The 139,294-nt window shown below is 39.6% G+C and overlaps 6 protein-coding genes across 9 annotated transcripts; 5 read left to right on the top strand and 1 right to left on the bottom strand.

Annotated features, from left to right (window-relative positions):
* Window positions 1-7,040: 7,040 nt before the first annotated feature.
* On the top strand, window positions 7,041-30,830 carry LOC114155698 (oxysterol-binding protein-related protein 3-like). 2 transcript variants are annotated; one of them, XM_028035716.1, is made up of 22 exons: window positions 7,041-7,181; window positions 17,741-17,904; window positions 18,732-18,848; window positions 19,959-20,012; window positions 20,324-20,437; window positions 20,568-20,720; window positions 20,858-20,948; window positions 21,106-21,209; window positions 22,865-22,951; window positions 23,059-23,218; window positions 23,384-23,508; window positions 23,601-23,732; window positions 24,707-24,794; window positions 25,266-25,501; window positions 26,630-26,767; window positions 27,449-27,512; window positions 27,889-27,967; window positions 28,112-28,256; window positions 29,117-29,261; window positions 29,354-29,480; window positions 29,760-29,882; window positions 30,094-30,830. In XM_028035716.1, exons 2-22 carry the CDS (start codon window positions 17,821-17,823, stop codon window positions 30,188-30,190), a joined length of 2,463 nt encoding a protein of 820 aa, XP_027891517.1. In that variant the 5' UTR covers window positions 7,041-7,181; window positions 17,741-17,820; the 3' UTR covers window positions 30,191-30,830. The 2 variants fall into 2 exon arrangements, with proteins under 2 accessions (XP_027891517.1, XP_027891518.1); XM_028035717.1 differs by lacking the exons at window positions 7,041-7,181; window positions 17,741-17,904; window positions 18,732-18,848; window positions 19,959-20,012; window positions 20,324-20,437 and adding an exon at window positions 21,291-21,436 and having other exon boundaries at window positions 20,670-20,720.
* Window positions 30,831-33,025: 2,195 nt separating this feature from the next.
* LOC114155700 (gasdermin-E-like) lies at window positions 33,026-41,123 on the top strand. The gene is made up of 10 exons (XM_028035726.1): window positions 33,026-33,484; window positions 35,023-35,262; window positions 35,784-35,976; window positions 36,099-36,276; window positions 36,429-36,549; window positions 37,673-37,810; window positions 38,075-38,196; window positions 38,394-38,544; window positions 38,643-38,713; window positions 39,737-41,123. The coding sequence occupies exons 2-10, from the start codon at window positions 35,052-35,054 to the stop codon at window positions 39,968-39,970; spliced, it is 1,419 nt and encodes a 472-aa protein (XP_027891527.1). The 5' UTR covers window positions 33,026-33,484; window positions 35,023-35,051; the 3' UTR covers window positions 39,971-41,123.
* A 2,008-nt stretch (window positions 41,124-43,131) lies between these two features.
* On the top strand, window positions 43,132-47,111 carry nup42 (nucleoporin 42). Of its 3 annotated transcripts, none has more exons than XM_028037079.1 (7): window positions 43,132-43,400; window positions 43,907-44,198; window positions 44,279-44,367; window positions 44,457-44,533; window positions 44,628-44,714; window positions 44,849-44,951; window positions 45,415-47,111. In XM_028037079.1, exons 1-7 carry the CDS (start codon window positions 43,241-43,243, stop codon window positions 45,879-45,881), a joined length of 1,275 nt encoding a protein of 424 aa, XP_027892880.1. In that variant the 5' UTR covers window positions 43,132-43,240; the 3' UTR covers window positions 45,882-47,111. The 3 variants fall into 3 exon arrangements, with proteins under 3 accessions (XP_027892880.1, XP_027892879.1, XP_027892878.1); XM_028037078.1 differs by having other exon boundaries at window positions 43,132-43,403; XM_028037077.1 differs by having other exon boundaries at window positions 43,132-43,409.
* A 3,793-nt stretch (window positions 47,112-50,904) lies between these two features.
* rims3 (regulating synaptic membrane exocytosis 3) lies at window positions 50,905-97,022 on the top strand. The gene is made up of 7 exons (XM_028035420.1): window positions 50,905-51,134; window positions 69,842-70,166; window positions 87,579-87,720; window positions 87,804-87,916; window positions 88,655-88,756; window positions 88,828-88,967; window positions 90,077-97,022. Exons 2-7 carry the CDS (start codon window positions 69,902-69,904, stop codon window positions 90,287-90,289), a joined length of 975 nt encoding a protein of 324 aa, XP_027891221.1. The 5' UTR covers window positions 50,905-51,134; window positions 69,842-69,901; the 3' UTR covers window positions 90,290-97,022.
* A 244-nt stretch (window positions 97,023-97,266) lies between these two features.
* Window positions 97,267-117,454, bottom strand: smap2 (small ArfGAP2). The gene is made up of 9 exons (XM_028035419.1): window positions 116,979-117,454; window positions 105,520-105,653; window positions 103,804-103,968; window positions 103,639-103,698; window positions 103,402-103,459; window positions 103,010-103,167; window positions 101,491-101,671; window positions 100,938-101,386; window positions 97,267-100,855 (listed from the first exon to the last, which is right to left on the bottom strand). The coding sequence occupies exons 1-9, from the start codon at window positions 117,079-117,081 to the stop codon at window positions 100,730-100,732; spliced, it is 1,434 nt and encodes a 477-aa protein (XP_027891220.1). The 5' UTR covers window positions 117,082-117,454; the 3' UTR covers window positions 97,267-100,729.
* A 711-nt stretch (window positions 117,455-118,165) lies between these two features.
* On the top strand, window positions 118,166-122,977 carry trappc3 (trafficking protein particle complex subunit 3). Its single transcript, XM_028035421.1, has 5 exons — window positions 118,166-118,363; window positions 119,364-119,461; window positions 120,755-120,854; window positions 122,001-122,183; window positions 122,744-122,977. Exons 1-5 carry the CDS (start codon window positions 118,322-118,324, stop codon window positions 122,861-122,863), a joined length of 543 nt encoding a protein of 180 aa, XP_027891222.1. The 5' UTR covers window positions 118,166-118,321; the 3' UTR covers window positions 122,864-122,977.
* Window positions 122,978-139,294: the final 16,317 nt, after the last annotated feature.

Raw genomic sequence — 139,294 nt, 5'->3', positions numbered from 1 at the left:
GAATGAAAGTGACGATAAAGTGTGAGAAGCTGGGCAAAAAAATAACAAAAAATTACACTTGTTTGTTTTGAGATTGCGTTACAAGAAATGTGATTTTGTTCAAAATCTTTTCGAGAATAAGTGCTACGGTTCCACGTTTTAGTTGGAGCTCTTGGATGTCAGACTCTGCTGAGACGGTGCACTCCTCAGAAAGCAGAGGTTTCCAGATAGATGTCGAAACAGATGGCATTTTCTTTCATCTGGAGAAAGCACATGTGCAAAATTCGAGGCAGATTTATCGTCTGCTACCATAATGATTCACAGGACGCTTCGAAAATAGACACAATCCACCACGAGAACCTGCTGATCTTGGTTTCATCTCACTGTGCTAACCCATGCAAAACAACAAATCTCCAGTTCAACGTTCGAAAAGCAGCACAGCCTCATAATCTCACAAAATAGAAGCCTGTGAAGCTTCAAGAAGCCACGAAAAGTGGATGTGATGCTCACAGTGCAGCGACAGTTCTTTTTAAAATTTCATATAAAACCAAAATAAAATTAATTTACATAATCTTCTACTTTAAGCCTGCTGAAAATGAGGTCACCTCCTTTTGACTTAGCTATTATTAGCCCTTCAGCTATAAATTAGAATTCATTCTCTGGAGGGCTAAAACCTTAGTAGGTCACTCCACACATTATATTCATTTTCAGTCTAAATATAAACAGAGAATTACCACACATGCACTAATAATGGTGGGTAGCACAACCTAGATGATGATTTGTATTGTATGTTGCACATGTACAGTAGTAGAAGAGCTTGCACATGTACAGTAGTAGAAGAGCAAATGATGGATGGAGAAATTATTATACCTTTGATATTCACAGCATTTATTACCGATCTTTAAATTCTTCTTGGATCTTCGTCAGGTCAAACTTTTATACCCAAGCGTGCCAGCTTCTTGGGTTTTGAAGTTTTTAATTTATTGTACATTTTGTTTCACAGTCAAAAACCTACATACACCGCCTCTAATATTTGGGTAAATGCCTTGCGAAACGTTTTGCAACATTTGTGGAGCTTCTATTATTATACTGGTTAGATATTTGACCACTGACAAGAGGAAGTTGCTGAGCTTATTTAAATCAGTTGGTTTTCTGAGACATGGTTACAGCTTTTCTCTGTGGTTAAGGTTAAGGTCCGGGTAATTTCAGAAGCTTAGTGTTTATCTGCTTTATCCATTTGAATAACATTGTGTCACATGTTGGCTTTGCGATTGTTGTCCTTTTGGAGCCTCCACCTGTTTCCATGTTTTGACTATGAAGCCATTAGGTTGATCCATCATCATTTAAATTATATTTGGAGGCATCAAAGTATGGTGCATTACACAAAGTGAGTGGCATAGTGAAAATATCGCAGGACCTCTGGATTCTTCAAGTTCATCCTGTGACCTCCGACGAACAGGAAACGGTTGAAACAGATTTACTACTGCCTTACCTGTTACAATGCCAGAAAAGATATGTGGCTGCATTTTTGCATGCATATATTTGTACATTTATCCATCCATCCATCCATCCATTTTCTGTTCACCCTTGTCCCTAATGGGGTCGGGAGGGTTGCTGGTGCCTATCTCCAGCTACGTTCCGGGCGAGAGGCGGGGTACACCCCGGACAGGTCGCCAGTCTGTCGCAGGGCAACACAGAGACATACAGGACAAACAACCATTCACACACACACTCACACCTAGGGAGAATTTAGAGAAACCAATTGACCTGACAGTCATGGTTTTGGACCGTGGGAGGAAGCCGGAGTACCCGGAGAGAACCCACGCATGCACAGGGAGAACATGCAAACTCCATGCAGAAAGACCCCGGCCGGGAATCGAACCCAGGACCTTCTTGCTGCAAGGCAACAGTGCTACCAACTGCGCCACTGTGCAGCCCGACTGTACATTTATCAATATAATATAAACCATTCTAGGCTGAAACGTACATGCAAGGATTAAAGCAGCAAAAGGTTCAAAAAGGAGAGGATGTGAAGTTTACATGAGCAACAGCTGCAGCAGTCATTAAGTGCTTCTGCCTTAGCTGGGCTGGAGCTAAGACTTCCAAAGCTGAGATGCTGTACAACTGTGTGCGCAAGTGTTTGTTGTTTGACAGATATGTGTGTTTATGGACTTAGAGGACGATGGTGAAAGAGATTTTCCTCAGAGAAGATAACACAACCATCAGGATGTATCACACGCATGCCAAAATGTTGGATAAATGATGGACTGAGAGTGAGAGGAACACCTGGGCCCCATGCCTGCAGCCATCTACATTCCCATTGCTCCCCCTGCTCAGCTATCCCCCCACCCCCAGCTGGTTCCCATCACAGACAGGAGGAAAAGAGGCCAGCACAGACGGAAAAGGACAAAATGACAATGATCTTGCCCTTATCAAAACAACGAAAGTATCTTCACCAAGGTCAGTGCTGGATAAAAAAAAGGATTTTAGAACCAAACACAGCAAAGATGCTTAATGCACTGTGCCATGCAACATGGGAATTGGGATTTCTATTTAGAAAAATCTCCAGTGTCTGCTGCCTGACCTCCTGGGGTTGCGTTTGGTTACAGAGGCCAACGTGTTGAACGACCAGAGGAGGGGAGGGCAAACCTTTACAGCTTCCGTCAGCGCGGGGAGAGCAAAGAATGGAGGGAACGGAGCAGGGAGGACGGGAGGTAGTCCACATCTGGAATAAATTACAGAGCATGCAAAGGCCTTGTTGAAAGGAGAGAGCGGAGGGGGAGATAAAGGAAAAAGTAGTGTAGTATAGTGGATCATGTGTGTGTGTGCTTGTGTGTGGATTGAAAAGCAGACGCTTTGAACTCAGAGCCCTGATAGAAAGTGTATGAATAGCCATAATCAGTCTCAATCACTTAATGACACTGGCATGGCAGATTGCACTGACATGTTAAGCCCGCTGAGCCGCTCACAAGATAACCCTCAGGATCTTAAACACTCAGAGCAGCGCGAGATATGCATGCACACACAGAGGGATAAAAGCGATCCCAAAAGCGCCCATATGGACATGATCTCGGGATTAGAGCCGCTCAGGCTAAGTCGGTGTGGTACAAGTAACAAGAGCGTAGAAAAATGTGGCCTTTATGACTCATTAAAGCACAGTCGTCAGTGGGTAATTTAGGTTGAGACATCTGAGCAGCAGCTGTCTGAGTCTGATGGTGTGCTGTGTCGCCCTCTGCAGACACATGAAGGGATCATCCTTTCAGTTCTGCCACTTGAAGATTTCTCTTTTCTCTCTACAGGTAAGACTAATGTTATGTGTCAGGCAGTTTACCATTTATCTCCAGATTGTTGCTTGCATCAAACGTAGTTGTGCTTTACTTTGCACATTAGTTTGCGAGGAAAAACTGGATAATCAGGAAAAGTGGTGCACTAAGGACTACCAGCTGGGTATTAGACAAGTACATCTCAATAACATTATATGCACCAGCTTGTCCTTTGCACTGTCAATTTTTTGGACTGTGGGACTGTTTAGTTGGGACAGTATCAGTGCTGCATGAGATTAAGACAATCAACATGTGGTTCTGGTGAGGTGTTAAGGAAGTTCAGGTTATACCTTTGGGTCTGGTGTTTACTATGTGCCTCTGGATAACACTCCATTAATTCCCTACGGGGTTCAGGTCACGCAATGTTTCTGGCCAAGGAAGAACAGTAATTCCATGACCATTAAAACAGGTGCTAATATTTTTGACAGTGTGGGTAGGTATCACATCCTGCTGGAAAATTGAATCAGCATCTCAGTGAAGCATGTCGGCAGAAGGATAAAGGAAGTGGTCTAAAATTTCCTGGTAAACTGACTTGCTAAGTTTGTAACTGACTAGACGTAGTATCTCCTCAATTGTGCCTATACATCCCTTTACTCTTTAGCCAGACTGTGAAACCTTGATTTTCCAGTGAATGAAAGATGTACTTTAATGTGAAAAAGTACTTTGAACCATGAACAACATCCCAGTATTTTTCTCTTTGGTGTAGGTAAGATGTTGTTGCTGCTTCAGTTGGGGCTTAATGACAAGAATGTGACAGTAGTCACCCATGTCTTTGATACTTGTGTATGACAACTCATGATGGCTTAAATTTTGTGAATTTCACCCAAATTGATTGTTCTTCATGATTCTTTATCTATGTTCTGACAATCAACTATGGTTGTGGTAAAAAAAAAATAAATAAATAAATAAATAAATAAAAAAGAGGTCCTAGTTTTGACAAGAGTCGAATCTCTTGTCCTATGTCAACTGTCCTCAAAAGGAGCTCATTCTGAAACCACTGCTGAAAAATCAAGCAAGGAGCTGAGGGGTCTCCTTCTCAGGTGGATGGGGGACCCCAGAGTAGACACAGACTTTCCAGATTGGTGAGGGCAAGGTATATTACGCCTTCTGGTTTGGGAATACCGTGGGATGCCCAAGAATGAGGTGGAGAATGCCGCTAGCGGGAGTCATACCAGGGGTTCTCTAGATGAGCAGAAGATTATGGACACATGAAAAGAGAAAAACAGCTATGTTGTTCCCAGTAGATTCCTATTGTGGCGTGATACTACATTACATCTTTTGAGCATCAAATGCTCATAAAACACATCTGGCTTTTTCACATCTGTGACGTGAAACAGGTATGGACAGTGATCGACCATTTCCGAGAAACAGAATCTCAACTATCATGCACCATCACATACCTTCATAAGATTAACTCTTTTCTTTTAATGAGATTTCATTTTTGTGGAAAAAAGAAATCAAAAATGCTAAACAATTGTAGGAACAAAGTCCATTTTAGAATTATTGGGGATGACATATGTCACTGAAGGACTTCCAGTCCAGACTCTTGGGGGTCTAACACTAAGAACGTTTTGCTTCTAAGTGGTTGGGTTTCCTGAAGTCCTCCCAGTTTTACAGCCTCCAGCCTGAATAGAAGCCCCTTGAGTGTGCAGTAACCAAAGTGAACCTGCAGATGTCACTGTAACACCCAATTTGTAAGAGGCTTTGTACGTTTCCATGGGTTCTGAAGTGACAGGTATAAATAACCACAGGTTTCATTTTAAAGCTTTATTTATGTATGCTTGCTCTGCTTAATTGAGACCTTGTCCAGATGTCAAAATCTTTGAAAATGTGGAAAAACATTAGCCACATTCTGAGTGTCTTTGTTGCAAGCCAGGTTAGGGTGTGTTCCCTTGTGGCTATGTAAGTGCACACTCCTTAAATGAGAGCACAGGAATCCACCTTGTTTAACAATGGAAATACCTGAAATATAAACCCAGAGAACAATCTCTTTTTATAACCCTTCCACTCCAAACACCACCCCAAATGCAGACAGCTGCCTCACTGTCTGTCAGGTCTTAACACAAGAGGCCTGCATTCCTTTCACAAGTCAAACGCTGTTAGGATTTTGTTGGGCTTTGAGTGTCCCGACACACCCAGCTATCTTCTCAGAAAGAGTGAACCTCCTCCCCATCCCCCCACCGTCTACTTTTTCCATGTTTTTACTTCATTCCGTTGCCATAGAAATAAGCCCTGGACAGGAAGTCAGCCTCATGCCCATGCAAAGAAGGGAATTTGTTTTGTTGGGTAAACAAATCCAAAGCATGAAGGTGGTGCACCGAGCCACAAGGACATGAGGAGCAGAACTTCCAGAAAGAGAGAAAGAAAAACAAAAACATGCCCGGTTAGGTAGAGACAGATAAACAATTCATAATTTCTTCCTATCCAATCACATCACATCTCTCCATTAGTCATTACTTACGTATAAACTCAAAAGTCATGTGCAAAGCCAACTTTTGCAATAGTGGCTCTCAGGAAAATCACCAGTCATTGGATGTTATGCTGTTAGGCAATGAAAGGAAGCAGATTAATAATGCATCTTCACATAAAGCGGTTTGGGACTATTGTGTAAGCTACAGTAACTATGTTTACAACACAATAATCTTTGTACAATCCAATATTGGTGGAGATAGACATGTTATTTTTCCCACCAAGTCCGTAATAATTCTTTGACATGAGGCAGAACTTCAGGAATGCAAAGTATCAAGATGACTGTCTCAGCTTTCAATCAAGAACGCTCGTTGGATAAAGTGAAACTTGTGTTGGGACACTTTATTCTCTTTTCACTGCCAACTAAAACACATGGCAAGTTGCTTTGTTAGACATGATGTTGTTTAGCGTTTAATGTCCAGATGGCTTTATTTCCTATCGACAATATTTCTTGTCTTATATCATCTTATTTGACATTTTCCCAGGACAAATGATTTCAAATTTCTTATTCCTCTGATCTAAATTAAACACTGAGGAAGACTGACATTAGGATTTAGGAATTAGGACCCAAGCATGCTGTATTGAGATTTAGTTTAATAGACCAACACTAAGCAGAGCAGAATTTTATGCAGAATCTTTTTTTTTTTAAGTAGATCAAAATGTTACTTTCTAGTCTAAATCTAAACTGATGGCATACTAATATGCTGAGTGGGGCAATAAATGGAGCCAAATAACGGGCTAAAACGGAGGAAAACCTGTTTGTGATGGCAAAAGAAACTGAGTTCAAGACCATTTCTAAAAATATAACTTGATTGAAACAAAAAGACATGTTTTAAGATAAAAAGAACAACTTTCTGAAAAAGATGGTGCAGATAAATCCAGATTTTCTGAGTAATTCACTTTTTAATGCACATGTGTAACCCTCAAATTCGTCTTTTCTGGATACATTCTTGAAATATTCGTCTCACTAGTTTGAAAGTTGTAATTGAGATACCTACAGTATTCAGATTCTGATTAGTACGAATATTTTTGACGAGAATAAATAATGTGATTAATTTCTTACAAAGTAATAGGAGGAAGTTGTATTAAATGCCAGTGGTCACGACGGTTTGCCGTTTTAATTTTTTTACGTCGTTTGATTTTCAGTGCCTCTCTCACTCTTGCTTCTACGTCACGATTCCGGCCAGTTAGAAGAACGTGCCCGCTCTCTGTTTCTTTTTCCAACCCCCCACTCATTCTCAATTTTGATTGGACCAGAAGCACGTCACTCTAACCTGCTACTCACCAGGCTCCTCCCCCATTGACACCGTTCAACTCGCTGCTGTGGAACGAGTAGCCGTTCAGTCCAAAACCCGGTGCTGTACCGCTCGTTGAAAGGGGACACGATGCTGTAGCTTTCGCACACCTACCGTAAGTTTCTTTATTTACTGAAACTTGTGGGAAATGGGCGTTTGTCTCTAGCCGTTTGTGTTTTTTTTTGGCTGTTTCCGTTTGAATGAAGCGACAGACTTGTCAGCGCCGACTGTGCTCCGTCTGTCTCAAGTGAAATATCGTTTTCGACAGAATTATTAATAGACCCCTCTTGATATCTGGTAACCTAATACAGCTAGTCTGTAGCAGAGTGCATTTATTAATTTTAATATTGGCACCTGATGAGGCTCTGTAATTTTCGACTCCGGGGAATATATTAGACATTTTGTCAACAAGTTTGGTGTTTTCTGCGCTGGCTGCTGTTGGGCAACAGAAGCTGTCTTCTGCGTGGCCACCTGTGGTTTCTCCCTGTGGAGTTTCGCCCCATTAATGAATATTTCATTCAACCAATCCGCCACGACTGCCTTTCTGACATCATCATCAGTAAAACCAACCACGAATTTTCAACATGTTTTATGTTGCATGCTTCCGTTTAATCTTGTTAGCGTGGTCTATTTATTCAGACTTGTAAATTAGTGGTGTGTGTATAGTACTCTTCCATTGTGTGTGTTTGCGTGTGGGTAAAGCGAAAGTTTGTGTTATTCTGATTAACTGTTAACTTACTAACTCCTCGACCAGATAAGATTTCTTAATGCATGAGAGGTGATTGTATCACTGTCAGGTCAATAAATACCAATATTTCCATTTAAGTTTATTTGGCTTCATTATAAACAATAAGCAGAAACAAACAGTAAAGTGATATGGGGATTAGCATCTGTTTGTGTCTTCAACTGATAATACCGCTATATTATATTGTTATGATTCATGTCAGTTGTTATCTTTTGAAAAGCAGCAGTTTTTAAAATCTTTTTTCTATTTTTTTTTCTTTTTTTTACATCTCCAGTGTTTGTAAAGCTTTGATTCAGAGTTGAGATGTTTTTGATTTTTCAAAATAACAGCATTGAAAATGTGCACTTCCTGCCACGAGCAGTCGTTAATCATTTGTTTCAGGAGCTGAGGTGACGTCACATGGTGTGTGTGTGTGTGTGTCTGAGAGAGAGAGAGAGAGAGAGGCGTTATTGAGTTTACAATTATTTCAAGCAAACAAAATAATTATATAGGAGACATTGTAAGATTGTTTTTTCATCAGTAAACTGGTTACTGCTTGCCTTCCAAGGAGATTGTACACCCTTGGCTTATTGGTGAGATTTCCTAAAGTTTGGCAGTGTTGTTGGTGTACTCAATTCAAGAGTACATTCAACCACTGTTTAAAAATAGATACCAAAATTAACAGCCAGTATGCTTCTGTCGGTTTCCTTTTAAATAGCTTCTTACACCCTTTTGCTCTTCCTCTGATTTCATTTTTGGTCGCATATTGGAAATACCCACCTTTCACACTGCAGTTCTTGAAAGCTGACCTTGCTGTCCTTGCAGATCTTTGTTTTCCTGACATCTTAAAAATAGAAAAGTTAAGATGCCTTCATGATCTCAAATATGACAAAACAGGCTCCACACGTCAAGCTTTGGCTATTTTTATCCTTAAATTAAAAGACATAGAGTTTATTGCCATTGAGTGACCAGCATGTGTATTGGTTGGGCAATCTGGAAAATTTTATCACAATATTTTGTGATACTTTTCTGACAGTAAAAAGTTACATAAAAAGTAACCACTTTTTATCTAACTGTGTGGCTGTTGCTGCATGACTCAGAGAAATCATAGCTCCATAAACACAAATACTGCTCTTGAAAAACATACCTATTTCTAGTGCGCTTCTTTAGGATGCCAGCCACTCAAAGATGTGGGATTTTTGTCATTAAACCACTTTCAAATTGAACAAGCAGTGGAGAAAATAGTAAAACTAACAATTCCAAAACTACAGACAATTTTGGGGAGGTTAAACACAATTAATTGGAATTTATTGTGACAAAAATATATCAAAATTCTTACTATAATAATAATAAATGTATTGCAATCAACAATGAGCAATATGATAAACGCCCATAGATTGACCTTAATTAAAAAAAACCCAACTGATTCTTTGAAAAGTTAACCAGAAAAAACTATTGCAGCTACACACTGATTATAGCTGTTTTATTTCTGCTATTATATCGTCACCTTCCTAAAATGGTAGCATATGTCATCTTTTATCCAAAAGATGATTTAGGCAAAAATAAACTTTTTGTCAAAACATTATTTAGACCATTATTTTATTAAGGTGATATTTATCAGTCAACATTTTCTTATTGCACTTAAGCAGATATATAGAATAAACTAATGTGCTTATTGTTCAGAAAGTTTTTTTGTTTTGGTTTTAATAGAGTTACAGCAAATGTATAAAAAGCTGGGTAATAAATCAGACCATCTGTCATCTGCTGAACAGAAAGGCTTCTTTTACCTTGACAGGTTTCTATATTTCTTCTACTTTTTTTAAAGTTTATGCAAGACTTGCACTCAGTGGTGTGTGTGTGTAAAGCAAGAAGGAGAAAATTCAGAAAGAGTTGTAGAAAAAAAATACTGTAGCTGTTTAAAAATATGAACCGTAACTGGGCCTACGTTGCCTTGGAGTTAATGGCTGTGAGTAATATGTTTGATCATTTAAGCACCACAAAGCTCTGACTCAGCTGAACTTTATTTATAAAGCAAGTTTGACCCCAGGGGCTTTGAACAGAAACCGGACTTAAGCGAAAACATCGTCTCACATGATCCGTCATCGTAATTTATTATGTATAAATTTAAGTCTTCCACTTGTAAAGATTTGGTAGTATCAGGAGTAACAGTGTGGCCATAGGCAGAGCCAAAGGCACTCAGGTGTGTTTCTTGAAAATACAAAGTTCATCCATCTCACAATAAAGGACAATTCCTCCACAATTAGCCTGTCTAAGTATGCCAGTCAGCTGATCAAGGTTCAGTCCAGCATTCCTGGGCGTCAGCATCCAGTGTGGCTATTGTGACTCGCTGAGTTATCTCTGTGTCACTTTCTCCTTTGCACAACACCCACCGCAAAGCTGGTAAACACTGAGCACTCCTACTCGACTAATTCCTCAAGCAGTACCTCTGATAAAAGCCGTCCTCCGCTGGTGGAGAGGTTGGAGGATGCCGTTCCTCTTCCACTCAAACCACCGGTCAGCACAGTGACTATAAATCATAGTTCAGCTTCTAAAAATAACCCCTCTTTAACACTGCCAATTATTATTATTATTTTTTTTTTACAAACATCAAGCTGAATATAATATTGCTTTGTTTTGTCGTCTCCATAGCAACTTGTGATTGAGCAGCAACACAAAGTGTCTCTTGTCTCAGCAGGAAGGAGACCGAAAGACGTCTTTTGTGATGCAGCTCTGATGGAAAATCTGCTTCTAGACCTGAGGGCATGATGCTGTTTGGCATATTATAGTTGCTGCATATCTTTTTTTATGATCACCGCATTGGTATTTCTCACAGTAGGCTCTATTTTCAGACAGAAATACTTTAAAATAGCTTCAAACCAGTCTGTTATATCATGCGTCCTGTCAAACCTGATGTCAAAGGTCAGACAAGTGCTGTCACCATCAGCCATTTCAAAAGCCATATGCTGCCTTTTTCTAAAATTTAGATCTAAAAATAGTAGATATTGCCTGATGTTAGTCTATTAAAAGCATCTAAATGCTGCTCTCTGATCATCAGAGGATCATCCTCAGCTGTAACCTGATAATTCTGTAATCTGTGAGAGAAGCTTTTTTATTTTATTTATTTATTTATTTTTTGGCATTCGCTGTGTGATAGTATCAACAAGGTGGAGGATATTTGTCGGGTCGACGGCCCCTCAAGCTTCAGGAATGCGTAGGAGAAAGTTGCTCCGTCAGCGTCAGTGTGTGTATCTTTTTAAAAAAATTTTCTTATGGCAGGATTAGAGTTTCCAGTCCTGACTATCCCTCAGGTGTCAGCCTTAAAGTCAGGAACAATAAGGCTCAGCTTGGCTGTATGGAGATCGCAGGGTTTGTCTAAAAATAGACAGGATGTGTGTTGCCTGGTGTCACCCTCAACCCAAAAAAGGACAAAGACTTTCTTTGTTTGCAGTATTCCTCCAGTTCCTGGATATTGTAAGAGTTTTTTGCACAGAGGAGCTTGGTCCAACAATCCTGAAGATAGGCAGAAAATGTCATCTTCACCTAATCTCAGAGTGTCCTCACTATAAGGAAATCAAGTGTGACACTTTGTGATGAACTTTGTATTTACAAGAAACACACCTGAGTGCCTTTGGCTCTGCCTATCACAAGTGGGCTGTCTGGTGATCATGTCATGACCCCTTATAGACTGTAGGACATGTCATGCACAGAAAGAAAATGTCATCTTCACCTAATCTCAGAGTGTCCTCACTATGAGGAAATCAAGTGTGACGCTTCATATGGACCAGAAAAGTTTAATGTGGAAAATTCTGACATTTTCGGGCTTTCTACTTTAGTTTATTAAGAAAGACATAATGAACAGCAAGTCAGCTGTTGTCTTTTTTTTTTGCCTCGCCTACTAGGACTTTCTTTAATAAATGCTGTTCAGCAGACCAAATGGTAAAACTTTTGCAGTTCCTTGCATTCTGTTGCAACCACAAACGAGCATGTACTGTACCTGGGATTTTACCCGACAGACCGACATAAGTGGGGCAGAATTTTGGTTTTCAATATTCTCTACAGATAATAAATCTGGCTTGCATTTGTATTAAGACCCCTTTTTCTAATTAAAGTCTAGTGCAACCAATTAAGATTCACGCTGTGTAATGCACTCTATGTACTCAGTAAAAATACACTTGTGCAAATTTCGCATGTGGTTGAAGAAACAGCCTCATAAAGACCACAGAAGCATAGGAGTTAAGATATGAGGCAATGTCTCTATTAGGCACTATTTTATCTCTTATGAAAGAAAAAAATAGAAATGCAGTGGCACAATTGGAAACCTATCAAGTAACCTGACAGACTGGTCAGTGGGGCATTAATTAAAGAGGCAGCCAAGAGGCTCATCATAACTTACCCAGTCAAAGTCCAGGCATTAAGTCCAGACTTTGAGAGTATGAGGATCAAGAACTGAAAGTCACTGTACTCAGATGCTCTCTGTCTAATCTAACTGACCTTTTTCCGAAGAAGATTGGCAGAAATTTCACTTTTTATATGCGCAACAGTGGTTACAGACGCATACCCTAAATACTTTCAGTTGTAGTTGGTGTTGTACAAACTATTGACTGGTGGGAAATACAAATGCACAGCAGATTTTCAGATTCAAAAGTGTAAAAAATGTTAAATTATCTCTGTTTTTACTTCCATTTCAACAACTTCCATTTGTTGGTCTACTCATTTGTTTGTCCCTCATTTGACCCACTGCCACACTATTTTAGCATAACAAGGAATTTACAAAGTGTTGTGCTGTTAATGATTGACTCACATTATGTAAGACAGGCTTGGGAAAAAATCCCAACCTTTTCTATGCTTACACCGCAGAAGACTTTGATAAACAGGCCTGCGGTAAGTGCCCAGAGGAGATGGTGTAAGTAGGCCACACAATTACACAGTGGGATGTTCGGGGAATCGTGGCCCAGCTTCATTCACAGTTTATCTAAATGGAATCCCGAGTACTTCTTTTACACAGCAGATTTATTACAGCCCAGCAAGAAGTGGATGTGCCATGAGGTAGTGAGAGTTGAAACACAAGCCTTGCACCGATGCACTGTGGTGATTTCTGAGGTTTTGCTTGAACCCCTTGACTGTCACCACAGAAAACACATGCTTTCCAGTCAATGAGTTCATGAGGACACTGGTGTCCCCATGAGGGGTTTTAGAGAAACCCCTATTGACAGTTGAGGGGTTTTAAAGAAATGTTGTTGCACATGTGGTTACTGAGCTATAGTAAATGGGTTGCAGATGTTGAAGGATTGGATAAGAAATAAGTTGATGAATCTTTTTATGCAGCAGTGTTTAGACGAGTTGAAATGTGGTCACTAGTTCTCACGTTCTGGTAATCCTGACAAGTGATCCTTAACAGTAGATGCTCGTTATGTTTTCTTTGGTTATTCTGCTTGTATTATTACTTGCACCTGGTCTTTTTTTAGTCAAATTGCAAAGTTTAGAAAGTCCATTGAGCCTTGGCAGGAGTTTATCAGTACTGTGTCTGTTGGGTTGCCTTTGGTGGACTTTATCTTGTTTTTCTTTTAAGAGATGTTTCTGGGACCTCTATAACTTGCTTATTGCATATACCGGACCATTTTCAGCAAAATAAGTTGGTGCTTAAGACAAGTAGCACAGACAAAAGCATTTCAAAATTCTTCTAACTTATCCCCCTGCACAAAGGGATGAGCCTTTGTGCAGATGCAATTTTTTCTAAAAGGTTTTGCAGCAAGCACTGACAAAATGACAGACACTTCCTTTACATATTCTAAAACAAGCTTATAACCTCATATTTGCATATGGTACAAACAAGGCCCAGATCTGCCACACAGGTTGTCTCCGGTTCTGTCAATGTCTTTAACACATCTGTCACAGCTCAAATTCTCCTTCTTAGTGTATTTTATTTTTAAAGGGACCACATTTGGATGTTTGACAGTCATCTTTCCTCCAATCATAATGAGTGTCAACTTCCTGACAAATAATAGATGCCACTTTTCACTTCTATAAGACTGAATACAAGGCCATAGGGACTGCAATGGTACTGTTATTAGTAGTTTTATTATGGGCAGGTTTTTACAGGTGTTTTACACAAATCATAGTTTGATAACTGTAGTTCTTCATAAAACAATTTTAAAAAGGATTTCTATTCATGTCTCTGGAGACTTTGTACTTCAGAAACTGTTTCAAGAAATTTGATTCCTCTTTGAAGCTTGACGTGTCGAGCCCTTAATGGTTAAATGTCTCTGAAGCTAAGTGGGATGTGGTATTGTAGCTAACATCCTTCCATGCAAGCAAGTAAGGAGTGGGTCTGCTGTGAAACCCACAGTGTATCCTGATCCTGTGACTAACCTTAAGCAGTAATGGAAACTACCACCACCCACCAACTTGTAAACCGTTTTGTTAACATGGAGATTTCAGAAGCAAGCAGCTGGAGAGACATTGCTAACTAATAGCTCTCCCATACGACACCTGAAGCTGAACAGTCGACGGGTGGCGAGGTGGTTGCAGGATGTTCATATTCACACGCCTACCTCTTCAGCATACATCACGCTGGGGTCCTGACTCCATTGCTGCTTCCTCCAGTTTGCGTTAACGAAACAGTGATGAAGCGAGTGCCACAACTTTCTGCTGACAGAATCCCGTCTGGACAACAGTTTTGCAATTTCCATCCAGTAGATTGTAGATATTTTGTGAAGAATCATACAAATATACATAACTTCTCAGGGCATCTAATAAGTGCTCCTCAAAAGTATTCATGCAGATACAAAAAACTGGATAGAGGAAACGAACTAGTTGAACATATCAACATTGCTGTACGAGCGCATTTCTGCAGAAAACACTGTCACAAACGTCTGATCACACAACACATCAGACAGAGCTCTGTCAGAATAATTCAACAAGGACCTGGTGTTGGGAAGGGGAGGACGACGCCTCCCTACAGGCAAAAAGAGAGCATTGTCATGTGACCACGTCAATGAAAACCAATTTTGAGCCTGAAGAAGCTCATTTATTTATTTGCCTCAATTTCTGGTTTATCTGCAACAGGTTTCTTGTTCCAGAGAGAGAAATTGAAGAATTATTCTTCCCTCAGGTTCACAGTTTCTGTATTTCGTAAAACGTGTTTTTTGATATAAAGGAAATACTGACTAACCTTTTGTACTAGTACTCTAGTGAGAACTTTTAGATCCAAACTGACATCCCAGTCTATGACATCACATTGCAAGAGAGACCCTACCATTAGCATTTTTAGACCACATACTGCAAACGTTCCATAGATTAAGCAAGAGCTGTGTGCGGTGAGGGCGTGTGTTAGTAGATTCCTGACTTGATTATTTTGAGAAAACCTTAAGTGGAGCTGAAAACACCTAGCAAGTCACAACCTGAACATTGCAAAGTGAACAGCTCGGCTGGCTAAATCAACATACCCAAGATTATCATGTGAAACGCACTCAAATATGTTGCCTGTGCTCCAACGCTGTGAGGCCAACAGGCTGCCTGTGTGCTCCAGTCTGCTTTTAGTTGAGTGCTGACTGTAACCACCCTGGTGTTGTGGTTGTGTTGGAGGTAGCGAAGCACGGATTCTTTCCTGTCGATGACTCACGTCCTGAGCTCGGTGCAGACTGCAAGTGAGGGCTTGGGAGAACTTCAGAGTCCGCAAACACACACATATTCATTCAAACCAAACAGGGGACTTACAGAGGATAGAGGATGCAACTCTAATTTGAATCCAGGTGTTGATTTCCATGCATGCTAGCGCACGCAATGCCTGGAGGCCTTCCCACCAGCCAGGGATGTCATTTTCATGTGGCCCTTCCTCTTTCTTGGAAACACATTCTTTCAGAAGTATCCACAAGCAAAAGGCTTCCAAACCTCCATAGACGCAGAACATTCTTAGGTCAGGTCATTTGTGGAAAGGAGAAGAATTTGTGTTGCATCATAATGTGTTTTTAATATTTTCTGCCCATGCTGGTCAATTATGTAGTGAAGATTAGAATGTTACATTTACATAAATATTCTTAGTTTTGACTGTTGTCCCCTCTAGTTCTATGAAGCATTCATTTTTACTGAAATTACTTAGCAATTAATAAACAGGGTTCCAACTTAACAATGTAAGGTGTTAGTGATTTTTTAACCTTTGTGGTGATTGTAAAGTTAATCTTCTAATAGGTCGGAAGCCAGACAGAAAACCTTGTTTGCTTCTTAGTAAAACTCCTAAGACCACGTACTGGGAAAAAGTGCCTAAAGGACACTTAAATGTCTTAATGAATAATAAACTAAACATTTGACTAGATGGTCACATATCACCAACAAAACCCACTGTACCAAAACAAGCAGTACCATTCACATTGTCAAGCATGGTGAAGAGAGTATCATGCTGTGGGGATAATTTTAGTTTTTGATAGAAAAATCAGCAACATATTTCAAGGAAATTTAATATATAATGAGGATATTTTTATAGAATGGTGATAATTAAAGGTAGGGTTTAAGATCATGCAAAGGCTTATGTGCAACTCACAATATCATAAGCTTGAGTAATAGTACTAAACTAATAGTTTTAATACAAAGATTTAAAATAAAAATGTAAAATGATGTAGTTTTTTTCAACACAAAAAACTACTACAAAAAAGTTACAAAATAAAATGACTAAAATAATATGGTAAAATAAAATGAAATTTTTTCAAACAATAATAAACTTCTTTTCTTTTTCTTTTATATAATAATTATTAAAAAGAAATGTGTAACAAGGTTTCCACTGTATATCATATATATAAGCCTGGCGGGCCACAAAGCTTTACTTGTGCCCCCACCAGGCTAAGCATTGCTTATTTATTTAAGTCTTTTTAAAATGTTTGCATTTTTTAAGACTTTGTAGTTGGTGTTCAGGTGTTAATCTTCAAATCTTTAAATAACACATGATTACCAAGTGATATTTTCAAATTTTCTGTCAACTCTTAACTCAAAAACACGACGGGCCGCTGGATGAATGCCCAATCACCCAATCACCGGGCTTAGCAAGTTTTCTGGGGGAAACCTTGTGTAAGGCATGTTAAGTAAAATGTGATTATGATCTAACTTTTTTAAACAACAAAAAACTATAATATTGTTCTACATAATATGTTACATTATTACATATTTATTACAGATATACTAATGGTGTTTGTAATTCCTTTATTGTTCTGGAGTGTGTTAAAAAACAAAATTACTTGCTACATCTGACAAATCATCAAAACTTAATTCAGTTTCAGCTAAAAAGAGTTGGTCATGTTTAACTATGAAGCCACATATTGAATAAGCACATAGCATTTAGTAGAGGCTTTAAGTAAACACTCTTATTCAGAATACTTTTACTTCCTATCATTTTGGTTTTCGTTCAGTTAAAGTTGAAATTATTTGAATAATTCTTGTGTGCACTTACCAAGTTTCAAAAACAAACATTTTAAGCAATTTGTGTGATTCTTTCATTCAATATTGAATGAAAACAATACAGTTTTCATTCAACAATATAGTTTGTGTGTTCTATATTGCTGTTGCCAACGTACTACCATCATCACAGAGAAACAGTGATCAAAGACTGGCCTTTGATCACTGCTCTTCTATGGCACTGCCATTGCAATAAATATTGACTTGCAAGCATTTGTTACTTATGTTCCCAATCCACATTTATACAAACAGGCCACTAAGAGCAGGAGATAAGTCAAAGCACATCCAAATGCACATTTAGCTCAATAACTGTCTTTCCACTTGTCTGAAAATACAACTGTTGAGCTTCCCCAAACATCATGTGCTTTGGACCTCTGGGGATTTCAAAAATTAGTCAGAAAGACAGTGAGTAAACGATTCCGCTGTTAAAGCTGTATTCCAGGTTCTTTTTGCGGCCACGGTTCTCTTTTGAATAAGTTTAACCTTTGTTATGTGACCTTTCTCTGCAGTGCTGACTGTCGGCGAGCAGCTCCAAAGGTCAGAGGGATGCTCCTGGAGGCTTACCTGTGATTGCAGTTTCCACAGAAGCATGACATCAAGTTGCGAGAAGATGACGTCACTGTCGCCCACACACAGCGACAGCAGCGGCTCGTCCAAGCACGACACCAACCAGGTGTGTAGGCGTGACGCTCGCATGCTCAGTTTGGCTGTCGTTGTGGAGTTTGTTTTTCTTCATGGGTTACGTGAGCTGACCTCTGATTTGCTTTGCTTTGTGAATGTGCTTTTATGTCACTGAGGCTGCAAAACAGGCTGTGTGGATTTAAAACTATGAAAAACTGCTAACAGATTATGAAGGAAGTAAAAATTAATGCTCTTGCAGCCAATTTTGCAATCATTTCATACTTTAGACATCAGCGTTGTTAAATAAATACCTTTAAAAGTTTGTTGAAAATGTCCTAGCATTGTCTCTGTTCCTAATACAATTAGTCCAATGCACAAAAACTGTCACTATCGACTCACCGCAACAGCACAATTATGCAAACATGAGGCGGATGATTGTTGTGAAGATGTCTCAGCTCATTAGTCATGTGGTTAATAGGTTTTTGCCCCAGTCAGGGAACTGACTGTAGACTAAAAAGCAAAAAATGCTATTTAATAGACTCTAGAAGGACAAAATAATCATTGAAGATCAAATAAATTAAATGTCCACATTTCTTGTTTGTTTCACATTACCGTAAAACCCCAATGTGTACGCCGAAAACTTCTGCGTACACATTGGAAATACTTCAAAAATATACTATCATATTAAAATGAGACTACTCCTGTAAGCTCCTGATGTTTCAGAATCCTACCAGCACCTCTGCTTTAGTTTAACCAGTTGTTGTTTACATGTGATTACATTGATATGCGCAGTTGTGTACACAACATCTGTTATCCGAAGGGAAGGAATGTGGCTTGCCTGTCTGAGTCATGGCGTGTTGCTCCTGTGTTTTCCTTCAGGATAGCTGGGAGATCGTGGAGGGACTCAGGGGGGCTCCTGCCAGCATCCAGGAGCCTGACAGACAGGAAGGCTTCCTCCTCAAGAGGAGGAAGTGGCCCATGAAGGGATGGCATAAGGTGAGCAACTCACCTGTCATTGTATAGCTCTACAAAACTTTAAAATGTTTTGTAGAGCTTTTTTCTTTTATTTGTTTATACCCTTGTAATTATTTTTAGAAATGTCTTTGATTACTTTCAAAATTTTACATTCACAAAAATTACTGTCTTTAAATAATTTTAGAAAATCTTATGACCTTGAAAGCTTCTGATTCATACACTTCACAACATTGCAATTAATTGGAGGCACACCTCAAGCACACTGCTTCCTTTGGTGATGTCATGGAAAATAAAATATAATATAATAATAACTGTAATTACAGTAATAATCTTTATTGTTATTATAAAAACATATAATACATAGACTATATCGAAATTGGGTGCCTTCCATTTAAAACATTCATTTGCACACAACACCATCAAAAGTTGGTGGACCTCCACATGTCTGGTTTAATTCCACATCCCTGAAGGTGACACTTTTTTTCAAACATATCCAGTTAAGCCCACAAATATTCAAACCGGAGCTGAAAAGGTGTGTGTAAGCAAACCTTTCCCAGTTGCACCAGTTCTAGCTAGAAGAATGGAGCAAACTTATTGCAAGAAGAATATCCAGAGGGGAAAAGGTTATGTGTATTTTCAGGCCGTGTATGGTTTCAATCTTGCGTAATAGATCCTTTCATTCACATCTTAATCTTTGATTGTAGCTCTTAAATCTCCATCTAGGTCCTCATTTCATGCACTATTACCTTTCCTTTGTGTCTCAGTCTTTTTATTCTTTTATTCCCAAGAGCTACAATGCCAATGACTCAAATAAGGTTCTGCTTTATCTGTAAAGATCTGCCTTGCAGCACCACACTCGTACTCGTTCCCTAAGTTCTCCTGGAGTGCCCTGTCAGCATACATCCAGGATTCTAAAGTTAAAATGTCCTCGTAAACTATGATTATATCAGTTGTGATCATTCTCTTTGCTGCTGGTCACCTATTTAACTGCTGCGGTCATAAAATTTAAATGTCAAGGTTACGGGAAAGCATGTGCTTTTAATTTAATAATCATTGTAAAGAGCAACTGTAAGAACATTGTCACTATTTAGATTTAATACTACATGTTTTTTTTTCACTTTTCTCCTTTAGAGATACTTCGTCTTGGAGAGAGGCATCTTGAAATATGCAAAGGGACCAGCTGATGTAGGTGTGACCTCAACAGCGCCATCTGTCATCAATTCTTTGCTATGTATTTTTATTTTTTTATTTTGTCATATTACAACCAAAAACGCACTGCAAAAGTTGGTTAATAAATCACTGACACCAAGGGATTGTGTACAAAAAGATTTTCACTTGTGAAAAAAAATCTAAAACCACGTATCACTGTTATTCTGCTTCATAATTTGAATCTGCTGTGTAATAAAACGCTGAAGTTTGTGGTTTTAATGTGACAATAAAAAAGAAAAAACAACACAGTAGAAACCAACTTCACCACTATTATTATTTTACCACAGCTGCAGAAGGGAAAGGTCCATGGGCTGATAGATGTCGGCCTCTCAGTTATGTCCATCAAGAATAAAGCTATGTGCGTCGACCTGGACACCGAGGACAACATTTATCACCTAAAGGTAACTCTAGAAACACAGAGTTGTGGCCCACCGCCTCCGGGTGTTTTCTTTCGTTTCCTGTGTCTGTTTCACGCAAAAAGCATTCTCAGACGCTTTATTCCGCTTCCTAATTCGATCTTGCGGCACGCAGGTGAAGGCTCCAGAGCTGTTTGATGAGTGGGTGTCAAAGCTGCGTCACCATCGTATGTTTCGGCAGAACGAAATTGCGTTGTATCCTCATGAGACCTACCTCTTCCACCCCCATGCCGCAAGCTCACCTTCGCTTAATGACTCACTTAGAAAAGTAAGTTGTCTCAGGGCTTTTTTTTTTTGTAGGAAAAATTTTATTTTATTGTTTTTTTTTTTTTTTTTTTTTTTTTTTTTTTTTTTTTTTTTTAGATTATGTCACATTTTTTCATCTCTCTTTGTGTCTTTCAACAGAGAGCAACTCTTACTAAGCAGGCGTCATTCCACCAGTCTAAGGTCAGCTCCTGGCTCCACTCTTCAGAGGAGATGAGCAAGTGCTCCAAAGGTGTGGTTTGTTTTCTTCTCTTCTTGTCTTTACAAAGAAACCATCACTGCATTTTCATCTTGCTTTTAGTTTTTTTTGTTGGCACAGTCTTTACTCCTCATCAATGTGTCTGCACACACCTTCACTTTGATCTAATAATAATCTGCTGGTCTCTCAGAGCTGGAAGAATGCGAGTCTTATCTGCTGGAGCTCAACCAGCTGCTGAAGAGCATGGAGGTCATCCACCGCACGTACTCGGCTCCCGCCATCACCGCACTACAAGTGAGCGCAGCCGCACGGAATTACGTTCGCTTTGAGCCTGGACAGAGAAATGCCGTCAGCAGCGTGTTAATGTGTTTGCAGTCATAGAAACGGTGCTCGCCTTAGCGATCATCAGCACATTCAGGAAGCTGTGCATCACTATCACCGTGTTTGATCTGCCAGCACTTGGCTTGTACACATTGCGTGTATTTGGACACCCAGGACGTGAATCACAACAGGAAGTTCATGTACGGATATTGATATTTCTGAATATAGAAGTTATTTTAGTGAATTTATTAGCCTTGTGGCCTACTGAAAATCATGACACATTTCTGCCCTTGAAGTCTTTTTGTTTCAAACATAAAGTTATTCAATTCAGTTCAAAAATATTTTATAATATTAAATATTATTACCTTTCTGACTCAATTTCCAGGCAACAGAGCCAATATTTCATAGTAGCATGTCCTGGCTAGTGCTGCAACTAATGATTATTTTGGTAATTGATATAAATTCTGTCAATTATTATGACGATTAGTCAATTAGTTGGATGAAAGGTCAACTAATTGTTGAATAAAAAGTCTGCTGATTTTTCATTTAACCACTTCAGCTATCTGGTACAATATTAACAATACTTGGAAAATGCAGATGAAACAATTAAATTCCTTTTCATTAAAAAAAATAAATTATTGCATAAAATGTAATGACACAGAATTCCTTTAACGTACACATGATCATTTGTACTAAAAGAAGGCTAAAAAAAACTTCTGACGTCAAAATGTGAAACAACCCTTTTAGCTTAACTTAACGGGATTATAGTGCAGAGCTGATTTGTTGACGATTTTTTGACTAATAAATGGATACCAAAAGACTCATAATAGATTCATTTTTTACAGAATTTGAACCGATTGAGGCTAAAACTCTACAACCTGAAGAGTTGTGGGTATAGCATAATTACAGACAAAAGCCTTTTTTGTCTCGCATGCAAAATGTGTATATTTTGTATACTCTTTAATCATGATTAATCCGATTAGTTGTTTCACTTTTATTCCTGGATGACATCATCAAACACTGCTAATCCGCCTCATTTGCTTTTGCCACTCTCCTTTAAATCTCTGTGTGGCCGTATGAATAGAAACCCTGGCACTCTGGGATATAGTCATATCCCATACCCATTATGATGAGTAGAAGAGAGGATTTGAACTTCTTCCTATTCTTTCTGCTCTGTGGCCTTGCTCTGCATCCATGAAGACTCCTTTTCAACTCCTCTGTAGTTTGGGGTCAGAGTTCAGGCATTATTTGAGCTTTTGAGATGCTAATCAACTGCTCCCAGTTGTAAACAAAAAAAAAAGAAGAACACGATACCTTGTTGCCTCGGGTACGCATTATAACAACTGTCTGGTCAAAAAAAACGTAGGCGTAACAATACTCAAAACCAGAGGCAATAATTGTCCAAACTTGCAATGCGTCTACCTAAAAAAAGAGAAAATCAGAGCTAACGTAACAGTACTGCCACACGCTGCCACCTTCTACAAACTATCAAAATCTTCTCTTTAAAATTAAGATTTTCTCTCATCAAATACAGATTTTACACTGTGACAGACATGGTGTTCAATCTAAAATGTAGCTTGAACATTTTAAGTTAATGAAATCTTGCTTGTCATTCTTCTACACTACAGGCATCTACTTATGACATCCCCAAAAAGGAGAAGAGGCCCCGGAGATGGCGATCTAAAAACAGCAAAGAAGCCAAATCCACACTACAAGTACACCTCTGCTCTCTCTCTTTTTTTTATGTTATTGCCAGTCAGTCATATTCCAACATCAGTGAGCGAACAAAGGGGAAAATCATGGCTCCTCCTTTGATTGCTAGGTTCCAAGCTGCATCTCCACCCAGTCCCCCCGTCTCCATGCCTCCAATCCCAACCTCCCCACCACAGAGTCCGCCTCACAGGAAGCCTGTCCCCAGTCGCCCGACTCACCGACAGAAGTGTCACGTCTGCAGCAGGACTTCTACCGACTGGCCAACAACAGTTAGTTCGAAGTGCATGGCATGTACAGTAGAGACAGAGAGAGAGGGAGATGGGGGTGGGGGGAGAAGAGAGCTTGTGTATGTTTTCTTCTGTATGGGAGCATAGTTTCCATGACAACTCCTGTTCCACGTTTCTTTCCTGTGTCTGGCTTTTGCCTCTCTCCAGTTCATGTTTCACTGAAATCAGCGTACGGCTCCCTGGTAGCAGAGAGGGAGCGGCTGAAGCACACCATCGACCTGCAAGCGCCTCAGCCGCCTGAAGTCGTCGGCCTCAAGAACCTCTATGCTTCAGTAAAAGAATAAACCCTTCCAACTTTTGCATGGTTACATTTGGTTATTTGCATTATTTTGTCTAATTTATCTCAAATAATACCTGAAACCAGGAGGGTACAAGTTCCCCGCACTGCTTGGTCCACCAGGCGTCCGGTGAAAGCAGAGTATCTATCCCAGAGTCCATTTCAGAGTTCTTTGATGCACAGGAGTACCTTCTGTCTTCGTCTTCATCTGAGAATGAGGTCAATATTCTTGTCATTTCAACTGATGTTTTCTTCTTTGTGTTCAAAACCAAATGGGTTTGAAAAATGTTTAAAAATCACAATAATTTAACATTGGCTATGTTGTCTGTACTGCGACATAAAAGGTTTTTGAATATTTCTGTGAGCATAAAGTTGTATTAGTAATAATCATACTAATACACATACTAATACATAAAACATAAATCAATGTTTTATGAGGAAAACATTGATTGTTTTCAGACACTTAAAGCTAAGAAGACATGAACAGACATGTAGTTGGAAAACACTTCAAATTCATTGAATTGACACATTGTTAGTGCAAAATATTCAGAATGAGGATTAGTTTACAGTCTGTCTTGTGTTGTCTTTATTAAAGCAAGAAGTGCATCAGGAAAGTATTCACAGCGCTTCACTTTTTCCACAATTTGTGTAAACACAATTTATAGCCTTATTCCAAGTTGTTTTGAATTAATCTCTTTCCTCAAAATTCCAGCCACAAAACACCCTGACTTTCATTTCTTCCATCTGCCAATCCAGTTATCCATCCATTCAAGCATTTGTCTACTACCATCCATCTGTTTTTCAATATGTTTTTCCAGTTGTCCATCCAGTTTTTCTTTGTTTCTTTGTCTCCATCTGTGTATTGTATATTTGGGTTTTGTAACATGGACAGAAAATTCAGGAAGTATTTCAATCTGAAAAACTCTAGAATATTGAAAAGAAAACTGAGTAGGATCCCGATACAAATGCTTCTAAACTGTTTACATCCTAATAACAGTCTCCTTAGCCATCCTGCGGATAATCTCATTTTAAAGCAGTAGCAACATCTCCAGCATTAGCAACATTTTCCATAAAACCAGAGATGACCAGGAAACAAATCCTCAAAACTTGAGGACTTTACGGATATTCACGGTTTTGTCCGTCGATCCTGCTTTCGAGGGCGTCTTTAATCTTTCCTCATCCCCTTTGTCCAGGTATCGGACGACGACTCTTATATCAGTGATGTCAGCGACACCGTCTCCATGGATACCTTTGATGGAGGCAGTGCGAGACACAACTCCGGTACACGATGAAGTTGTTTGTCTGCTTATGTGTTAAGTCAGACTAATCTCTGTAACAGATGGAAAGCCGCCACAGCTTGAATAGATGTTGTTTTTTCTTGCTCAGCATTGGGCTGTTGATTCTGACTAAGTCTTGGTGTAAAACTTGGTGTTTTACCGACTGTTAGCACTATATAAATTCTGGATGTTTAAAATTGGTGCAGAGAAGGTGTTAAACATGAGCAATCTTAGCATCCGGACATGTTTGCAAACTAAATGTGGTGATTTGTCGCGGTTTATCCCAAGCCATCTGTTAGCAGAGATCGTTAAGTCACTTCTGCATGCATTTCTCATTAATTTCATTGCATCCGCTTAAAATCGCCTTTTGGTTTATTCTTCTCTGTTTAACCGTTCTCTGATTTTTAGAATCTAGATTTGAAAATGTCTTCAGCTGACTCAGATCTCTGTTTCAAACGTCCCGTTCCTCCTGCAGTCAGCAGCGTAATGACCTTGACTCGCCGTCGCTCCACGCTGCCGTCGACCTGTCCCTCCAGCACCGTGAGCCTGTGGAACATCCTGAGGAACAACATCGGGAAAGACCTGTCCAAAGTAGCCATGCCCGTGCAGCTCAACGAGCCAATCAACACCCTGCAGAGGCTGTGTGAGGAGCTGGAGTACAGCGAGCTCCTGGACATCGCAAACCAGACCGAAGACCCTTACCAACGCATGGTACATTAAGAAAAAAAACACAATGAAAACAAATTGGTCTACCAACACAGCTGTTGGCACATAAAGTGAAGTTTATCTAATTCTCTTGCGATACATGCCAGGTCAGTGTATTTTCAGTTAGTTTTATGTGATGGACTTCAAACTAGTATGTAATTGTAACATGGAAGGAAAATTATACTCGTTTTTAATATTAGTTAAAGGTTAAAAGGTTCTTGTGCTTCTGCCTTCAGCCTACCTGCAAGCTGCAACTCTTTTAGCTCATATGTCTACCAGTTTAGAAACGCTAATCTGTATGAATTCTTCATTGCAAACTTGAACTTGATGGCTCAGACTGGGTCTTTCTAATACATAAAAATGTTTGGTTCTTAACTGTTCGATCTTAGATCCGGTTCTTTGGTCTTTGTTTTTCTAGATTAGGGGTCTGCAACCCGCGGCTCCAGAGCCTTTGGACGTTCCACAATAGCTCTTTATAACAGGAAGCAGTTAATATTTTTAAATACAGATATAATAACAATTGCTGGCTTTTAACAGTTTTTGGTTTTTTTCAATTTTCCCCTGGAATGTTAGCAACAAATTTCCACAAAGAAGGATGCTAAAAGTCCTAGTAATCCAAATTCAATTTGGATTTCATCTGACCAAAGCACCTTCTTCCTAGTGTTGTGTGGTTTTTAAATCGTCCAAATGAAATATATTTCTCTCAATTCCTCAACCCCCAGGCCGAATGCTGGATAATTAACCAAAGGTAAATAAAGTGAAAAGGGAAAACCCTTTGGGGTTGAAAGCATGCTGCCATAGCAACACTGGCATCTGTGATTTGTTTTACCGCTCCTCATCAGGATGTCTTTTTTTTTTCACTCACTTTCTTCATGGTTTTACAATTGAACTAAACAGCGCTGCTCTCTCCTCAGCACTGGTCAAACACATCATGAATGGGGAGCACAATGCAGCTTGCAGATCATTATCCGCTGCATTCACTTGCAGTCAGACAACTGATATTTACTCATTTAAACTTCAGATGGCATAAAAGTTTATATTCCACAGCTCTGTCAGAATAAATAGGGCTGGTAAATTGGTGCCACATTATTTTTTTGTAAATGTTGAAAATCTAAGTCTCTTTTTTTTCTGCAGGTGTATGTGGCAACTTTTGCCATATCTGCCTACGCGTCATCCTACTACAGAGCCGGAAGCAAGCCCTTTAACCCCGTTCTGGGAGAGACGTACGAGTGTGACCGGCCTGATAAGGGCTTCAGGTTTATAGCTGAGCAGGTGCTATCACACAGTCTACATATTCCACTCACTAAAGTATATAGTGTTCTCAAATATATATGAAAAGTTTAGAGTATTTCTGTCCAAACTATTAAATTACCTACGCTGAAGAAAAAGAAAATTTGTGCCATTCGTCAGTCACTTTTAACATTTTAAAAACAAACACGACTTGCACAACTGGTTAGACTACTGGTCTGTTTTGAGCCTCTTACTAGAGCTAAAGTGCACAGCAGTCAGTATTTTGATTTTACAAATTCACAAGGTCAGTTGAGGACAAACTAACAAAACAACTTAAACCACAGATAGTGTCCTATGTTTTAGATCTCCTTGTATCGCAAAAAGAAAATGGCCGAATGTAGCAGCTTCATGGCTATTCCGATTTAAATAAGATCAGTGGATAAAGATTAGTTTCACATTTAAGTATCGGTTGATGAAAATTTAGGAAATTGGGGCCGACTAGCAACTTTCTCTTTCTAAATTATTCAAAGCAAGTGATTCCATTTTGTCGCCTTGCTTATTTTCACCAAAATAACTGATCCCTCATGTTTCAGTTGTTTTTAATATTTTCATACCTGATAAAAAGTTGCAGTTGTCACATTGCAACCCTAGATTCAATAAATTTTCAAACACAAAAGAAACTTAAAATAAAGGGCCTTATCATTTCTTCTCTCCGATTCCCAGGTGAGTCATCATCCACCTGTCTCAGCATGTCACTCTGATTCAAAGCACTTCTGCTTTTGGCAAGGTGAGTGCATGTTTGGAATTACTTCATTTCCTCCTAGTAGATCAGTGCTGTCATACTGTTTCATGCTTCAGCATCTTATCGTTTTGGATGAAAACTTGTTTGTGATTTAAATTAAGCTCATTTGGCCCCTTGATCTTAGTGGATATTCCTGAAACATAACAACAGATGCATGTTAGATTAAGCATAACATCCATTTCAAACCGATAATCCGAAGGTAGTAAAAGAAAGAGATGCTTTGTTTTGTTTCCATTAATGTACATGAACCAGAAACCAATTGTAAAAATTGGTCAGATTAACACTGTGATGATTAAAATGAGAATAGTGCTCTTTTTACGGTCACAGCCTCTCACCTATTGTTTTGTGTTGTCCATTTTAGATGTGCGATGGAAAAATAAATTCTGGGGAAAGTCCATGGAAATAGTTCCCATGGGAACCACACATGTCACACTACCGGCGTAGGTCCTCTCCATTTTTTTTTTTTTTTTTTTTTAAATCCTGTGGGTGTGTATGCTTAATCAGAGTGTCTGGGTAATTGTGCACAACAAAGCATGTTATTGTGAAACAATAATGGGAGAATTGTGCGCATGTTTTTCCCGCAGCTTCGGGGATCACTACGAATGGAACAAAGTGACGTCCTGCATCCACAACATCCTTAGCGGCCAGCGCTGGATTGAACACTATGGAGAGATGGCCATCAAGAACAAGAACAGTAATGTCTGCCAGTGCAAAGTAACATTTGTCAAGGTGAAAAAGGAAATGCAGATGTGTTCTGTACTGAATGTTTGTTTCTTGCTTCAAATGGGTGAATCTGGTGGAGAAGAAATTCTTCTGTGATGTTGTATCAGAGTACTGTGTTTATATAAAGAGCACTATGCTGTCGATGCAAACACTGCCATCTAGTGGAGGAAATATGGACATATTGGGGGGGAAAGATGATCTCAGAAAGATTTTCTCCTAAATGGACAAACTATGCAAGTAAATCCCAGTAAATTAGATAATATCTCTGAACTTGTTTCAATTCACATAGTGATTCTTGCATATTGTATAATTTCATTACAAAAATGGTAAACTATTTTAAGTATTCCTACTTGTTGGGTTTCATGATTATGACTGCATGAGTTAGATTTTTTTTTAATAATTACAAATAGACAAGGTGTCCACACATCCTTAAAATGTCTTAAATGAATTTGAGGTACTTTAAGGCCTTAATTTTGAATACACAAATTTAAGAAAGTAAGTTGTCCTTAAATACGTTAATTACAGATCTTAAATTTTGTTCTCATGTCTAGTATAGTATGTGTAGTTTTTATTAGATTTTTTTCCACTGGACTATTCTGTCAGACAAAAGTTTGAGTCCTTCACAGACATTTTTATTGTGCGTCACTCAAGGCGGTCGAGGCTACCGCTAACTAGCTGCTAACATGCTTTTGCTAGCTAACTAGGTTTTTTTTTTGCCTCTGTCATGGGTAAGGACAAATTTATCAGCAGTTGGCTGGATGACTTCTGTTGCCATTTGAACCCTATTCATACATGTTTAATTTTAGTGTGAAGCAAAGCCTTGAATCTTCCTCCTGCTCTTTCTAAAAACCAATTTTTCTCCTCAGGCCAAATCATGGAACTCCACAGTGAACGAGATAGAGGGTGTGGTTACAGATTCAAATGGGAAAGTGGTGCACACCATTTTTGGAAAATGGCATGAATCAGTGTTTCAAGGAGACCCTCCTTCTGCCACTTGTATTTGGAGAGCGAGTGAGTCAAAAATGACAGCCAGGAAATCTCAGCCATCATGGTTCTTTTAAAGATACGATGGCAAATCCTGTTTGTCATGTGTTTGCCTGCAGATCCCATGCCAGTGGAGCAGGAGCAGTACTACGGTTTCACCCAGTTTGCAGTGGAGCTGAATGAACTGGACTCCTCCTTAAAACCACTGCTACCCCCCACAGACACGCGTTTCAGGCCGGACCAGAGGTTCGCACTCTTCTCATTCCTGTTTACTGGGCAGAATCAGAACATGATCACTACTTGTTGGTGTTTTTAAGTTTTTTTTTTCTAACATGTTTAAACGGATTCAAATGTCAAAAGAGAATAAAAGATTTTTAAAAAAAATAATTCAATTTCTAGACTTTTAGTTGTTCCTTTTTCTAAAGTTTCCCATCCATCCCTCCATCAAAGTGCAACACGATTTTGAGCCTCTCCTCTACATAGACATTTTCACCACTCGACTTCTTGTCTGTATGCTTGCATCAGGCTGCTGGAGGAGGGGAACATAGACGGAGCTGAAGAGCAGAAACAGAGGATAGAGCAGCTCCAGAGAGAGAGGAGGAGAGTGCTGCAGGACAACAGCATGATCCATCAGCCACGATTTTTCAAGTATGCCATTTTCTACCTGCAGGTTCTTGCGCTCAATCGGATGCACGCTTTAATTCCAGCTGGTCTGATGTGACGAGGGATGAGTTCATGCAAAAGTCTGACCTGTCTGGTTTGGCATTCGTCACAGCAAGGCATACTTTGTCACGCAACTACTAAAGAAATAAATCAGAAGCCATTCTCTGATTAAATATGTGTTGTTTTGTTTGTGTAGGAAGTCCAAGGATGACACATGGGTGAGCAACAACACGTACTGGGAGCAGCGCAGAGACCCCGGCTTTAGCAAAGTGGACTTTCCCGTGTTGTGGTGACCTGCCGGTCAGAAAACATAATAAAACTAGATGAAGTTCAGCAATCAGGAACCACCGACCTGGTTAACACGAACTGCTGTGTGTCACAGTAGCCCACACATGGACCTCCGGCTTCCTCTTTCGGACCAAGTGTGCACAGAGCCTGTTGTGTATATACTGTATTATTCTCGTTTGTGTACATTTTCTCCTACTGACTGTAATATACAGAGTCGGTGTAGACTAAAAGTGCATATCAGTGTGTTTTACTGCTTTTCACCGTTTATCTAAGTGCCTTTTCACTGTAATGCTGCACTCAGAACTGCTGGAGCAGTTATGCAAAAGTACCTTTATTCAGAGACTGGCGGTCGTCTGAATGACAAGTGGACAAAAGACCGAGGACTGGAGGTCACATCCCACTTCTGTGTTCTTCTCCTGTGTCACATTAATGACACAATGACTTTCTGCTGACTTCAGCAATAAGCTGATCAGTTTTTATATATCTAAAAAAAAGAAAAACGTAAGTACTGCCTTTTTCAGTATGCTGCCTTGTTCACATCATTCATGTCTGTAGCAGGACTGTGGATGCCGTTTTCTATTAAGGAAACAGCACAAATCCTCCCTTTTGGAAGTATATAAATAAATATTACCATGGGTGGAAGAATTACGCATTATTTATTTATTATTAATAATACATCCAGCGGTTTATTTCACTTCATTCCAGGTGAAAATGATTTTTACTCCACTCTTTAATGTATTTCTGTCTGCTTTGAAGTGTTGTAGGGTGGATTTTCCTCATATTTTCCATATTTACCCTGCAAATAACTGGGTATATATGGGACAAACTTTCTCTTGAGTTGTATTACAGTGTTATGATGCCTCGCTGTGGTTTACCTCATGAAGTGAGTTTGGTTTTTTTTTATTTACTGACTTCCATGCCCTGTGTTTGCCATGAGGTTATTTAGATCACACATGGTGCCACTTTCAGCTGCTGCTACTAAAACATTTAACTTTTGCATTTAACTACAATATTTTTGAAAACCCATCTTTTGCATCTACATCCACAAATTCCAGTGTTTTTTTTTTTTTTGTGGATTTTATGAAGTGCGCTTTTGTGAAGATATTAGAAAATCTTGTAGAAACCTTTTGATGCCAGATTGAAGTTAAAAATCTATTAAAACCGCGAGGAGATGCATGTGTTTAGCTGTTTGGGAAAAGGACAAATTATTTAAAATCTTTTCTGGAAGCACTTTCATAGTGCAATTTGGTGGATTGTTTCAGAACTATTAATGCTAGTTCAAGTTTTGGTTTAAAATTCTGTGCACATACAGGAAGAAATGTATGTTGCTGAACCACACAGACACCTGCGTCCCACAAATTATAGAACTAGACTCTGATTACACAGCTTGAACTGCACATTTTCCTTCTTGCCTATACAAATACAATGAAAACAGCTTAAAAAGCATTTCACACCTTTTTTTTCCTGAGCTTAGTTTTAGTACATTTAATTTGTTCAATTTTGGTACAGAGGCTCAATATTTCTTCACTGTTTTCTTACTAAGGATTTACATGCAAAGACAGCACAACGCTGTAATAACAAGTAGTAAAACTACAATTGTTATGGTAAAAAAAAAAGGCTCACTGGATATAAAACGTCTACACACCCTGTAGGAATTCATGGTTTCTGTGAAAATAAGGCCGATGTGAATCATATCAGAATTTCTTCCACCTTGAAGGTGATGTTCATTCTGTTATTGATCTGAACAACAAATATGTTGGGAGAGAAAAATGTATTAACAGAAAGCTGGAATAATCTGGTTATTACCTGGTCATATCCCAGATTCCAACATCTCTCTGCACGGCTTTCTAACCAAACAGCCAGAGACTCAATGAGAAGTGGCAAAAGCAAATGAGGTTGATTAGCAGTGCTTGCCAATAACTGATGGTGTAATCCATGACGTTACTGTGGAATATTGTCTCTGAGGCCCAGAAATTGAGCTATTGGCATGTCTTGGCAGTCATGAGACTGTTTTCCAGCAACAGTCTTCAGTCAGAGTCCTCTTCAGGTACATTGGAAGTCTGACTGCTACTGGAAATCCTTTCTGCAGACAGCACCGCCCTCCACAATGACTCTTTGAAGGTACTTGGACGATTTATGATTTAAACTCAGTCGCAACATTCACTCGGTTTTGGTACCCATCTGAAATCAGTTGTAGTCACCTAATTCATAAACTCAGTCAACTTGTGTGTAATTTATTTTCTTCATCTGTGAAGACTTTAGAGTGGTTGGAGAGCATTACTGAAACGGCTTAACGGAGCCAAACAGGTCAGAGATGCATAAAGTTGGAGAGAGTTATGTTATCAGATGATATGCCAAGTTTTGAACAGCTAACGGAGCATCAACAGAAAGGAGAGACTGATGCAACTTCAAGCCTTCCAAGATGTGACCATCCATTGAAAGCAGCCCAATAGCAACTCTGGAGGAGCTGCAGAGATGCAGAGCCAGTTTTAGGTCTAAAGTCGTTTCAAAACTGCAAAGCTTACCAAAGTGCTTACACAGAAGTGTTAAGCCGCAAGTTCAAAATGGGGGCGCATAACAAATGGTATGAAGCATAACATGTCACATGCCAGTCAAACAAGACCAGCTTTAAGAGCAGAATTGAAAACATGCAATAATACCGATCCAAGGTGCTGTGGCGGTGAGTTCCAAAAGTCAAAAACCTCTGTGCTGATCTTCCATGGCAAATCCAGGAGAGGCTGCTGGTCACCTGAAGGAAAGCTTAGTGGTGATGAACAGGAGCACGAGTTTTGAAAACTTCCTCACGAGGGAAAAACAATGTCAGTCAACAGAGGCATATGGGCTGAAACAGTTTCTTATGGGTGTTCTGCATATGACAGGATGTGGTGCATTGAAATCTCTCTCTCTTTACCTACTTCTCACTATCAGGATGTAAAGCATGACCTCAGACAGGCACGATCAATACAAGAGCCATTAAATATTCTCTCCTTTGATTTTGACTGATCAGAAGTAAACAAAACAAAAAAAAATCGAAAAGGCAAGCCTGCTCACGCCCCGATGGGCCACAGAGAAACATCCCCACTGGGTTCATATGACTCCTCCGGGTGGGCGGAGGAGTGGGCCGGCCGCTCGCAGTAGCGCGCCGTCCTTCCCTCGCCTTTTAACCATAGATCTGGTCCAGCTCAGATCAGTTCGGAGAAGAGCCGCTGTCGGTCCGTTGTCTTCTGCATATTTTAGTCGAGTCCGCGTCTTTCTGTAGTGTGACATCCGGAAAACGCGCTTGAAGCTCTACGTTTCAGGTAAGCAACTCTATTCAGGTCCGAACTATTAATACGTTTTTGGGAAGACTTGTTTATTTTTCTGTCCAGCCGTTTCCAGGCACTCCAAGTACTCCAGATTCCTTGATTTAATTTTATGATCTGAGTCATGAGGCTCCAGGCGCAGCTTGCAGCTGCGGGGTCTGGGTGGTAGAGGGGAAAGTAGGGGGCGGGAAGCGGAGTCTATATTTTCTGTAACTTACAAGAGGATGATTTTTTTTTTCCATTCATAAGTTATTAGAGACAGGCCTTAGTGGCATCACCGCAATTTAACCCATTTTATTATCGATAGAAACACCAGTGTGTTCATGAACCCTCTGACCTTGCATGGAAACATTTTGAGGGTGCCAGGTGGAAGACCTCCTTGCCATCGCCCTAATCTTGATCTTTCTTCACAGACAGAACTCCAGCATGGCCGCCCCAAAAAACGTTACTTCTTTTCAGAAGAAACATTTTTGGTAAAAAAAAAAAATCTTTGAATTTCCATCAGCAGCATTCGTTAACCACGTGTTGGATATATGGACACACCTTTCTAATTCAATGGGTTTTCTTTATTTTCATGACTATTTATAAGGCAAGAAATCCCACTTATTAACCTGACAGGGCAGGTTGACCTATGAAGTGAAAACCATTTCAGGTGACGACCTCTTGAAGCTCATCAAGAAAATGCAGAGTGTGTGCAAAGCAGTAATCACAGCAAAAGGTTGCTACTTTGAAGAAACTAGAATATAAGGGGTATTTTCAGTTGTTTTACACTTTTGTGTTTAGTACATATTTCCACGTGTGTTATTCATAGTGTTGATGCCTTCAGTGTGAATCTACAATGTCAATAGTCATGAAAATAAAGGAAACTCATTGAATTAAAAGGTGTGTCCAAACTTTTGGTCTGTACTGTATACTAGTTGTTTCCTACTTGTTCTCCGCGGTTCAGATCACAGTAAACAAAGGCAACATGAAATATTCACCAACCGTACATCTGAGCCTGTGGATTTGGGAGTTTGAGGAGAGGGAAAGGTTTAACAGTGACACTACAACGACTCTTAAAAAATTCAGCCCTGGATGACTCAACCCATGTGAAACCCAGAGGAGTCAGAGTTGCTTCTTCCACTTGAAGCTCACGGAGCACGTTAAAACAGGGCCCGAGCCTGCTGACTTCCAGCCAGAGTTCGCATCTGTTGTTTATTTCAGGCATTCTTCTGTCCAACACAGTCCCAAATGATGCTAATCACTTTCTTCTGTTTGCTCCTGAGCGCTTTCGAAACCAAAGCCACGATGTCGGAGCCCCTCAGTGGTAGTGAGAGTGAGGTCATTCCTGCATTTGTGCGGTAGTATTTGGGGGACTTCCTTCCTGAAGGGTTGCGTTGTAAACACCCACACTTTTCTGAAATACTACACTTCAACAAAAAAAAAAAAAAATCTATGCGAGGGGGTTACACAACACTAACAGGCAGAAAACCGTATTAAGTTAATAAAAAATACTGTGCTCTTTATGTCAAAAAGGAATCCCACATCTCTTTCAGCTTTTCCGTAATCCTCTCTCGCCGGGGCCATGTTTTCCAAGGCCACTGCCAACTTCGTCCGTCAGGTTGATCCGGAGGGAAGCCTCATCCATGTGTCCCGAGTTAACGACTCCCACAAGCTGCTCCCCATGGCAGTTGTGGTCAAGCGCAACCGCCTCTGGCCGTGGCAGAGGCCCAAGTACCAGCCGACTGATTTCACCCTAGGCGATCTGCTGCAGGGCGACGAGGTGCTCCGACCCGGTAGGTGTGCGTGTTTACAAGGGATTTCAAAGTCTCACACACACACACACACACACACACACCAAAGAGGAAAGTGCTCGTTCCATGTTATGCTAGATACGGCTTACACCGTTTTTCTGATGGATGCTGCAGTCACTGCTTGGCAAGAAGAGTCATAAGCCTTGAAATTTTTATATTTGTCAAGTTAAAACCACTGAGTTCAAAGGGTCAAAGGTTAACCCTGCTGCAGTCTTTTACAGCCTCTGTTTACAGGTTTTTTTTCCAGGATTGCCCTGTATTTATTGCCATCTGTCTTTCCAACGATTCTGGAGGCGCTGCCTCTTGGCTTCTCATTCAAAGGGACGGATAGAAACTAAGGCAATCTTACAACTGCTTAATACAAACTAAAGACCTATCTCCTCAATAGGCTAAGAAGAATGCTTTTTAAATGTCCCAATTGTTTATTTTTAAGTAGAGACTTTAGTGCATGAAGTACTTTTAGCACCCGATACAAATCTGGTATCACTTTTTTTCTTTTGCAGGAGTTTCTGAGACAGAATTCCTGACCTACAAGGGGACGTACCGGGACGATCACTCCGGGAAGCTGGACACCGAGGCCGGTCCCGTCAACGTCAGTCTGGAAGGACTGGGTGCGTCCAAGCTGGAGTCGTGTTTCGGAAAGCTGAAGAAAGAGGAGCTGGATGTCAAGAAGCTGTTGAAGGACTCTGAAAGCAGGTTTTGGCCAGTCTTTTCCGTATTGTTGATTCTGCGTCGAGTCCAACGCGAGGAAGGAAGGAAGGTGTCTGGATGTAAAACTGAGTAAAGGGTTTTGGTGTGACACATTTTGTCTGCCTCAGGTTAGTGGACATGCAGCACATCCTGGTGCAGCAACTGGAGAAGCACGCCGAGGTTCTGACGGTGGTGACGGAGCGCATCCTCACCACCAACTCGTGCTCCGTCACCATGACGAAGAAGCAGCAGTGCACCTTTCAGGGCGTGCTGGGCCTGATGGGCCTGCTGGGGGGCTCCGTGAAGGTCGGCCCCGCAGCTTTTCACATTTATGTGACGCTTTGTATACCGTTACCTCCGTAAAATAATGGACTAAGTTAGTTTTTGCTAAAAGAGAGGAAAAAAAAGGCCATTATTTTAGGAAGGCGACTATATGCGTGTTAAATGTTTGTTTAAAGGTGGTTTTAAAGGACGTGAACAATATTGAGGTGGACAGCGACATTTCCTTGGAGATTCCCTCTGGCACCGTCATCGCGTACAGCATAAAGGAGCTGAAGATCGAAAAGGACGGACACCAAGGTGAGAATGAGTCCCAAAAAACAAAAGAAGTTAAAACTGCGAAGGAGATGGGCTGCACAGTGGCGCAGTTGGTAGAGCTGTTGCCTTGGAGCAAGAAGGTCCGCTTGAGCTCAGGATTTCAGCTGCTCCTCCAAAGTTAACATAGAAGAGGTGCTGCGACGAGGCTAAGAGTAGCATTGTTTTTAACCAGTGTTCTTCAAATATGTCAAATCGGCTTGCACTTCCAAATGCATAGGTGGCAAAATTTCTTCAGTTGGGGGAAATTGTGAAGAAGCATTTAAAAAGTTTCAGAAACCTTTGGATTTTTGAGTCAAAAAAGTAAACAAAGACAAAACAGAAACTTTTTTCTGTTTCTGTTTGTGTCACTGCAGGTTTCCAACAGGGAAACAAGTGTTGGCTTTGAGCATCGTCGTTTTTTTTTCTTCTCAAGATCCTCCTCAAAGTCATAAACTTGAATTCGTCATTCAGTCTTGCTTGTCAGATTTTTCGCTTTTTTCAATTAAAATAAATATGTTCTCCAACTCTACACGAGTTTGATGAATGGCTGATTTCTGTAATAATTTGACTGACTAATTAAGATCACCACACGCCTTCCTATTCTTGGATGACATGTTCTCTTGTCTTTACCATTTTGAAGACAGGCTAATTAAAACAAGCATTTTCTCCTTGGATTAATAATTCAAAAAGAAATCCTCAACACGGATCATCCATCCATTTTCTAACACCCTTGTCCCTGGTGGGGTCAGGAGGGTTGCTGACCGATCTCCAGCTAACGTTCTGGGCGAGAGGCGGGGTTCACCCTGGACAGGTTACCAATCTGTCACAGGGCAACACAGAGACAGACAGGACAAACAACCATGCACACACACACTCACACAAGGAGAATTTAGAAAGACCAATTGACCTGATATTCATGTTTTTGGATTGTGGGAGAAAGCCGGAGTACCCTGAGAGAATGCACAGGGAGAACATGGAAACTCCGTGCAGGAAGACCCCGGGCCGGGAATCGAACCCAGGACCTTCTTGCTGCAAGGAAACAATGCTACCAACTGAGCCACTGTGCAAATGTTTCACCGGGAGTGCTTGGTGTGTTTATCTTTGCTGCTGTTGGAATTATTTTCAGAAATATGCCTGCGACCCAGCGCTATCGGAGGTTTCCAGAGCGACTCCATCCCGTTCGATGGTTCCTTGGACACAGTGGACGACAGTTTCGACGGGCCCCGGGCTCGGGAAGATGCTCCTTTCACCGTTTTTCACAGCGGTAATTCACAATTTCTCTTCCATGGGAAAGACTAAAGCAGTTGACATGAGGAAGTGAAACACACCGCTGACATGTTGCCAAAGACGAAGGCTCCCTTTCCTTAAGCTAAGCTTTAGTGTGATTAACACGCCAACAAATCTACTTTCTACTAGACTAATACAAGGAATCAAATTTGCTACATCAGCTTTAAACCTAAAAAGAGTTGTGTTTTTTTAAATTTTAAGATTTAGTGATGAAGATATAAAATAGTTTGGCATCTTGCAGGATGGTCGGACATGGACCTTTCTCCTCTGGCAGACCTCCCCGGGTCTACTCGATGTGAGTTGATGGACAAGCTCCGAGAGGCTCTTCGGGACAGATTTTCTCTCTCCTACCTACAGAGTGAGGTGAGGGTCACGCTGACTTGACGTACACCAGTAAAGCTAGCATCTGACGACGTTTGATTATTGCCTAAATCGAGAGCAATTGCTCAACAAGTGACTTGCCAACATATTTCTAAACAATTTTTTCGTAAGTTAAGTACATTTCAGAAAAAAACAGCACTCTTTTTCCCTTTACCCCTCTAAACTTTCCTTTTCATTAGCTGGAGAAGTTGTGTGATTGTGAAACAGCGGAGACTCCCATTATTGGTGAGAAGGAGACAATTCCTACAAGTTCATGTGTCCCTGAATGCGTCCCGACTGGCTTCTCTTCACACCTACCCTCAGTTTACCTGCTGGTCAGTGCCATGGAAGGTAAGAGAAGCCTTGAAAATATTTGAAGTAGGAAATAAATCAGTGCAACCTCGGTTAATGTCTCAATTTTTAATCTTGTTGCATGTCTTTGCTTTCAGAGCTGCCTGATGAGACGCTGAACATTTTGAGCAACAGTCGACCTGATTTTCTGTCAGCGGTTGATGTGCTGGTTGGTCGATTTCATTTGCCTTAAATATATACAGTATGTCCTTGTTTATACATGCGTAGGTGTTGGCACTATTTTTCTGAAAGACTTAATGAGATACAACTCATTCAGAGTGTCACAGATTTGTTTTTTTTTATTGGCTATCAGTTATGCAAGGAAGCCATGTTGGATATCGAGGCTGCTGAGAAACATCCAACTTTCCCATTCAGATTCCCACTTCTTGGAAACTTTGTGTTTTCCTGACCTTTCAAATGAAAAATGAATGAGCCAAATCTCTCAACCGGTCAAAAAATCCCGCTGAACGAGAGAGTTTTGATGTTGTTGTGTTTATGACATGGCAGAGCAAAACTTGGAAAGTTTAAGTCCAGTTGCAATGCTGTTTTCAATTTGCCTGTCAGGGTGACGGCACTTGGGAAGTCGAGTATTTCCTCAGGTGGTATTTGTTAGGAGAAAGTCTCAGAACGATTGCCATAAAACAAATGGCCGTCAAACCAAATGTATCCTTAGGGAACGTAAGTAATGGCTTTCTACAGACTCATTCAATAAATCACGACGTTATTGAAAAGTTCACTAATTCACTCAATTCACCTTAAACACATTACATGCATTAAATACACAGATACTGATTTATGTAGTTATTTCTGTTAACTACAATGATTTTCTGCTCGCAGCTATGCTACAAAGCTGGACAACGTTTGTGTGCTTTGGTAAAAACATTCATTTCCTTTCTATCTTATTCCACTGAATGAAGATATTTTTTGTGTGAAATAATTCTGCTGCAATAAAAATACCAATCCATTGAACACATCCGTCAGTCCGTTAGAACAGAGGGAAGGGGGTTTTGTCCTTTTGTCTAAAGGTAACAAAATCTCCCCATCGCAGAATTTCCAACTCACTGAACATGCACCACTTCCTGTAGTCCTCCTGTTCAACTCAACTAACCTGGCAGGTTCCAACTTCCAGGTTTCTCATCTTGCGACAGGACATCAAAACGATCCTGTCTATTTTCTGCTTGCGTCTCAACAGATGCGCGGGTTAAAGGAGAGCGGTGGGAATCTGTCCATCCTGTCCCTTCCCGCACCGCTGCAGGACAACCAGGTCTTCCAGCAGGCAGAGCAGCTGTTGGGCTCCATCAGAGTGACTCTGAGGAGGGACGCCGATCAGCTCCGGGTGGAGATGGGAAACACGGACGGGGCTCTGGCTCTGCTCCTCAGCCTCAGCGTACACGGCCTGGCCTTGCTCTGCACCGGCGTGCATTAGTTACAGCCTCTGCGTCTTTGTTGTTACTTTCTTTATGGAGCACATTTATCTTATATAAGCTTTTCATGTTCCAGTGCTCGACTTGGCCATATTATCTTTACTCAGTTTTCTAATCTGTTATTTATCCCATATACATATATTATTATTTAAGTAAACTGTTTATATTTTTGTACAAGAAATGATGAATCTGGATGGAGGTTTTGAGTTTTGAGCATCAGTCACAATTTACCGTCGATCCAGTTGTTTCTGTGTCCAGTTTTAGCTCACAGTAACTATTATCCTCAGTTATTGGTAAATCCCGGAAAGCTTTTTGTATTTCAGTAAATACACGTTGACTAAAAGTTAATGTGGGATTCGTCATAGTTTGAACAGAATTTGAGAATTGATTGCTTTCTGACAAAACACAAGATGGTGAAGCTTTAAGCAGTTTGTTTTGTCTTGTCAGGAACTTTGGCTCAAAAGATGCTGTCCTTTTGAAGTTCTTCTCTTTTTAAAAAGAAAAATCTATTTTTATATTAATCACCACAGGTATATATATATATATATATATATATATACATACATTTTTCACATTCCCTAAATTACTGGTATTACACCATAAAAAGCTACAGAGTCTATTTTGGTTATTTCCTTTGCCATAAGCTAAAAGCAAGGTCATTATTTTATGTTTAGTGAAATATAATTACATTGCCTGAAGACTTTTTAAAAGTTTCCTTTTATCGCAAATGTACCACTGTTTTAATGTTTCTAGTACAATACATATAGTTTTAAAATGCGGAAGACTGTTTTGTTTTCTTTTTTGGACGCTGGTTATTTATTTTTGTCTTTTATGTTTTGTTTTACAAAATGTGCAGGTTTAAAGTGTTTAGTGCATTTGGTTTTATGGCAAGAATCTAAAAATTCTTGCAGTTGTTGTGATGCACCAAATCGTGCGGTGTTGGACCCAGCAGGTCGTGTGTTGAAGCTGCCACAATAATAGACCAAGGGTGATATGTTGAAAAGGATTATGTGATGTAGTGAGAAGGAACTTTGCTGGAAGGAAGTGGTAGTTCTTTACTTCTTCATTCACCAAATCACACAATAATCCTGTTATTAATACTATACGTTGTTCATTGTGTAACCTGTATTGAATAAAGCTTGTTCAGGTACATCATCTGTGTTCACAAATCATTAATAATCCGAAGTCAATTTTTTTTTTACAGCAATTCCAATTTAAACTTTAGCCAGGATGTGTTAATATGCATCATATAATATATATTGTTGCATTCAAATTTGTCTTTTTAAAAAAACGTTGTTGCACAGTCTGCAAAGGTTTAGTTTTAGCCCCTTAAATGTTGAAAAAAGGAGGGCTAACAGCAGACACACAGGCGTAAGTTTAAGAGACTGACTCAGACATTGATATTTGTGCTACTTTTCTAAAGATGTTTATTCTGATGAAAAGCAATGTGTTTGCCAAATCCTGCACATTGTAAATTATATTTTACCCTACTAATATATATCAGTATATCAGTACATCAGAAATGTTAAGCACTGGATATAAAATAAAAAAATGGGGACAAAGTTAAACATCCGGACCAACTTTAAACATTGGAGATAACTTTGTCCCCGATGTGTAATATTACATCTTTTTAAACTTAATTTTTATTTTAACAGATTGTGAAGACATCCCTGTAAAAAAATCAAAATGGTCAAGTAATTCCCAGGAATGGAAGGGAACCAGGATGGATGGATGGATGAATGGATGGATGGAGGGAGCCAGGATGGATGGATGGATGAATGGAGGGAACCAGGATGGATGGATGGATGAATGGATGGATGGAGGGAGCCAGGATGGATGGATGGAGTTCATCTGGGTCTAAAAGCAACTTCTCATCAGGACGGTATAGTTAAATCCTTATTTTCCTCTCTGAGATCTGCCTAGCAGGAGAAGCTCGCTGCGTCTCCTCTCTTCCAGCCTCCATCGGCTCAGTGTGACGTAGCGACTCAACAGGTGAGGCCGTTTTCAGGCTGTTTGATCTCAAATCTCCCCCACCAATGGAGCCTCAAATGAGCGAGTCTTAGCGACACACCGCCGACCCGTTGGGCTCACTACTGATGGTACCGGAGTCTGATTCCATCAACCTGCTATGGGACACCTGATGAAACTCTCCCTGCCGAGACACAAATAAAAAGGAGAAACAGGAAATCAGAAATGAATTATTTTCATCAACATTTATTATGTTGTTGTGGTGGAAAATAAAAACCCACCTGAAAAGACAGAAGCTGCTGAGTGGAGGACCGAAGGGAAGAAGTCCTCTTCATTCTCAGACTTTAAATTATAATGAACATTTAACACTCGATCTGGAAGACATTTAAAATAGAAACTACAAAATGAAAGGAATTATCATGTTTCTGGTCTCGACTAAACCATTTTTTTTAAACGAACCATTTTGCTTACAAAACACTAGACTGAAGACTTTATTCATCCAGTTTTTGGTAGAAACAGAGAAACAAATCATGCAAATGGAAATTGAGGACGGGAAGGCGACAAGAGGACATGTGCAGGTTCCATATAAGTAAGTGAACCTAATGAATTGATAACTTGGATCAATAGTCGTCTGACTAAATTGAAATGACTTTTCATAAATGCCTTGACAACAACATTGTTGTGAATTAACATTATGATTATAAACTTTTAACCTTTTGATATCTATTTTTGGGGTTTTGAATGTGTTGGTGTCTACTTTTGGGGTTTTGAACTTTCTTGTATTGGTTGTTGGATTTTTTTAAAAAAATATATTGTTTATTGGTGGGGCTGTCATTTGTTAGTTTGAAAGTTGAATTTTATATATTTTCAATTCACAACAAATGTCATCTCAATGCACTTTGAAGTACTTTTAGTTCAATCACATGTAGTCCAATTGCTAGTACAACAAGCTCAGTTGATTATTAAAAATCAATAAATAAAACTGTGACTGACAACATAAACTCCCCATTATAAATAAATATTTTTATTTTATGGTGACCTTTATTTATTTGATTAAATATTCATAGCCTATTCATTAATAGCGATATTTATTCATTTCATTTTGAACGAAACAGCTCTCTAATTTTCCTTGCCCTTTCCACGCAGTAAAAGCCTGAGCAGACGTCTTAAGATAAAGCTGCCACACGAGGTCGCTGTGAGTGAGCACTGACCGACGCGAAATGATGACGTAGATCTCGCGCGGCCTGTTTTTCCGTAAACAGGCCGAAACTTGTGCTTTGCCGCGCCGTAACAGCGCGTTTAAAATGGTCGTGTGTAACTTTTTCCTCCAGGGCCGCTGTCGGTACGGAGACCAATGTTGGAATGAGCACCCGAGAGGCGGAAGCAGAGGAGGGGGAGGTTATAATGACAGCTACAGCCGCTCCGGTGGTCAGCAGCAGCCCAGAGGAGGAGGAGGAGGAGGAGGAGGAGGAGGTAACGTGACACTGAAACCTTCATCTACCAAATTATCTCCATTCGCTGTTCTATAAAACTCCTATGAGGAAATTTCCCATTGATTTTATCGTAGCATAATTTTGTTTTGTTCACTAGAGGCCACATTTATTTTAGTTTTTCAGTCTTGTTTTCTTGCTTCCAATCAGAAGGGGGTTTCGTTAATAAATGTCTCCCTGCTATTTGAAACCATTTGGATGTGTGATAAACAAGCACCTGCTACAAAGCTTTAAAAGAATAGGGCTTATAAATTAAGAAGATGTAGCTTAGCTTCTGGAATACAAAAAGTCCTGTGTTACGTTTCGTCATTACAAAACTCTGCTTAACAGTAATAATGTAATTTCGATTTAGATTTTAGTAGAGTTTTCATGTTCTCCCTGTGCATGTTTGGCTTTTCGGTAGGTGACGGTTCCCTCGACATGTTGGGTTAATTGGTTGTCCTTTGATGACGTTTAACCTTTCCTCCGTTTGGCTTCCAGGCTATGGGAACAGAGTTTGGGTGAATCCCTCCCAGCAAAGAGGAGGATATATTCAGCCATCAACCTTCTCACAGGGAAGCAGTGACTGGGGTTCAGGACGTGGTGGTGGAGGAGGAAGAGGAGGAGGAGGAGGAGGTGGTGGGAGAAGAGAAAACTTGAAGAGCTCTGATTTCAGCTTCTCATCTTCGAATCGATTTTCTGCTCTCGATGCTTCCAATGCCTTTGACAAGGGAGGAAGAGGAGCAGTAGCAGGTTTAGGAACTGCTGGAGATGAAGATGACGATAAGAAACTGTGAGTTTGCTTGTTTTTGAATTAACCTTTTAGGCTTATTGTAAGGTATTCATTAACGTTTATATCCGACACTTTATCAGTGAAGTCATTCAGGCGGACATGGATGCCTGGGAGAGTTCAGGACAGTGGGGCTTCTCCTGCTACTCTAACGTTAAGACGTCCATATCAGGTTCTTGTCTGTTTTATTCTGTTTCAGGACTAATTTGCGAATCGGCAGTTTTAAAACTTGAACATGAAACTCGATTATTTTGCCTGCAGGCTTCACTGATCTGTCTCCAGAAGAGCTCAGGCTGGAGTACTACTCCACCAGAGCATCAGGGGATCTCCAGGGCTACGTAGGCGCTCGCCTCGTTCCTAATATTAGTCTGCGTTTGTTTTTATTTTGTGTCGTGCAGCAGTCGTAATGACTTCCGGTTCTGTGTTTTTTAGCTAAATGGCGTAAACCAGCTGTTCAGTCAGTGGAAAAGTAGAGTCCAGGAGCTGAAGATTATGAGTCCGTCCACACGTCTGGCACTGGTAAGACACAGATATACACACACACAGACACACAAATACGGTCAATGTCAGAAAGTTTTCATCCGTCCACTTGAGGAACTTTTTGAAAGTTCAGTGAGGAGGTTTAGATGATGCCATGTTTTCTTTGCACACAGCTCGCCGAGTTAAAAGGAACAGCTCCGCAGTCGTCTTCGAGTGGCTTTGATTCGACAACGACGACGGGATTTGGATCCTCCACATCCAGCTTTGGCAGCAAAGGTCAATAAGTATTACTGTATTGCAAGAGTAGACAATGGAAGGATCGACTGTTACAATAGGAAACACATTTGGAAACACTGCAAGCAGAATAATGGTGTTTTATAGAGATTTTATGTACCAACAGCACTTACATATCTACAGTATATGTAAGTGGAAAGAAAAGGATATGCGGTTTTCGAAATGTTGACTTTTTTGCTAATTTTTCTTTGCAAAATAACTCAGGCTCAGCCCGATGAAATGGATAGCAATATGTGAGAGACAGATTCTCTATTCGGCTAGGCCATTCTATGATATGAATAAGCTATGCTATAAAATAAGAGCTTGTTCATTAAACAAGCTAATGTTTGCCATTAGCTTGTTTAATGAACAGTAGAAGTTCCTATTTGTCCCTTTTAAGCCAAATGTCTTCAACTATTCATTCTCCATCACTCCTTTGCTAATTCTGATCATTCCGACCACACAGGCTTCGGTGCACCAGAACAGTCCGTCAACTTCGGTTTCTCAGCTCTGAGTTCTGGATTCGGCTCTTCTTCTACATCTTCACTTTCAACTGGGTTTGGTAGCCTTATACCAGCTCCAACACAACCTCCGTCTGGGTTCGGCTCTTCCTCCGTGCCGTCTGCTTCGTCCTTCTCATTTACCGCCCCGAGCGCAGACAAGCCGCCGCCAGCGGCCTCTTCGGGGTTCGGATCGGCCTCGGGGTTCAGCTTCTCCTCCACGACAGCAACCACTGGGGGAGGACTTGGGAGCGCCTTCGGGGCGGCGACAGCGGCTTCACTCGGAGCCGGAGCGGTGGGAGAGACGGCAGACGGTCTGTTCTCACCTGAGAGCAAACTCACCCAGGAAGAACTGAATCAGTTTAAAGCCAAAAGGTTCACTTTGGGACAGATTCCACTAAAACCGCCACCTGCGAATATGCTAGTGGTCTGACAGCGTGGAAAAAGCTAATGCTTTCCCTTTGGGTTGTGTATTGATTCAGTCCAGACAAAGAAGATTTTTCACTAATATTTAGGTGCACAGCAAACAATATGCACAGATTTCTACTTGGGACTCATTATAAATGACGTCTTTTGCACCATAAAATACTGACTTCAGATTTTTAAACTGGGCTGATTTTATTTTTTTTAAATTTTTTTGTAGAACATTCTGTTTGTTATGGCGAATATTTATCTGTCAATGATGAAGAATAGCAGCTACAACAAATCATTGACGATCAATTGCACGTCTATGTAGGTCACAATAAGCTGCATTTACTGGTGTTGGTCATAAGAGGGCGCCACGATTGAAGCTAGAGTGTTTCTCACTTTCTCTGCCTTCGTGTCTCTGGTGACCAACTGGTTTAATACGAGCAGTCGCTTTCAGATTGTAATTTTTGCCCAACATTAAAACAATAAATGAAGATCAGTGAGTGCAAAGCTATTCGCCCACAGCTTTCTGTTCTGCACACCACAGAAGGGAACACAGATAAGCGACGCGTGAATGCAGTCTGTGTTTATTAGACGCCGAGCCCCAGCGGGACTACAAGCGGAGTAATACAGAGCACAGCAATAAGCGGTTTTACTACAGAGGCCACTGCGCTGCTGACTGGTGCATGTTTTCAGCTGACGAGGACCTCCTCGTGTTGTCAGCAGAGAGGTGAAAAGGAGCCGAGTGAAGTGTTTGCCAGGTCAAAAAGGTAGATAAGGCTAATGCAATTAGGAGCATCCCAGCAAATAGTTGTAGAACATGAAGTGCAAGCAAATAGAGTGCCGTTTTCTCGCCTACCTCTCAGACTGTCAGCAGTCCACCCCTCCTCATCCGCCTGTCTCCTTCTGCCAGGAGATAATGCATAAATAATTCAACAGATTAAAAAGGGGCTATCTCATGAAAAAGGCCCTCTCATTTCACTGGAACTCATTTAATTTGCAACGCAGCTCCATCACGTTGCCAGTGTGCTCGCGTCGAAGGGTGACGTGTGTCCACGAGTGGAGAGCAGATCAGAGCTGTATATTACATGCAATGAATAAGGTCATGGATGTTTGCATACAGACGCCGACACACACGCACGCAGCCAGATGTAGTTTATTTTTCCTTCTTTTGTTGCCCCTCTGCAGCAGCCTTCACGTTTATTTGCACACCTGGTAATGATGTATAAAAAGCATTAAAAAATCTGTCATCTTATATTGCAGTGGCATCATCTCACAATAAGTGTTTTGTTTAATTTGAGGACAGGTTTGTTTCAGCGGGACAGAGTCCTACGTTGGGAAATAGTTATTTTGTAAAAATTGTACCTGGTGCTACTTTTCTTCTTTAAATAGAAAAGTAAAAAGGCCCAATTTCTCTTTGCCACACTTCAAAATTTAAAACACAAACATACATGCCATTCAAGTGAGCCAGATGGCTTTTCAGCCCTTTTTAGCACAATTTCCTCCATTAATATTGATACCCCTGAAGTTTAAAGCTTTTCAAATTAACTTATATTTTTTTCTGTGGTAGTATTAATTTAATTAAAATGATAATTCAATACTCATCAATCTCAATACTTCAGCATACAAAAACATTTTGGAAAAGTGTGATACTCTCAACTTTGTGGGAACTACTTGGTGATGGCTCCTTGTGTTCCGAGGTCAATAAGGAACTTCCATCACACATGTTCATATTGTGATATTGTGTATCCATCATTGTCTGATCTTAGAAATGTTGTTCTGGAAGAATAGCAGGAAAATGTTGGGTCAGCATCAAATCAAACCCTATGGATTAGGAATGAGATATCGCTCTGTGAAGACAGATGAGCAAATGCTTCCTTCAATATCCTCTTCCTCTACCCACTGTATATGTGTTTCATCTCTAAATGTTCACCGTTACTCATCCAGTGTGATGACAGAACCAGCTGAGTGAGGATGAAACTGCTGGAGGCTCCACCCCCCCTCTGACATGCTAACCAAGTGATTTGGACGCGGAGCTCGCCTTGTTGATGTTCGTTGGGAGCTGATCCCGGTCGAACCTCCTTGCCTTCACAGCACAGAACAAGGGTTACTAATTGGAACAATGAATCCCGCGGTGGAATTGATTGGGTTCAGCCAGGGCAGTTTGTCTATGGGAAACGGTTGCATTGATTCCCGGCGCTGTGATTCATGCCGATTTGAGCGGCCTCCCTCACGGGTGACTGAGCGGCACATAATTCACCTGCAGACGTTGGATTAGAGGAATCTGTGTAACGCGTGTTAAGGATGTGGTTACCGGGTCACAGAGAGTTATGGTCGTCACCTTTCCCCAACGAATTCTCGTCATCTGGATTATTGTAACACCTATGAGCAACTTTTATGATTCTTTTTGGTCAAATTGTCTTTATTCATTAAGCACAACCTGGGGCACCGCATGGCTCAGAGGTTGAGCAGAATCCTCAACACAGTTGTTTCCGGTTCGACTCCCAGCCTCCTTCCCTCTCTGCCCTTCATCTTGTCAAGCCACTATTGAACAAAAGACCCTAGAACACCTTTTAAAAGAAATGTAAAGCATAATCTGCGATTATAGAGACAAGCAAACAATGGTTTTTCATGACTTTTTCTGTTAATCAACTTTTAAGGAAAAAATATCTGGCTCTTATACTGTAGTGCTCCATCCCTCCCAGGTACGGCACAGTTTCTTGGGCTGGTTGAGGCAAAGTGTCTCTATGCTCAGCTGTGTTCTGGCACCTGTTCATGTTCTCTGAGCCAGCTCTGGCCCATAAATTGTTGTCAAAATTTGTCAATGTTTTGGGTATGTGGATCTGGGCCAGTTTGGATTGAGAGCTGGCACCTTCAGCTGCTTAAGGACTAACGGAGGACCAAACATGTTTGTTGACCTAAATTTTGGGGGGGATACGTTTCCAGGGCGCCTGGCTCTGTGTTTGGGTTGGCTTACACGCGGTCTTCTTCTCATGATTTCAAGAGCTGCGGCTGTCTTCAGCCATTTTGAAGTCAGTGCAATGTCCTGTAGATGTATACAGATCCACCGATTTTCACATGTTCTTTCACTTTGCCGTTACAAACCGTGATGTATTTTACTTGGATTTTGCTATAGACTAACAGTACCGTGAAACTGAGAATCAGAAGAAAAAGTATGAGCTAAGAAAACCTTATACAAAATCCAGTTCAACTAATGTGCAGTTTGTCACAGCCAACATGTGGAACAGTTTTCACAAGTCAAGCGAAATTAAAGTAGATTTTGATCATGCTCTGTTTATCCATTTCCTAAATAAACTGTGAAAATACAAAATCTTACCAATTTTTTTTCCTCTAGATTCTAGTGTAAATATCTTAGTACAATTAAAAATATTGGAGCCTGTTTTAAGTCAATAATTCTTTAATATTGATTTAAAATAAATAAATTTAAAAAAAAAAAAGCTTCGTCCCACTGGTAGATTTTTTCACTTGTAACAAAATATTTTCCCATATTACAAGTGAAAAAAAAAATTTGCCAGTGGAACTACTACTTTGTTTTTGCTATGGTTTAGATTAAAACATGTTCACTTTTGTGTCTGGGTGCTCTGTTGTTACAGACACAGCCTATAAAGACTTGATAAAAATACAGATAGAACATTTAAAATTCTGTGGCTGTAAGGTGACAAAATGTGCAAAGGCTCAGGATGCGTCAATATTTCTGCAAAGCTCTCCACATCCGCTTCGACTCCCCTGGCACAGTTCGCAAGGTTTCTTGTTCCAAGGTTTATTCAGAAGGGCTGTTCAGTCCTGAAATCAATACGTTTTGGATTATTTTCTCCTCAGTTTAGAGATCATGGAGTACCTCTCTTCCTCTCAGTGTATGCCAGCCAGTCTCTATCTATGCAGTTCTTTGTCCAAATCCGTGTTTTTTTCATATGACCTGTAAAAATGCAGTGCAAAAGAAGTACAAATATGGTGCTGAGAAGCAGGCGGACTTCAAAAAATAACAATTTTTTGAAGCACCTCTTAATGGATTCTCCAACATTCCAGATGTAAAATACCTTGTATACATACCACTAATGATATTTGCATTTAGTCCACATAAAGATTTAATTTGAACAAAATCACAAATGTTCACAACTGCCACAAATAGTGGCACCAACAGCAATTCTTCAATAAATGAAGCATTTTAAAGTACATACTTGAAGAGGATCTTCAATGAATTTTCCACAACTTTCCAATATATACATAAAAAATATTCTTTATCAAGTCAAGTCTTTTGATTCATTTGGCTTGCTGGAATTATGTGTCATGAGAAGGTATATGTTTTGAATTGCTTATGATACTGAAAAAAGTTGCAGAATACTCAGAAAATATCTGAAAAATGTTGCTTCAGTCAGATAGGTCCAAAACAGTTTTTTGTTTTTAGCAACTTGTAAAGTACTGTGTAGAAACATGATGGTGGCGGAGTCATGCTGAGGGAATGTTTTTTTCTTCAGTCATTAAATCAATAATTTTCCCAACTTTATTAACTTCTCACTTTTCAAATCAGTTTTCCTATAATGAAATAATGAGAAAAGATTTGTCTATGTCCTGTTTTTCATCTGTTAAAATAAAGTGCATACAAAAATCTAATTCGAAAAAACCCCCCACAAAATTGTGACAACGTTAAAATAAAATAAGACAAAAGTTCCTGGTGTAGCTATCATAATATGATTATGAGTTAAATAGTCACATCTTCTCTGTATTGACTGCATGATGCTATCACATAGCCGATTTTAACACGCTATTGAACCAATGTTGTGTTCAATCTGACGATGTTTACATCAGTATTTAAAGCTGAAAAGGTGTATTAAAAGATATGGTGGTGTACTTTAAAGTGAATTGAATTAATCGCTTTGAGCAAACAAGACTCTTTTTTGTTTTCTTTTACAAAAACAAATTTGCAGTTCCCAAAGACGGCCCCAAGTGGTCGCTGTTTGTCCCAAACACTTCAAGGCAGCTTCACAGCAACGCATCTCTGCCCCCTCCTTTCTACTCTGCTCTCCTCTCTTCCCAGCTCCGCTCCGCTCCGCTCAGCAGTGCGTCCCTCACCTCCTCGGTGTGACCAGCAGCCCTGAGCGGATAACAGCCGTCCGGCAGAGCGCCGCCCGTCCCGCAAACCAGCACAGCCGCCATAAAACCCGAACGATGACATTCTTACAGCAGCGACAGGGGCTAACATTTATTTGACAACTTCCCTTTCTGACACCTTGCCTCCGCCGCTCCTTGCTGTTAAGTGGTGAGTCCCTTTTAAATCTGCAGAATCTTTTTTTTTTTTTTTTTTTTTGACGTTCTGCCATAGAAACATTTGGGTTTGCTTTCATAAAACGTAGTATCTTGTCATCTCCCTTCTACTGTTGCATATACCTTTTGTCATTCAGTCACATGAACTGCTTAAAGGGGTTATTATAGTCATACAGTCATACCAGACGGAGATGATTGGATTACGCACATTATGAAAGCTGCAGCGGAGATCGCGGTGCTGTTTTATTTACTTTCGCTCAGAATGCTATGTGGAACTGCTTATCAAATCGGCAGCGGAAGAAGCAGGGGTCTTGCTTAGGTCAGTCATGCCCCTCTGGTTCTCAGGAGATGCCCTGCCTGGGGGGGGGGTTAAAGTCATAAATCCACCTCAGGAAGGATAAATCATTCAAGCATCGCCACCTCTTGTTGTTTGCGCGCATTTTAATGCATGTGACTCTCGGTGTGACAAGTGGGTGGGGGAGGGCGAGCACGAGCACATTTTAAAGATGCTTCTGCAAGCGTTCAGCCCCGGGCCAAGAGCATGCACGCTGAGGTGTGAGATAGTATCAGATGGCGTCACACACACACACACACACACACCCGCACACATGCAGCGTAAAACGTACTTCACTCCCCGGGAGCACAAAACAGACGCATGCGAATGAAAATCTGAAAAGTGCGCCATGCGTGTTATTTGATGCTTTTCAGAATCTCCTGTTTCATCGTTACAGTAACGCAGGCCGCAGCGCTGGCACTCTGTTCGGGAAACGGTCTGTGAAGGACCGTTTTCAAGTCTTGCCGTGAGTTCGGACTTGTGTCTTGTGCAGGCTTCTCTCTGTGAGGTTAGCCAGACCAGTCATCACATCAACTTTATCAACGCTTCCCCGCCCCTTCTGTAGAAAAACGTCTCATCTGGTAGGTTTTGCAGTGGAGGTGGTGTTTTCTGGATGACCCGCTGTGTTCATTTTTGATCACACCTATAGAATTTTTGCCTCTCGGCCATACAGTCTAGCTTTTGTCTTATCTGATTAATTCTTGTCCTGTTGACTGATTTCCCCCCCCCCCACCTGAGCTGTGGTTTTCTGCAGCTCCTCCAAAGCTATCATGGTTCTTTTGGCTGCTTCTCTGAATAATGCCCTCCATGCCTAGCGTGTCACACGCTAGCCTAGCTTTGCTAGAAGCAAAACACAACATTGCGATAACCTTGTTGAGTGTTGCAGTGATGAGATTGATTGCAGTGAAGTCACATTTTATTGACGCTCTCCTTCCTTTTCCAACATCCTGGCGTCCAGGCTACTCTCCCTCAACTGTAACATGTTGCGTAGCACATGAAATATATTAGCTTAGCAAATATTGCATGCCTTAGGAGATGTTTAAATTTTGGGATATTATTTCATAAAAATGCTCCACAACTTCCTCCCTGACCTTATTTGGCCGTCAAGATGCTGTTTGTTCACTAACAACTGGGATCCTACACACTCTTCCTCCATTTTCAAAAAGACAAAACGTCTATATTTATTATTTATATCAGCCTTATATTCTGTCTTTCATTTTAAATAATGGTCATTTCACTAACCACTCGGTTTCTAGGCAACTTTAAATACAGTTTGAATTGGAGTTGTGGTTGTTAAACTAAAATAATGCCACCAGAGTTCATAACCCAAGCTTTAAAGAATCTGTATTCCGTCTTAAATACTTAACTCCTTATTTGACTGGTAAAAACATTTTAGATTTTGAAACGGATCTCAACTACCCAGACATGGACTTTATTATCATTCATTAAAATGTATGCGTCGAGCGGAATTTTGTTGCAGGCCTCCAATAATAACAACAAACAAATAAATCCAAATTGATAATAAAAAGTAACAAAGTAAGCATATATCTGCGACAGACTGGCGACCTGTCCAGGGTGAACCCGCCTCTCGACCAAAACGTTCGCCAGAGATAAGCACCAGCACCTCCCGACCCCACTAGGGACAAGGGTGTCAGAAAATGGATGGATGGATGGAAAATAAGTATATAAAGTTTAAAAAAAGAATAATGGGAGTTTAGCTGTTTTTGGGAATAATGGACCTATAGGTTCCAGACGCTACGAGAGCATTGAAATCATTGCTCTAAACATTTGAACCCAATTGCAGCATTTTGGATTTTCGTTATTTTTGTAACCTACAGACAATAAGACCTGAATACTGTTGAAGGAAGTTCGAAGTTAATTGCACTAATGTGGCTGTTTCTGTTAGTAATTTGGTGATTTATAAAGGCTGCTGTTGGATGGGACTTTATTTAGGGGTGTCTGAGCAAAGTTGGGAGGGAAAATGGAAATGCATGGCACAATTTTCATATTTTTATTCCTAAAAACCTGTCTAAAAATGTGTATGACGTAGAAGACACTCATGAAGACACTCATAAATGTTAGCGCTAACATTGTACTGATCTGGGGAAGAATCAAGAGATTGAGGCTAATGAGCTTTATGTCAGGAGGAAATAAATATAAGGCCTCTTAGACATTGATGCCATGTGTGATTGTTTCCTTCCAAAGCGTGTAAAGCAAGCAAATGGTAAGTGCCTTGAGTTGCATGAAAAGATCGCCGCGCTCTTGGCACGCTTCAAGTAGAATATGAATAATTACTCATGTGTTTGAGTTCTGAAATCTCGCCTGACTCACTCTTGATCTGCGGAGTAATCCAGCGAGACATAATTGAGGCTGAACCTCTTTTTATTTTTATTTTTATACCTCATAATGCTGACGCCGAGCCGAAATGGGCGGCAAAATTTCACACGTGTTCAATGCGTCTCATGCCATCAGATAATCTGGCTCCTCAAAAGGCCAGGCTGACTGCTGTGCGCTCTCTCATCCTCCATCAAAACACGCATGCAGGCGAACTCTTAAAAAAAAAAAAAGAAAAGAAAAAGTAGTTGGAAAGGTTAGCACACTCTCATTCAGTCATATTACTCATAAATGCAGCGGCACATCTGACCGCTCTTCAGATCCGTTTCTGCCCGTTGCTGGTCCTCGTGCTCTTTGAAATGAAAATCAATTGAAAACAAACCGAGGGGCTGAGCGGACACTTATAATAACGAGAGAGCCTCTCCTCGTGTACCTGCTTGCATCTCAATGCGCGTGTTGTTGCACAGCGTGCTGCTGTGTGCACCGTTGGACGGCCATCTGTAAGGCATAATTTGCTGGCTAAGGGGACGTGTATCATCGCAGGGTGAGGCCGTGATTGGTGGAAGGTGAGTGGTCGGTTGGTGCTGGTTCGAACTGGACTGGGTTTTTTTTTAATGACTCACTGTTAGATTGCTTCGACCTGCTCAGACTAAAGCCGTTTTAACATAAATGAGGGGGACTGTCAAATCTGTTAGAAAATATGGTAATGATCGCAGTTTAAATATAGGCAGTAGTGGTCTCACAATGAACCATCCAGCACCCTGAATACTTTTAGGAAACATGGCCTGCAGCAGCTTCAATAAGATTTAGACAAAAAACAACAACAAAAAAAACCTATTTATTACCATCTGTAGCAATTCCTATAAAATAAATTAAACTGATTTTTTAAATGTGTATGTAGGAGCGTTGCTAAAATATCCATCTCCTTGTTTATTCTCCAGAGAATGTAGGTCCTTACTCCTATATACAGTATATATACACTGCTCAAAAAAATAAAGGGAACACTCAAATAACACATCCTAGATCTGAATGAAAGAAATATTCTCATTGAATACTTTGTTCTGTACAAAGTTCCATTTGCACAACAGCAGGTGACATTGATTGTCAATCAGTGTTGCTTCCTAAGTGGACAGTTTGATTTCACAGAAGTTTGATTTACTTGGAGTTATATTGTGTTGTTTAAGTGTTCCCTTTATTTTTTGAGCAGTATATATATATATATATTGCCAAGAGGCAGCCATTTTCAAATCGATTGGTCTTTGTGAGAACTGGGTTTGAAATCTTAAAAAAAGACATCAATAAAAGAAAGTAAAATAACAGATTTGCTTTCCCCTTTTTAGCCTTCCTATTACCTGCTGAAAGTCTCGCTCTCGATACTGGAAGCACCACACTTTGAGTTTTCTTCACGCAGTAACAACATCCACGTTGAAGGGTGTTGCGAGTATGACCCCGTACCTGTTAGTTTCCAGTCACTTCTCAGGCAAAGATTGACTTTTCAGTTTCTAACTTAGAATTACCGACTTGTGCCGGTCAAGTAAAGACTCTTTCTCTTTTTTATAAAATTTTCTTTGTAGCATAACTCATATTGTCTATTTAAAAATAAAATCTTTATGCAGTTAGCCTTGAGAGGACAATATGGCACTAAATGTCAAATTGAATAAAAATAATTCTGCATGTTTCATGTTTCCTATTGTCTTGCTGTCATTGAATATTACAGGACTAAAGTGCATTTTATCATAATCGGACCATCTAAATATACAGTAATGGCAAACCATGTTCCTGTGAACACACTCCTCGACTTGTTATCAATTTCCCCTCAGCTGTGATGAGACCAGTGCTGCCAGGGCTTTGGCTACTTTGAGGTAATTGCACGCCAGATTTCCTGTTAATGTGGCATGTGCAAAGATAATTACTTCTCGGGGACATTTGCGACAAATAATTTGGGAAAAATCATTTCGAAAGAAAAACATTAACAAGAGACTCTGAGTGGAGCGCAACGCCTAAGATGAGACATGCAGTAGCCTCCAAAAGATGAAGATGAAAGTGAGTGGCAGATAAGCCAAATAAATACTGTAGATCGCAGTGTTGCCTGATTGGCTTGGGAGATCCATTTATCCTCCGCATATTTTCCATAGATTTAAATGCATGAGGATTCACTGGTGCTGAACACGGACCTAAAAGATTTCTCAAACAGCAAGTTTCCACAAGAAAAGTTTACTTTGCATTAAATGTCAGAGAAAAAAAAGGGTTTGTTTGCCTTTTGTTGCAGTTAAAAATAGATTGTTTCAAATTGAAAATAATTATGAAGCATAACAAGTCTATATGTTAAGTATAATTTATCTTTTTAAAAAAAAATCAAAGCAACATAGTCATGTTAGTCATATTTGCTGAAATGTTTCACATGTTTCTGTGAAGCTGTGGTATTTTCACCCAAGGTTATCATATCGTGAGAATTTCATACTGGCCCACGCCTCACCAGTTATGGAGCTGGGCCCCTTTTGAGCCTAATTGGCCAAGACTGCTGACCGACTGTTTCCGTTTTGGATATATCTGATTCCCTGCTGGTCAAATTTACATGCTTTGGTTCCCCGGATGGTTGGTGTCGTGTGTACAGTGACACGGGAGGTAAGGATGGGCAAGATTCACAATTTGTTCTGACTTCTAGATCATCAACGAAGCACTGGGTGGATTTGTTCCAAACCAGTCAACAATTCAAAGATCATACATATACAGCCAACCAGGATTCCTGTACATCATTCATTTACTTTTCCAGACTTGCATTTCCAAACTCCGCTCTCCTTTTATCCCATTTTAAAAGAAATACTAAATTCAAAATGGATTTGTAGCAGATAAGTCTTTAAATATTGATCCTGCCAAAAAAAAACCCAGAGATATAAATGGGAGGAAGAAAAGAAGGAAAAGGTGCACAATACAGAAACAGCTGAATAGAATTAAGGGGGAAAAAAGACGAAAGGGACGTCAGGAAGAAGTGGAGAAGAAAGTAGTGAAGGAACCAAGGATGAAGCTAAGAAAACAATAAACAAAAGTTTTTTGTCTTTTCTCCACGCTGTGTAGTGTTATCCTGGTTAAAATATAAACTAGTTTTCACGTCAAGCAGGGCTCTCTACTCAAAGAGCCTGCAGGCGCCAGAAGCACCCCCTTAATATTGATTTGTAATTCAAAATTCAATGTATTTGAGATGTCATTTTCACTTTGGTTAAGTCTTTGCAGTACCTATACAAATAATGGTTCATGAAAGCTAAAACAGACAGGTCTGACTCTTAAAAGAGCTGCGAATCGACTGTAGGATTCAGTAACACTGGACGTTATTGGTTAAAAGACGGTATTAGTCAGATCTGTAAGAAAAAGAAGTATCATGGAAAAAAGAAATAGGTCACGCTTTAAAAGGAGTGCGGTAGAAAGCCTCCAATAGAAGTCTTTTGAGAGAAGAGATAAATATGCATCTTTTTCTCCTGAATTCCTGCAGGGTTCTGAAGAATTTCGCTCGACCGGGAGCATTGACATTGTAAGTGGGGTGAGATCCTGTTTAGATCCAGGATTACACGAGCCGGCCACCAGTATCCCAGTAGGGGTGGAGTGATGGTGGAGTGAGAGGTAGGGGGCTACAGAGAGAGGGATGTCACTGACCACATTAGTCACCAAAGAAAGCAGGCCATGAGTCAGGAAAGCTCTCAGTCTCATCCATCATGCCCCTCTTAACCCACTTTCCTTCCAGGCAAGCCGCTCTAACTTTTTGTCTATTTTCTGCCGGCTCTCCAACCCCCTCTTCGCTGCTGACGGAGGAACTTTGCTATCCTACTTTTCACGGCAGAAGACGAAAAAGAAAACACTCTATAGTGCTGCGCAGACTGCAGGTTGAAACCGAGCAGACATTTTTCATGCGGCGGAGAACATCCGTCAACGAGCCGCATTATGAGTAAATACAGTAATTAAAGGGAGTTTGTTTAGCTAGTCGTTGTGAGATAAAAAAAAAAAAATCATCATAGTGATGTGGAGAAAGGGACCTCATAAGCGTCAGAGACTTCGGTTGTATTTTATGAGTGGTCTCACGTCTCCAAAAGGCCGCTGGCTCAGTTCCTGGTAACAGGGCATAGCTGACTTACTGCTGCAATGAAAACATGACATTGCCTGCCCAGCTTTGGTCGGATTAGCCTGGAAAATGGGAGAAACTTGGGAGAAGTGGATAAACATTTCTGGGAATACGGTGTAGTGATTTCAGGCTTGTCACTGCTACAAAGAAAACATTTTTCCAGAAAGCAATGCAGCTATCAATAATAGGATAAACACGGACGCTTTTATGAAGCATATTATGTAGCCACAAGGCAGACACTAGTGTCAAAGTTTTACGTTGCAAAAGGATACATGAATAAGTACAAGAAAAATACTAGTTTAAAATGAAAGCACTACAATTGCTACGAAAATAATTAACAGTGGTTTTGATTTTCTTCGGGTAGAAATGCACAGTTGGAGCATTTTCTCTTTTAGCAGCAATTAGCTTGATTAGCATTGCCAATAAATAATACATTTCCCAAAGGCTGTGAGTATTCCCAAACACTACATGTTTGATTGACATGTAGTGTGTGGGCATTTGTCCATTGCTAAAACATAAACCGCCTTCATGATGTGCACAAAGACATTTTCCCTTTGAACTTCAGCCTCTGGTAGTTTTTTCCAGACGCATCAGTGCACAAAAATGCCGTTTTGAACTCCTGACTTTGACTTGAATCACTCATAATTCACAAAATGAAAGACTTCAGATTGACTTAGAATAATGGCTACACGGATGCCTCTCCAGCTGAACGCTGTATTAGTTGTGATCGGGTGGTGTCAGAACAAAATAGAGCCACCTTCCTTCTGAGCTCTCCTTTTGTCGTTAAGCTAGCTGCTTTATTACAAAGGCGCGTCCAGTTCTTCAGAACAGAAGCTAAGTAAAAAAAATAAAAAATCTTATTTACTCACCACATCATGCTTTACTGACAATGTCGCAGACCAGTACACACCTTGGATGCTTTTAACAGCTTACGTTAGATAAGAAGAGTTTTAAATACAGATTTGCAGCATGGATTACTAGGAATTCTCCAAATTTGTGTGTTCTTACTGTGACAAGATGAAAAACCTTAAAAAGGGTTCATACAATACCAATAAATATGGAAATATCTATGAAGTGCAACATCTAATCAAAGAGTGGACAATATGAGAATGCTATGGTCATACAAAGCACTTTGTTTATTTAAACAGAAATACCTTTTTATATTTCATATTGTGTAAATACTATTCATCAGTTAAAACATTTAAATATAAGTGCATTTGTATACATTTCTTATTGAGTAAATATTACTGGTTAAATAGCTTATTTTTTATGCATCTTGAGTTTTTAAGTCAATCGTTTAAAAATCCTAAAGAATAAAAGTTAATGTAGATGTGAAAATGTTTATTTCGCTCATTAGAGACTTGAGACTTAATTTGAAAATGACTTGTAAACATCTTTGTCAACGCACAGAAATAGAGCTGTGCCGAGAGACGTCTCTGGGCGCCGACTCACAGAAGATGCTCGGCAGCCAGCTGCCTCGGGTGAAGGTTGTCGCGATTGAATTAATGCAGACATGTTTTTTTTTTTATGGCTGTCATACAGCACCAGCGTTTTTTCTTTGTTTTTTTTGCCCGTTTCACCCCTCGTCGCCCACACAACCTGCAAGCTCCCAGCACTTTTTCTAAGCAATTAGCAAACGCGTCTCTCACATTAGGATGCCATATGATGGAGCACATTGTTCTTAAACCGTGACTTTTAAATCTGCTCGTCTATCTTGAAATTAGAAATTGCGCAGTGTATTCCGTTGTTTCCCGCCTTTCAACGATTCTATTAGAATTCTGAACAGCCTCAGACGGGTCAATTTGACCTGTAAACGCGACTCTAATTGGGGAAAATCTAAACATTCGCTTCCTTGTCACGGACGATTTGATATGATTCGGGCTGTTTATGGGAAAACAAAGTGTGACGGATCATATTTATGCGCGCTGTCATGAGGCGATGCTGAGGGAGCGACTCAGCGACTTACCTTATTAAAGATTTTATTGGATAAAAAAAAAATTTGACAGGGCCGGCGGGGGGCATGCTTCATATCGACTCCTTTGTGTATTCATTTCACAGGTTCGCTCTGATTCGGTTTGTAGAAACTGGATGTTAGCGGAGATCCAGTTGAACTTTTCTTCCACTCTGAGCGAAATGAAATCCGTGTGTCTTAGATAAATATTTTGGAGGCGACTTGGATGTTGATTCGGGTCCATCGGCCAAGGCATCAACGCCCTCTGTCATCCGATATCTTGGCTCCGTCTCCTGCCGCTCTGGCGCGTATTATTCATTACAGCATATGTGTATTTGCACCACTCCGGGTTTCTCAGTGTGGGATTTTGTGCAGGATCCACTTGGCTCCTGGTTTTCCTGCAACCTGGCACTCTGACTCCGAGTGTGTGCGGGCGTGGGTGTGTGTGTAACTGTAAACCCATCCTTCTGCCTTCTCGCCTTATAGAGCCCTTATGATCAGAGAGATACACCAGCCACTCTCACATACACACACACCACCAGGCCAGGCACAAAGGCAGCAGGCGCCGGACCGAATGGCACAGCCAGGGGACGTTTCCATGGTAGCATTAACAGGAAGTGCATTACACCTCATGCGTGCCCTGCTGATGTGATTTTTAGAGGATTTTCTTCCTGTGCATCTTAAACAGGTTGTCACATGTACATATTCTTGTTGTTAAAGCTTAATACCAGTTATTGCATTGAGTGTGTAGCTCTGATTCAACACCAGTAATTAAGAGATTCATTCAGCCGAGAGGTCTTTTATTAAATTCTGAGTCACACGCAAGCTGTTTGTGGTTAACACCTCCCTTACGAACATCAATAGTACAAGACTTTTGGATCGACTGGGACTGAAGTGGTCGATGATTTTTAATTGATATCAGATGACCTATTGAGCTTCCTTCAGTGATGCACCTCATTTGATCTGGTACCTTTGACCCTGTTCTCTGCCGTCACAGAGAAAACAGCTTGAACCTTCCCACAGAAATTCAATGCACATAAGAAGACTGAAATGACAAGAGGGTTAGAACTACAGTGCCTCCTTAGCAATTATATCAATCACGGCATCACAGGTTAATTAAAAAGTCCAGCGGTGGCAGAGCGGTTTGTGAAGCAGAGCTATCTCAGAGTGATATTTAATGGATCACTCAGCCTCTTGTAATTACAAGGCTGTGGTACTTGTGTTCGCATGTGTGGTTGATTCACACCATCGTTCATTCATATAGTTTTTTTAAAAACAGTTTTTACAGCGTTGTTGGATGTTGGTTTCAGTTTTGAGCAGTGATGATGTTCAGGATACGCTGCTTTGCTAAAGGAACCGTACCTCTCGTGGTTTTCAACACGTCGTCCCGTTGCAACGTCGGTGGGTTTTGTTGGAGTCTTATGTGATGGACCAACACGAATCTTGCCAAAGTTATTTTTTTTGTCCTGCTTTATTTTACTTGATAGAAAATGATAGAAAGTTGAGATTTTTTCTTCACAAATGAAAATCTAAAAAATGGTGGTATTCCTTTGCATGGAAACACTTTGTAGAGCTACCTTGTGTTGCAGTTAAAGCTCCAACTCTTCTGGGATGTGTTTCTTTATCATTCGTAGTTTGAATGAGCTTTAGACTTTGACTGGGACATTCTAATACATGCGTGTGCTTTATTCTAAATCCGGTTCGTTGCAGCTCCAACTGTGGATCGCCATATATTGTATCTGTTATTATTTTTTAATGAAAAATTTCTTATCATAGAAATTTTGATTTATTGTTGTCTCAATAAATTTCAGTTAATAGCATCAAACAAAAAAACTGACAGTATTGTTGGAAATTGTAATTTTTTCCCTTGCAGATTGAAAGAGTGTCAATAAATATCAGTAAATTTGAAAATAGCATTAAATGCAGTTACTGTATTCAGTTTTAGTGATATAAATCGCAATTCTTTAAGTAAGTAAAAAGGCCTCTAAAAGCCAATCACAGACATAGTTACCCAAGAACGAAGTAATAAATAGTATTTTTATCGTATTTTTTTGTCAATGTCACAATAGTAAAACAAAATATCACGACACCATTCAAAGTTCATTTTCTCCACTCTTAACTCTGACTCCATGTTTTGGTTCATTCTTGAGCATCTCCTTTTTGTTTTGTTTCTTGCATCATATCACAGCGATTCCACCAGAATTAATCTTTATTTAGCTCACCCACATTCCTTTTGAGCCTGACCCGGTTCTTTGAGACAACTAACGAAATCTTTGCCCACAGCATGATGATGCCACCACCATGTCCCATTTCTCTCATGGCTCCTGCTCTGGTTAAAGCTCTCCCTGCCCATTCTGTCAGCTCAGGTGGATGCCATTATTTTGACCAATTTGTATTTTGCTTTCTGTCGTTCTTTAACAAATCTCTAAGACATGTGTCAAACTTAAAGCCTGAGGGCCAAATCTAGCCTGTCGTAACATTTTATGTGCCCCTCTAGAGCACAGGTGTCAAACTCCAGTCCTCAAGGGCCCGTGTCCTGCAGTTTTTAGATGTGCCACAGGTACAAAACACTGGAATGAAATGGCTCAATTACCTCCTCCTTGTGTAGATCAGTTCTCCAGAGCCTTGCTAATGACCTAATTATGCTATTCAGGTGTGGTGCAGCAGAGGCACATCGAAACGTTGCAGGACAGCGGCCCTCCAGGACTGGAGTTTGACACCCCTGATTTAGAGCTTAGAGGACCACACAAACAGAACTTTAAAGATGAAAATTGTTTGCTTAAATATTTGATCAGTCAAATAAAAGCAGTTTTTATCTGGATAATGCCAAACTACATAAACAACAAAAGATGTTCAATTTTATTTAACGTTAAGTAGTATTCATCAAATCCAGAGAACGCTGTTTAGTTTTACTTTAACAGTTTGTTAACAGGCAGTCCTATCAATCCATAAACCGGCCCTTTAAAAGCGTTCACGCTCTTGATGTGGCCTGAGTTTGACACCTTTCCTCTCAGGCCTTCACAGAAAAGCTGTCTGCATCCCGAGATTAAATTACACAAAGATGGACTCTGATGTACCAATTAGGTGGCACTGGATTCTATTTAGGGGTGTTACAGTAAAGGGGGGCTCACTACAGATGGATGAAGCACTTCAGATTTGTAGTTTTGCAATGCAGTTGCAAAACACTGTGTCTGTTAATGGAGGAATTTTACTTTTAGAACACTTCAACCTAAATATATACTGTATATACTGCATATATACAGTACAGACCAAAAGTTTGGACACACCTTTCTAATTCAATGGGTTTTCTGTATTTTCATGACTATTTATAAGGCAAGAAATCCCACTTATTAACCTGACAGGGCTCACCTATGAAGTGAAAACCATTTCAGGTGACTACCTCTTGAAGCTCATCAAGAAAATGCAGAGTGTGTGCAAAGCAGTAATCACAGCAAAAGGTTGCTACTTTGAAGAAACTAGAATATAAGGGTATTTTCACTTGTTTTACACTTTTTTATTTAGTGCATATTTCCACATGTGTTATTCATAGTGTTGATGCCTTCAGTGTGAATCTACAATGTCAATAGTCATGAAAATAAAGGAAACTCATTGAATTAATAAAAGGTGTGTCCAAACTTTTGCCAAATGTTTTGGAAACATAACATAAGCTGTAAAAATAGTGACATTTTTATATTTTCAAGTAAGGATAAAAGTTAGGCATATGAATAGTGGATAGTGGACACACACTGTGTTGAGAGAAGCACTGGGAGTTGGGCTGTTTGCTGACAGGGAGAAATAGATGAGCTCTTGGATGAGAAGCTAAAAAGCAGAGACGTTTGATGAGGGTGGCCTGTCTGGCGCGGGAATGAAGATGGATGGGTGGCGGATCCGCCTTAAGGTCCGCCTGCAGGTCCAGTACAAGGTCAGGTGCATGTTGGCATGTGTTGTCTGTGTTGATGATGGCGAGGTCAGAGGGTTTTCTTATGATGTGTTTCTGCATAAATATGGAATGAATTGATGAAAAAAAAAGTTTCCTTTTAAACTGATGCAGCAACTACATGCCCCACTTTAGAAGGAAGCTTTTTGTTGCTTAATTCATGAGGTGTGGAGTTAATGTAGCACTCAACTCTGTATGGGAAAAAAAAAAAACAGGGCTCGAAAAGCAATTTAAATATGAAAGCTGTGTTTGTAGAGTCAAAAGAAGAGATCTGCAGAAACTCTTTATCGCCACATGATTGCAATTTCAAAGAGTAGCCAAACCAGAAAGTAATGTGCTGTAAAAAAAAAAAAAGCTCTATGATTTTGCTTTTTTGTCCAACATAAATATTTCAGATCGTCAAACTAATTATAATAACAAAGAAAACCTGAAAGCAAAATACAAATTTTAAATTAATGTTTGATTTATGTAAGTAAAATTGCTCTCCAGAAAACCTGCCAGAACAAGTAATCAAAAAATTTAGATATTCAGAATTTATATATATATACTTATATGTAAAATATAAGAGACCACTGCAAAAATAATACATAATTTCTCTGATTATACTTTTCATAGGTATATGTTTGAGTAAAATGAACCTTGTTCTTTTATTCTATAAACTACTGACAACATGTCTCTGAAATTCCAACCAAAGATTTAGTATTTATTTGCAGAAAATTAGAAATGGTCAAAGTAAAGAAAAAGATGCGGCGCTATAAGACCTCAATCTAATGCGAAGAAAACAAGTTCATACTCATTTAGAAGCAACAATTCTAATGTTTTAACTCAGGAAGAGTTCAAAAATCAATATTTGGTGGAATAACCATCAAGTTTTCAGTGGGGTTCATTGCAGTGGTCTCTTACTTTTTTTTCCAGAGCTGTATATAGATGTATACACTAGAATTTGTCAGCCAGAGCCATATAGTCAGCATGTCATATCGTTCTTAGTCTCCTGCTCTTGCCTCCAGCCCTGTGTTTCCCACAGATCTGGCCACTGCTTCCTGCAGTGTCTCTCTCCCCGTCCATTTATTATCATGCATGTCCTCCTACCACGTTTCTCTCCTCCTGTTATTCTTCTCCCTTCACTCGTTTTTTGTCTCCCCTCCCCATCCCGTCCCCCTGCTCTTCTCCGAAACCAAAATTATTCCATGTATCCTTTTGCAGCCCTCTCTATCCCTCTCATCTGTTTATTTTTCTCCCGTTGCTTTGCTCGCTGTATGTTCAAAAGCAGAGAGTCCCCCGCCCCCCACCCCTGCCCCCGGAGCCAAAGAACAGCACACGGTCGTTGGCTAGAACGAGGAAGAAGGGCGAGATTTAGGGCTTGTATGCTTACCTAAATTTCCACTTTAAAAGCCTCACATTCTTCCTTCTGATTATGAGTTTCATTAAACCCCCCCCCCCCCCTCCTCAAATGTCAAAATGCTTCTTGAGCCTTTGCTAAAGAAGATGATTACTCCTGTGATGCACCCATTTCAGGTATTCTGTGAACAGTAATGGCACCGCTGTGACAATCATGGTCAGCAGAGCTGAGGAGGTGATTTAGGGAGATACTTGAAATGCACCGCATTTGCATTTTGGGTCTCTCTGCCAGAGATTTAAAAGTAAAATCACCTCACCGTATACACAATTTGCATTATTTATGATTTTCATTTTGTGTTGATGCCTTGTAAGTCTCTCTCATTTTTTAAAAGTTTGTTGTATTTCTGCACGCACCTCTCCATCACCGACTGGGTGAGCAAAACAACAACAAAAAAAAGAATGTCTTTCAGACTTCCAAAAAGTCTGGAAATGAGAATATCACATGTGCTTTTTTTTTTGGCCACGGAAATTTGATAGATTACCACGAAGTAGTGTTCTGACACTCAAAGCACTCGGATAATGAATCCTGCAGATGTTGGCGCGGGCCGCAGACTTTTCTCTCAGCGCCACCGTGAGGGTTTACAGTTATTGCTTTTAGTGAGCCTCCTGACAGGCTATCGCATTTAAAGGTGCGGAATTAAATTGGCTCACGTTGATTGTGATTGTTGTAGAATCAGCAGTGACTATTTTGACCTGTGATGAAAATAAGGCCGGCCACAGACACAAGCTCATATTTTCACATACAGAAGAAAAGGCATAAAACAACCTCCAAAGCTTAGTACCGCAGCAGATTTCAAAATGTGCATTTTTTGCTAGAAGAGTCACATATCAACTTATTTTAAGGATTTTTGCACATATTTACCAGAGGGTTCAATATTTGTGGATCTAGCATAAATTCAAGAAGTGTTGTTTTATCCTGTAGTTTTCTTAAAAACATTATAATCAGGTTAAGGATCTGAAAGGAAGGGCATAAATAGTGTAGTATTTTTAAAAAAAAAAAGAATTGTTAGAATTTGTTGCTCATGGCTTGAAACATTTATGAAAATCAGCCAAAATAAGAAACATGTTCCCATTTTTATTCACCAAACACTAAAGAGAGTACACAGTTATGAACCAAAACAAAACCTCAAGGTATGGATGATGCTTTTTGTAAGATCTACGGCACATTCCTAGAAAGAAAATATAGTTCTTTCTAGCTAACCGCTGCACATGCTGCGTTTTTCCCACCTTAGTGATTACCGTCTGTTGTGAGTTAACTTTAGTTGATTAGGAAAATATCTAACAATGAAACACTTGAGAATAAAACAGCGGTTTTCTACTGGTCTAATTTGTGATAGCGTTTCACGCCACTGAGTACGTTTAATCTGAAAAGAAGCAGAAGATGTGGGGGAGGACAAGTCACTTTATAGCAAGACCATCAAAAAATTTGTAAAGAAAATCTAAAACTAGTCATTGAAATTTTGTTTTTTTAAGGAGAGTTTTGCAGACAATTTCGTTTAGTGCCCATATCATCATGTTAGAATGCTAACATTAGCATTCAGCTGCAGGTATTTGCTTGAGCCCAAGCAAAGTCTCTCAATTCTTTTGCTAGCTACATGCGCTTACATATTTAAGTGTGTCAGTGTGTTGAGGTAGATAAATTTTGCAAGGCTTCTATTAATAGGGTGATGAAACACAGTGCATCTGCTGCTACTTGGTGTTTAAAGTAACAAAGGGGAGACAAATCTGGGCTTGAGGAGCAACAATAAATTGTCATGTGGAAGAAGAGCAGCGACGACGAAGAAATAATATTAAAAGGCTCACAGCGTCTACATATTTAATTTGCCCAATGGCTGTCAGTTTAGCCTAATCCCTGCGATACTGTGGGAGAGAAAGGAAAACAGATAGCAGATGAGTTCGAAGGCAAGATAAATCAAGAAGGTTTAGCGGCATTGCTCAGAGATAAAGGGCTTTTATCACCGAAGATGTTTTAATTTCCTTTTGGGGAACACACAAGTAGCCAATTATTGAACCATGATTGAATTTAATAGAGCGATTAGACTATTAGGGTCATGGTAAAAAAAACAAAACAAGGGCAAGACGTTGTACAAATGCACTGATCTGAGTTTTGTAAAGCCTTCCCTGATTATTATTATCTTCCGTAGAAAAAATATGTTTTTTGGCATTTCTTAGTCATTTAACAATGTACTACATATTATGCGGTATTAACTGTAAGCATCTGTGTTTATGTGAGTATGGATACTTTTACTTGACTCTGATGTTTTCAAACGGCTAACGACATTTTCAAATCCAGAACGCGCCATGACAGATACAAGTTGAACGCTCAGAAATTGCTAAGATCTCGGTTTGGAAAATTCAGCTTCCTTTATGTAGCTTCCTATAGCTTTTGTGCATTGTCACTTGAAAAAGAGCTAACTTTTAGTTGTCTTCCCTCCTTACCAACTTCCACACCGAAGAGTGTTATTGTTAATGTGACCTGGGTGTCGGGATCTGTTCCTTATCTGTGTTTATTTTGAGTTTCTGTCTCTCTGAGTCTCCGTGTTGTCCTGTCTCCCCTTGATTGTTTCCAGGTGTTTCTTGTCTCTTTGATTACCCTCTGTGTATTTAACCCCACCTGTGTTCTTTGTTCCTTGTCGGGTCCTCGTCGTGTCTGTCTAGTTTCCAGTTGTCACCTATTGTGATCATTGCTCTCTGCTTCTCTGTGTTCTGGACTTTTGGATTTTGGATTTGCATCTTATTAAATCGTCTACTTTATGGCTACCTGGGTTTGCTGCCTCTGCCTCACCACCACTCACACCACAAAACCTGACACTGGGAATACTTAGGTATGGTGCTCGAGTTATTGACAGGCGTGTCAAACTGAAAATCATCCAATTGTTATTATTATTTACAGGTTGTCATGTGGAAGAAGAGCAGCGACGACAAAGAAATAATATTAAAAGGCTCACAGCGTCTACATATTTAATTTGCCCAATGGCTGTCAGTTTAGCCTAATCCCTGCGATACTGTGGGAGAGAAAGGAAAACAGATAGCAGATGAGTTCGAAGGCAAGATAAATCAAGAAGGTTTAGCGGCATTGCTCAGAGATAAAGGGCTTTTATCACCGAAGATGTTTTAATTTCCTTTTGGGGAACACACAAGTAGCCAATTATTGAACCATGATTGAATTTAATAGAGCGATTAGACTATTAGGGTCATGGTAAAAAAAACAAAACAAGGGCAAGACGTTGTACAAATGCACTGATCTGAGTTTTGTAAAGCCTTCCCTGATTATTATTATCTTCCGTAGAAAAAATATGTTTTTTGGCATTTCTTAGTCATTTAACAATGTACTACATATTATGCGGTATTAACTGTAAGCATCTGTGTTTATGTGAGTATGGATACTTTTACTTGACTCTGATGTTTTCAAACGGCTAACGACATTTTCAAATCCAGAACGCGCCATGACAGATACAAGTTGAACGCTCAGAAATTGCTAAGATCTCGGTTTGGAAAATTCAGCTTCCTTTATGTAGCTTCCTATAGCTTTTGTGCATTGTCACTTGAAAAAGAGCTAACTTTTAGTTGTCTTCCCTCCTTACCAACCTCCACACCGAAGAGTGTTATTGTTAATGTGACCTGGGTGTCGGGATCTGTTCCTTATCTGTGTTTATTTTGAGTTTCTGTCTCTCTGAGTCTCCGTGTTGTCCTGTCTCCCCTTGATTGTTTCCAGGTGTTTCTTGTCTCTTTGATTACCCTCTGTGTATTTAACCCCACCTGTGTTCTTTGTTCCTTGTCGGGTCCTCGTCGTGTCTGTCTAGTTTCCAGTTGTCACCTATTGTGATCATTGCTCTCTGCTTCTCTGTGTTCTGGACTTTTGGATTTTGGATTTGCATCTTATTAAATCGTCTACTTTATGGCTACCTGGGTTTGCTGCCTCTGCCTCACCACCACTCACACCACAAAACCTGACACTGGGAATACTTAGGTATGGTGCTCGAGTTATTGACAGGCGTGTCAAACTGAAAATCATCCAATTGTTATTATTATTTACAGGTTGTCATGTGGAAGAAGAGCAGCGACGACAAAGAAATAATATTAAAAGGCTCACATCGTCTGCATTTTTAATTTGCCCAGTGGCTGTCAGTTTAGCCTAATCCCTGCGATACTGTGGGAGTTTTATGGGAGTGGGAGTTTTAGCAGGCTTGTTTTTCTGCCAAAACAAGTCATAAGACGAGTATCTGGAAAACGTAGCTTGCATGCTGTTTCAACTATTTAAAAGTTTCACACATCTGTTAGCACATGGTCACAGTGTCCATCTGCTGTAGTGATGAAGTTTACCATGTCAATGTTTAAAGTCTGAAAAATGAGATTTAAAAAGGAAAAAAAAAAATAAACAAGACAAATACCATCTGACAGGGTCACCCCTTCACAGCAGGCCGGCCTTGACATTTAGTGTCTGTGTGTGTTTGTAGAAGTAGCTTTGTTTTTAGCAAGAAAACAGGCTGCATCCATCTGTACTGTCCTCTCCTACTGACCTTTGTGTTCTTAGGTTCCCAAACTCCTGAATATCACAAAGACTCGCACTCCTTCCACCTTTTGTGTCATGGCTAAACTTCTATCCTCACCTTATTGTTGCTCTCTGTCTTTTGCAGCTGTCCTGTCCCCTCCTTGGTACCCTCCCCACCCGTCGGACTCTCCGGTTCAGCGGGACCATGATGCTCAGCAGCTCCGTGGAGGTGCCCAGCCCGGGCGGGATAAGCGGCCTCGGCGGGCTGAGCGCGGCGGCACGGAACGTGGTGCGCTCCTCCAGCATCTCGGGGACCATGTACAGCCTGGAAAAGAGCCCCAGCAACGGGGGTCCGGACTCGGCGTCGTTGACTGGCAACAAGAAGCGGCGCTCCAGTCTGGGCGCCAAGATGGTGGCCATTGTGGGGTTGTCACAGTGGAGCAGAAGCACACAGCAACTTAACCAGCAAGGTCAGTTTACTGGTGGATTATTTATATGAACTAGAGGGTCTGAAGGTTATGCTGTGTGTTTTAAAGGCAAAATGTCCAATGCTCTCCTCTTTGTCATCCTTTTGAAATTGGTCTTTGCTTGATTTCTCTATTTATCATATTGGAATTAAGGTAGATTTAAGGTAGACAGAGGTTAATCATCTGGATAAAGCAGTACAAAATACTCCTTGATCATATATCACTGTAGTTTATTTTCTTTATTATAGTAAAACTGGAACACCCCAATAGAGGCCTAATGCACTATGGAGTGTATTTGTTGGTTCACTGTTATAATAAGAGTATATATCTGACTCAACAACCTTTCTGTGGCTTTGTAAGAAACTGCAGGTCTACTGTGTGCACTGCTGTGCTCTGATCTCTGCAGTGGGTTTGCATTGTGACCGTGGCTCCATGCTCTAATATGTCCCCTATAGCGTGTAATTACAGATCCTGTGAAGCTGCGACAAACGTGCTTCTCGGTTTGCGCTTGTGTGGTGAAAACAAAACCGTTTGTTCCTGCTGTACGAAGGGATAACATGTCACACGGTTGGAGAGGCTGGGCCAATAGGGGGAGGGTATCCTGTGGTGTAACATGCTGGGGTTTTTTTTCTTCCAATTTGTTAATAAAAAATAAAAATAAAAAAAACAGTTCATCTTGCGCTCCTTCCTAGTGGGTTATGTTTCTGCTGTGAGTACAGTGGCCAGCAACCTGAACAGATCAGTGTGTCTCTGTCGGCGTTCTCTGCTGCTTGTCTGCAAGCATTAGTGGTCTAACACTCAGACATGCTTTACTGTTAACTCGCTATAAATATGTCCGTGTCAAGGCTGTAGGAACCTTCAGATCAATTTCTGTTACAGCGTCATGGTACTTGTACCAGAATGTAAAACAAATGAATAACATAAACAGAAAAGGAGGAATTATTAATCTTAATTACTACAGCTATTATTACAGCAACGTGCTTGTTAGATTTTGATACGCAAACTTTAGTAAAAAAAAAAGAAACACTCCATACAACCTGCAGATTAACTGATGCTGCTTGTATCCTGCTGTTAGTTTTTATATTTATGCTTCTAGAAAAAACAAACAGAATTCCTTTTATGGTCATTTTCCTTTTCCTGTTTTTAAACATTGCGAATATTCCGAATAAAATGAACTTTTAACGGATGTTAAAACGGATGTGAATCTCTTCATTGTTCTACTGACTAAATACTCAAGTTACTGTAGCAGCGAATTGATTTATACTGTACATTAGACAGATGTTCTGACTCAAGCTCACTCTAGCTAAAAGTCTTCAAGGACATCTTTAGCTTGTGTCCTACCTTTTTATGTATCTATTTTTCAAAGTGGTAATGTTTTTAAAGTTTTCTCCGTGAGTGACATGCTAGTTGCTGTCTTGCTAGCTAGACATATTACCCCAACGTTGTGCTTTATATTGAATTTAACTTTCATTGTGACAATTCAGGAAACAGATTAAAAAAATAAAAAACTTTAAAGTGTTATTATAATGTCTTAAGAAAATCTTAACACCCTTGCTACCTTAATAGATTTAGAATCATTACTGGTATAATGTATTTGATTTGGGCAGAAAAAGAAAATAGGTGATAGTTTTGTCAATTTTACTATCTTGTTGTGTGGAGCGATATGACAAAATGTTCAGTGTTTATGATTTCCAAAATGAATCCACTCTAAGCAGTGGATCTATGACAGAACTTTACATGCTGAAGAGACTCAAGAGCTACATCCAAATCCTGCCAACTTGTATTAGTCACACTTGTTTGTACCACATAACATTTACTTCAGGTATCTTATGAAACTTTGGAATCAATTACTCACTCCCCTCTGACACTCAGGCTATTTATTCTCTGACTACAGCATCAAGATTATCTTTCGAAATAGCTTTCACTTGAGTTTTTAGTGCATTCATGTAGTGAGACACATTTATATAAAGCCCATAGTCCTTTATGAACAAGCTATATTGTCTGCTTCTGAAAACGCCATTTCCCAATATAGATTCATGCACACATAGAAAGAACTCGCGCCGCTCAGGCACAGCTGACTCTTGTCTGACGCAGACAGAGCTGTCGATATTTTCACAACAGGGGCTTCCGTGTCTTCCGTGTGTTTGTGGTGCTGAGGAGAGCACATAGGAGGGGAGAGCGTGGAAGAAGAGGCAAGGCGAAGCTAAGGATGTAGAAAAGAGGAAGGGACATGTATCTAAATTTAGATGTTCTGAGCAGCCAGAGGAACACATCAGGCCTGGAACTAAATCACAGCATCACAGCACCGCTCTTCTTTCTTCTCCGTGTTGTCAACAGGTTGTTACATAAATGTCAAAAGTTATTTCAGCAATTTGAGAAAATATAATTGTTCCTATTACCAAAATTATTGTTGGTAGTGAATTTGGTTATACTAGAGTTTACAAAAAATGATGCACACTCCTTAGAGTCTTTTACAGTGCCGTTGTATAACCATAATTAAACTTCAGTGTGTTTTATTGGGGGTGTGTTTTACATGTGGAAGAAGCTGCTCTGGCCCACTGAGACCCAAATTGAGTTATTTGGCCTGCAATCAAAATTGCATGAAGCTAGTCAGAGTTAATGGGAAGATACATGGAGCTAGCTACAAGGGAAAGCAAGGCTATTTTACTAATGCAGCTCATATAAAACATTCAGTGCTTTATATTAGTGGTCCCCAAACCTGGTCCTGAAGGCCCACCGTCCTGCATATTTTAGGATTCATTCTTTAATAAAACTCAAATTCATTTGCCTAGAAAGTCTTATTTCATCTGGGGAGGTGTGAATGCACAATCGGACCAAAAAATTTAACTCTGGCCCTCTAAGAAACCTGGGCCTGGTTCAGTTGAAGTGAACTCTGGTGTGGTTCGAATGCATATGTGAATGCCAAACCGACTGGAGACCGCTCCAAGCGAATTATAGTGTAGGATATTCTGGATTAATACCACAATAAGAAACATTCTTGTTTAGAGGTAGAAGGAGAAATGACTCGACTTTTTCAAAAGACAAAAGAAAAAAAATCTTACAACCACAAATCCTATAACTACAAAATGTAAACAAAAACAATGATTTTGTCCTAGGTGTCTTCTTCAAAAGTTTTTTGCACTATTTCTCTCAGTGGTTTTTGGTGTAGCACCACCACAGACGAGGGTGTGAACAAGTTTTTCAAAGGGTTTGGATTGTTTGACGCAGTGCAGTGTGAAAGTGAACCGCACCAGCTGAAATTGTAACAAATGTAGCAGTTCTGGTCCACAACTGAACCGAGACTACTGGACAGTTGTCTACTGTACAACTGATTTATAGAATTAAATCATTGGGCCACTCTCTACCTCATTAGCACCAAAGGAAAAAAAACAAAACAAACAATTCTCATACTGGTAATTGTTTGTAGGAAATACCCTAAAACGTCCAAAAACAAAGGAATCAGTGTATCTTGAAAAGAAAATGTTATTGAGGCTTACAGGGTCAACGTTCCAACTGATTTAGCTTCAAATTGAATCAAGTAATAGGGCTTTTGTGGAACATCTGTCCAGCCAGATGATGTCACTGCTCTTCTAGGAATCTTCTCAGGCAAAGTTACAAGTCTGATACTGATAAGCTGGAGGAAAAACAATCTTGTTTACTCAATGAAGGCTGGATTTGGGTCTTGTTTTCCAATCACTGTCTCTTTATTTGGTTTGCATAGATGCCAAAGGAAAGTAAACTACCTATGTGAGCCTCTGAGACTGGGTGATAAAGAAGCACTGCATCTTAAATGCTCGGGCTAGTTGTGTCTCCTTTCAGGTTTTGCCCTGGCAGTCATTAACAGCTCCGTCCGGTCAGCTGCTGGTACTCCATGTTCCGACTGACACGTGCTGATTGGTCGGTGGGCTGGGTCGACCCAGCAGTCTGCTCCTTGCTCCGCTCAGTCGGTCAGCTAATAGCCAATAAGCCCCGGACTGATTTACTCGGGATAGAAGAGTGAGACGGAGTAAATCTGCACTCCATGTGTAGCAACAGTGGAAGATCTCTAGTAACATTCAAATCTGGTTCAGTTTAATGGTTTAATCTTATGTAAAAATCTACAACTTTTTCTCAGTAAACGATGAAAAGCATACAATTATATTAATGCTTTAACCAGCAAGGGAGACACTTCGATGTGAAAAAGACAAAGTGGTCAAAAACCATTGGAGAACATGCCGCCATGTCGCCATTACACCATAACGAGGTTATTGTGTTGTAATTGTGTCAGTTTCTGGAGGCTATGTTCTACCGTGGCTCCATTAGTGGAATTGGTCTCGGTCAATTTTCAGAACCACACTTTTTTATCATCTTATGTAAGCGAGTTCATTGTTTTAGAGACGTGTCTTAGATGTGTTCTTAGAGGATTTGTGGAAAAACGTTTACCATTTTTCATTTGTCATTATTTGGGCTGTGAAGGTCACAGTGTGTAAAAATGCAGAATTCGAGTACGATCCAAAATGTGGTTGGAAATATCAGTGCGGTGCCACTGGCAGTGGCTTCAATTTAATCCGCCCTAATTAAAATCATTCTGGAAGCATTACAGTAACTCAGCATTGTGCCTGTTTGACAAAAGTTTAATTAAGCTGGACAAATTTACACAATGCTGAAAGCTGCTGCTAGGGTGGAAACAGACCACTTTGGGTTTGGTTTATTTTGCTAACCCATTCCTGGAATAAATACAGAGTGATCAACTATGAGGTGGTGCAGCACAACAGAGTTGTTTTATGTGTTTGACCTTGTCTGCTAGGTTAGGTTAGATTTTCCATTTTATGAAAAGCTCCTTGTGGTATCCTCTCTAACCTAATAAACTGGGTCACCCATTTTGACTGACTGTTTGGTTAAAACTGCTCAACGTCTCTCACAAAATAAACAAAACGTTTGGTGTAAAATATCCTACTTTTCATATAAAATTATCAACACTTCCTCTAAAATATTCAGTTTTGAAAACCAACAGTATGCATTCATGGTTTCAGATTCCCACTAAGCGTATTCGGCTTCCATCAAAAGCCGACTAGGGACACAGTATTTAAGGATCCGAATGCCACCGTTTGGTTGGAAGGCATAAATTATTTTAATTGGCTCTTGTGGTCATTTTGTAGCTGGCAACATGTCACAGCTATGCTCTGGAATGACAAATGTGCAAATATGTCCTATTACCTCTTCTGCTATTGTTCAGTCTGTCTCTAATTCTAGCATTGCTGTGGCCTAATCATATTATGTGCCAAGCCGCTAGGACCTTTAAAAGTTAGCAGTAAAATGTTAAACTGAATTCTGGAGTTAGTAGGAAATCAGTGCATGTCACAATTCTGTGTTATTTTTGGGGGGGTTTCATTCGTGCTTGTAGCCTTTTTCAGTTCATCCCTTTGTATTTAGTCTTGTTCTTGATATTATTTCTGCACTGGAGTTTTGATTAGTGTTTCCATCCCCAGCTATTAGCTCCAGCTAAAAACTTGATAAACATTAATATCAGTAACAAGCCCAGGTAATTTTTTAGAACTGTGTGGAATAAAGTTTGATTTTCATGTTCATGTTCTAAGACTGCACATTTTTTTACTGCAGTGCAGCGAAGTTTAGCAGTTTTGTTGTATAAGCAGATGTTTTATTTATTACTCCTCACCCATTTTAGCCTGTTTTCATACATTCTTACATCCATATGTTTTTCTTTCAACATATTTCATTTCATATTTCCATGCTATTCCACACATATCTCTAGTTTCCAAAATGTGTAATACCGCCATCTCACTATTCTAGCCTTTGTAACTGGCAAGCCACAGTGATGGCATTTTGGTTTTGTCTGTGCTTTTTTTACTACCTGCTATTATTAGGATCGGTAAGGAGAGGGAACACACACACGCACATGGCACAGTTTCCCAGGTTTAACGGGTGAGTCACTTCTTTACCGAACAAGCTCTTATCTCATAAGCAGGTTTTATCCATGACTGAGAGCCAGCAGATCAGCTCCCAGTTCACCGTCGACCCTCACACAGAGGAAGACGCCCCTGATAGGAACCTGTGGAGCGGTCAGATTAAAACCAACATACAGAGGAAACCAGATGGCTGTATACAATGCATGCACCGTATGTACATCTATTACAGCCTTTCTTTATCTCACTAACATTAAATGAAACCTCTGAACACAAATTTAATTTGTTCCAACCTGCAGTTTGCATCCTAGACATCTGTATTTGGAAACATGTGTCTACACTGAAAATAATGCCAATTGAGGCAATTCATTCCAACCCAACCACCCACAAACATCAGTCAAAATCAGCCATTTTTAATATAACAAATTGATTGATCCTATACTGGAAGATAAATGAATGATAAAACACTTAAATAATGAGGATGAATACAGTTTTTTTTTTGTTTGTAGCCCTAATTTGACACATTAAAAATGATGAAAAGTTTTTTTTTTTCTTAATACTTTATTTTTTTTCTCCCTCAAGGCAGAACAGGAAAGACATCATGGTGTGTTTTCTGCCGTAAAGATGTCAGCACTAAAAATCCAACACAACGAGAGATTTCAGTATCACCAGCTTTCCAGCCGCCTAGAATCACTGGAAGAAATTCCATCATCGTCTCAGAACAAATATAAACAGTTAGTTGATGCTTGTGTCTGTGGGTCAAAATGTTAGAAAAAGTCCCTCCGCATTTATGAAATTTTTTTTTTTTTGTCTATTTTCTTGAAATTCGGAAGTGGCTGATTTGGGTCCAACATTGTGGTTCAGCCTCAGTTTACCCAAATGTTTAAGAGCATTTCGTCTTTGTCGACGAAAACTTCTATATTTGACGAAAATATTATTCACTTGATTTAATATCAAATTGTGAGGGGAAAAAAACAGTTGTGTATCTTTAAATAGCTTTTTTTTTTTTCAGCGGGTTAGTCTCCGTCATTACTTTCTTTTTATATTTTTCTGCAAATACGTTCGACTTGTGCAAATTCATTTGCGATCGCCTCCCTCTTTCATTTCTTTATTTGCTTCCTCCCCTACTCATTCAACACCCACACTCATCTTTTTGTAAATCTCAAGTCCTTCAAATATTATTTATTTAAATCTTCCGTCTGTGTGTTTATTTCTGCTGCTCTGCTGCCATGGCTGGAAATACGCCAGAGACAAAGACAAGAAGCAGAGACTGCAAAGGAAGAGTCATTTGACACAGGAAGAGAATACTTGTAAGCTTTCTTATTAAACTGAGTCCAAGTTTACTCTGAGAACAGTAGCAAGTGTCTCCCCTGCTGGGCATTTGTCACAGAAATAAATATGTTTGTGCTGACTGACTGGAAGTCCTGTTCCAGCTTGAGAATAAAGTGATGGGAAGTAGTTTAGATCATTGCCAGTGATGTTATTTCTCACTTTCATAGTGGAATGCTGTCATTTTCAGGATGAGGACAAGGCAAAAGAAAATTTCACATTGTAAACCTGCTGGAAATATTTGCCTTTTTATTATTTTTACATTTATGACAGAACTGATTATAGTGGTGAATTATTGTTAACTGGAAGGAAAATAATAAATGAATAAATTTAAAAGAAAAAAAAAACAATGACATGCATATTTCAGTCCACTTTACTGTGTTTTTGTTAAATCAACTACAGTGCAACTCGTCTTAGTGGTGGGAAAGCTAGAGGACAAGTTGTTGATCTTTCAGTAGCTACGTTTCCGTCCACTTGTCATCCGAATTTTCAGTGAACTTTTAAAACAATGCAAAAAGGAAAAACAAAGAAAATGTTGAGTGGCGTGTGTTTCCATCCACTGTGTTTCGACCAGGCTACGCGGAACATAATTTTGTTAGATGTAAACATTGCTGTTTAATACAGCAATGCTAATTGGATTGCTTTAATAAACAGGAAGGGCGTGAGGTAAAAGTTTGGTATGTCCGAACTTATTTGACAAACATATGTCCATCCCCACTTTTGCGCATTAACTCTTATTCGGAAAAGCCAAAAACCACCTCAAGCGAGTGTAAAAATATTTTTGCTATATTGAGAAAGGTTGATGGATGCTGTTTCCATCAACCTTCTCTAAAGTTATGTTTCCAAACGTTGATGGAAATGCTAATGTGGCTAATGCCGGAACTATCAGAATGAAGATAAGAAAAGGAAGCTGGACAAACAAGAAATCCATAATAAATAAATTGATAAACTTTTCAATTGATTCATTCATTCAGTTGACTGATTGTCTTCAGCTGGAAAGTTTGCAGCCTACTTGTTCATAACAGCAGTATTCACATAGGCACATTGCACACTAGGCAATAGGTAACAGAAGTACCCTTTAAATTTGACATTTCCTCTTTGACCCAAAAGAAATAAATACGAATATTTATTTATATACTGTATGTATATATATATATATATATATATTGAACAGAGTAAATCCTACCTGAAAATATTTCTCCTTTTCTTGAAGGAAATCAGTAGACAATTAGACGTCTTATAAATATGTATATTTTGAAATATGTAAATTTAACTGAAAATTGTTTACTGTCCATTCTAACAATGAAAACTCCAATGTAAATAAAATGACAAAGTCCCTGAAATGTTGAGTAAAAGATGTAAAATTTACAAAGGTGTCATTACAAACTGTTCCCTCAGGTTCTGTTTGAGGTTTCAGGACAGACATGACAGCTGCAGCCTGTCTTCCTGCTTTTGGTCGACAATTGAAGGGAAAATGTTCCACTCAGCTGAAAAACAAGAACTACAGCTTCATTGTACTGGGATTGTTTTTCCAGACCTGTGGCAGACAAAATGAAATGATAAAAAAAAGAAAAATCTCTGTAGATGCTTGAACTAGAAATACAGTTCTCCCCAACACTCAGATGGCTTTGCCTTGTGGGTTTATTTTTCGGTAATCTAAAATCTTTTCCAATGATTATCTTCTTTTTTTAGTCATTTTTAAGAGGAGGTGTTTTCGACTCGACTCACTCGTGGCCTACTTTTAGCTTTGCCTCTGAGTCACAGTTGGGAAACGCATTTTAAGTCATTTTTGTGGCAACGTTTTGGAATGCCCGCGGTAATCAGATCCTTCCTGAAAAGAACTACTGGAACTTTGCTGCTGCTGCTGCTTTGAAAAGACCGAGCGAGGCGAGCGGCGCTGAATAAAAAGCGGTGAATTGTCATGATGAGGAAAGTTGTTGTGGTAACACTCTAACTGCCTTTCTATAATAATAGCAATTTCTCTCGATGAGTGCACACGATTGCTATTCATACTCCGGGTGAGTCACTGAAAAAAATGATGCTATTTCAGGTGAGACTAATGCTTTGTTGTAGGTACACAGCACCTCCTCTTGCTCTACCACCTCCCATTTCCTTTCAAGACAGTGGGGATTTTTTTTTTTCCTTTGCTTGATGCTCTGAAACTTCAGTCATGTCTCTAAAAGCTTTCTCCTCCACACCGAGGCTGTTGGTGGCTACCAGCCCTCTGCCAGGATGGCTGCTGATCACTTTCCCCGGCTCGTCCTGTCTGTCATGTCCCCACTCACCGTTCTCCCTTGCTGCCCTGTCTGTGTTTGATCTGGCTGCTGAAACTCTCCTTTATCTCTCTGTGTCAATCCCCACCTCTTTAGCTCCCAGTTTCACTCAGACATCTGTCACGTTTTCCTGATCATGCCCACCAGCTCGTCCGTGTTCTATTCTTAGCCAGACAGTCTGAACAATTCAACTGTTTTTTTCTTGGTTTGAGGTTTCTAGGGTGCTGCTCTGGGATTTGTGTCTAGATTCTGCACGTGCATCGCTGCATCCCTATGAGGTCCTTTTTTGACATTGTGTGTCTGCAGTAAAGCCAACTGATGACTATAGTTTTGTGTATTGACTGTTACTATAAAAGTTGTGACATTTTTGTGTAACTTTGTTTAATCCTGCCATATCACACTCCCCCTGGTTGCTTCTGGTCGGACGCAGTGGCTGAACGTCCCACAAACTCCTTCTGCTCTTTTTTTTTTTTTTCTAACAAAATGGAAAATAAAATGAGATGTTGTCAATAGCTATTTAATCCTTTTTCTCTGAACTTGAAATAGTCTTTCCTCTCTGCCGTGATCACTGTGTTTATTACAATGTTATAAACCACACATACGGTAAAAACGCCACAAGGCTCCCTTTCATCGGGGACTCGGCTCGGTGTGTCTTTTTGGACTGAGAAAGGTATTTGTGTGGTGAAACAACCTCCTCCAAACCAATTGACCGCGCGTTGACCGTTAGACTTCGGTCAGACCTTGCCTCACCCTTAAATGCGGTGAAGGTACATTGAGGTGGAGGTTAGGTTCATGAGTTCAAGCACAAACAAGGAACTTGTTGTTTCCGTGCCCGCTCAGCCTGAAGGGCCGTGTTGGAAATGTTGTAATTTTGTGCCACTTTGCGATCGTCTCCCAAGGTCGTTATGTCAGCGAGGACGGCGAGTCCAGGCATTTGGACACACTGTTCTAACTACTTCTCCGCAAAGAAACACACCACAGAGGTCAGGCAAAGGGCAGAAGGAGAACATGAATACATGGCGCCATTCACAGAAAATTTTGCACTAAAAAACAAATAAGAGGAACTTTGCGGGAAACACAACTCCAAATGACATGAATAAATCCTTGTCCACGCTGGTAAGGTTCAAAGGTGGATATAGAAACTGTGTTGCCTCACATTTAGTTTTTAAGAAAGATTTTTAATTCTAATCATTGTTCTTTTATCTTTTTTTTCTCCGAAGAGTTTTTGCGGCGCTAGTGGCTCATATTTTTTGCTACAGCTACAGTAGGCAGACAGGAAAGAGGGCGAGGACATGCGGCAAAGGTCGCTGGGACCGGGAGTCGAACCCTCGACGTCCACGTCGAGGACTAAGGCCTCCAAACGTGGGGCGTGCTAACCCCCTGCGCCACCACAGCACGCTTCTTTTATCTGTACATATTGTTCTATTATGTTGCAAATGCTCATCACTTGGTCATCAGGCGTTGAGTTGCGTAATCGTGAGGAAATTACATCTAAATTAGATTACTCTTTTCCTCATTGTAATTAATTGGCATTAGATTAGAGCCAGTGGGACATATTCACGCATTGACAGACATCCTGCCACACATGAAGACTTTCGATTTCAAGAAACCATTTCCTATGGATTATGGCTCTAAATGACTAATTTCTTCTCCCAGACCCAATACCTTCTACTGCATCCTCGTTTATTACCTCACAGAACGGCCTGCTTTACACACAGGGACAGCGCAGGAGATTAGATTTGTTTAATGCCTCTGTATAATCATTAAACAGAAAACAACACTTGGATTATTGGATTATACTTCAGTGTCTGTCCCATTGTGCTCTCCGTATGCTTCAGGGAGTATAAATAACCAAAAGGGAACAGATTTTTGCTTTTTTTTTTTTTTTTTTTCACGTTGATGATTTGGTCATTGTTATTTAACCATAAGCTCCAAGTCTGAGGTTGGAATGCCTCCTATAGCCTTAATCGTTAGCTCCCTGCTAAGAGTCTCCATCGGATTCATGTCGACACGCTGGCTGGGCCACCAGGAGGCGGTAATATTCCCTCCAGTCAGAACAAACATGTTGGGATCACTTTACATCTATGCCTGACAGAAGTATTTCTTCACAAATGCTTACTGTAATCTACAAAATGGATGCATCCGTTCACCAACATTTTTTCATTTTCATTTAGATTCGTTCCTTTCTTTGTAGTCGTCACATCAGAGAAAATTTTACCTTAAACAGCTTTTGATGGGTCCATCTGCATTAGCATCAATTACAGTCATAGACCACACACAGTCATTAAGAGCCACAAAAGTTATTGATTTGCACAAAAGTTTGTTTTTACCCCACATGATATAAAGTGAAATAGAAATAACACCTCCCTTACTGCCAGTTCAACGAATCTGAAGTTAAAGCTGACTCTTTGACTCTGGCAGTGCGGTGAGTGCATCTGGCTCTGACAGCATCACACACACGCCTACACCCGTGCACACACACATGGCCCTGAACACTCTGCTGTCTTTCAGAGCCTTCCACAGTCGGTCTCCCAGTGGTCCAAATTTAACAGGACTCCGGCGGTAAAGACACCACAGTGGGTCTTTCATGTCCAACACCCTTCCTTGGTTACTGTTGCTATGCATGGCGGCTCGTTGCCGTCACCGGTGCATCCAATAGGCATGTCGGCGCGGCCGGGGGAGTCTAAAAACAGCATTCTATATTACAGCATATAATGAGAGAGGCTTCATCAGTGTTCTCTCCAAATGTCAGAGCAGCTTTAATGAACCACACACACACACACACACACTCACATACACTGAAGCTGTGTGCATGCTATCTCAATGTGTGAGGCTCATTGTTGGTGTTTTCTGTAATCCCACCCATCCTTATTCCTTATCTATGATTATATATTTGTTTCTTCATGCAGCATCTGCCTTATCTTGTTACTTTCATGGTCACCATAAAAAAAAAAAAATCTGTTTTTCCACTTGAAAAGAAAGTTCTGCACATCTGTTCACTAGTTACAAATTTGCTGTGTTTTTGTTGTTGTTGTTGTTGTTTTTGCCTCTTTCGGTATTATTATGAAGACCGGATACATTAAGGGTTCTGCTGAACACAGAGACCCAGAAAATCCCTTCTCCAGATAATCTTAGACACTCGAAAGGCATTGAACCTTCGCTACTCCAGGATGTGTCTGTGCGGGTTTGATGTTAATACCAGCGAGTCAGTTCACATGCAGGGCAGGAGAAAATACTTTGAATTATTTACAGCGAGTGATGAGCAGATGACAAATAGATCGGAGCCCAGTAGTAAAGATGGACGGAAGCAGAAAAACTAAAAGAAAAAACAGGACACAATGGAGAAGCAGGTAAAAAAAAAGAGAGAGAGAGAGAGAACTATTTATTGGAAGGAAGCAGAAGGAAGAGTTTGTTGCCAGAACAGCCAGAGAAAGCAGAAAGCAGGCTGAAGATTAAGAGTTGTGGAGAGGACAATACAACCTAAGAGAAAGAGACAGAGTAAGAGGAAAGGCTTATGAGTGAACATGCCGGCCAGGGCTCTTGGTGCATTGCAGAAGGCATTGCCATGGAAACGAATGGGGGGGAAAGCACAGGCGAGGAGGAGGGGATTAAATAGGAAGGAAGAGATCACTGCTTCACACTGTTGAAGCTGGGAGGGAGGGGGCTCTGATGGGAAAGGAGGGGCATGCAGACAAATAACGGGATATGAAGTTTAGATGAATACCCTCTTAATACTTTACCACTAAGAATGTTTCAGAGTGGTGTATAAATTCATATTCAACAATCCTTTGTCCGATCAGAAACACACTTGGTTGCAATCATAAAACAGACTTTTACGATGATGATGATGATGATCAATCAGTAAAACAGTTTATTTACAATTTAATTCTTCCTTTTAGCTGTCAGTGATGCAACCATGTTTCACCAAGATGACGTTAAAGGTTTTCTAACATATTTCTGCTTACATTATATGCCCTGAAAGAAGACTGAAGTTATTGTGTAAAAGTCGAAAGAGAAAGACGGGAAAAGGAGCAAATTTGCAAATCAACTTACAGCAGATGGTCAAAGTTAAGCCCAAATGTACTTCAGAGTGAAACTGCTTACCCCTCGGCGACTGGCTGCTGCCAACAAAAAGAAACGGTGATTCTCCCAATAAATTTTACTAATAGTCAAGTTCAGAGTCTCTAGCTCCAAGTAAAAAAATTAAAAAAACACTGCTTGAGGTTATAATAAATATTTTTGGAATGCAAAAACATATTTCTTTTTTTTTTTTACTTTTTTGGAGAATAAAAACGAGTCTGGAAAAGGTTTCTAATAGGTTCAGTGCCTTGGAAAAGCATTAAAAGCATTAATACCCCTTGAACTTTTTCACACTTTGACACATCACAACCACAAATGTCAGTGAAGTTTAGTAGGGTAAAGGTTTTAGGTTATAGACCAATATAATGTTTCCCTCCAGAGTTCAATTCAATTCAAAAATACTTTATGGAACCTAAGGAAAAACAAATGCTGTTGAATTCAATTTTTCTCAATGGGTTGTTGTAGATGGTGATAGCTATCGGCAATATGCAGCAGTCGGTTTTACAGCAGATCTGAAGAAGCCTCTAATGGAAGACACTCTGTCGTTGTAAGAGAATGCTCAGAGTTGTCCATAATGTTCTTTGTTTTATGAAAAATCGTTCTTTGCACAATCATCGTCAGAGGAGCAGAGCCAACTTTCTTCATCAGCTTGTTAAGTTTTTTGTAAGTCACTAACTGATGCTGCTGCCCCAACAGATGATGAGAGAGGAGATTACACTGCAAGAGAGATTTATAGAAAACATTCAGCATCTTGCTGCAAACATTGAAAAACATAAGTACTTCAAAACGTACTTAAGTCTAAACTTGTGTGTTTAGTCTAAACTGCTCAGGCAATCACTAAGATATTTATACTCCTCTACCTCTCATGATGGAAACAATGTTTGACCTGTCTACTTTAAGGTCACATTCAAGGAAAGATGGTTGGGAGAGTGCAGTCTATCAATCATCTGTGGTGCTCAGGTGCTGCCGATGTGCTACCTTTAAGTTGCACTAACTGTGGCCTGTTTGTCAGGCAATCACTAATCAGTGAGCCAGGTGATAGAGACATCCACCTGTGTCTTCTGGGGTTTGTCACTAAGTAAATCAGACTGAAGACACTTCAACTTTCTCCAGGGTCAGACTGAGGTTAAAGAGGTGCTGCAGAGTCCCGTTGAGTTGCATCATTTGTCTCCATCTGGTTTCCCTTTGTCTTCCCAGTTCTTCTTGTAGGAAAGCATCCTCGCAGTAAAACATGGCGACAGTAGCATCATGCAGTGGGATTCCTAACTGTGAGATTCTTGGTTGGTTTGCAATTTTGCAACATTTCTTCGGTTTTCGGATCATAGAGTGCTCTGTGTAATCTTAAAATGTTAAGATTGAGTTACCAACAACAGCATTTAGGTGACTTTTGAAAGGATTTGCGCATTTAAAAAAATCTTTATTTATTAGTAACGAAGTGACGGGGGCTGAGTACAAACGCATGCTACACTTTTCAGGTTTTTGTTTGTAAACTATACAGCTCTCCTTCCACTTTGTGTTTGTCTGTGACATAAAATAATAATAAAATGTATTAACATTTGTTGTCGTAGCATGATCAAAGTGTAATTAAGATCAAGGACTATTAATACATTTGCAACAATTTGCATGTTGTGGAATAACAAATTGATATTTTATGATGCCCCAACATTTTTTTTTATGTCTGGGCTTTCATTATCAACTCATATAAGATGCTAAGACTTGTTGCCTTCTAACCACGTCTTGAATAACAACTCTTAGCGCTTAATTATACCTGTGTGATTTGATTGTGAGCCTCGTTGCTGTGAGGAGTCTAGTTAAAGTGCCAGGGAGCTAAATAAGTGTTGCCTCAATAACATAATAATAATAATAATAATAATAACAAAAAAAGTGACATGAGATGAGCCGGTGGCATTGTCTGGGTCCAGATCCGAGGGCGAGGTTGTCATGGCAGCAGAAGTGCTCATGGAGTTTGTCTAGGTGTTATGCTATTAAGACACACACGCGCACGCACACACCCACACACACACCGCTATACACGTGGCTATTGGAAATATCCTTGACTGCAGGATTATAAATAGAAAGCATCAGAGGACAGTCACCCCCTGTGGGACTCCGTCCTTCTCATCGTCGTTCTCCCTCCTCTCCTCATCGGTGCCACTCCTCATAGTTGACTCGAGCCCCTTCTACCCCCACCACCCCCCGATCCCTGAAGTCTCATCGAGGGGCTCTGTTTGCCTTTGTTTATCTCCATGGCGATAGTGACGATGCTGGGTGTCGGTGGTTGTCATGGCGATGAGACGGGCATGGCAGGGGTGTCTAATGAGACTGGAGTTGCTCGGGCTAATGAGGTGGGACGGCTGTGGCTGGGTGTGTTCTTCGACTGCGACAACAGGCAAACGGCTTGTTAAGGGTCCTTCTTTATACGTAACTTCTCTGCGTTTTCTGAGCTGTCTGGGCTCCTATAGAGTACCACGTTCTGCCTGCACCACGGCTGCAAGCCTAACAAGCTGCACGGAGCCAGAGTTTATCCGGTTAATCACATTTTGGTCATGCTGTCATAACAAGTGGGTTGACGCGGCATTAGCAAGTTGAAAAGGGACGGAAAATCTTTGAGCTAAAACGTAAACTAAGACAGAAGATCCCGCCGTGTTTCTGATTTGTTGCCCTGCAGCCGAGAGCGCTCACACGTGAACACTGACAGTAAATATTGCATGGTATATAGCTGCGCAGGTCACCAAATATTATTGCCGTGCTCCTCTGTGGGTGTGCTTCGTCTTCCTCTGCAGCAATACGTCTTTTGAAAAAAGTTAATATTTCTGATGCCTGATTCCTTGTCAAGAAGTATCCTTCTTGGGATTTCTCTAATCTAAACCATACCTAAATAGAATTGTAAAGGTGTTTTAAGAAGTCCAGGTATTGGACCGATGCTCCAGATTCACTGTTCTTTGTAGGACAAAAGATCAGTGTCTTCAAAGTTGGTTGATGTGTACATGATGCGGTCACTGTCTTGTTGCATAGATTAAGTCTTCCATAAAAGTTTTCTGATGTAAGAATATTCACCCCTAGTATGGGAGCAGCGATGTGGAATGGGTACAAGAGTAAGAGAATTCATATTACTGGAGTTAACCCAGTTTGCAGATTTTTCGTCATCAGGAACAAAATAGTCCAGGGAAGATTTAAACCGGAACCCTGTTGTAAGTTGTAAGTTTTTCATGATGCAGTTGAAATACAAATGTGCAATTTCTGTTGTCATCCTTCTCCTTACTCATTCAAAAAGGCCAGACTTGTTGAGTGCATGAATAAGACTTGTTCTATCTCTTGAGGTTTCCACCTGAACTGTGGATATTTGCAGCTCCTCTAAAGTCACAGTGGCTCCACTGACTAATGGCCTTCCGGCCCAGCTTGTGGGTTTAGGCGGAAAGCTGCGTTTATGCCACTCACCCCAAACGCTGCGTATTGTGCTTGGTTGCTAGTGGGACTATCTGTGAAAACCTTTTACCACTTGAAAACTTATTGCCTTCAGTCACCAGAGCAGCTGCCAAATGACCTGTGCGTGTGTTTAAAATGGAGTGTAGTATTATCTGAAAAGTGGAGAGAACTCTTTTCAACAGAGCAGGGACATCCCAAAGGATATTAGATAAGATTGGCTCCTCGCCTGAGTGAGCTTGCTTCAAAACAAATAGCGCAGAAACGGCCGTTCTCAAGGTGAATTTAAATTCCTCCTCAGTGGAAAGGATTTGATTTTGAAAAGGCAGAAAATAGAGTTCTATGATCACATATTCTCATTTGGTTTGGGATGCGTGTGTATAAGGGTTTTTTTTTTTTCCCTTCAGATGGCGGAATGAAGAAGCTCCGGAGTACAATCCGAAGGAGCACAGAGACTGGCATAGCAGTGGAGATGAGGAACCGGGTGACGCGGCAGGGCAGCAAAGACTCCACCGATGGCAGCACCAACTCCAACAGCTCCGAAGGAACGTATGTGTCCGAGCGGTGATCTCAACATCCGTCCATCCGTGATTGTCTGACAATCCATCGTAATCTCTGTTGTTCTTTTTTAGGTTTGTCTTCCCTACCACTCGCCTGGGGCCTGAGAGTCAGTTCAGCGACTTTCTTGATGGCCTTGGCCCCGCCCAGATCGTAGGACGGCAAACACTAGCCACACACCCCATGGGTAAGGCTCTAGTAAAACCCATATTTTGCAGGAGACATCCACTGTGGCGGGTTGCACAAATATTCTGCATGCAATATCTATAAAATACTTGCAAAGAGAGAGCGTGGGATTAATCATATAAGATTAACCCTAAAATATAGAAATGGAGGCATGTTTCATTTGACTTTGTTATTGGACTTAAATGGTCCAGAGAGATCTCTATTATTATTATTATTATTATTATTATTTAGATATTATTATTTAACATTTATAATTTTTAGATGGTGGAAGGAAGAGGCAGAGAAACCTGTTTCTGTTTTAGGTACATTTTAGTTAGATAAATGTTTTATTATGAAGAAAGTTGACTTTAAACCCAGTTAAAAAAGGTTCTTCCTTATGTTACAGTTCTTTGGAAGAAATAGGTCTTAGTTAAATCTGCAAGTCAGAGATTGAATAAAATGTGAAATTTGACTTTTAAAACGTGCATTTTTTTCTGTTACATGTAAACAAATGCATGTTAATTTTTGTCAGTTTTCCGTTTGCAAATATGTATGTGCTTCTTTATACTCACAAATGTTTTTGATGTAAACAAAAAAAACACAGCAGGCTGCTCCCTCTAACTTGATGGTTAAAACAATCCACCAGGTCTTTGTCGCCCTCTACTGTTGCACCACGTCTTCTGCAGTTTTAAGATGAATTTTTAATTCCATGTCTAAAGTGCATCCATTTATTTGCTGCTGGTTTGTTCCCTCCCTTTAGGGGATGTCCATGTAGCCATGGTAGATAGAGGAGGGCAGCTGGAGGTGGAAGTGAACCAGGCCAGAGGGTTGACCCCAAAACCAGGCTCCAAGAACATACCAGGTACTGACGCCACCAGCTACATGTGCAACAGCTGTCCATACAGAAGGCTCACTACAAATTATCTCTCTTAGCAACCTACGTGAAGGTGTATGTCCTGGAGAACGGCATGTGCTTGGCCAAGAAGAAAACCAAAGTAGTAAAGAAGACTCTGGATCCCACCTACCAGCAGGCTTTGTTGTTTGATGAAAGTCCTCAGGGCAAAGTCCTACAGGTAACTGGTCTATGGTTTTCTGATTTTCTTTTATTCACAACACAATCAGATGAAAAAACTTAAGTTATTATGCAGAAAATTCCCTGTGTGTGTGTGCCACCATTTCAAAGCAGAATATCTCAAGCTGTCTCCTTGAGATATTTATATAATAAGCACATATTAAAATGTGCTTATTAGATAATCTTTGTTACATTTTTTTTGCACTGTTGCTTGCATAAATGGCTTTAGTCAGTAAATATTTCTGAATTAGAGATTTAAGTAAAGCAAATAGTGGGTTAAGATCATCTTTACCCTAGATTAAGAGCATCCTATGGTCTCTAGGATCTCCATGACCCTTTTAACCAAACTGGAAAACTGTTGCACTCTATTCACTCATCACATTCTGTTTTCACTGCTGGTCTCTTTTCACTATAATCCTGCTATAGTGAAGCATCTGTGCTAAGGTGCTTCCTCAAAATATTTTGAATTTCCCATTAAATATGTTGCAGCTCAACCATCAGTTTCAGCCATACTTTAGAGGTGTTAACATTATCAGTACATTGTCATCAACTTATTATACCCCAGTCCATCTGTACAAGATGCCTGATGAAGGATTTTTATTCTTTTTGGAGACAGTTTATTGTTTGATTATATATTCAACTTGCAAGATAGCACTGCTGCTAGGACCCAGATACTGTATTTGCCCCCGTATTATTGAGCAACCTTCATTTAGCTATGGAAATCTTTCAAATTCTCACATGTCCAATAAATGAAGACATGTCAGAAGGATCTCTCCAACAACTACCAGCTACATTCCGGCTGATTTTTAACACCATGGCGAAGTCTTAATTTTGTGTGAAGGAGGTCCAACTCAAAACGTACATCTAATATTTTAAAATTTAAGACAAAATATAATTTCTTGTAGATAAAGATACTTGAGTTTTTTCTATTTGTATTAAAAAAAATGCAATTAAAGAGCCTCAATTTACACTTGAAAAAATAACATTTTGGCCCATTATTTTAATGAAAGATATGCAGACATGAAGTTTACTTACATCTATTTCCCATAGCTCTTGTGCGCATGAAGATGTCACTGACAGTGCTTTGTTTTACTGTTATTTCTCCTCCAGGTAATAGTGTGGGGGGATTATGGACGTATGGACCACAAGTGCTTCATGGGAATGGCTCAGATCCTCCTGGAGGACCTGGACCTGTCTGCCACCGTCGGCGGCTGGTATAAGCTGTTTCCTACCTCCTCTCTGGCAGACCCCAGCATCGGACCCCTCACCAGGCGCCTCTCCCAGTCTTCCCTGGAGAGCGCCACCAGCCCCACGTGCACCTAGACACCCAGCAGACGTCCCGTAGAGCGCAGACACCGGCACGCGTACTGTATATACACGACGACTGTACCTGAAGCGCGTTCCAGATAGGCATACACCGTTCAGCGGCACATCCCGGGTTCCATACGCATCGACGGCCACACATTCCTCCATCGTCCATCACGATTCACCCGCCAAACCTAACCCGACGTAGACACAAGCGACGTGAACCTGTAGCGATTTTCATTTCACGACAGCCACCGCACCAGGCGCCACGCCCCGCATTCCGAAGTCGTCAAACCTCCGCGGCGCGTCTCATCCCGGGGCCATCCCAATCGATGCCAGTTTCTAATCTCTCTATGCCAAACTAAGAAAAAACACTTTATTTTTTAAAACCAAAGCAGTTGTTATTGTTGTTCTTATTATTCCTGTAAGTAGTAAGTGAAACTAGTATACAATATAAAGTATGGATATGTAGCAGAGTCAATGACTTAGATGTAATGCAAAAAAAAAGGAAAAAAAAAGAAGATATATTCTACATACACAGAGAAGTTAAGAGCGGGTTGTCAAACACACAGACCTGGCTCGGATGTTCACATAATGGCTGTTATGTGAGGTAGCAACACTGCTATATTCTATGATTTTCAGGGGGCAGAGTTTATACATGAATATCTAAATATATACGAAATAGATAGCTAAATACTTATTTGTCTTTCTATATGTATCGGCTGCATTCTGCATGTTTGCTTGCGAGACATTTTGGAGTGCTTCAAAGTCTTTTTATTTAGCTTGCCTTGACCAATGTAAACAGTGCCGCTGCTCTTATTTTGCTGATATGTCCCGATGAAAAGGAGCGCCGAGTTAGGGCAAAGGACGTGACTGCCATCGCTGTTTGCAGAAGAAGAAAATGGATTAGCCACACACTCGCTGCTGACTTTACAGTCCCTTCCTTCACCTTTGGTGTGTATGAACCACTTCTGCTTCGGGGTTGGAGTTGGGGTTGGGGTTGAGGGAGGGGTGTTCTCACATGGTTGGACTGCCGCTTCATTTCCTTTGTTTTGATGTCCTGAATTCTTCTTCCTGCTCAATGAGATGGGAAACATCAGCAGCAGCCCTTTTCATTTGTCCCTCTGAACCTGCTGTAAATATGTAAACCTGTATATAATTTCAAAGGACTTTTTTTTCCTTTTTTTTGGACATTACAATAGCATTATAGGTGCAGCCACAAATATTAAAATAACATTGACAAGTAAATTTATTTCTTCAGTTCAGTTCAAAAAGTGAAAGTCATATATTGTGTAAAAGATTTTTTTTATCACACTTTTTCCTTCCACTAAACCTTTCATTAATATGCAGCTGACTTGACAGTTGTTCACCAGTGTTAACCAAGATAGATTAGTTCATAACATTATATCTCAGATATTAAATTAGGAACATTAATAACACTAAACTTTTTTTATTTATTAATCTTTAAATAAAATAAATGAGTTATAATATGCTCACATTATAATTTTGGATTTTCATTAGTTGTAAAGTATTACTGTCACAATTAATGTAATGAGTCGACATGAGTATCCAATATATGATTTTCACTTTTGAAGTGAATTAATAAAAATAATAAACTGATGATATTCTTATTTACTGGCACAAACATTTACTTTACTAGCACTTACAGTAACCAGCCTTGTTCTGGTAGTAGAACTTGTTTCAGGTGCAATATGTTACTAACACAACCTTCAGCATTCCTGTTTTATATTTCCTGTTTGTCAGTATGTTTATGTTTTTTGGATAGCACTTTATTGTCAATTTTTTTGTATTACTTTTCAATTTTAAGTCCAGGCGGTGGTGAACCACCTCTATTTTTCTGTATTATATGATGACAATTATTATTAGTAATATTATTATCAATGTTGTCACATAAGTACTGGAGTTTAAATACTCGGAAGTTCCTTGCACATTTTCAAATCTTTGAATTTCAGCAGAGTGTATTTTCTATTGAAATTATGGAGACGCAGTGGAGCGGCTGAGACTGGTTCTGGTTTTAGACTTGCATCTAAGCACTTATCTATAATATTTAAGTCCAAAATAATTTTTTTGTTCACCTTGGACTCTATAAAAAAATTCATTACATAAGGAAAGTTAGGAGATTTGTCACAAAAGTCATAAACCCTGAAATTGCTTCATTTTTAATTTTTTTTTTTTTGCAAAAAGATATTACTTTTCACAGTTCATGCAACACAATAGTAGGCATGGGTCGGGATTAAAAACATAAAGGAAAATCGCATAATTAAATTATTCAAATTTTCTCACTGCATAATCAAAAATATGGACGACACAAATCTAGAACGTGATCTTGAATTCTTGGACGTAACACAACAAATATAAGTTATTTTTACTGGTGCCATAATATTACAGTGACTACAGTTACTGTTAGTGCTAGTGTTGCCAGCAACATTTGTATCATGTTATTTAGAGTCTGATGAATAGATTAACATCAAAAACTCTGATTAAACATCCCATAAGTTTAGTTCTTTCTCTCTCTTCTCTTTATAGACAAAAACAAGATATTAGTGGAAAAGCCTCCACTAATTAACGGATATGCTTTCCGTAGCTTTCCAAATGTCGTTTTCTACAGCATTACCAAAAAAAATAAATAAAAAATTAGATCATCAAATTTGTCTGCCCTGTGAATGTGTAGCAGCCTGTTTCCAGCAATCTGACCAGCAGTATGCAGCAATAGGTGGGAGAGGGGCAGAACTACATTACTCTTTGCTCCATATAGTAACAGAAAACTCTTAATTTGTTTTTTTTATGTAAGCATAAAAGCACAGTGGCTTCACTTCAACCAGCTGACCTGCAGCATGCTGCAGCACTAGGTTGGGGAGGGGCAGACCTTTGCTACTCTGTGTTTCATTCATCTAGAAAAAAAACTCTGGCATCTCTTTAGAACGACTCTAAACTGTGTAGACAATTTGAGGAATTATTTTTTTTCTGCGATTTTGATTCACTTCCTGTTTAAAAACTCGTCATGCCTTGGTACCAGAAATCGGCCCATGCCTACCACCTCATGCTACATTGAACTTTCTGAGTCGAACAGATTTGGGGGAAGAAAGGACAAAATGGGACCTATGAGCTGTTGAGCTAGTTGAGCGTGCAATGTTTGAGTTTTCACCATCAGCAAAGGAGCGAAAGGCCGAAGCAAACCGCTGGGGTTTCTGAGGTTCCTTCAGGATGGCGAACGTTTTAAAGAGTCACTTTATTGGCTTGTTATAATTAAGAATATTCTTAAGCCAACCTTGTATGTAGATGGATTTCACCTGAGCGTTAACACTGTTAACCTCTAAGGCCTGTATGTTGATGAATTTCATTTTGGTTTCGTTGTTGTCTGTCATCAAAGAGCTTCTTCTTCTCGTCATCTTTCACCTTAAAAGGGGAAAAATTGATGAGCTGGGTCTTCTCGGCGCCTATTTTAGCCTTTTTTGAACTTCAGATACATTTATCTCTGACATTTTCAGATCATATGGATGTTTTAACCCTGCTAGTAATGTGCTTACACCTCTATTTTAGAAGTAGCTTCAAATCAGGGCTCTATTTTCAAGCTATTTCTTGTTAGATTGCAACTGGTTATGGTACCGTTTCTAAGGTAATCTGGATCTTACATTGTTTGTATGTGATTTTCCTGGATAGCTGGCATGATGTACAAAAACATATGAGTACTTTCCATCTGCACACATGCTTTGAGTATGAAAAAGAAAACCACATCTAAAATTGATCTCTCTCTCTCTTATTTATACTTACGAAGGTCATATTTTTTGCAGTGATTCCATGATTTAAATATGTCGAACTGTGCTGCTTTTGCTCTGCCATGCCAACCGAATGAAAGTAACTATGGGTTTTGTAAATGTCTGTCAAAACAGAAAACAATGGATTTCTGCAACCAAAAGAAATGGTTAGAATGTGCCCTTCCTTTAAAGCGCAGCATCTTTGCGTAAGCTTTATTGAACAAGTGCATTCGATGTCCTGCGTGTTGCATCATGCGTTGCAGGCCAGTGAGTGATGTTATCTAGATGATGACTGTTGAATTGTTAGAAATCTGAGAAAGGTCCTCCAAACTTTTCCCAGCTTTCAATATCCATGTACAAGGGATTTTAAACTGCATAATACAGATTTCTAATTTAAATGTGAAACGATGATGTGAGTAAATATGAAATGCAGGCTCCAAGCGATGAGTTCATTGTAAAAAAGCTATTCAAAGTAATTTGACCCTGTGCACAAAAGTAAGTCTAACTCTAATGAAAAAATGTTTTTTTTTTTATGTAATTTTTTTTTTACATGACAAAAAAAAGCTAAATTGGAGGCAATTACTTTTTTATAGCACTGTACTGTCTTTTTAAAGTGAGGGAAAGCTGAAGCCTGGAGGAGTTTTGTGGAGCTAAAATCTAGAAAGGCCTTTCTGTCTGTTGTCAAGGTAGAGTCATAGATCAGGACTGAGTGGGAAACATGTCGCTCCCGGTCCGTTTTGGTCCGCTGGCTTGAATTTCACATTGATTGTAAATCCGTGGAGGTTCAGAATGTCAAATCCACTTGCTTCACCTCGTGCATAATTGCGTCATGTTCATTTTCGCTCGTGTTGAGCACTGCGTTTAAAACGTATTTTATTTTTGTAAGGACAGAGATTTTATTGAGAGCAGGAGTCGGAAAGGCGGGGTTGGGCAAAACCTGCCTTTAGGTTTTTGCAAAAAACAAAAAACAAAACGAGGGCTTGATCAGTTTACAATGGCCTTATTTTGTGTGGGAGACGTTGCTTTGCTATAGTAGCACACACAACTGAAAGTTTTTTGTATAAAAAAAAATAATAAAAAAATGTATTTTGCTTGAAATAATGTACCGAAGTTCTATATGTGTATAGTTTTTTGAATGTATTTCTGATTTGTGCACTTTTTTTGTCATCCTGTTTGCTATATTGTCTATCTGAAGAACTTTACAGCCCCCTCTCTTCTACTGTACTGTATTATCTACGTCTTTATTATTTGTATCACGAGAAAGGAGCATGAATTCTGTCTGGCAAAAGGCATTTTGATTCATGTAAGTCGCCACAATGACTGTTGAGCTGAAATGATTGCTCCCTTTACACCCTCTGCATCCAGTCCCTGCAATGTCCCCACTTTATCAAACTCATACTTTTGAATAAGGTAATATGCTGCACGGTGTTTTCATGACAGTTTTTTTTTTTTTTTTGTCTGATTCTGCAAGGCACAGTGAAGGGGTTTCTATTAGGCAACTCACACATATGCAAGAGAGTTGTCTAAATGCCGTACCTTTACGTAGCAAGGCTTCGGCCTTATGTTTTCCTCGATACGTCTTCAGGCAATAACCATTTAGCTGTAGCCTGTTTCTCAGTTATCAGAGCTGGCCCTGTGGTTACTGCGCCACCACAAATAAAATACATTTGAACCACTTTTTGAGCACTGAAAGTAAGTATAGTCAATCTAGCATGCTCTGCATTGTGAATACACGTTAGGATGGCTTTCATGAAAAACGAGGTTCGTTTTGTCTTTGAGCAAGTACGCATTCCATATACCGCTAACACCTAATGGCACCACTGGTGAAGATGTGGAAAAATACTTAAATTAATTCAATAAAATCCTGTTATATAGCCGACGCAAAATGTCACAGTAGACATTTTTAAGCTGGTCAGTCTCTAGGAACCTTTAGTTAGTAGTCTCTGTTGTCATAAATATCCCAGGACACTGAGAAGAATGGGTGGAGGACTGTAATGAAGGTAGAACTGCTACAAAGAATTGCACTTTGGGGCCATAAAGCCTCCGTATTAGCTACAAAGTCTTGTCTTTCCCACCATCACATTCATAAACTTGTGTAGTTTGTGTGTTCACACTCGTATTTTTTTCATTTTGTAATTATTTCATTTTGAGACGGAGCTCTGCCAACTGATGATGACTTTCAGGTATTTCACACATCTTCAGCAGGAGTCCCATTATGTGTGGAAGGTGCCTGAGTAGCAACTATCAACATGAACAGGACAGGCATCACCCCTGAGCTTTTATTTATGTTTTATTTTTTTGCAAGTTTAAGAGTTGGTGCTGCTGGATTATTTTCCTCTGTTGTCTATAACCATCAGCTACCACAGCACAAGCTTTACTAGCCACATTTTCTTATTATTGATTTTTGTCTGTCAGGCTATTACAAGGCCCAGGTGTCTCTCAACCCTTCATCTCGCCAAGCCCCTAAAAGCACAGAACACAACCTGAACTAACAGCTCCAAGAGTCAAAATTACATCAGTATTCAGATTTATTTTTGTTGGAATCTGTAATATTCCTAGCAGATCTAGATGTAAAACGTATAAAGATTGAACAACTCTTTCGTGGTTGTCTTCGGCGTTCCCATCTGAGGAATGTCGGCAGCGCAACAGGGTCGGAGACAAAAGTACCGGGCCGTGATAACGTGTGTGAGGGTTTGCGGTTGAGAGGAACAAAAAGGGAGCTGTAATTTTATACCTGTGCTTTGTAAATGTTTTCTATGTGCAGTATTTGATAATGTAAAACTGGCATTTTTGTCGTTTGTACGCTGCAAAATTGATTACTTAAGGTGCACGTAGTTTTGTAATAAAAAAGAAAAAAACAATAGAGCCAAACTGAGAGGGGGGGGAATTGAAAACAATTTGGGAGTCCAAAGCCTGTATTTGCATGCCCTTTGACATCTGGACGCTGAAATAAATAAAGTTCATTTGAATCACTATTTGTGTATATCTGTTTTTTTTCTTTTTTGAGGCCTCAATGCTGTGAAGATTGTTGTCGGCGTTTCTGGTCACTAGAGGGCAGCAAAATCAAAGTTCACACAACACAAGTTTATGGTCATAATGTTTCTTTTACAAAAAATGTTTTACTTTTATGTATGTTTTCTTTATACAAACGTTTAAGAAACTGCTTGTAAAAAGAATTTATTTAAGCAATATTATGTTTTTCTTATAACAGGGACAATATATTTTTAATCAAACTTTTATTCATTGATTTTATAAAGACATAAAACTAAAAGAGGTAAAGCATGTGGAAAAAAATGCAGAGCTAATATACAGAATGTATCCATCAATCCTGTTTTTGAATGTAATGTACAGATATCCTATTAAAGAATAAAACCTCACTACACATTGACATGACAAAAAGGTACATTCCTTCGTTTTCTTTCATTTCCCAGGAAATGTAACAGAGAAAAAAGGACTGGACACAAGGGAACTTTTTCCCTGAAGTCCTGTGTTCTCCAACAAAATCTAATATTACAGTGTACAATCTTAGCAGATAAATGTTTCTGCCGAGCCAGCAATTTTAGTCACGTGGCCCCCAAATTTAGCCCAACTAGAAAAAAAAGAAAAAAGAAAAGAATATAGCTTTAAAGAACAGAGCTGTGAAAGTTGCGGTGTGTGCAGATATTACTGTGAGTCTCTCACTTTAAGCATCAAAAGCAGTGGCTTCAGAACCAAAACCGGTTAAACAGAAGGTAACCAAGTGTGGAGAAACTGAGAGAGTTTTCAGCAATGGTTTCATGCATTTCAAAGGAAGAGCAACTGTAAACGGCAAAGATAAAGACGAGGTTCTCTGAAGTTTTGCGAGGTGGTAGATTTGTGTATGCACATTCTCTTTTCCACTTCGCATTGTACGTTGGCCAGACTGTAAGTGTTCCTGAATCACCTGGAAAAAAAAAAAAGACTAAATCAGTCTGATCACAGTTTGCGCCCAACACAGCGGCGAAATGACGATGGAACAGAACCTGACGGAAAGGCATTCCACCACAGGACATTCGAAAGACAAGTGCACACTGTTGGACGCATTCAAATAATATTAAAATAAAAAACAACAACAATGGCAGCAATAGTCAAGTCTGTGTACCCATTACAATCAGGAGAACATTCATGACACACATTCATTGATAGTTTTGTTAGTCTTGGTCACAGACTGATTAGAATATACAGTAGATAGAAACATCTGGTAATCTGAAAACGTACAGTATGCACAGTCGATGATGGATAAACATTCTTTTCATGCAGTTCTGTGGAAGTATCTGAAACGTGACTGATAATCACCCCCTCCTTGGTTTCACTCTCGCTTTGGGACATTCAACGTTGTTTGAGGCCACAATTGTACAAGGTGGATAGTCAGCTTAAGGTGTTTGAGCATTTACAGGACGACAAAAGCATGCAATCTTTTGAGAGTGTCCCACCCTTTCTGAGGCAATCACACAGTGAAGTGTAACAGCAGGTATTCCCAAAGACACAGCTAAAATGCTGTGGTCATTTTTATACTAGTCACTAGCTAGGTGGCAATTTGAGAAAAGAAAAAAATAAAATACTGTACAGTCTTAGTAAAGCTAGTGCTAATCTTTGGTCTGCAAAAATCCAGTATAGGACTTTTTTTGACACTTTATTAAGAATTTAAATAAAGCCCTCAGTGTTTTGAAAAGCAGACATCATATAGAAATGTTGTTTAGGTAGGCTTTGTCGCAGTTCTAGGTTTCAAAACAATGTTGCTCTAGGAACTCAAACACTTAGAGATTTTTTTAGAAAAAAAATCTTTTCACTTGGGACCCTTTTTCTTTTGTTTCTTTTACAGAAACAAAAGAAATAAAGAACATTAAAGCCATTCAAACGATTTTAAACTTTCGGGAAATCATGTAATTGCTAATACTACTGGAAAAGAAAAAATTAGCCTAGCCTGCTTTAAGTCATGGCTGGTCATTGGAAATGAGATTAGAAAATACACTTTAAATAGGACTCTCTCTTCAAGATGAGTAGCCATGAGTCACCACATTCTAGTTGTGTATTTCACTACATTGTACATTTCAATAGTTATATTGAGCTAATTTTAGCATCCCACTGGAACAAAGCTTGTTTCAGCTCAGTTTTAGGAGAATGTGCTTCATGTGAGACACTTTGCTCAAAATATTTGGCAATTTGTGGCAAATTGGACATCATAATATTCTTTACTTGCTATTTATTTAAGAGAGGACATTTGGCAAAGATTTGGAAAATCTGTTTCTTTTGTTTTTTTCGATCCCATGCACAAAAAAAGGGAAATGCTAAGCACATTTTAGTATCCTAATCCTAAAAAAGGATTAGCATAGTTTGTTTTAACATCACTTTTAGTTGATCATATAAAACAGTTAGCAGCAGTTTCTTTCACTATCGAGAAAAAGTCATTTGTGACCATTTGGAAATGTTATTCTTATTTATTTGCTACCCCATGCTAAAAGCAAAATTTTAGCATCCTAATGGAAAGGGAAGATTAGCCTAGCATATTTTAGCTTGATTTCCGTCTGTTCCTATAAAATATATTTCATTTCTCTTGTAAGGTAATATCCTGTAAATAGGAAATTAACTTTTCAATCATCTGTGTTATTCTGGAAGTTATGTGAATATATTGTGTGGCCTTATACACCTAAAAACACATTTTGAGCAAACCTTAGCAAACCACTAAAAAATGGGAAATTAGCCTCATTATTTTATATTGATTCTCAGGTGGAGTAATTAGCAGCAACTTCTTCTACTTGCAAGAAAGTATACATTAAATGGACACGGATTTTCATCACAGTAATTTGTGATAGTTTAAAAATCTTGACTATTAATATTTTTGCTAGCTACAAGGATAGGGAAAATTAGCATAGCTTGAATTAGCCTGTTTAACCATTCACAATACGGTGGATGTTACATCACTGTTTATTTGTTTCCTTAAATGCCATTGGAAAAGGGAAATTAGCCTAGTCATTTTTGTTATCTTATGTGTTTATAACTAACTGTTTACTAGCACCTGTAAAAAATGCTAGATTTAAGCTAGATTCTGCACTCAGTTTTTGTGTTGATAACAAACCATTTGCTATTGTAGCCACTGCTTTACACATGGTTCATGCCGATATGTAGCAATTGTCCTTTTGAATGAGCTTGCATCAGGAAACCCTGACGGTGCATAGATTACAAACAAATCCCACAAGGTACCTAATATTTTCTTTGTCTTGTCTCAATAAATTTGACTTTTAGGATAGGCAAATCTCTGTGCTCAACCTCAGGGTAAAAAAAAAAGAAACTTTCCAAAAGCCAAAGCAGCTTCTTTACACCTACTGAATACACATGTGGAGATATGGAGATACTCTCATGTAACGATTAGATACAAATAAAGATGTGAATGCCTAAGCAAAGGTCTATGAACCCTGTTGTCTTGGTACCAAAATGTCCTGAAGGCAAACATGGAAATTTGCAGAACATGGCTATGAATGGGACAGCGAGAGGAGGCTTAGGTAGAGAGGAGAGAGAGACAGAGGTAGTAATCATTTCCAAAATCTTCTTCACGCCCGTCTTCTCCTCCTCCTGTTGCCTTGCGTTTCAAAATGTTCCGCGTTCCTCCCAATTCGTTCGTTGCTCTCATCTTGAAGATGTTCCTTCAGCTTTTAGGTGTATAAAATCACTTCCAGACGTGTGCTGTCATGTGCGCCGAACTCGGAGCTGTTGAGCTTCCTGTGTGTTGGCTCCCGTATCCTGCCATGCCGTTGGTGCTGTAGAGATTCATGCCAGCTACTTGCTGAGTCATCTAAAAGAAAGCAAAACACACTTTAGAAACGAGGATTTTTGACTTTTTTCTACTGAAAACACTCCAAAACGATTACACACACCTGAGCCATGTTCCACTGAAGCTGCTGGCCTTGTTGCACTCCGTACATTTGCTGGTGAGGTAATGGGCCCATGCCTCCAACCTGCTGCTGTCCCGTCACCCCACTCTGCTGTGGAGCCAATACTCCATTCTGCTGCTGCAAGACCATTCCACTTTGCTGCTGTCCCATCATTCCCTGGCCCATCCCTGTCATGTAAGGTGTTGCCACAGCGCCGCTTGGCTGAGCCATGACACCCTGACCGCCCATTAATCCGTTCTGCTGTCCCATCATGCAGTTCTGCTGGGCTCCGATCATGCTGTTCTGGTGAACCCCCATTAAACCACTCTGCTGCTGACCCATCATGGCCATTTGTGACGTCATCATGGCGCCTCCCATCCCCCCAACCTGGGCTAAAGAATGGTATGGGCCGTAAGGATGTGTCGGGAATCCTATTCTGTTCATATATAAGCCTGGTGAAAACAAACAGAAACGCCATAAAGACAAACAATACTCATTAAAATAAGCTAACCATGAAGGTATTATAAGACCTGAGGGAAATCTATGCAGATCTCACCGTGTGTGGCCATACCGCTGGCGTGCAGCGAAGGCGTGGAGGCGTACAGGGACAGGATGGAATCCTTGGACAGCTTCTTGACGGCGCCTTCCTCTGCTTTGGGTTTTGGATCCATGAACAAGCTGAGGTTTTCAGGCACTGAGGCGGTGACTCTGCTTTGAGGCAAGGAGCTGGATGCAGGCTGGACAGAGAGAAAAATGCCAATGATTAAAAAAACGGAGAAAAAAAAGCCATCAGAATGCACAAGTACAAAATAGAAGAACTGAAATTGGGAACTGCAATGCAGAAACATTAATGTATTGCGTTTTAGATTTAAAGTTTACACATTTTTTCATTTTATTTTAGCACAAACCCTTGATGCACTGAGAACCCAACCAACTTAATAGGTAAAAAAAAAAAAAAAACAAGAATAGTTGATTCTTAACTGATTAACGTTTTCCAATATTACTTGAAAGTCCACATTTAAAATTGAAATAATGGTCAAGTTTTGTTAGTGGGATGGTTGTCAAATTCCAGTGGACGTTTCTGAGAACTGATTATGCATATCATGGAAGCATAATATTAATAATACTACTACTAATAATAAAAACCTCTGACATAAACTGCTCTGCCAGGTAAAAGTTAAATGAGAAATTAGAATACAAATCTAGACATTTACTTCTTCAAAATTAAATGTCTGTTTCATATTCATGAATCCCCCAACAATCAAACTGAGGAACTTTTCACTTTGATTGCATAATAATTGCAGATTTTCATTCTAATGTGTAATTACAATGAAAAAGTTATTTTCAGTTTAATTATGGATGTGGTAAACAATAAAGATTTTTAAATCTGTGCATTACTAAATATGCCTTTATTTATAAAGCATATTTAAACTGGCTTGGCTCATATTGCCCTCTTGTTTTCAATAAGGTGGATCTATTTCAGATCTCTTTAAAACTGTGCCAGACACATGACAAATCTGACAAGATTTCTAGAACAATTCGCTACATTTTAGAGATTAAAGATTATTTTTGAGGTTTTGGATCAAACGTTGATCACACACTGAGGTGAAATAGTTCTACTTGAAAGAGAAGGTTTAGCTTCATAAAGTTGATGTACTGGACTATTATATGGTTACAGGAGAATTTACGACATGGTATCCTAATCATGACTTTTAGCTTATTCCATTCACTTTTGAGATATAATATAGCCTCTTTCATTAACCGTTTGTTCTGTTATATTTATGCCTAGCTACCAAGTACAAGCTATTTATTTCTTTCTTACATATTTCTCCACTTTGCACATTGAATTTAGCAAAACAATTGTATGCAAAGAAAATACAACGCAAAAGAAAAGTTTTAAAAAATAAGATACCTGCCCTTCTATTTGATCTCTTCAACACGTGGGAAAATGCGAGAAAACCTTACATATTTTTTAAAAAAAGAGAACAAAAACTTCACATTTGTGTCGAGTTAATAAATAATCTGCATGCTGCAAAAATATAGCATGGAGTATGGCGGAGAGTGTTTTAAACTACCGTAGTTTTCGTAGAGGACACTGAGGATGGGGCTGGAAGAGAACCAAAGAGATCCAGAGCAGATTGTGCCTGAGCTGGATTAGACGCTGCCGGGCTCTCGTTACTGTCTGGAACACATCCTCCACCATTAGACACCGCAGGACTGGGAGTAGGTGCATCTAATGGAGGGTAGATGGAAAAAGGGAGACCGTTATGGCTCTTCAAGATATGAGTCAGCCGTTTTTAAATCAATTTATCAAATAAAATGTTCGTTTTAAACCTCAAAGTGGTGATAATTTCTGCCTAACAGAACCCTCCCATTGAAAGATAAGCATATATAGAGCGGCGTGGAAAGTCCACTGTATACACTGTAAAGTGTGAGTGCAGGTGAGGAAGTTCAGAAGATACAATACCGAGTCCAAGTAGATCTGTAACGGCCTGGGAATCTGTCTTCGGGCTCACCTCTTTTTTCTAAGAAAATCAATACAATCAATGCAGCATTATTGCTAATTGAGAAATGGGCACGAATCCAATAGTCTTCTCAGTCATTGACGTCTGCTTTAAAGAACAATGCTCATTTTACCTTTCATCTAACAGCACTAACTATACTGCACTTAAAATGTTCAAAATAATAAAAAAGATAAACCTACCAGTTTCATTTTCTCAAACACAACAGGCTCCTTAGGGATGTTGTCACAACTTTTTTCTTTCTGTGAACAGAAAACACATTTGGACTAGACGTTAGCAGAGCTCTTTATCTTGACGATTCGGCCTGAGGCAAAAACCAAATAGATTTTTTTTTTTGTTTGGCTCACCCTGAGCATCTGGATGTCAATAACTTTATCCATATACTTCTTTTTCTCATACTTGTCCCTGATGAAGATCTCTGCAGCTTGGTCTGTCTCGGGCCTCTGGAAGCATTCAGGTAAAAAGGCCTCGTAGAGACGCTTGGCCTTGGCGTTTCCCATCTCTTGAACGCACTAGGGTCACCAGAGCACAACAAACACAATTACTGGATTGGATCAAATAGAACAGCAGAATTTTCAAGGTCTGACTCACTTATGTAGAGATACTAATGGGGAGCGGAGCCAACACAGTATTCAAGCTTGCTTAGGCCCCAGCTATCCTACCCAAGACATATTTTTGTCTGATTAAAAAAAAAAAAAAAAAAATCTCTATCTACATGGTTTTTGGCAATCCAATTCAAAAATGTTGTAAATACCTATGGCGCCATTAGATTACATTAAAAACCTCAAAATAAGAAGATGCTAACCATGACTAAAGTATGCTAGGCTAAAGATAATCTCAAAACACCATTTACTCTCCCGTTCACCAACTTCACTAGTTTACATTTGAAGTTTTACGGAAACAGTGTGAACATAAAGCAAAGATATATGCAGGAAAACACACACACACACGCAAACATACACACACACAAACTGCTTCATCATTGTTGTGTTTTTTTGTTTGTCACTATAGATAAATACAACAAGCTTAAACAAGTTGACTAGCTTTTGTTGAAATGTACTTAACAGAAAATGTTCAGTTGTTTTATTTTTTTAAAATCAATGGTATCTTAATTAGGGCTGTTGTAAACAAATATTTTAGTAATTGAGTAATCTATCGATTATTCTTACGATTAATCGAGTAATCGGATAAAAAAAAGATAAAATAAAACATTGGTAAATCTAACATAACAGCAGTATTACTATCGCACATCAACATCTGTCCAATTTTTCACATTTGAGCATCCCTAACAATAACTTTTCTGCAGTTTAGAAAATTAACCTGTAACAATAATAGCTCACTTTGTACGTTAACCTAAAGAAAAGTTATACATAAATCTGCATTTACTGCATTTTTGTAAACGTATGCATTTACTGTAACTGGAAATGTCTCCTTTTTGTGAATGACAAGCTATGTACAGGAATACGTTGGGGGAGGGGAGCAGCAATGCGTTACTCTCCATATTGCCGGAATATGAAATTTTGAAGCCTTTGAAAGGGTAATTTAATTTTTAAAAAGTTGTTACTTAAAATAAATACTGGTAACTAGACTACACCTAACCACACATCATTTCTTATCAGTTTTCCTGATGCTAATTAGCCATGACAAGCTAGTAGCTGGTTAAGTTGTTCAAAACACTAATGTATAAGAATTGTGCCGGCAAAGAATAGGATAGACTCATCAGTGTCTTATTGAGAGCAAGAAATGCATACTCTTAGCTTAGAAAAAGAATAATTGCTAAATAATTTATGTTAAATAAACCATTTATTTGACATACTGACAAATACCAAGGTTATTGTAACGCTAATTGCATCAATGATAGCTCATTAATTAACTATTAAGATGTAACCAGTATGTAGCCAGGGAGTTAATTGAATACTGCTGACTATCAAAGAGACAAAATCTATTTTATTGATCCCTCACAAATCTTCTTCAGAGCAAGCTATGACATGACTATGCTTGTGTATTTTGAAGCTTTTGCTAATCTATCCCTTTAGCATACAGATACAGTTCGGGCCTCTGACCTGGACCTGCTCCTGTGTCCACTGATCCAAGTTGACAGACTTGACCTTTGAGATGTGGACCCCAAGATTTCGATGAATCCCAGCACAGCGGATGCAAACGAAGATGCCTAAATTCCAGGAAGCCCATCTTGGACCTGGGACAGACGGAGGAAGAGGACGAAAACTATTTGAACACAGAGAAGTGTTTCCACGAGAGAGGGTAATGAGTCTATCTAGTGGGATAGCAGAGTGCCAGAGTGTGTGGGAGTGAGTTCAATAATACATGCTGAGTCTGAAACCTCAATTATGAGTTTGAATTCAGCAGGGAACACAACAAGTAATCTTCTGTAAGTCATCTGGTTTGCTAATGCATAATAGCATTGAATAGATGTGTTTGTCTGCATGACTGAGAAGACAGGGAGAGCACAAAAAATAAATAATGAAAAAAACACACACACACACACATAAACACTCTCAATCTGGATACCTGCAGGGATGATTACTCATTTGGTCATGAGCCTGCATGTGTGGGAGCAATGTTATCTGAACACGCTATTATGTTCACAACACTGCCATATGCATCTAAACAGATCCATCTGATGTTTAAATCACCCTCCATGTGCTGCATACACATGTAGAATATATAATTCCAGGTTTGATGCCTCTACTTAAATTTCGGTAATTACCTTTTATATATATCTATACATTTTTCTATTTTGTTCTATTTCATGTTTATTATACTCTTAATGACTAATATATTTTTATGCCTGGTTTTCGTGACAGTAACACATTCTAACCACATAAGAATACTTTACAGGGCAATAAAACTACAGAGCAAAAACTACAGAAAATAAACCAGGAAAATGTGATTATAGAGTGCATGCTATCTATAGCAGGCGGAGTTTTGAGTCTGGATCTGAACAGAGGGAGAGAATCAATATCTCGACTGTCTGGTGGGAATGAATGCCTGAGTCGGGTAGTATAGGAGACGAAAGCTCTGCTCCCTAGGGTGCTAAGGTGGGTGCAGAGTGTTAGCGAGTCGGGAAGACTGTGGATGGCGTTGAATGTGTGCACAAGGAGTTTTATGTCTGTTGTGAATTTGATGTGCAGTGCAATTGCTGTAAAACTTTAATGATGTGTCGATGTCCACGGCGTTCAGGTGATAAAATGAAGCTGCATTCTTGACCATGTGAAGCTTCTGGGGAGATTTTGAGAGAGACCAAAGAGGAGAGAGTTACTATAGTCAATAGGTGAAGTGATGAGGACAGATAAAAATAAGCACAACAGACATAATGCGATAATGAAATTATATTTGACTGTCACAGATGGCACTCAAACTCTTGACCTGAGGAGAAGGGGAAACAGAAAAACAGTTTATCGGGATGGAAGAACTGACAACTTTACTTAATTTAGATTCAGTTCCAAGAAGAACAACCTCTGTTTAATCACAGTTCGGCCTTAGAAAGTGTAAGGTAAACCAAGATTTTATTTCAGATAAGTGGGTAATATGAACGGATAGTGAGAGAAATTGATTTATTTCAATAGAAAATGGAGTTGGGTGTTATCAGGAAAAATAACATTGAATTTGATGTAAATATTTTTAATGGCAAATAGGTAAGTGATAGAGAAAAGGGGACCTATAAGAACACCTGAGGAAACGGGTAAAAGGTCAGATCTGAGTTCAGAGTGAAATCATTTAGGATGCCCCTCTTGGCTTAATAGATTAATAATCTATTAAGAAAATGGCGTGGGAAATTATATTAAAGACTGCGCTCTGATCAAGGAGGATGAAAATAATGAGACCACAATTCGCAGTCATGAGGAAATCCTCTTCTATCACAATTTTAGCTTTTATCATGAACGGCTGCAACTAACGATTATTTTAGTAATTCAGTTACTCTATCGATTATTCTGATGATTCATCGATTAATCGGATATATAAATGACACATTTTGCAGATGTTTTATTTAACCACTTAAGCCTTTTTTCACATAGAGCCTGTGTACTCCAGTTAATGATTAAAAAATTACTAAATTAGTTGATTATTTCAATAATCAATTAATTGCAAAAATAATTTATTAATCATTTCAGCCCTAGTGTGTTTTTTGTTTATTCTCCATTTATTTCTTATCTTGTGGTTAAGTTTGACAAGTTTTTTTTTGTTCTCTTCTTAAAAAAGATAAAAAATTTACATAATTCACATTATTTTATATAGTTTATATCTGTCTCTGATCTTTCCTCAGTACACCCTGAATTACATTTTCTTCCAGTTCTCCAGTATTTATCATCACTCCTTTGGAACTAAGCATTTTTTATGTTAATTATTTCCTGTGCTCTATAAATAAAGCCTGATGGGTTGAATTTTGACTTACACCCTAAATGTTGATGCACTGTGGCCCCTTCCCCACTAGGTGGCGGAACAGCTTTGGGTTTGGATTCTTATCTCCTGTCAAATGAGAAGTCACTGTGCAGAGTTGGGGAAAGGGCATTCTATGCAAATGAAAGTAGAAGCTGATTTTCAGGACGAAAATCCTGCAAAGCCTTCCTCTTTGTGGCAGCCGCGGAAAACGAGTGTCAGGGTCCAAGAATAGCCTTTTGTCTCAATTGCAAGAAGGGCTACTATATTCTCTTACTGAGACTAATCAGGAGAATCATTTTTAAAAACAAAAAGCAGAGCAACAATGAATGTTAACATCAGTGCTAAGAGGAAACCAGCAAATGTAAACCACAAGATCATCAGCTGGATGGTCTATCTATCAGCCTGACAGCGAAGCTGCAGCATTAGCTCTCATGCCGGCTAATAATAGTAGAATTACTCTGCAAAGCCTGCTTAACCGTTGTAAACACTGGCACTGACACAGAGGGACTGTCAATTGTACTGAACTTCCTTTAAAACAGGAATTTGGTAATCCTTCATTCTTTTTCACAACCCCTTCAGTTTCTGGCCTCAGTCTCTTCTTTTTATCATATTTATTCACCGCTGCCTCTTTGTACAGCCACATCTCTCTCACACACACAATCAAATTGATTATTTTCCATAAATATCTGCACCCCCCCCCCCCCCAGAATTGTACTCGTTTTCTATTTTCTTTTGCAAATTACAACATTTTCCAAAATTGTTGTAGCCATTGTGTCCACAGCAGAAACAGTGATGTCATACTGGACTATCTAAAAAACACTGCTGACGATTATGTGTTTGCACGTATGCAATAAGCAGGAGAGTGTTAAATTAAGACGTATTCTCCAGGAGAGTTTTAGCTACAAGGCAAATGTATAAGATCACCGAAAACTTTGAAGCAAACTGAAGATGGCACACATTATGACTATTGAACTCTGGGTAATGGTATCAACATCTTGTGGCATTTTATCTTGCAATGCTAAAACATCTTGAGTCTAACTAAAGTGCGTGTATCTTACAATGCACAAAAGGGAGTAGTTCTTGAACTGGATTCCTATGTGGACAGAGACGACTAATAAGTATCAGTTGGACCATTCGCTAACTAGACTATCTCAAATTGCCACCGTTGATACAATGAAACGTTGCTATTTTCACTCAAGGTGACAAGCATATCAAATTGGTTTGTCTTGTTTGTCAAATCTGTTTCTCAGCAGATATTTCTCTATCTATACTTGGATAGGGTAGGCCCTACACAGTTGTTCTGGATAAGAAAAAAAAAACAAAATAGATTACAAGCTAACAGTTGTATCATGAAGCTGGTGAACTGCCTTTGTGTCAGTGTGCTACAGTGAAAAAGTAAACTTAAAACTGTTTTCATTTTTGGCTGTTGTCTTTAATACAATAATAGCATAAAAAATTTTTGTTTTCAATCAAGGTTAGGGTATGTTAGCATGTTGATGAATGCTTTTAGGTCACAGTATGGATTTGCTAACAGCTAGCCTAGCTACTATATTTTGTTTTTGAAACTGTAGCCTGAGGGATGTTATAATTTGTACTTCAGGTATTTACAAGAACCAATTGAGCCCAGGAGGATTGAAAGAAAAAAAACAAAACAAACATTTTAAAGTGAATCATAGCCGCACAGAGTTGCAGCGCCTGCTTTAGCTCAAATCCATGTAGTGGTTGAGCAAGAACTCATGATAAAGTATGTTCAGCAAACACACACCTCCAGGTACTTCTAACTGCTGTAGTTGAAAGAGTGTAGGAGGAACAGATAGCTAAAAAAAGGAAGGAGAGACTGAGAAAACACTTCAACAGAAGCAAAGTTGCTATGCTGAGTACGTGGCAGTTTTCTTTATAAGAAAAGGTCATGAATATTGGAATGGTGAGGGTGTGACAAATAAATGCAACTAAACTTTCGAAAAAGTGAGGTGCCCAAAAGCAGAGAGGGTTTGAAGTTGTTGGTGGATGAATCATCCTGGCAAAAAAAGTGAACGTGGTTGTGTGTGTCAAACATCTAAGCCGGAGCACACGAGTAGTGGAGAAGGCAAAGGCAAACAGGACAAGATTATCTTAGTCATCAAATGGTGGACTTTGGTTGTTTGATGATGTGCCTGAATGTGTACAGGGAGTTAGGATCAAAGCGAACATGAACCGAGATTTAAAATCAAAGCCACTTCACAACAAGTTCTAAATAATTCAATTTTGTGAGCAGCTATGTTGGGAATGTGCTTTCCCCCACCCCCTTGATCCTTCGGCTAGTTTTTATTTAAAAAAACATAATAGATAATGAGATGTTTAAATGTTTTACACTGTTCTGAGTGTGCTTTAGAAAGGGCCTTTGGACACACGTCATTTAGCTTGTAGGTAAACTTGCTCGAGCAGGTGCACATGCCTCATTAGCCTACATCCCACAAGGATAAATGGTGCTCTCTGCAAGCACCGAGTTAATCCTGCAGAGCCTCGGTTATCAGGGGATAGTGCACCCTCCTCCTTCCCCTCCTCCTCCGCCTCCATGCAAACATAGACGCACTTGTTTCATCCTCCTGTCCTCTAGCGTAAAACCCCAACCGGAAACCCTTAAGCCATCCTTCAACCCGATCTCAATCTGAGCAAGGCAGATGGGCTCACATTTAAAATTTACCAACACACACCCACCATCTGTGTTAAGTTTTGTTACTGTGTCTGAACAGGGTAACACTCAACGACGCAAGAAAAAACATGGATCCATCTAGTTTGTTTCATTTAAAAATCTCTTCTGGTTTTCCTCCAAGCGGTTGTAAATAGCACACGAGAACTGATTTAAAGTGCAATAAAGTCGATTAGAGATGTCCCCAGAAACGGGTTGTCGGCTGGAATTGTTTGATATTTTTGCCTTCCAGAAAACGCAGCACATGGAGTGCTACCAGTCTGTGCTGACAAAATCAATAAAAGAATATCTTTGGTGTGGGTATTGTGACTGAGTGAGGAAGACTTGAAACTTTCCATTTCTGGGAAGGAGTTCAAAGGCAGACAGAGGAGGCAGATGTAAGAAACCATCTGTTTTCTATAAAACGTTGAGACACGTTCGCCGTTCTTTCAGAGAGCAAGGGAGAACAAGATTTTCACAGATAGCACAAAGTGCAAAATGAGGAGATGTTGATTGCTCGCTCTCTCCATCTTATAGTTTAGTTGATAGGGAACAGTTTTGAACTTTAAAATGTGGATCAAAATAAGGTAACTATTGCCTCCATGGTGACATATGGCACACTAAAACATGTTTAATTGTTTAGTATTTTACCCGTAATGAAAACAGCAAACTGAAAGCCTGGGGCGGAACATGAAAGGCAGGAATACTAATTAACAAACTCCAAACTGAATACAAGGATTATGGCTGTTTTGGAGTCTTTGCATACAAACTTGTATACAATGTTGTTTAGAACTGTGCCTACGTAGGCTCTCCTTGGTACTAAACCTTTAACCTTACTAAACCTTTGTGTCTTCCAGAGGGGACAGGTAACCTTCTTGTTTGACTGGAAATCCCTGATGGCTTTTGATTGGATGAGATTAAAGGCTGCAAAGGGTGAGAGGGTGCTAAGAGCTTGTGGTGGAGGTGGAGGTGGTGGTGGTGGGGGAGCATGACATAGCCAGGTGATATCTCCACAGCAACCTGGGCCTAGCCTGCATGTAAACACGAGCACGTTGAAAAGAGAGAGAGAGAAAAAAAACAACAACACTTGAGACTGGAGCCAGAAATATTGACTACATTAAACACCTGCGTCTTCCTTTGCCACTATTTCCTGGCGGCGCTGAAGGTTTTACAGTCTCCGTGTCACTTTGTGTGGAAGTGGTTTTGAAAAAAAAAAAAAAAAGAAATATGAATTTACATAATGTCAGGGAAAAGAGAGCCTGAGACTGGCAGGAAGTTGGCTTGCACAGCTATACAACTCAGCAAACAGAGGTATTGTTTTTATGGCTGCTGTGTTTGTATAGTAAGACTGCATGGGAAAAATGGCTGGGCAGGAGTGTTGTTTGGCTTTTTCACACCACTTCCTGTACAATCACTCACAAGGGTGGGAGGTAAATCTGTCGATGTCAACGCAAACGAGATTACATCAGACGTCATTGTGAGCCATATGGCTAAAACCGCGACTTTACAGCTCATGCTTGGGGAGGTGCGGGGCGGTCGAAGGCAAGAGTGTGGATGGGCAGACAGAAGATAAACTGCAACCAGGATTATATTATCAGCACACTCATTAGGAGCTTCATCCAACAACGTGGGGAATTAGCCTAATGTGTGACCTTTTAAATCAGTGTGCAGCCATAAATGTATGCAAGACTAAATAATGAGTGCAAAGGAGAAAATCTGCTTTAAGTTGTCGCTGAGAAATGCATTTTCACATTTTGTCCTGTCACAACCACATACTTAAGTGTGTTAAATTTGGATTTGATTTCAAAATCCAAAGTAGGGCATCATTCTGAAGCGGAAAGAACATCAAATGTGGTTTTCAAATGAAAACCCTGAAAGGCAGATGAATCTCCAGAGACTTGCATCTTTGCCCATTCTCCTTCACAAAGCAGCTCCAGCTCAGTCTGGTTGAATAAAGAGTGACTGTGAACACTTATTTTGAATTCTTTCCGCAAATTCTCATTTATTGAAATTTAGGTCTGGACTTTGACTGGACTGTTGTGACACATGTGATTTATATTAGGAGTACACCAATAAATCAGCCGTGATTTCCTTAATTTAGGAAATCGGTTGGTACTTACATGAGGAGCCGACCTTATCCACCGATCTCATCTACCTCCGCAGAGGACTGAAAATCACTCACTGTTCGCTTTTGCTCTGCTGTGAGAGAGCGGGCTGACTGACAGAGCCACGACCAGGTCACATGCGTGGTTTACAATAATTGCGAACTTAGCGACTTTGTTGCTATAATTAGCAACTTGTCAGACAAAGAAAATATATCGATATCGGCAAGTCGGGTTTTTTAAAGATCGATGATCAGCCAGAAAACTGCAATTGGTACACCCCGAATTCATATCATTTCATTTTAGCTCTATTTGTATGTTTAGAGATATTAGGTGGACGGTGAACTTCTGCCTCAGTTCTCAAGCCTTTTATAGACTCTAATGTCTCATTTTCACCGAGCGCTACAGTACAGGTCAGTGAGGTCTGGTATGTTACAAAACGATCTATTTCCAACTTATCTGACAAGGAAATCTTACGACAAACAACAAACAGAGCTTCTCATAAGCTTCTTCTCATGAGAAATATATCTCTTATAGGCAGGCAAAGTTGTGGTTATGCCAGGCAAAAAAAGGTTCAAGTGGCACAAATACTTTTTCAAGCCTTCAAGCCTCCTTTATACACTAGAGAAAAACAACATATATTTAAGTTTTAAATTGGAGCCTAATAATCCTGTGTGTGTCCATGTATGTGTTCCTGCTGCTGCTCTTCCCTTAACAGCCTAATCTCATCCACAGTCTAATTATACCAGTCTGCTGCAAATTGTGACCAGTCACGCCAATCAAAAGGCCAAGAGCCCAAGCACGATTAGTGAACATGAAATCAAGCATGCAAAAAAAAAATTGTAATAATAAGAGCAAGAGATGGCCTTAAAAGGCTTTTCTCTTCCAGGAAAGGCTGACTGCAAGTCTCATTATTATTTTAAAACATGCACCTTCTTATTTGTCTTTAATCAAGTCTTGGAGAAGCCAACTCTTCACATGAGCCAGAAGAGTCTGATCACAGCTTGGGTTATATAACCAACTTCGCTTGAAGTGTCTCGACATCTGCATTAGCTCTGATTACAGTGGGTTTTATTAAGAGACAGGGTCATCATTAGGCAAAATGACAAGAGACATATTTTTATTTGATTTGGTCTGATGTAATATTCTAATCTTAAATAGTGTGTTTCGCAGCTGCAGGCATAATTAACAGAAATAAAGACGTGGAAAACATGAGTCTGAGTGTAATTGTTCTAGATAACGTGCGTCACTTAGTGGATTGAGTTAATGAAATAAACAAACTTTTCAATAACATTCTAATCTACTGAATATGTCTGTTGTCCCTGCAATGAGTTCTAGGTCTAAAATTTGTTTCTTTTTTTTATTTTTTTAAAAAGCAAAATTTTTAAAAAATTTTTAATGTTATTTCTGTTGAACAGACTAACATCAAAAAGTGCACTCCAGATGTTTGAAGGTTGTAACAGTGCACAAAAAATGCAGTTTGGTAAATACTTCAGCTTTAAAGTCACCATTACAGTCACTCACAAATAAAATAATGGATGGATGGATGGATGGATGGATGGATGGACGGACAGACGGATGGATTAAACAACAATCACACCACTTGGAATGGTCAGTTTTGTTGCTTGGGATTTTTTAAAGTAAGTTTAAATCATTTGGAGTTGTTTTGATATTTATGCAATCCTGAGTATGAGATTTAAATTGGAGCCTAATAATCCTCTGTCTGTCCATGTATGTGTTCCTGCTGTTTTCTTCCCTGTTACTTAAAATCATAAAACTTTTATGGCTTTAAATGCACCATAAAAGTGTTTTCTAGCCGCATAAGTCACATAAGCTGCGCAGCATTTTGGATGGGTTGAGTGATACAGGTAACTGGATATGGACCTGGGTTTGGGCGTGCATTTTGGGGGAACAGCTTCTTTACTGCGGCCAATTGCTGATTCATGAAGACCAACAACCAGCGAGATAACTTAAAAAGCATGTCCTCTTGTCCTTCCTATTTTTAAGGGTGGATAAGGGACTGTGTCACAGGAAGTCACTGATTACAGGGTGAAACTAAATGCACCTTCAGTGATTTTGATCATTTCTCCTCTGGGATTGTCACAAATAGATGTAACCAAATTACAAGGTTGCTCAAGTTTTCAATATCAGATCATTCGATCTAAGTTTTTTCATGTTCTTGGCAGATTTTTATAGTGTAAATTTTACAGCTACAAGCAATGAAATTTGTCCCACTGTGTCCCATCTGGCCCGTATGTTTTGCAGCATACCAGTAACATTAGGTATCCCAGAATATTCCTTAAAAGAAAAACAGAGCAATGATTGGAATCATTCAGAGCGTTTTTCTGAACAATCACTCGGTGACTGTGTCTAAAAGCCTGCAGCAATTTACTGTCTTGTGGGTGCCTGGTGTAGGCGTCTCCATTAAATGACAAACCTCTCCGCCGCTGAGGCATTTCTCTGACAAGGCACAGCCTCACGAGGCCGTCTCAGACAGCTCAACACCAAGAGTGAGCTCTGATGACGCTCACGATGACGAAGGCAGCAAAGTATACACCCTTTCTAATAACACCCAACTATCCTGCAGACTAAGTTTAGTTACAGTCAGATGTTACAGCTTCTTCAAGCCATCAGCAAGTCTGACTTACATTGCTTTGCAGATGTATTCACACAGTTTAAATCTTTCCACATTTCGGAAGTAGCAAACACAGACTTTGATGGACTTCATAGGGATTTTATGATACAGACAAGCAATAAGTAGAGCACGATTGTGAAATGGAAGAAAAGTTGTTGTCTTTTATGTCTAATATAAAATCTACTAAATTTAGTATCCATTGTGGCGGCTGGAAGCCAGCAACTATGTGGCCGCAAACAGGTTTTCTTCCACTTTTGCTCTTTGTTTAGCTTCATCTATCTTCTCATCAACTCTTAACCAGCACCACATATTTCTTGGTAGCCTCCATTTCTTTTTACAAATAAAATTGAAAAATGTGCTGTGCATTATTCAGGTCCATTAACTGGGATGATCTTTGTTGTTAAATCTACCATCTATGGAGAGAGCCATTAAGGAAAGAACTTCATAAGCCATATAGGGTCACACAGCAAACCAGTGGAAGAAAGTGCTTTAGTCAGAGGACACCAAATTTGGCCAAACGTTTTGGTCTATGCTCAGAGTGACACATTCTATCTGTGACACATTACCACACCATTCGTGCAATGAAGCATTGTGGTTGCGGCATCATGCTGTGGGGATCCTTTTCTTTAGCAGAGACATGGAAGCTGGTCAGAGTTCATGAGAAGAATGACTGGGCTAACCTGTTAGAGTAGTGGCTCCTGAACTTTTCTAGGAATGTAGACATGTAGAAAGTCCGTGGCCCTGACTCGTGGTTGATCATATAAGCATTTATCCTTAGTCAGCTAAAAGGTGGTACAATGTAAACACCATCAACATCATCAGCCAATATACTGACCAAAACATTGCCATGTTCTTCTTATGGCCTTAACACCACAAGCTTACATATTTAGGGTATGAATACTCTGGCAAGACACTATAAGTTTTAGAGAATCCAATGATGATTTGGTCCTCAGCATTGCATTTTTGCAACCTAAACATCAATGTTTACCCAACAGCGTGGCAAAACAGATTCAGCAAACAGCTGATGACATGCGGTTCAAGGCCCCCTGGAGGACACATGCCTTGTGGGGTTAGGAGATACACATGACCGACCGCATGTCATGGTGTGTTTACAAAATCATACACCAATTCGGTGGAAATTAGGTTCCGTGGTCAGATATCACACCAGGCAGTCAACATGAGTGGAATTGCAACAACTGCACAATCTGAGAGGAGCATCCTCACTTTGTCAGGGCATTAAAAAAAGTGCCATTTTAATGGCAGAAAGGGTTTCCTGTCTGCTCCCAGCCTACAGGAACAATCTGTTCAGGGTGAACCAAAGTCAGCACAGGTGTTTCCCAACAAGGTCTCAATTTCTCCCAATGTTTCTCATTCTATTTGATGCTCTAGTTTTCACTATAACTCGCAGATAATTAGAGGTTTTTATGTGTATACAAAAACTCTAATCAAACTGTGAATGTCTTGAGGTATGCTGACATGATGTAACTGCATGCCGTTCGTCTGCCTTGGGAGGATGTGGAGAAATCTCTTGCACCACACCAAGACGTAATTGGCCGAGGGGGCAGATGCATGCAATGCCGCATTTATTTCCCGCTGTAGTATAAATAGGATAAACTGGAAAGATTCGTGCGCAGGGCCATCTGCAGGCGTGATCAGACACAGGACGAGGTAGAGGGAAATATGATCCAGGCGATGATGATGATGATGATGACCCACCTTTAGAGTCGCAGTCGGCGCAGTATTTGTTCTCCTCCAGCGCCAGCAGAGAGTTGAGCACCGCCTGGTATCTGTCAACGTCTTTCACAGATTTGCCCGTCATCGCTGCGCTCTGAGTCTGAGTCCACCCTCCTCCACACACAAGACCCCCCGATGTTTCTCCCGTCCGCGCCGGCTCTTGTCAGGGGGAGCTCGAGAAAAATGAAAAGCGGTGCGGCGGTCGGATTCGGCGATGCGCTCAGTTCCTCCCCCTCCTCCACCTCCTCCTCGTCTTCCTCCTAAATGTGTGGAGTGGAGTGAGTTTGCTTCACTGCGATCATAGGATGAGAGAGAGCCTCTCCCCGGAGCCCAGTACACAGGAAAACAGCCACGTGATTTCCAGGACTGAAAATGAGCAGCTCACTTTGAAGCACATCTGTAACCTATCAGAGAGACCGCTGCTCACTCCTTGGAGTGCCTGTCTCTGGACCTAAAGGAACGCGCACCTATGCTGCCATCTAGTGGTTAAACCAAGGCACTACTGTTGAGACAACAGTACGGTCGCCATGTTGTGACTGGCAATTTGCTATTAAAAAGTTGTATTTTCCCATTACAACAACACCCACCACTTTTAATTATTACTTTTTTGATGAAGTAACAGTTAGGAATAGCTATTTTGTGTTGGGGTATTTTTTTGTCCGGTATATGATGTGAATCTTTTTCTAAATTTGTGTATACTATGATATATACACTTTTATGTTTCCACAGTCGTATTTTATTTTTCTGAGAAACTTAATTTTTGTTTTTAATTAAGTGTAGATCATAGTCATGACAGACATCGACAGAAATAAACTCTTAATAATGAACATGATTTTCAGTTAATTACAAGTTAGAATAATGAATTATTTGAATGTAGCCTAATTTATGCACCTGTATGTATATTAGAATCTGAGGAGAGCTGTTATCCTCTTGGTCACTAGAGGGCGGTAACTCTACATACTATCGGGAAAAAATTGAGGAAATACAGACGCGTTGCCTTCAAAATAAATGTCCCCGTATATCTTTTCCCAAATTATAAAAACCATATACTGTGTAGCGTTCTGGAACATAAGCTAAGTTGCTCTCTTATTTAGTCAAAACCCTCCTTTTACTTTTTACCTCTTTATGTTGCCTTTCTATTTCACATCCTCGCTCTTTTAAGCTTTTAAGTAAACCGGAAACTGATGCTTCTATTTGGCTAACTTTGTACAGCAGGAAGTGTGTGAGTGAACTAGTGATTACGGAACTAACAGCTTAGCCAGAATCAAATAAATAAAGGATTAATCTCGAATTACCTCCCGTGTAATCCTGCAACTCTTTCCACGATGTCTCGGCAATCCAACCGAACGACAGACAGCAAGAAAATGGTAGGATTTACGCCATAGGAGCTAGCTAGCTAGCTAAGTTGCAAAATGCTAACCTTTGGAAAATAAAATACTTTAGAGCAAACTATTTCATATCTTCGTCAAACAAATGCTTGACAGTCGTGATTTGTTGTTTATGCACTTGTGACAAAACGTATTAAAAACATGAAAACCTGTTACGTTTATGTATCATTTATTGCTGGCTTCTAGGGGAAGTGTAGCTCGTATAGCATGAAAGCTAAAAATATAGAGGTTTACATGCAGTCATAGTCGGCTGCGTTAGTTTTGGGGTGTTTATGTTTTGGCTTTTAATGTTAATTTGCATATTTTTAAATAAGTATCTTACCTTAATATGTTCTGGTAACTGAAGTAGCACCACATCCTGACATTAGCATAATCCTTCAGCGGATAAAGAAAATGGGCTTTGCATTCTTGGATTCTGGGGTAGTAAAAAAAACCTGAACTATTGTATTTTGATTGTAGCTCGTAAAAGCTTTATAATATGTCTCTACTGAGTGTTTTACCATTGTTGGCTACCAGGTATTTATATTACTATGTAACTACATGCCGAGGCTTAATAACGATTAAAAAAAACCATATACAGTACCAAAAGAAAAATTGAATCAAGCTATTATAAAGTAAAAATCTAAATGAAAGCAATATGTAGCTGCCAGTCACATCATTACGGTTAATGGTATATAATTTCATCTTGTGGCATGATAGGAGTTTGGCATATATTTTTAAATTTAACAATATATTTCTTGATACTTTTATAAAGCACAAAAATGTCCTGATTTGTTATTTTCGAAATTTGTATTATTTGTTTGTTCTTGTAAAAATTCCTGTCGCAGATGAATAATTTCAGTTTCATACAATCTTGGATCTTTCTTCATGTAAATGTTTTATTTTACCTCTTCATAGCTATGTTAGTGTACATTAGTTTACCAACCCATGAGCATTGAAACAGCAAAAAGTAAATACATTGCTGTGCTTTTTCCTTTAGAACTCTGAGCTGTTCACATTGACCTATGGGGCCCTGGTGACCCAGCTTTGTAAGGACTATGAAAATGATGAGGAAGTCAATAAACAGCTGGACAAGATGTAAGTACACTTTAAGAAGCATTTGTCACACCCACTGCAGGTTGTAAATGATGTGAACCTTTGAAGCAAATTGGTATGTTTAGCTTCTATTGTTTGAAGAAAATCTATTTCATTGTTGTTTCTGTTCTGGTATTGCAGAATGTGTGCATTGCTTTAATTTTCTGCACCATAACCACCATAACCATTTGATTACTATACTGAAACTATTGCAGTCATTATATTATGGCTTGGTGTTACATTATTGAACATTATTACATTGGCAATTGCTACAAACGTGTTTGAGCCAGTAAGTGAAAACAAAGGCTTTTCTGCACCAGAAAGAACAAAACTGCATCTTTGAGTGTCTTTGGGAAAGATTGTGAACATACTTTGTGCTCAAATGTCACCTATGGACAGGATGCTCGACTATCAAATTATGCATATTCATTATTAAGTTAATCTGTGCGTTCTAGTGAACACCGCAATACATTGCATTTCATGTATTTAATAGTATAACACTAAGATTAGCACTTTACAATATTAATTTTGTTATTCCATAACAACGCTTTCTGTGAGATAAACTACATTGTTGTCTGTCATGTGAAAATGTATCTTTGAATACGTAAAAAAGAAACTGCCTGAACTTTGTGCGCTGTTGGTTGCCAGTTCCAAAAGCTTAAGTGTAGCTTGGCCATTCTCCTGCTGTAAGATCAGTAATACTGTGGCCTATGTTAGGATTTCATTTCTCACACACATCCATGTGTTGTTAGACTTTTTTTTTAGGGAAAAAAAAGCTTTAGAAGTAGCTAATGTTGAGACTAGTTTTAAAGACAGACAAAACATCTCTTGACGGCCAAGCTGGATACAGTAATCCTGGAGCAAAATAGTTTAGACAAAACCATGGATTTGTAGCCCCAAAAAATTCAAAACATCCCTTCAAGCTGGCAGATCTTTGGACTGAGTTTGCTTTGTTTCTCCGGTTGTATGGCAACCCCGAGCTTAGAGCAGGATTAGACATGTCTCAGCTGCCCAAAGAAGGTAGTAAATGTTCTCTGCCCGCTCTCAAGTTTTCCACCCAACTGGTCAGAGATGGGCTATGTTAGGATAGGGGCGCATTAATTGGCTTCCAACTGCAGTCAGGATAAGTTGTCTCGACTTAAGACTTAAGTCACAATTGGCAGCAAGTTCAAGGCTTCAAGTGTGTGAAGCAAAAATGTCTTGAAGGATAGAATTTTGTATAATTTCTGCCTCTCCTACCATGGATATGAGCATTGATATCCCTTGCCGTTCTGTCTGGCTCCCTTTCACTCACAGGGGATACAACATCGGAGTGCGTCTGATTGAGGACTTCTTGGCGCGTTCCAGCATCGGCAGGTGTCAGGATTTCCGAGAAACAGCCGATATCATCGCTAAGGTAACTGGAAGGTTCCAGACCAATTGGAGCGTGACCGCGGACGTCTCCCAAGACTGGGGGTTGGAGGAGGTCTTAAAAATTCAGATTAGAGAGATCAAAACACCCCAACACATGATGAGTGAAAGAGCAAAAGTACAGATGGGAGATCATATGTTTAAGGCCAAGTAGAGGAGAAAATGGTAAAGTTTACAGGATAAAGTTATTAGCATTGATTTTAAATGTTAAACTAAGATCACCTGCTGTGGTCAAAATACAGCATTTTGACCCAAAATGCTGTATTTAAAACTGCTAAGCTTTAGTAGGCTGCATATCAGGTGGAAGAGTTCTGCACACGAATTTGGTGCATGTGTCACTGGAAGTTTATAAATTTATTCAAATGTTCTTGAAAATCCTTATGAGTTAATAAAGTCACTGTGTTCCTAATTTGATTTGCATTCCTCCTGCTTTTCTTCTTTTGTTACACGTTGTGGTTTTTTTGGACTTAAATCTGTTTTTCCTGATGGCTTCCCTGACAAGAAAACAGAAAAGCAGCTTTTAGACATCAGCTGGTTCAGATGTTACTGTTTCGTGCTTGAGGAGATTCAGTGCACAGATGGAATAGCGCTTATTTAGAAAACAGTAGTTTGGACTCGACAATTAATGCTTGCCTTGCCTTGGGATATCACATGGCCCCTCATTGAACCTCAAATATCATAGAAGCGATTTATTCAGTCAGTTATGCAAGAACGTTACTCGCAGTGCATAAAGTATTTAGAAATTTTGCTCAAGTAATAGTCGCCATACTTTGTAATACCATTATTCAAGTAAAAGTAAAAAGTACAGTGTAGTAAAAATACCCCTAAAAGTAGTTCTTCCCCAAAAATACTACTCTAGTAAATGTAACTAGTTAGTATTACACTGATCTCATGGCTGATCTATTGAATGTTTCATCATTTATTATTTAATGCTTTTAAAAAGGCACCAATAGTTAGATGGGTTTGTTCAACAATATTTGACGTTAAAAGTAACTAAAGACAAACCATGTCCAGCTAAACTTACCGAATAAATGTGCAACAAATAGAAGATTTTCTTTCCTATCCAGACCTTGATTTGTTTTCCTTTTCTTCCCCCCTCACCCTTCTCTTCAATATTGTTGTGGTCCGTTAGGTTGCATTTAAGATGTACCTGGGAATTACCCCCAGTGTGACCAACTGGAGTCCAGGAGGAGATGAATTTTCTCTGATTCTGGAGAACAACCCGCTGGCTGACTTTGTGGAGCTGCCAGATAACCACAGCACGCTCATTTACTCCAATCTACTGTGTGGGGCCCTCAGAGGAGCCCTGGAGATGGTAAATTCAACCGCTTTGTTTTCCCCATTTTGAATAAAACTTGGTCAGAATTGATAAAATAACATGGCTACCATGGTTTAAGATCCTGAATTTGGTGCATGTGCAGCTGGACTTTTATAAAATGTATTCAAATGTTCTTGAAAATCCTAATGAGTTAATAAAGTCACTGTGTTTAACAGAAGGATATAGACATAGACAGAGTTCATTGTAATTCAGTTGTATGTTTAAAAATGCACAAATTGAAAGAAATTTCATTGCAAGGCTCCAATAATAATAATTAAATAAATAATAAAAGTATTAATGTAAATATGTATAATAAAAGATTAAACTAATAAATCATTTATATGCAAAATAAATAATTTTTTTCTGTATGTATAACTTTTCTGATAATCTGCAGATTTCTTTCTTAGACCGACTTATTTGAAGTATTTTGAAGCTTGATAAAATATTTAAGACTTTTAGTTTGTTATTTAAAACTCGTCTGTCAAAGGAAGAGTGTTTCTTGAAGTGCTTTGAGTCTCGTTTGGACCTAAGCATATGACATTCTGAATCTGATTTAGGTCCAGATGGCAGTGGATGTGAAGTTTGCCCAGGACAGCCTCAGAGGGGACAACGTTACAGAAATCCGCATGAAGTTCATCAAGAGGATTGAAGAAAACCTCCCAGCCGGAGAGGAGTGACAGAAAAACAAAGACACTTTTATTTTGTTTAGGTGTATTTTTTTGAGTTGCGTGGCATGTTTCTTAATTTATGCATATAATTTTTTCTCAATTAAATCAACATTAATCAATGTATGTTACGTGATCCTTTTCTCACGGGAGATTTCAAAACATTTTCACCACACTTAAATTTGGGACGGGACTATATGAATAGGCTGTTCCAACACATTTGTATGCTTTGATTTAGTTAAATCAAAATTAACAAAATTAGGCTAGTTAAATTAAAATTTAACTAGGCTGTATATTTAGGGTTGTTTTGCTGAAAAGCGTTCTTCTACTCCAGTCTTATGGAGCTTTAAAGGTCTTTAGTACCAGGATTTTCCTGTATTTCTCTCCATCCATTTCTCATTCAATCTGACTAGGTTTAATGTCCCCACAGAGGGGAAAACATTCCTGCAGCATGATGCAGTCACCACATTTCATGGTGGGCTATGTTTTAAGTGTGATGTGCAATCTTAGGTTTCCAAAACACGTAGCGTTTAGCACGTCCACTGAAGGGCTTTGGTGTCTTCTGACCGGAGTACAATCATCCAAATATCTGCAGCTGCTCCAGAGTTACCACGGTCTTCTAAAGGCCCGCCTTCACAGTCGTGGCTTTAACTGGTTCTTCCCAGTCAGCCCGGCCAGTTTCTTATCCATTCGCAAATCCTGTGCGGTTCCTTCCTGTTGTTTGGAACCGTCCCAAGAGTGGTACAAGTCAGGCCAATCTGGGTACAGCGATTTGAGTGCATTTGTTGATTGACCCGTGTGGATTTACGTCACTGGATAAGTAAAGCTGTTACTTGTGGAAGAATGCATACAGCATCACGTAATGAACAGAAATATAATGAGAGATCTTGGAGAAACTGGCTGCCCAAAGGTACACGCTTAAAATGACGTTATCAGAGTGTCGACCGCGTTCCCACATTCCCGCTCACATTCTTGCGCATATTCATGCGCACAAAGTGAAGAACAGACAGCCAACTCGCTAGAACCGAAACAGACTGTAACCGGCTAGAGTACGACTTAGCAAAGGAGAAGGGACATAACAGTTCAGGGGCTGAATATTGAGAATATACATTGATGAAATATGAAAAGGTTTAAGCCTCATGTTTCTACTTGAGGTAATTTCTTTGATGCACCATAGGTGCTTTGCGAAGTCGAACAGTGCTGGATCTGTTACCAGGCCTGTGTTTGTGCAAAGTACATTGAATGAGTCTTGAGTATGCGTGTCCAGTAAAGCTTGCAAGTGCTCACTTGTGGTTTTCACACCTATGAATGGTTTTACATCACCCAGAAGTAACGAGCAGAACCCCCCAGTTTGTTCCAACACGCACCTCGTCAATAACCCAAGAAACACAGATGGCTTTTCAACTGCCAATGTGCTCACACATACACAAATCATTTCTCAACTCACATTTAAAGAAAGAGGGAAAGAAAATCTGGTATGGCTTCCATAAAAACATTAGACATGTTTTTCCTATTGTTCTTCATTGTAGCAGAGCAACACTTGTACCAAACTCATGAGACGGCTGAAAGCACTTACGAGGATGAGATTGTCAGATAGGGATTTCCTCTTGGAAAAAACTCTGTCAGCTAATAGCTGCTGGAAACCTCTAGGGTTTACACATCCAATTTTATAGCTGCTGTTACATAAAGCCATGCCTTCTTCTGCTGCTTGAGCATGGAGCTGATGTAGACTTCCTCCAACAGCCACCAGAGGTTGCTGTTTACATTACGTTACCTTCCTGAGACCCTGTCGCTCCGGAGTGTGAGGATAAAACTGGGTCTTTTTGCCCAAAGCTAGGTATTGTTGCAAAAACACATTCCATTATTTGTAAGAGGAACGCCTGGAGCTGCCAGAAAACATAAATAAACAGGTCTTTTTTTTTTCTTCTTTTTTTTTTGATGAGGAATATGGAAAGACAATCCACTACGGCGGAGCAGAGTGACCAATGCCAATACAAACTCTGGCTTTGATTTGGCTCAGGATCAGAGAGTGAATGACATCATGCCACCTTTGATCTTTGCAAGATGTATTAGGGATAGGGGGTCTGATTATTGCCTCTGTCTGCCCTGTTGACTATTTAAAGTGATCACCGCTGAAAAATGGAAGCACCAAGAGGGCCGGCACTGTGCAATAAACGCTTTGTGTCATTAGGCAAGCTCTCAAAACATTACGAGTACATATCAATGCACCCTGAATGCCTGGAATGTGTATGTTGGACCAGAACGGAGGCAGGTATCTCCTTTTTTTCATGATGTAGATTACTTGGCAGGCTTATAGCTGTCTACATGGAAATGGATGGACAGCTAAGTTTGTGTACTTGAGAAAAACCTGAATCCCTTCACCATATGCTCGCAAGAGCTTGACAAATGCAGACAAATACACATGCTGTGTGCGGAGGCCAAAACGAGGATGAATTTATTACCATTCCTACACTCACACTCAGGTGTTAATGCACACTGAAATGACCTTTTCCAAGCACACAATCTTGCTTTGCAGCCCTCAGAGCCATAACAGGGATTCTCACATATTCTATAACAAGTACTGCCTAAGTAAATAGAGCTGTCCAACGAGCAGCGTCTTTGTAGAGTTTTTCAAACAGGACTCGTGAGTTTTAAGTGGGTATTTTACTGCTTGTTGTTTTCTTGAAATTTTTAAAATGGTTATCACCATTGCGATATATTGTGACAGTAAATTGGAATTCGTGTTGAAAATTAGTAGGGGTCCTATTTTGGAGAAGCAGGCCTGTTTACCTTTAACCAGCAGCAATGACGTCTTAGTTCATTTTCATCCACTACCTTATGTTTGCATTTACCTCACAATTAATACAAAAAATTCACTAAAGTCAGGCTAAGTACCACCAGCGGCAGGTGAACCCCACTTTGAGAACCAGGGTTCTACTGTGGGACTCGTGAGAGTTTTTGTTGATGGTTTTAGCAGTTTTTGCCCATTAAACAAGAGGTATGAAGACTTCAAGCTAATGCTCCATTATGACTTCACTCCTCATAAGCGGGCAGATGGGATTTCTATTCCCTTTCCCAAGACTGCAGATGTTGTCGCAGAATAAAAACACTCCAGGGTTGGGGAAAAAAAGGGGGTTTTCGAGACACCTAAGTCTTGCTGAGCTGCAGGGAACTACTTGAAGATACTGTTGTCATATTTTTCCCCCTTCCTTCTCTCTTTCACATTTGTTTAAATCAGTCTAAGACAGCTTGTTCAATGCCTGAACTCAGCAGGCCTGCTGTTCTCTATTAAAATATCTAATTTTATTAATATTTTTTATAAACGCTACCTATATTTTTCAGAAAACTTTATTAGGACAGATCTGGAAAACAAGTAGCAAATGTTAAAGGCCCGAGACAGTGTGCGCTGATCTGCTTTAAGCCAGATAAATGTTTCCATGTGCTGTTTATGGAAAACAAATGGTGAAAGGCACGCTGTGACAGCGAAAGCCGAGCACGTAGAGTCAGATTTGACCTGTGCTTATTAAATAAATACGGCATCCCGTTTTTTTACATCCATCTCATCTATTTTCACCCACTATTACTCATAGTGTCGTTTTTGTTTTCTCAGATGTTCTCATTGAATAAATCACTTTATTTCCCTATTTACTTTTTAAATATTTGTCTGCCGTGTAGAAGGTCGGGAAATGTCCTGTGTCTGATGGGAAATGTGCTCTACTCTTCTGAGTGGATGACTGGAGATTCAGTCATCCAGGACTTCCGTCGGTTTCCACAATGTATGTTTTTGCATCTGGTCAGCGGAAAAAGCAGCCTTGGCAGCGGGGTACTTGGCCTCGATGAATAAAGAGAGGGAAACAAACCAATAAACAAGCGTGTGTCTGTGGTAAAAATGCTGTGCAGCAACATGAGGCTAAGGTAATTGAACAAGTGTTAAATCGGCCAACGTCGCACACCTAAATTATGCAAACTTAAGCGCCAGAGTCGTCTACTTAAACACACTGTTTGATTTCAGTGGTTTTACAAGGTGCACTTCTTAGATTTATGTTCATGAGCACCTCAGTAATCAAATGTGGATGTGGTTTTGAGAGATAATTACGAGTTTATTTGGTATTCAGTCACAGCGTCTGCAAGCCATTTGGATTGCGAGTCATTATTCACTTGCAAACAGTCGAGCACTTCCTATAAATCTAATTTGTCATGCTTTGCTCCTCTGTTTATGATCTCTCTGACATCTACAGTGCTTTTTCACATTTTGTCACATTACAATCAATATTTTGTATGTAGTTCATCAGAATGTTATAAAATTGCCTTCAGAAATGTTAGAGCTCAGTATAAATCCAGTGTGTGGCTTGAACAGTTGCTATTAACTAAACTATAAGTTCAGCGAACTTTGCACACAGGTCAGGGATAATGTGGAGAAGCTTAAAGTACGAATATTATTTTAGGTTGTAAAATAATAACCAAACCATCAACATCTCACAAGCTGTATGTTGGCTTTATGTACCTTAGAGGTTCATCTCTGAAGTCATTTCATATTTTGTAAGTTTAGGAGCAGCCAAGAGGAGATATGAAAAGGAGAGTTTGTTGTTGTTTTGTCCAAATAAAAGAGGTATTAAAGTTTATGTGACCTTTAACTTGGAAGACGAGCAGTCCTTTTATGAAGCAGAGTTGCATGCTACACCTTGCCTCCTACTTGTAAGTTTAAGGTCACTTTTCTTCATGTCTAAATTCTGGACAACTTTGAAAAAAATATATTTTCATGTCTGTGATTATGTAAAGAAACATTGTAGATCATTTTAAGATTTTCTTTTCATCATTTATATTCTAAAACTCTGTGTTTTTGATTGATGCCTCAGGGCAACATTGCACAGTTAGGGCCCTTTTGTTCAGACAATATTATTCTTCAACAGTGTCATTAATAAATTTCTTGTTTGATTTGTATAACACTTCTCATAATCACTGTAGAAAACCTTGGTGTTTTAGACTCCTTACAGCACAGTGTTGCCCTGAGGCAACAAACCCAAATCTTGCTCCGATTTTACGATTGATATATAATTAGGGACCACCAAGCTCCCAAAGAATGTGGGTAAATATTTATTCCCCCCCAAAAATAAAAAGCTATGCAGTTGCCATGGTTACCTGCCGTTATCTTGCTGTCTTAACATTAGCTAGCATTCTGTCAAACATTCATCACCAGCCTGCATTTAAACTGTCTCTGGTTGAAATGGTGACCCACCATTCACTAGCTAACATTCTGGAACAAACTCCCAGAAAACTGCAAAACTGCTGAAACACTGCGTGCCTTTAAATCTAGACTAAAATCCCACCTGTTTAGGGTCGCCTGTAATGTTTCGATTGTTGATTCTATGTTGCATGCTTTTTGTGTTTTTATGAAGTAAAGCACTTTGAAATGCCTTGTTGCTGAAATGTGATATACAAATAAAAATTGATATATTGATTGTACAGTCTATAATCCAAAAATCCAACTTCTTGACACTAAGTACAGCAGAGGATCTTCCTAGTGCTGTAATATAGACTATAGGATATCTGTCCTACCCACAACCAACAAAATATGCAGCCTTGTCCTTGAAGACGTTTGCATATGAGTTACAACAACATTTAATTTCCTTCTTGGATTAATAAATTATTTATGTATTGAATTGAAACTTACATGATACGTGGCATGGGCGTCCACCTAAAGTTAGAACATAATACAGTGCTTGTATGAAAGAGTTGCAAGATGTTACTTATTATTGGAAAAAATAAGTAAGACGATAAAAAGTTCAATTTAGTTTGCCAGAAGCCATTCAGGAATCAATAAACTTGGAAAAAAAGTGCCAAACTTGTTTGGCCCACATGCAAACAAAGCACAAGAGAGTATAAACTTCCCACATTTTCCTAAATGTGGGTTTCTGCAGGTGTGGAATACATTGAAACACAGAAAAACAAAACATGGGTCAGAGTCAGGTGACACAAACAGTGTGCGGCTAATCTTGGATCAACTGTTTCTCGAGAAATTTCTGCTTTGTTCAGCGTTCATCGTCAGGGTAAAAGTGGTCCAAAGGCCGAGTCAGTCTTGTGCTCCAGCAGTTATCTGTCTGGTCCCATGAGGGGTTCAGACATCCAGACAGCGGCTGGGTGATGCAGAGCCATTTAATGCCTTGTTTTCGGTTTTCCGTCTCCCCTTTCTTCCAGGCCTTTTGGAAGGGGAGCTGCTAAGCTGCTTTCGCTCTGCTTTCAATTTCCTCCCGGTCTTTTGTTCTTCCTACTTTCCAAGTTCTGATCAGGAGGAGGTTTGCAGATGCTCCTTCTCAAAAACCTTATTTTTCGGGCCTTTTTATCTCATGGTTTTGCGTTTTCTTGCCTTGCTTTCCTCTCTCTTTTTGCTCCCCCTTTTTTTGACCCTACAGCTGCTCAAGTTGGATTTTATGTAACACTGAGAGAACCTTCCAGCTTGGAACGGCCTCACATGAAGACAGAGTGGGGAGAGTGAGTGGGAAACAGAGGAAGAGAGAGAAAAAGTGTTACGTAGAATTTTGCACAGGCTAACCAAGACTGCTCTTGACTTTGGATTTATTGTGTGAGAGTATTTCTCCCTAACATTAAAAATTGTAAACCCAGGTTTTTTTTAAGTTGATTATTTTTTAGCTTTTGTGTTCACATGTTAACTTCTACCAAAAAAGTAAACTCTTTGGGCACCCTGGAGGAAAATCAAACCTGGCCTCCTTTAGAGCAGCCAGATTTGCTTGATGGCTGCACAGCAGCGGCACTCTACTGGGAATGGCTGCTCTCCACTGACATGCATGAACTGACGGTGTGTATGTCTGTGTATGTACTACAATAAAAGTTTGGCGTGACAAAACACACGCATCACACACACACATCACACAATGATCGGAGCAGCCTGCCTTTCATGATACATGTCTCCCCAGCAGGCCATCTATCAAACTTGAAAAGCACAATATCCAACCTAATATCAAGGCATAAATCTAAACACCAGGTCTGAGGCTTTATGTCTTCAACAACTCGTTTATTATACGCTCACCTAAAGAACCTCTCATACAACTCAGTGTGGCTTTTACAGCACTGAATGTTCTTTTATATGGACTAAACATGTCAATTCTGCAAGTGTGGGTTTTCACTTTAATGCCCTGGAGCTTTTACACCGGAGAGAAAGGCTACACTAAATGAGAGAAGATATTAGGTAATATTTTGGTGGGGGTTGTTGTCATATAGCCCTATTAGGATTCAACAAGCCAAACCCACAGTTATTTTTACATTTATACAATGCTTGATATTCTTAAATTAGAATATTGCATTTGGGAGGAAAAGTTGTCGAAAAAGGAACCTGAACACATCATCCTGCCAATGGAACATGACTTTGGCAAGATCATGCTACATACTGGAGAGTACTGCAAGGGTGCTAATGATTTGGGACAAGGGTGAAGATTCACCTTCTCATTTATTTATGCCGCTTCTTTATTTTCTAGCTTTCCCCCTTCTCAGTCGCATTTGAGAGAAAAGCTATTGAAATAATTATTTTATTAAAATAAATCATTTGCCGAAGAAATATCTTTCTTTTGATCAAACAAGTTTCGAGCAAGTTCCGAGACACCTTCATTGTGTCTCAGTGCAATTTATGTTAGGACTGGGACTAAATGGGAGACAAGTAAAATCAAACATATTTGTATAGCACATTTCAGCAACAAGGTAGCTTAAAGTGCTTTATATAACGAAAACATAATCAGTTATGAAACAAGCGACAAAAATTACATTTTATTTAATGCCATCATCAAGCAAATACACATCAAATATGTTGATCAGTTTTCCACTCACTACTAATCAAAGGCAGTTCTGAACAGGTGGGTGTTTAGTCTTGATTTAAAGGAACTCACAATAGTAATAAGACGAAGCTTAGCTGCCACTGTTCTATATTTGAGCATCTTCGCAATGTAATTTCTTTCTGACATACAGGCTTGGACATGACAGCACCTCTACAAACCACCAGACTTAGTGAGATCATTGGCTAACTACGCTGCTTTTTCTTGCAAGTTTTTTTTTTCCAACCAATATAGACCTCAGGTGTATGTTGGTTGGATAGTCTGAGACACAGTCGCAGTGACTTGCTTGAAGGTGTTGAAATTGCTGGGTACATCATCCAACAAGATTTTCTGTCAGATCACATGCTGAAAACAGATCCGATGTGACTTGGTCTTCAGTGAAACACTTTGTAGGAACGAACTACCACCACATTTCATCCTGAACTCATCCACCCCACTCTGAAAGAGTCACCTGAGACATGGAAGCTGGACAGGGTTGATGGGTGAAGCTAAATATTGGTTGTCCCAGAAGTTAGCATATGCACTTTTTACATAAGTTTTTACATCAGCTTGAATGTACTCGGTTTTAGGGTTTTTCCATTGAGACTGTTATTTGGTACCAGGTCCTTTTTTAGTAATCAAGGTTCCAAGCAATCCAAATCAAGCTGAGAATGCGACATCAGAAGACTGCCCTTTGGAATTACTGGTTGAGTTACAAGAGTTACTCCGTAACGAGAATCAAACATGGCATTTTTAAAAACTCACAGCAATGCATGAGCATTTTCTAAGCTAAGGTTTGACATACCAATCCTTTGACATTACTTTTCGGCCACCTTGCTAAGAACGCCCAACACACAAGAAAGGGGTACTCAATTGTAAATTAATATGAGAGTCAACTTGAGCTGAGTGGGCGCCAATGGAAAAGAACCATACATTAGAAGCTACAAAATTTCTTGAGACTGGGGTGGAGGTTCAGCTTGCATTTCTTTATGGGGATGTCAAACTCTGCCTCTTAAGTTAGAACAAATTCTTTGCTTTCGAAGGGGGGCTTTCTTTTAATCTTTTAAGCCAGATCTGAGACACTTGTGATTTATGTTAGGATTGAGGCAGCTTTGGAGGTGGAAGTTAAGATATATATTTCTATGTTCAGTTTAACATGAAAGTCCTGTCATTTATAAAGTAATAAACATTCTTCAAGTAAAAGTCCTGGACACAGTAGTTTAATACATAGAGTAAATTCCCAAACTTGAAGGTCGTTGCCAAACATTTCTAGCTGAACATTCAAATGTCCCATTTCCTGATTGAAGTCATTTAGTAACCAGAGCACTGCACAAGAACTCCTTAGTTTTATTAACCTTAAGAGCATAATATTTTCTTGTGCTTGGGCACGTATGCTTTAGATAATTTATCCCTCAACACTTGTACGTGTGTGCATCGGTTTAACCTGTGTGCCTCCCTTGGCGTGTTCTTCACTTACTCTGTGCAGAGGTGCTGAAAGCTTTCTCTGCGGGCTTCATAAACCTTTTTGTTTTAGCGCGCCTGGTTGGGTTCAGCTGCGCATTAAAAGCACACCATGCTCTGCTCCAGAGGAGGTGAAGAGGGAGAACATTTAGGAAGCTGTGTTCCAGTTTGCTCGATGATTCCCGGGTTCATCCGCTGGTTGGGTTCTGACCTGTTGAATGTCAGCGCCACCAACAGGTAGCTAATTGAAAGGAAATGAATGGTGTTTAGTGACAGATACAACACGGATGAACTGGATATTGATTTGTCAGTGGACACGTTACTCTCACGCACATACAGCTGCTTAAATTGACAGTAGACACATTGAAAAACAGCTTTTCTTTGTGTACAAACCAGAAGCTTGCTTTGAGGCACAATAGAGGTCTATTGTTGCCAGTCTGATTGTCACAAATAAAGATTGTCCTAATGTTAGTATTTCCAGGAGTCTGATTTCACAGCTGTATTGTGTTTCACAGCTATTAACTGATTTGGCTGTCAATTTATTGTACGAGTGTATAATTTTTTTCCTATTTTCCTTCTTTGTATTCCATCAAAGTGCCTCTTTTATTCAGAAATATGTAGCCACGGTAATTTAAACCAACACCGTCTCCCATAGAAACAAAGGAAAGTGAAACATCATGACTGAAAGCAATCTGTTCTCAGAAGACCACATTTGGTTTTTCTTGCAGTCGGTATGCTGCAAATACCATCAGGACATTTTCAGCCGACATAAAAGCCAGTAAAGTTAAGTAAATGAGACCTGGATGTCCTTTGAGATGTGATCTGGAAGACAAAAGCATAGCTGGAGATTTGAGGGAACGTCCAACAATCCAGCTTTCCCTCCTTCCTCTCCCTCTGTGTTTTACCTTTTTCTTGGCACAAATAAACAAGTGCAAATATATAATGCTGAGAAAAAACACAGACATGCATTGGCTGAGGCCAAAGTGTTGACAATTCCTTTTAAGCAGTTCACTTTTCTGGCCTGAGTAAACGAAGACAATAGAAATAGGACTGTCTTTTTTTGTCTGAGGAGTAAAGATACAGTACTAAATACAGATGAAACCAAATAATTTTCTATTGGACATAGATAAGGGTGACGGCAATTCCTAAGCATCGACTTTGTTGTCCTTAAGCCACTTTATAACCTTTTTTTGATATAAACACACCATCCTGGTTGAGTGGTGACTTGTGTCAAATTTGTGACAGTTGTTCATAGAGGTTAAGGACCCTGAGCTTACTGGCTAAAGTTTTGTCATGTTGCTTCAGTACTATCTTGTCACCTCTGCTTTTTTAAGTGCACAAGTCCCACCTGGAGTAAAACCCTTCTCCAACATACTGTCAAAGTCCTGCTTTTTTCAGTTGGGGTGATGTAATAAGATTTATAAGTCATATTTTTACTCCAGATGTAATATTTGAACATTGTGACTAAACATCTCAATTTTGGTTTAATAATACTAGGACATGTCAGTGTAAAGGAGGTTGTTTATAACCTGAATACTGTTGTAGTGCACCCATTTTCCCTTCTGTGCAACACACGTTTCCCATTTCCGAGACCTGACCAAGTGGTGACACCAAGTGAAGCAAAGATTGTAATGCAAGTTCTAGTTTGATCTTTCCCATAATTGGGCACATTTATGCTCTAATGCATCATATATGATCAGATTACTGTGCATCCAAACTGATCAAATACTGTATTCCCCAAGAACATATTTCCATTTTCCTATTTTTGTCCCTTCTCTAAAAAATAAGTGTCATTGAAGCATAGCATAATAGGAAATTCCAAAATTGAAATTACATATACCTTGAATCTTTTTGCTTAACTGACCAGTAAAAGAGACTCATTTCAAAGCATAAAAGCAGCAGCTCTAATGGAAACCTTTTTCAGTGAACATAGTTAGCCACACATCCAAAAATAGAACACTAAGCTCTATTCTGGACAGGAAGACATGCATAAACATGATTAAATAATGGATGTGCTTATGAAAGAGATAAAGTGATTTTAAAACCCCAAAATTGCTCTAATTACACAAGAATTACTTAAACTCCAGAGACCACAGGCACCAGTCTGGCTGATGGAAACACCTCCTTCTAAAATGCCCGATCAGTTGGAATAAAAGTGTCAATAGGACCTCAATGAGGCAACTGTTCATAGTCAAATAACCCCGTATTCACGCCCAGTTCTGGTGGAGCATGGTCTGGTAAGCATTTACACTGTAAGGTGGAGGAGGGTGGTTAAAAAACACTCCCTGTTGCTAAACGGCCTTCATAAAGTGTCACTGATGAAGGTATGCAAACTCTTGCCCCACCGCTCACCCACCTGTGAAAAATCCCTCAACTGGGATCTGGATGGGAAATGGTGACATCATCCAGGCCTGGAGACGGAGTGCAGTGCTGTTTGGTTTTCCACTCCTAAAAACAACAGTTCAGAGAATCATTGTCAGTAGAGCTTTCACTTAGAGTGACCCATAAACTGTGGGGAGAGACAAAATAATAATCTAGGAGTTAGTGTAGTCAAAGGAAAACCAAACATAACGACATATTTATACAGTAACAAAATCACAGTAACTTCTTCTCCGTTACACCTCTGTGACCCCTGACCTACCTTACCACCCAAAACACTGAAGGCTTTATAACCCGTAAGTTTCATGAACGTTTGAGAAATTTTGTCATATTAAACTTCACATTTAATAGTTACGAATTTTATGTTAGAGCAATAAAGTAGTAGATAATGAAGTAAAGTTAAGGTAATGCATAGTTTTTTAAATGTTTCACATATTCAAATACAATCACGTGGAGTGCTTTTGCAATACAATATATGGGCACCAGTAAAAGAGATTCATTTCAAAGCATTTTCCCTGTTTTTTGTAAAATCTCGAGTTCTATCAAATAATTTGGAGATAATCTGTGAACACCTTGAAGTGGATTTGGTTCATTCTAACATCTTAAGATTTTTGCATCACCTTGTGTTGCCATTATGGTGGTGGGTACAGGATGATGTAAAATGGTAATTTTTCACCACACATAGTGATTAGCCTCTAGGCCAAAAAGCTATGCAGCTTGTTGAATAGCTACAGAGTTACAACAGCTTGTGGTAAACATTACACCGGACTCCTAAACTTTTCTTTCAACACAGTCGTCTTCTTGCCACTCTTTCGTAGGTGATGTTAGAAAATAACTGGTTGTACTTAATTCCTTTTAGAGGTGTCAAAGTAAAGGAGACTGGAAGTGCATCCCATGCATTTCCTTCCATTGAAATATTTTGCACTACTTTATTGCTCTATCCAGCATAATACACGGAAGTTTATAGTTGTGGCATGATGAAATGTTCAAATTTCAGGTCTTGAGAATGACGTGACCCATAAATAATTAATAAAGTTCCGGTTTACTGCTGATTCATTGCATCAGTAAACCGGAAAAGCAAACTGTAGATTCCAATTAATGTTTAAATTATTTCTAACAGGCCCATATCAGTTATAGACAGTTGAATAAGCAGAAGTCAGAAAAATAACAATAAGGCGAAAGTGTTAGTCTGTTTATTGATGCTAGAATGTGCTAGCGCTAAAAATAAAACATACATCTAAACCATTACAAGATCATCATTTACAAAATAAGATCAGAACCTGAGTGAGCTAACATGACGTCAGACAACTGTGGAAAGAAAATAACACAATCCCCGTAGTCAAAGGACGTTAGTGCAAAGTGTGGACATGGCAAGGAAAAACTGACAGTCGTCATGGAGAGCTCTGTGAAATGTGAGTCACATACAAGCACCTTGCTGCACTTCCTAGCAGACTTCAAGGCCCTTTCTGAAAAACAGAAAAAAGCAGCTAAAAATAGAGGTGAAAATGTCATGCTTGGGAAAGAAAGCATTTGATATTTCCATTTCAGCTCCTTATTCTGCCCCTTTAATAAATTTTGACACAGTGAAATCTGTGTGTTTTTTGACTTAAGTGAAGCCGGGAGTAATGCAGCACACGGAGCTTCAAATAAAATGGGTCCTTTATTGTTTTTAAATGAAAAAAAAAACACTTTTTCTCTCTTTCTGAGTTGCAAAGAAACAAATGTAAATGACTCGTATTCTGTCAACATAAAGCCTCAGCTTCGGTGAAAATGGCGGGCTCACATGTAGCAACGTAGCTTCACATACAAAACTAAACTCTTACAAAGGGTGTAATAAATGGCAGTGGCACTTCTAGAGGACAAACAAAGAAAAACATAACATTAACATCCTCTTCTTAACTTTGTTCACAGAAGATAATTCAGCTTCGACATTACCGAACACTTGGATTCTCGGCTTAGGTGGCCATGTAGTCATCCTTTTCACCAGGTCTCAGCACACAAAAATGTCCTTCTCTTCCGCTTTTCTCAGAATGCCACGATACATACACAAGAGGTTTTTGTCTACTTCCTGAAATCTTTTGACCTCTCTGTAAAGCAGCACCACATGCTGGCAAAAACAAGAATCGCAACCAGTTGGCAAAACAAAGCAAAACAGGGTTTACAAAATACAGTTCTGACATGTACCCATTTGTTCACCTGGTTACATAAGATTAGATTTGAACAACTGTAAAACCTGGTACAAATCCAATCCTGTATGCATTAAAGTTCAAGATATGGTTGCCTGTGTACAGACATTATTCTGTGACTTGATGAATTTAGGATGGAGTCACTTAAACGTTTCACTGATTCTCCAATCTCCAATTTCTGATGACATACTTGGCTGGCCTGTACTGAATTTTAAGTATTTTGAACAAAAGTTCAAAATATGCCTTAAAACCACGAGTGAGGTCAATTATCAGAGATGTGTTAAATCAGTACTGACAAGCTAAACAACAGCAGACTTGGACATCGGAAAACACATACATGTATAAAAACGCATAATAGCGAGTGCAGTTTTAAAAAGGAAACATGTATACCTAAGATGGCAGTTTTTACATATCAAAAACAAGGAAAATCCTGGTAACAGCCTTTTTTGACAAAATATACATTTTCACAGCTGTTTAAAGCAATTGTTGAGAAATTCTATAAAAAAACAATGTCTCCTTTTTAATCAACTGCACATCTGCCTATCAACAAAAGAACTGACCCAATATGTTCCCCTATCCTTCAAATGGCCGATTTGACAAATTTTAACATTACAAAATGTAATGCATTAATTTGCCTCCTAACTGATAGGTATTTTTGTTTACCTAAATACAAAGAAAGAACCACAGACAACGTCTCACACATATAATTAACCTATAAATGAAGAGCAAACTGGTAACTACTTATGTAAGAATGATAACAAAACATAATTATTCTAACACTGACAATCAATCTTCAATGGCTAAATCGGCTACTTTATGTTGGAAGGATGGGGCAAAGGGGACAGTGTTTTCACTCTACAGTTACTCCTTTCATTGTACCACAGGAGGGAGGAGGGTTGTGTGTGTCACAGATGACAGACGAGGCTGCTGTAGGAAAGGGAAGCCGGATGCACTTGAAACATGTGAACGGATGCAGGGAAATCCAACTGGAGGCTGTAGGATACTTCCAGGGTAGGTCCTCAGAGTAACCTCAAAATAGAATCCCTTAATAAAATCCGCTAAGCACATCAATAGGCTTTAGTTAGAATTGATCATGGAATATGTCATAGATCGATACAAAGTACTATAAAATCATTGAAGCAAGATAGTTGCCGTCTTGGATAAGTGAGGACAGATGGTTGGTCTTCAATTAAAGATGCATGGATTATTTTCTTTTTGCCAAAGCCACTTCCAGGGGCAGCAAGAAGGTCCTGGGTTCGATTCCTGGCCCGGGGTCTTTCTACAGGGAGTTTGCATGTTCTCCCTGTGCATGCGTGGGTTCTCTCCGGATACTCCGGCTTCTTCCCACAGTCCAAAAACATGACTGTTGGGTAAATTGGTCCCTCTAAATTCTCCCTAGGTGTGAGTGTGTGTGTGCATGGTTGTTTGTCCCGTCTGTCTCTGTGTTGCCCTGTGACAGATTGGCGACCTGTCCAGGGTGAACCCCGCCTCTCGCCCGGAACGTTAGCTGTAAATCGGCACCAGCACCCCTCCCAACCCCACTAGGGAAAAGGGTGTAAGAAAATGGATGGATGGATGAATATTGATATAAATATGTCTTAAAATCTAAACATTGAGATTACTGGGTATAGAATAGGTACTGCCAAACCAAAAATGTCAGACTTAGGGATCAAACAACTATTTTATCTATTTTATGTGCAAATATGTCTACTATTAGATTTCATGGCATGGCTTTTTATTGATGAAAATAAACTCAAAAGTGAGTTACATCTAAAGCAAACCATCAACAATCTCCTGTTTTTCTAAACCTCACACAGTGCATCGTAAAAGTACTCATTCCCGCATTAACGTTGCCACATTTTGTCAGGTTACAACCATAAACTTCAGTGCCTATTGAACCTTTATGTAACAGGTTGAATAAAGCAGTTTTTAATTATAAAGCAGAAAGAAAACAATATATGGTTTTTAAACTTTTATTACAAACATAAATCTTAACAAGGTAGAGTGCATTTGCTTTCACCCTTGTTCTCTCTGACATCCCTTAATAAAATCCGATTAATTGTTTTGAGAATTCCCCTAAATAGTAAATTACGGCCACAAGTGTGCAATTTAAGTTAATTTAAATAGTGCGGTTTTGTGAACACCTTAGAGAACATTAGAGAACAAACAATATTATGAATAACAAGAAGTACCTCAGACAGGTGAGGGATTAAGATGTGGAAAAGGTTAGAGTTGTGCTATAAAACAATATCAGCCTCGGAGAAATTCTGAAGGTCCACGGCTTATATTGGACAGTTTTTTGCAAGACAGCCATTAATTGTGAAGTCCATAAATGTGGCCTTTACACAGGAGTGTCAAAAAGAAAGTCTATGTTTAAAGTTATATGGAATCTGTTCACAATTTGTCAAAGGGGACTGCAGAGATAAAAGCAAACATGTAGACAAGATGCTCTGGTCATATGAGAGCAACTTTTGCTGTTACTTTTTGGCTGATATGAAATGATTTATGCTCTATGTAAGGCAGAAAATTAACCTTCCACAACATGGTGAGATGGATGTTGTTAAACACGGGGCAAAGCTGCAAAGTAACCTTATAGA

Source organism: Xiphophorus couchianus, chromosome 13, assembly GCF_001444195.1.
Source record: "Xiphophorus couchianus chromosome 13, X_couchianus-1.0, whole genome shotgun sequence".
NCBI classification, from domain to species: Eukaryota; Metazoa; Chordata; class Actinopteri; order Cyprinodontiformes; family Poeciliidae; genus Xiphophorus; species Xiphophorus couchianus.
This window is presented reverse-complemented; position numbering and strand designations above follow the sequence as displayed.

Excerpts from the sequence above, each read along its gene's own strand:
- smap2 (XM_028035419.1), bottom strand. The coding sequence starts at position 117,081 with ATGACGGGCAAATCTGTGAAAGACGTTGACAGATACCAGGCGGTGCTC. Across the intron at positions 105,654-116,978 it reads CGCCGACTGCGACTCTAAAG|GTCCAAGATGGGCTTCCTGG; the intron begins GTGGGTCATCAT and ends CGTCTGTCCCAG. Across the intron at positions 103,699-103,803 it reads TTGACATCCAGATGCTCAGG|AAAGAAAAAAGTTGTGACAA; the intron begins GTGAGCCAAACA and ends TTCTGTTCACAG.
- LOC114155698 (XM_028035716.1), top strand. The coding sequence starts at position 17,821 with ATGACATCAAGTTGCGAGAAGATGACGTCACTGTCGCCCACACACAGC. Across the intron at positions 20,438-20,567 it reads ACAACATTTATCACCTAAAG|GTGAAGGCTCCAGAGCTGTT; the intron begins GTAACTCTAGAA and ends TGCGGCACGCAG. Across the intron at positions 29,262-29,353 it reads CACTTGTATTTGGAGAGCGA|ATCCCATGCCAGTGGAGCAG; the intron begins GTGAGTCAAAAA and ends GTTTGCCTGCAG.
- trappc3 (XM_028035421.1), top strand. The coding sequence starts at position 118,322 with ATGTCTCGGCAATCCAACCGAACGACAGACAGCAAGAAAATG. Across the intron at positions 118,364-119,363 it reads CGACAGACAGCAAGAAAATG|AACTCTGAGCTGTTCACATT; the intron begins GTAGGATTTACG and ends TTTTTCCTTTAG. Across the intron at positions 119,462-120,754 it reads AATAAACAGCTGGACAAGAT|GGGATACAACATCGGAGTGC; the intron begins GTAAGTACACTT and ends TTTCACTCACAG.
- nup42 (XM_028037077.1), top strand. The coding sequence starts at position 43,241 with ATGGTCGTGTGTAACTTTTTCCTCCAGGGCCGCTGTCGGTACGGAGAC. Across the intron at positions 44,715-44,848 it reads CGTCCACACGTCTGGCACTG|CTCGCCGAGTTAAAAGGAAC; the intron begins GTAAGACACAGA and ends CTTTGCACACAG. Across the intron at positions 44,952-45,414 it reads ATCCAGCTTTGGCAGCAAAG|GCTTCGGTGCACCAGAACAG; the intron begins GTCAATAAGTAT and ends CCGACCACACAG.
- LOC114155700 (XM_028035726.1), top strand. The coding sequence starts at position 35,052 with ATGTTTTCCAAGGCCACTGCCAACTTCGTCCGTCAGGTTGATCCGGAG. Across the intron at positions 35,977-36,098 it reads TTGAAGGACTCTGAAAGCAG|GTTAGTGGACATGCAGCACA; the intron begins GTTTTGGCCAGT and ends TGTCTGCCTCAG. Across the intron at positions 36,550-37,672 it reads CGAAAAGGACGGACACCAAG|AAATATGCCTGCGACCCAGC; the intron begins GTGAGAATGAGT and ends AATTATTTTCAG.
- rims3 (XM_028035420.1), top strand. The coding sequence starts at position 69,902 with ATGATGCTCAGCAGCTCCGTGGAGGTGCCCAGCCCGGGCGGGATAAGC. Across the intron at positions 70,167-87,578 it reads ACAGCAACTTAACCAGCAAG|ATGGCGGAATGAAGAAGCTC; the intron begins GTCAGTTTACTG and ends TTTTCCCTTCAG. Across the intron at positions 88,968-90,076 it reads CTCAGGGCAAAGTCCTACAG|GTAATAGTGTGGGGGGATTA; the intron begins GTAACTGGTCTA and ends TTTCTCCTCCAG.